At 39.6% G+C, this 144,179-nt stretch overlaps 1 protein-coding gene across 4 annotated transcripts; it reads right to left on the reverse strand.

Moving 5' to 3' along the window:
• Positions 1 to 55,700: 55,700 nt before the first annotated feature.
• LOC134360244 (SEC14-like protein 1) lies at positions 55,701 to 119,770 on the reverse strand. Of its 4 annotated transcripts, none has more exons than XM_063074363.1 (17): positions 119,624 to 119,770; positions 119,085 to 119,169; positions 94,003 to 94,152; positions 84,091 to 84,222; positions 82,379 to 82,507; positions 80,164 to 80,407; positions 79,724 to 79,833; positions 78,494 to 78,683; positions 76,715 to 76,803; positions 72,997 to 73,067; positions 72,730 to 72,901; positions 72,499 to 72,633; positions 65,330 to 65,464; positions 64,342 to 64,593; positions 64,012 to 64,190; positions 60,276 to 60,377; positions 55,701 to 57,321 (listed from the first exon to the last, which is right to left on the reverse strand). In XM_063074363.1, the coding sequence occupies exons 2-17, from the start codon at positions 119,145 to 119,147 to the stop codon at positions 57,309 to 57,311; spliced, it is 2,166 nt and encodes a 721-aa protein (XP_062930433.1). In that variant the 5' UTR covers positions 119,148 to 119,169; positions 119,624 to 119,770; the 3' UTR covers positions 55,701 to 57,308. The 4 variants fall into 4 exon arrangements, with proteins under 4 accessions (XP_062930433.1, XP_062930434.1, XP_062930432.1 ...); XM_063074364.1 differs by having other exon boundaries at positions 55,701 to 57,318; positions 119,085 to 119,172; XM_063074362.1 differs by having other exon boundaries at positions 119,085 to 119,172.
• Between the last annotated feature and the right edge of the window lie 24,409 nt (positions 119,771 to 144,179).

The raw sequence follows: 144,179 nt of genomic DNA on the forward strand, positions 1-144,179 counted from the left end.
AATGATCCATGCAAGTCCAGAAGTTGAGGCCCAAAGGTCAAATCCATAATTGGCGAGTTCTGAGGTAATATCTGACATTGAAGGCCTGATGTCTGCAAGTTTGAGATTCTAGGACCAAAGACAGGAGGCCTGGAGGTGGCCTGTCTTGGGATTAGAGGCCTGTCTGTGTGTTTGAGTGAGTGGCTGGGTGGAAAGGATGGGAAATGGGCTTGTTTTACTGGTGTTGTCTTGTTTTATTTTGTTGTTGCTGTTTGCGTTGTTCTGCTGAACATTGTAGGTATGCTACGTTGGCATCGGAATAGGTGGCCACAATTGCAGGCTGCCCCCAGCACAATTTGGTTGGTTGTTAACATAAATGACACATTTAACTCTATGCTTCAATGTATATGTGGTAAAGAAATCACATATGTTTCAATAATGACCATGACTATCTCAAGTTTAGGAACACAGGCATCTACATTTAGAGGTAACTCTTGCAGCCTAAGTAAAGTAGCAAAGTCATAGAGTACTGTGTAGAGGTCACAGGCACCGCAGCTTTTTTATATGGTTTCAGATGGCCTCCAGAGCCCTGAGTTCTACATCATCAAGGCTGTCTGGGATTACCTGTAGAGACAGAAGCAAGGGAGACAGCCAACGTCTGCAGAAGAAGCTGTGACAAGTTCTCCAAGATGCTTGGAACAACCTAGCAGCCGATTTTCTTATAAAACTGCAGGACAGTGTACTTAAGAGAATTGATGCAGTTTTAAAGGCAAAGGATAGTCATGCCAAATAGTGATTTGATTTTTTTTACTGTTTACTGCTCTTTATATTAATTTTTTGATATTTAGAAACCTTTCAATTCATTATTTTGAAAGCATCTTTGCTTTACCAAATTTTTTACATGTGACTAAGACTTTTACATAGTATTGTAGATCATACTCCATGGCAACTGACCATTCTGTCCATCATACCCATGCTATCCAGCAGTATCCATCTGTATTCATTTTACCCTCTAGAACTTGGCCTGTAGCCTTCTACGTCTATTCAAGAGCTTGTCAAGGCACTTCTTAAATGTTGTCATTTTCTCTGTTTCCACCATTCTCCCTGGCAATGCATTCTAGGTACTTACCCCTCTTTGGATGGAGAAGTTCCCCTTCAGTTCCCCTATAAATGTCTTCCATCTTACCGTATCTCTATGTCCTCTGGCATCAAAAAAGGTTCCTGTAGTCTACTCTATCTATACCATTCATAATTTTATTTAGCTCAAACACGTCCCCATTTAGCCTTCCTTTCTGAGGAGTAAAGATTGAACCTCAGCAGCCTCTCTTCATATTTAAAAGGTTGCATCTTCGTATTTAAAAGGTTAATATCCTGGTGACTCTCGTCAGCACCCTCTCTGGCATTATCACATCTTTCATTTAACATGATGACCAGGCCTGTGCATACTACTTCAGTTGAGGTCTGAACAATGTCTTATAAAGTTCTTGCAATTGTATTCACTGCCCAGACTGATGAAGACCACCTTCCTATTTGCGTTTTTAACCACGTTACCGTGCTGCACTGCCACCTTTGGACTTGCTAACCAAGGTCCCTCCAGTCTTTAGTACACCCCAGGGTGTTACCGTTCATGGTGTAAGTTAGTCCTCCTAAAATGCATCACTCACGTTATCAAGATTACTTATCCCATTCCATCATCATGGTGATATATTTCTGCAAACTAAGACTATCCTCCATACTATCAACATCTCCAGCAATCTTTATTTCATCTATGATCATACTGATTATTCCAGCCACCTCCACATTCAAAGTATCCGTGTCTAATACAAACATTGAATGAGAGGGGTGAAGTTAAGATGGCGCTGAATGGCGACTCCTTTGCTTCCATCTTCGCAAATGGCTTTATTTCTATCGTTGATATCCCTTTTTTCCCTTTTCAGGGTATGTGGGGTTCTTTGTAAACGTTGACCTGGAGCTACACTCTGCCTTCGGTCCTTTGTGGGAATGGGACCTCACAGCTGGCCGCTTTTTGATATTCCAAGGATGGGGCCTGGAAGACGAGCGCGCCTTCAGGGTTCTGGGATTTCGTGGTGTGGCTTTGGGGACGTGCTGATTCTAGTCCTGTACCCCCTGGCCGAAGCATTGCGGCAGAACACGGAACATTGGGAGCAGCGGGTTAGCTGCCGGGGGTTGTGTGCCCGGAGACCTGCACGTTTTTGGTGCCGACTTTTAAGGTGCAGAGCTTGGAAAAAGTGACGCAACAGACTTTTAACGTCGTAAATCAGCGAGCTGATTGTTATGTCTCCCCTCTCGCTGTGAAATGGGGAAATTTCTTTTCCCCTTATTAGGGAGTGAGAGTGCCTGTGATATGTCAAATTATTGGGTGAATGAGGAGTTTTGGGGGTGCTGCAAGTCTGTGTTTTTATTGATGTTTTTACGCACACTTGACTGCCCAGTGGAGGGTGCCGATGCTTTTTTGCTGGTGGTGGGGGGGGGGGGAGTTTTGTTGCTTTGCTACTGCTTGTGTATGTGAGGGGGAGCTGGGGAAGGGGCTTTGGGGTCCCAACGTTTTAACTGGCATTCATTCTTTGGGGCATTCCTCTGTTTTTGTGGATGTCTGCAAAGAAAAAGAATTTTAGGATGTATATTGTACACGTTTCTCTGACATTAAATGCACCTATTGATCCTATTGAACCTACTGAAACAGCAAGAGTACCATTACTGATCACTGGGGAGCAGTGATAGTCACAGGCTTCAAGTCACAAATAACAGCCCTTTACCATCAGCCTCTGTCTCCCAATACTGAGCTAGCTTTGGATCCATTTGTGCACTGCCCTCTCCTGTGAGACAGAGAAAGAAGAACCCTTTAGTCTCTCAAAATTTGTTTCAGACATCTGCCACAGTTTAATAACTGCCAGCACTTGCATGTCGTAAGATGAGGGAGAGCTACATGCGATCCTATGTCTGAGGATAGAGTGAAGCGTATGATTGTTAGTTACGAGACCTGCTTGATATCAAATACTTTTAGATGAGTGACAGAACTCTAGTCCATGGAGCAATGGTCAAGACCATTTGGTAAGTTATAGCTTAAAAGAACCATTCATCACCTGACCACGTGTAAGGTTACTGAACACCTTGTGGCTTACAGTCAAAGGTAAACTTCTGGCATTATTTGTTATTTCTCTCATGCTATTTGTTCCTATTGATTTCTGAATGTGTCTCTAACAGCCATACTGGCATGCCACCTATTTGATCTTCCCCCAGGTAAGCTGGTTACATTGGCTGCAACTGTAAGGTCATTCCTTCAGCACTTTGCAAAAAATTCCAGCTCTCTGGGTAGATGAATCTGTTAACCTCACACCATCCCAAGTGCTGAAACTCTTTGAGAAGGCTGAATTTTACTGGCTCTCCTCCATTATGTCCTGTTTAAGTTCAGAGAAAATAAGAAGTTGGACATTTGATGCATCCTTTAAACTTGAGCAAATCTGGTGACTTTTTATCCAATATTTTCATTTAATTTGATTTATTACTCTTTCAATCTTTTTTTTCGAAGTTTTAGATTTGATTAGGAAGTCTTTTTTTCTTTCTTTTTTGGTCGTATCACTGAAGATGGCAGAAGACAAGATGGTGGCGGACACAGCGCGCGCGGGCACTCTGGTGAATGATATTTGTTATGTGTCAAGTAGGGTACCGTGCACAATTCTGATCTGATGGAGACAGACATGAGAGTAGGGAGGAACATCTGGAGAAACTTCTGAAATGCCCGCTTCGCTGCAGCTGCCACTGTGTGGTAACGGGAATCTCCAGAGCAGAAAGGCCCTGAATCCTTGGCTTTGCTTGATTCGGCGGCCGGGGCGAGGCCGAAGGCGCTCAGCGGAGGATGGCGCTCGGGAGGCTGTATCGGAGGGGCTGGTCGGAGGCTCGAAGTTTTCGGATGGACGGACTCAGTGTTGGCTGTGGTCGGGTGCTTCCAAGGCATCGGCAGTTGTCGGTGCCTGGAGGTTTATGGCAGGAAGTTTCTCCCTTTTGCCGCCTGCTATTGGGGACTCGGGAGTCGATCGACTCAGGACTTTGAGACTTTTTTTTACCGTGCCCATGGTCTGTTCTTCATCAAATTATGGTATTGCTTTGCACTGCTGTAACTATATGTTATAATTATGTGGTTCTGTCAGTTAGTTTTTGGTTTGTTCTGTTTTTCTGTGATGTCGCTCTGGAGGAACATTGTATCATTTCTTAATGCATGTATGCATTTCTAAGTATCCTCAAAATGGACTGCGCAGTCCCTTTTTTTTGTCCTTTTTTATAGTATTGTGGTTTTTTTTTCTTTTCATTTAAAACCTATGGTTTTTTCCTTTCTCTTCATAAACTGGTAAGAGGATAATTGTTATTTTCATTTTTTTTAATTATATATTTTATACTAATTTAACAATATCTATGATTTTGACAATGCCTATCTTAATCTTGGTTTATATTGTTACTGATATATATATTTGGACTAATTTTCCTCTTGATTGTATTTATGCTTTTTTAAATCAATAAAAAGATTAATAAAGAAAGAAAGAGAAGGCTGAAAATACTGAAACAGCTTTATCTTGCTAACCAGACCATAAAATCCTTGTCAGCAGCGAGCATTGTGGACCTCATTTCTTGCAGATAACATTGCTGGCACTGGTCATGTCAGTCAGCTCAAGCTAGGTACCTGGGAATGACAGAGAACAATCCATCCACTGACTGGCCACTGCTAGAATAAACACTGACTAAACCACAAAGAAAATGCACTTATTTTTTAGTCAAGTATGAAATTCTTTATTTTCTTCTGAGAGGAAGACTGAATATTTGCAGTATTTTCAAGAAGATGGCATGCCCAATAGTACAACATGTCATTCTGAACCTACGGTATTGATAAGTTCTTGTAATCAAAGAAATAAGAGAAATAAAGAACTTATATATTTTGCAGTACTTCATATAATATTTTTTCTAAGAAGTTTATGTCATTAATTTATAATAAAAAGAAAAAGAAATAGCTGGCAACACAGCAGTTCAGGACACAACTGAGGTAAGAGAACCATTCTGATATCCATTTGGAACCATAAAAATTTGTTTCACAGAGTTTCCTGGAATGCTGAGTCTTTCCAGTATTTTCTGTTTTTATTTTACATTCAAGCCAATGAAATTATTTTTATGCGCTGTCTGCTTAATTACACTGAATAACATCATACCAAAATTTTCGTTATTGAAATAATTTTATCTTTGACTAAATATGGACTATACTTTTCATAATGTAGTCTTCTAACTGTGACTTTTTTAAAGCTGGATCTGCTGCCTTGTGATTTTGTTTATTAAATTTAGATTTTGCTGAATTGAATTGACTTTATTACGTACATCCTTCTATACATGAGGAGTAAAAATCTTCACGTTACGTCTCCGTCTAAATGCGCAATGTGCAATTTATAGTAATTTATAATAAATAGCATGTACAACAGAACAGTCAATATAACATAGAAATACAGTTGTGTCAGCATGAGCTAATCAGTCTGATGGCCTGGTCGAAGAAACTGTCCTGGAGCCTGTTGGTCCTGGCTTTTATGCTGCGGTACCGTTTCTCGGTTGGTAACAGCTGGAACAGTTTGTGATTGGGGTGACTCAGGTCCTCAATGCATCTGTCACTGTAAATGTCCTGATTAGTGGGAAATTCACATCTACAGAAGTGCTGGGCTGTCGGCACCTCTCTCTGCAGAGTCCTGCAATTGAGAGAAGTACAGTTCCCATACCAGGCAGTGATGCAGCCAGACAGAATGCTCTCAATTGTGCCCAATATAGGACCATTTTTACAAGCAGGTTTTTGCTTCACAAGAGTCTCTACTAATCTACCGAAACTTCTCAAGACAGAGCAATGAGAATACTGGGGGAAAACAAAAAGCAAGAACAGTAACAAGGGCTTCCTGAAAGTTGCTCCCATTGCGTTCATGAGCGATGAAGCTCAGACATCTCCTGTAGGTGCCACAGAAGTTTTAGTTGATGGCAGCAATCCACAAGGTGAGCAACTGTTGTTCAACTCCAATGTGCTAAACTGGTTTGCAGTTCTGCAAAATGATGCAATCCATTTATTGACATGTGTTGTGTGCTCTGTCTATCAATGGTCAGACCTCCACATATCACAACTGATTGGATTCACTACCTGTGTATTATATCTGCCTTATATCTGCTGATGAATGAATGTTTTTCTAACAAGTAGAATCTGGTTTACACACTTCAGAACAGAGACAATAAACTAAAGACTCAAGTTTGCGATTCCAAGGCTAAAGAGTTTGGACATCTGAGGCTGACAAACATGATTGTGGTCACATCTAAAATAGCCTATTAATGCCAGAGGAAGAGAGCAAAATGTATTCGAGTTCTAAAGCTTGCAGTAAAGGCTCAAGGAAATAATGATTTTAAGTAATTGCTATGATTCATATTCATTTTATTTATTACATGTACATCAAAATATACAGTGAAATGCACCATTTGCATTAACAGGCAACACTACCGAAGGATGAGCCTGGGGCAGTTTACTAGCGATTGTCAGATGATGTGGCACAAAGAACAAATTAAGGATGAGGCTACTTAAATTCACTGAACCAGAGAACAAATAGTTTTCACAGTGAATCATCAGTTCCTAAAAGAAGTTGTCCTAAGATGTTGCAAACTTGGTAATCAGAACAATTCCAGAACCTGGTAAGTTGTGTTATGGGAAATAGTCAAGAGAAAGCTGTAATTTCTCAGCTGTCATTCCATGCAATTTGGTTGGGTGTCTTCAGAGCTTGGGTGGAGGTGATCTAAGGTTTGTCAGCCTTGTCCAGGAAATATTATTACTTAAAAGGGAACTGGGGAGGAGTGGGAATGATAGTTATGTATAACAAAATGTGTGTGTGTGTGCGTGTTATTAAAACCAGAGTGGATGGAAAAGGCTGATAGATCTTTTGGCCTTTTCATATCCTTTTCTTTCTGCTTTTTAAATAGCAGATGCACATTCTGATTGGCTGGCCTGTACATACGTAAAGCAGATAGTTTTCTAAAGATCTCAATCAAGTTTTGTGTTCTGCTGGGTGAGATATTGGTGCAGGTACAAGCAAAGTAAAATTGGCCCAAAATGTAAACAGTTTCGTAAATTACATACAAATAGTTGGATCTCACAATACGGCAAAATGTGGAAAAAGTGCACCTGGAGATAACGTAAAATGAACTGAGGTCGATAAGAGGTCACTAGGATTTCTAATAGCTTCCAATAAAATCTTTCAATTTTAAAATCACAAAGCACTGAATCACTGCATTTACATTGAACACAATAGATCACAGGCTTCCTGATTTAAATTAAATAGTTACTCTTGAAACAAATCTCTTAGCAACCGTGATTTCTATGAGTATATCAAACTTCATTTCTATGCACTCGCCTGATTATGGTTAAACATTTCTAGGCAAACATCTATTTTTCCTTTAAATAACACAGTTTTTCATTCTCCTGTGCTGACAGGAATCTGCAGACACCACCTCGGCAGCTTACACATCACAGACAACTGCAGACACAATGTAGACAGTTTAAGCTATCTCTTCTTCTGCAGAAAATGGAAGATGCATTGGGCCATCATCGTACAGTATACGTTCAAGAATTATCTAAACATAACAATGAACAAATGGAGCAGCAATCAATCCTGGGAACCACAATTTCTTAGTGAGAACTGCTTCCACTGCTTGAGTTGATGAGCTACTCTGATGGTTCATTGAGCTTAGTTAAGGTTCATATTTCATATTTATTATAATTACTTTTGTGTATGCGGTGCCTCTTCAAGCAATAGTTGTTAAGAATTTGCATATATAATACATTTTTCTGGCTTAATATACAAAACATTTTATCAGACATGGATTTCCAATAAACATTCTCCTTCAGAGAATTTTATGCCAGGTGGCCAAATAAATTAACCACCAGGATTAATTTAGGATCCAAAATTACCAAAGCCAATTCAATTTCATGTATGATTTTGAGGAATTTTTATGCATCTGTCATTTTTCAAATTACCATTGATATGAACATGTAACTAATGTATTATGACGGAGGGATTATAAAAGGTGGGTGTAGATGGGCCCTCAGTGAAATCCAAAGCACTATAATTATAACATTAACACCGAAGTACTATAAATCCAAATTTATTCTTTCAGTTGCTCTAATTAGCAATCTATTTTGTGTGACAGCTTTTTTAAGGGTGTCATTCATTCATCCCACTGTACCATTTCTTGGTTTTCAACAAATTAGATAAATGACAATGATTTCATAAGAGGCTGCTAAATTCCCAAAGAACCTGAGTTCAGAGGATCTTATCAGTTACAGGACCTCCCTGCAGTTTAAAAAAAATCTCATTTAGTATGAATTTATTCAGGAGAAATGAGTTTTGGGAACATAAGATTTGTTTGCTCACATTGTTGACCTTTACTCTACATTGGGCTCTCTGACTGACAGGAACTCAGCATGAAAGAATGAAGAACAAGTATATATTGCAGCTCTTGAAACTGAAGTTACTTACAAAATGTATGCCTTAATAACACATCCTGCAAGGACAATTTAATTCTAAACCATCAGTAATCTGGGAGTTAATGAAGATGTCATGTGGAGATCAGATTGGCTCCTTGGTTTGGGATCACTCAACTTATAGGATGAAGTCACAACTTTAAAAAAAAAACAGGCTTGGTGCTTTACTGTGCAGATGCACATTATAATTTCAATCCAGTATATTCCGCTCCTGAAATTTGCTCTGCCTCACTATTCAGTACTTTTATTTGATAATGATTTCTACAACATTTGTTTTGTGACAAATATGCATTATCAAATGTTCTGCTTGCATTTTTGAATTTCACTTTTCTCTTTATTCGGGTGTTCTTCTACTGGCCCCATGATGACTGGAAGATTTTATCACCAAAATATGTTTGTTTGCAATAGAGAAGTGAATATGGTTTCTTTTAGTGTGAGATGTTAGAAATTTACAGAAACTCCTACATGGCAAAAGGAGTCTGCTTTTAGATTACTGTAGATGATGAAGGTATGCAAGCATTTATACTCTTCCACAGTTTTGGGCTTGATTTGATTCCGTCTGTTTATTTGTGTTATAACTGTCCTTCCTTACATCACATCCTTAAACCACATTTCGGCTCTTAATATCATCATTTTCTTCACACATACTTGGCGTATTTTTTAGATTAGATTTTAACTCCTTTGGATTAAATGCCTGAAGCACCTTCAATAACTCCAAAAGACTGAAGTAGGGTAAATACTGAAAGGCTTTTATTCGCTGTACAATACGGCTTCCATGGTGAGTGTCTGCCCCCGGACTGAAGGGGAGGGGCAAGGCGAAACATCTTTATACAGGATTCTGTGGGAGGAGCCACAGGGGCAGTCAGCAGAGGGGCGTGTCCAGACAGTTAACCCAGTTACAACATATTTATGATTTACCACAATGCCACACTTAAATCTTAAACTGATATATTGTCCCATTTGCACCTGATTACTGTAGTTCTGAAGTGATTTCCTTATATAGTGCCAAAAATATTCAAAAACTTTGCAACTTGATTTGTTATACATGGATGAAGTTATGGAGTACTTAGTGACACAGGACAAGATAGGACAAAGTCAGCATGGTTTCGTTCAGGAAAACCTGTTGGAATTTTTTAAGGAGATTACAAGTATGATAGCTAAAGGGGATGCAACGCATGTTGTAATTTCGACTTTCAGGAGGACTTTGACACATGAGGCTGCTTAGCAAGTTGAGAGCCCAGGAAAGTTACTAACATGGTTAGAGCATTGGCTGATTGGTAGGAGGCAGTGTGTGGGAATAAAAGAATCCTTTTCTGATTAGCTGCCAGTGACTAGTGGTGTTCCGCAGGGGTCGATGCTGGGACCACTTCTTTTTGTGCCGTATATCAATAATTTTGATAATGGAACAGAAGGTTTTGTTGCCAAGTTTGCAGATGATACAAAAATTGGTGGTGGGGGGGGAAGAGGTAGTTTTGAAACAAGTAGGCTGCAGAAGGACTTAGACAGATTAGGAGAATGGGCAAGAGAGTGGCAAATGAAACACAATGTTGGAAAATGCATGATCATGCACTTTGGTAGTAGAAATAAACGTGCAGACTATTTTCTAAACAGGGAGAAAATTCAAAAATCTGAGACACAAAGGGACTTGGGAGTCCTTGTGCAGAACACCCTAAAGGTTAACTTGCAGGTAGAGTTGGTAGTGCGGAGGGCAAATGCAGTGTTAGCACTCATTTCAAGAGGTCTAGAATACAAGAGCAGGGATGTGATGCTGAGGCTTTAAAAGGCACTGGTGAGAGCTCACCTTAAGTATTGTGAACAGTTTTGGGTCGTCATCTAAGAAAAAATGTGGAGGCATTGAAGAAGGTTAAGAGGAGGTTCACAAGGATGATTCTGGGTATGAAAGGGTTATCATATGAAGAATGTTTGATAGCTGTGGGTCTGTACTTATTGGAATTTAGAAGGATGAGGGGGGATCTCAAAGAAATCTTTCGAATGTTGAAAGGCCTAGACAGAGTAGATGTGGAAAGGATGGTGGGGGAGTCTAGGACAAGAGGGAACAGACTCAGGATAGAGGGACTTACATTTAAAACAGATGTATAGAAATTTCTTTAGCCAGGGGGTGGTGAATTCGTGGAATTTATTACCATGGGCAGCTTGGAGGCCAGGTAGTTGGGTGTATTTAAGGCAGAACTTGATAGGTTCTTGATTGTACATGGCATCAAAGGTTATGGGGGAAGGCCAGGGAGTGGTGCTGAGGAGGGAGAAAAAGGATCAGCCATGATTGAATGGCAAAGCAAACTCGATGGGCCAAATGGCCTAATTCTGCTCCTGGGTCTTATGGTCTTTTGGTCTAATACTTTAAAGAGAAGCTCAATTTCACACAAGTCATTTAATCTCATTGATGCATTTCATTAAACTTTTAACAGCATAGTAATTTAATTAAAGAATTAAAGATATTTATTAGGTACATATGAGTTGAAATGTAGTATTTTTACAATGATTATTACTGACATCCAATAATTGCAATCTCAGATTTTTGTTCAAGTCTGGGCAAGCTGGAATGTGGGAGAGACAAGAGATACAGAGAGAGAGAGAAGAGGAAGGTAATCTGTAAATGCAATCAGTTTTGTAAAGGATTGTAAAACACAAAACTTAGCAATGCTGTGGAGAAGTGCAGAGTAATAAATAGCAGCAGAATATAAATCAGCTGGAGGAATGGCAATCATGGCAGATGAAGTTTAATGCAGAGAAATGTGAAGTAATGTATTTTGGTAGAAGAAACAAGAAGAAGCAATATACAATATGGAATAAGAAATGATAAGTAGGGATAGCGTGCAAAACAAAGTTTTTCTCTGTATCTTTGTACATACACTCAGTGGCCAGTTTATTAGGTGCACCTGTTCACCTGCTCATTAAATGCAAATAGCTAATACTCCAAACATGTGGCAGCAATTCAATGCATAAAAGCATGCAGACATGGTAAGAGGTTCATTTTTGTTTTTCAGACCAAGCATCGAAATGTGATCTAAGTGACTTGAACCATGGAATGATTGTTGGTACTAGCCAGGATGGTTTGTGTATATCAGAAACTGCTGAACGCTTGGGATTTTCAAGCACAACCGTCTCCAGAGTTTACTAAGAATGGTGTTAAAAAAAACCAAAAACAAAATCTCCAGTGAGCAGCAGTTCTGTGGGTGAAAGTGCCTTGTTAATGGGAGAGGTCTGGAAGAATGGTCAGACTGGTTCAAGCTGACAGGAAGGCAACAGTAACTCAAGTAACCAGGCTTTACAATAGTGGTGTGTAGAAGCATATCTCTGAATGCACAACATGTCCAACCTTGAAGTGGATGGGCTGCAGCAGCAAGAGACCATGAATAAACAGACAGTGACCACTTTTTTGGTAGAGATGTTACCTAACAAAATGGCCACTAAGTACACATCAAAAATAATAAACCAATAAAGAATACTAATTCTGAAAGAGTGATGCAGGAAGCAAAGAACCTTTGGGATATGCTATGTACACAAGTTATTGAAAGTAGCAGGGAAGATTAAGAAGTTGATTAATAAGACATACACATGCCTGGACTTTATCAAAATGGACATAGGGTATAAAAATAGGGAAGTTATGCTGTATCATTATAAAACACTGATATAACATCAGCTAGATCATTATTTGCTATAGGAAACATGTATTAGATTTGGATAAGAGCATGGATAGGAAGGGCTTAGAAGGATATGGGCAAAAGGCAGTGAAAAGGGATTAATTTGTTGGGCACCATGGTCACCATGGATACGCTAGGCCGAAAGCCTGTTTCCATGCTGCCATTAGTCTATGACACTATGTGTGGGCATTAGAGAGCAGGTCTGGTAAAAATTTATGAGAATGATCCTGGGAAGAGGGAATGCAGTTACACGGATAGATAAGAGAAGCTGGATCTATTTTCTTCAGTTCAGATAAGGCTAAGGCATAATTTAATGTATGAGTGTGACTAAATCTGCCTGCCACTCACTTTCTTAGCTCTTTGAAATCACAGCTGCAGCAGGAAGTTGTCAAACATCTCTCTCTACCGGAAAGAAAAACAGGAATCAGCAGTTCAATCCCATGTTCGTTTTCAAAGAAAGTCTTTAGTTTGTAATTCACTTCTTGCACAAAACTGTGAACTTAAAGATGGGCCCTTATGCAAACCTAAAATGAGGAATCTCAAAGTGTAATACTCTAAAAGTATGAGGTCGGAACATTTCCTTCCAGGTAATAGAAGTAGAATAATACATTAACAAGTGTGAAAGAGATCTTTACCAGGTGTTGTTTTTTGAGTGAATGCCATAGTTTGTATGCTATGAAACCTGACTGAAATTAAAGGTGGGTGTCAGCAGACAAGAACAAAAAGCTAGGAACATTTTCTTTCCAGTGTCAAACCAGCCCCGTAGGACTTTCATAATAAAAATTAATAAAGGATGAAACTCCTTTTGCATTGTCAAAATGGTTTAAATAATGATTCCATCAATCATCCCAGGCCAGGTTTGTATAGTTAAATACAGGTTAAAACTTCACCTATATTGCCCAGTAATGTAACTTTAGAATATGTGATCATCAGCTTCATTCCAATCAAGAACAAGATTGGGAGGGTGCAGAATAAATCATTATCCTGCGTTCTAGAATGTTCATGGGCTTGGTTATTTGGGCATCTGCCAGTAGATTTAAATCCTGTAGAGACTATTGTGTAAGACAAGGGCTGGGCCTAGCTTTTAGGTATTCTGTCAGCTTTACAGGAGGATACTGCTGAAACAACAGTGAGGACATTGGGTGTCTGTTCACTTTGGTGGCAAGGCTGAGGTGTAAAAGTCATGTTTATAAAACAAGGGGCAAAAATATTACGAGTAGCATGAGGAAAATATTTTTATGCAGCATTGGTTGGAATCTGGAATATATTGTCTGCAGATGTCTGCTTCCACTTGGGTCTCAAGAGGGAATTGAATAAATATATGATGTGGAAAAAAGTGAACAAGAGAAAATCTGCAGATGCCGGAAATCAAAGTAATACACACAAAAGGCAGGAGGAAATCAGCAGACCAGGCACCATCTATGGAAAAGAGTAAACAGTCGGTGTCTCAGGCCGAGACCCTTCATCAGGACTGGAAAAATGAGGAGCAGTCAGAGTAAGAAAGTGGAGGGAGGGGAGGAGGAAATACAAGGTAGCAGGCAATAGGTGAAACCGGAAGAGGGGGAGAGGTGAAGCAAAGAGCTGGGAAGTTGATTGGTGAAAGAGATAAAGGGCAGGAGATAAAGCTGCAGAGAATGGACTGTTGAGTGAAATGAATGAGTTTCTCTGGTAGAGAGGTAGCACATAGATGATTAAGTCCTGTGTTGGAACTATTCCATGATTCTATTGAACACTGAATAGAATGCAACCCAGGAGAGTTTATTGCCACCAATGAGGAAGGAGGTGGTAAAAATGCATACAAAAAGCAGAGGATAAACTAGACCCAACCAGTTCAAAGTAAAGTAAAATTCAGGGCCCCAGACAGTCCTTCCAGGTGAGGCGACACTTCACCTGTGAGTCTGCTGGTGTGACATACTGTGTCCGGTGCTCCCGGTGTGGCCTTCTATATATTGGTGAGAAAAGCTACATCAACAACTGCATTGGCGCTGCTTCCTGCATGCATGCTGAGCTTGTTGACTTCATCAACTTTGCCTCCAACTTCCACCCTGTCCTCAAATTTACCTGGTCCATTTCCGACATCTCCCTGTCCTTCCTTGATCTCTCTGTCTCTATCTCTGGAGACAGCCTATCTACTGATGTCTAATATAAGCCCACGGACTCTCACAGCTACCTGGACTATTCCGCTTCCCACCCTGTTACTTGTAAAAGTGCCATCCCCTTCTCTCAATCCCTTCTTTTCTGCCGCATCTGTTCTCAGGATAAGGCTTTTCATTCCAGGACAAAGGAGATGTCATCCTTTTTTAAAGAAAGCCCTTCCCTTCCTCCACCATCAACTCTGCTCTTAAACGCATCTCTCCCATTTCACGCACATCTGCTCTCACTCCATCCTCCTGCCACCTCACTAGGAATAGGGTTCCTCTTGTCCTCACCTACCACCCCACCAGCCTCCGTGTCCAACATATAATTTTCTGTAACTTCCGCCATCTCCAACTGGATCCCACCACCAAGCACATCTTTCCCTCCCTCCCCCCCCCACTTCCTGCTTTCCGCAAGGATCGCTCCCTATGCAACTCCCTTGTCCATTCATCCCCCTCCATCCCTTCCCACCAATCTCCCTCCTGGCACTTATCCTTGTAAGCGGAACAAGTGCTACACATGCCCTTACAATTCCTCCGTAACCACCATTCAGGGCCCCAGACAGTCCTTCCAGGTGAGGCGACACTTCACCTGTGAGTCTGCTGGTGTGATATATTGTGTCCGGTGCGGCATTCTATATATTGGTGAGACCCAACGCAGATTGGGAGACCGCTTCGCTGAACACCTACGCTCTGTCCGCCAGAGGAAGCAGGATCTCCCAGTGGCCACACATTTTAATTCCATGTCCCATTCCCATTCTGATATGTCTATCCACGGCCTCCTCTACTGTTGATATGAAGCCACACTCAGGTTGGAGGAACCACACTTTATATTCCGTCTGGGTAGCCTCCAACCTGATAGCATGAACATTGATTTCTCTAACTTCCATTAATGCCCCTCTTCCCCTTCTTAACCCATCCTTATTTTTTTTTCTCTCTTTCCCTCTCAAAATAATTCCTTGCCTATTCTCCATCTTCCTCTGGTGCTCCCCTCCTCCTTTCTTTCTTCCAAGGCCTTCCGTCCCATGATCCCTTCTCTAGCCTTGTATCCCTTTTGCCAATCAACTTCCCAGCTCTTAGCTCCATCCCTCCCCCTCCTGTCTTCTCCTATGATTTCAGATCTCCCCCTCCCCCTCCCACTTTCAAATTTCTTATTACCTCTTTTTTCCGTTAGTCCTGACGAAGGGTTTCGGCCCGAAACATCGACCGTACCTCTTCTTATAGATGCTGCCTGGCCTGCTGCATTCCACCAGCATTTTGAGTGTTGGTAAAATTTGTTATCAGAATACATACATGTTGCCACATACAACCCTGAGATGCTGCGGGCATACTTAGCAAATCTATAAAACAGTAACTGTAAACCATAAACATCAGGAGCTAAAGAAATGAACTGTGCAAATGCAGATATAAATAAATGGCAATAAATAACAAGCATGAAATTACAATATAACAGTGTCCAGAAATGCAAAATGAGTATAGCTATCCCCCTTTGTTCAAGAGCCTGTTGTTTGAAGGTGTTGGCTAGAAGAACCTCCGGTCTACAATTAGTGGATTTGGTGAATCAAGTACAGGAGAAGCAGATAAACCATTTGTCTTTGTCCACCACCAACACTCCCCCACCACCCCGGTCCCCCCCCGCCCATTTTGTGGATTGTGAATTGATTCTTGCTCTGGCATAATCCAATCAGAGCAATTGAATGTGGACACAAGGAGCTTCAGGGAATGACCTGCTAATCCTGAGAACATTCTCGGATGAGCCACTACTTATTATGTAAAATGCCAGACCCACCAAAGATGCAATCTATAATCTTGCAAACACGAGGAATTCTGCAGATGCTGGAAATTCAAGCAACACACATCAAAGTTGCTGGTGAATGCAGCAGGACAGGCAGCATCTCTGCGTCCAGACTGACTCCTGATGAAGGGTCTCGGCCTGAAACGTCAACTGTACCTCCTCCTAGAGATGCTGCCTGGCCAATCTATAATCTTGTTAGACTCTGTCTGGGTTAGTTCATTTAACTAGTTTGGACCAGTCAGAGTTGAAAGACACCAATACACAAAGCTGAGGTCGGCAGAACCATGAAACAATGGTTGTATCCCTGGACTAGAACCAGTAAGGAGGTGACCCAGGTAGCTCAGGTGACCTTGAGCCAATGGGATAGAAATCCACCAGTTGAACTGATAAGGAACCCTATAAGAGTCAGGAGCTCCAGCTACATACGGGTGATAACTCTCCAGCAACCATAGTCCAACCATTACGGATAAAGAGGACTTCATGGACACATGGAGATTGGAACCATGAGAAATGTCTGGCTGGCATAGACTCTTTTCCCAGGTAATAGCTTTTCTCATCATTAACTGTTCCTGGAGGGCTGGGGATTCTAGTGGGCAGCACACAGGTAGTTAATTTGTGAACCCATGTGCTTTGCTGTAAACCTGGTCACATCTTTGTAAAAGAATGAATCTGCGGCCGAGACATCGAACTGCTTGCTGTGAGTTTGTGTCCGTTTTATCTACCGCGTGAGTTCAGCCATGCCATATTGCTCATTGTCTACAGTCCGCCTTCCCGATGCTGCGTGTGATGTAATAGACACAACCATCATGAGACTCCATACAAGAGAAAATAAAACATAGGACGTCTCGTATGCAAATAATAAAGATGCATACAGCTCCACAGCTCTCCCCCTAATTGGAGGATCAGATCACAATCTGATTCACCTCATTCCCCTGTAAAAGCCCAAAGTACAGCTACAGATAGCTACTACCAAGATAGTAAAGAAATGGTCTCCAGAAGACATTGAGACCTTAAAGGGTTGGTTTGAGGTAACTGACTGGAATGTGCTTTGTGAACCATATGTGGGAGACGTTAATGGACTTACTGATTGTATTACTGGCTGATCAACTTCTGTATGGTCACTGTAATACCATCAAGGACTGTTTGCCACTTCCCTAACAATGAACCATGGGTTACCAGTGATCTAACGGCTGTTTTCAACCACAGAAAGAGAACCTTAAGATCAGGATACAGGGAGGAATTGAAACATGAGCAGAGGGAGCTAAAGGAGAAGATCAAGGTGGCTAAAGAGGAATGCAGGTGAGAGTTGGAGAACAATCTTGGGCAGAGTAGCACACAGGAGATGTGGAGAGGCATAAAGAACATCACTGTCTTCAATCAGCCTCACTGTAGAGCCTCGCAATGCAGCCGTGAATGGGCTAATGAGTTAACCCAATTCTTCAATAGGTTTGATAATTACCCTCCTGTTCACACCCCACTCAACACACCAGAGCAGATGCAAAGGCACCCAATGCTCCCTCAGCACCAACACCTCCCCTCTTTCCTCCTCCTGCCTCCTATTGAACACATGGATGAACAACACAAGCTACCATTGCCTACCTCCCTTTCTTGCCCTGCATCTACCATCCACATCTCCACATACCAACTGCTATCATCCCAATCTTTGTCTCCCCTGCTCCACCTTCTATCAACTCCCCAGACATCATGGACTCACCTTCAAAACTGAGCAGGTGAGAAGGTCTCTGGGGAAATCGAGGCGTGGCAAAGCATTGGGGCTGGATAGTCTTGAAGGAGTGTGGAGTTGTCCAGTGTATTTTTAATCTGAGTCTCAGCTTGCAAAGGGTCCCAACTGTATGAAAAACATCACGTGTGGTCCTTGTATGCAAGAGGGGCCAACCAAAAGTCTTGAATGACTACCATCCATTGGCCCTGAATTCACACATCATGAAGACCCTAGAGAGGCTGGTCCTGGCTCACCTCTGACCCCTGGTCCGATCAGCACTCAATTCTCTGCAGCTTGCCTACTGGGGCACATTGGAGTTGATGATGCTGTCATCTACCTGCTGAACAGAGCCTACTCCCCTTTGAATAAGGAGGGCAGCACTGTGAGGATTATGTTTTTTAATTTCTCAAGTGCCTTCAATACCATACAGCCCTCACTGCTGGGGGATAAACTCTGTTTCATGCAGGTTGGCACCTCCAGTGTATCCTGAATAATGGACTATAGACCCATAGAACCATAGAAACTACAGCACAGAAACAGGCCTTTTGGCCCTTCTTGGCTGTGCCAAACCATTTTCTGCCTAGTCCCACTGACCTGCACACGGACCATATCCCTCCATACACCTCCCATTCATGTATCTGTCCAATTTATTCTTAAATGTTAAAAAAGAACCCGCATTTACCACCTTGTCTGGCAGCTCATTCCATACTCCCACCACTCTCTGTGTGAAGAAGCCCCCCCAATGTTCCCTTTAAACTTTTCCCCCCTCACCCTTAACCCATGTCCTCTGGTTTTTTTCTCCCCTTGCCTCAGTGGAAAAAGCCTGCTTGCATTCACTCTATCTATACCCATCATAATCTTATATACCTCTATCAAATCTCCCCTCAATCTTCTACGCTCCAGGGAATAAAGTCCTAACCTATTCAACCTTTCTCTGTAACTGAGTTTCTCAAGTCCCGGCAACATCCTTGTAAACCTTCTCTGCTCTCTTTCAACCTTATTTATATCCTTCCTGTAACTTGGTGACCAAAACTGAACACAATACTCCAGATTCGGCCTCACCAATGCCTTATACAACCTCATCATAACATTCCAGCTCTTATACTCAATACTTTGATTAATAAAGGCCAATGTACCAAAAGCTCTCTTTATGACCCTATCTACCTGTGACGCTATTTTTAGGGAATTTTGTATCTGTATTCCCAGATTCCTCTGTTCCACTGCACTCCTCAGTGCCTTACCATTAACCCTGTATGTTCTACCTTGGTTTGTCCTTCCAATGTGCAGTACCTCACACTTGTCTGTATTAAACTCCATCTGCCATTTTTCAGCCCATTTTTCCAGCTGGTCCAAGTCCCTCTGCAGGCTCTGAAAACCTTCCTCACTGTCTACTACACCTCCAATCTTTGTATCATCAGCAAATTTGCTGATCCAATTTATCACATTATCATCCAGATCATTGATATAGATGACAAATAACAATGGACCCAGCACTGACCCCTGTGGCACACCACTAGTCACAGGCCTCCACTCGGAGAAGCAATTTTCTACCACCACTCTTTGGCTTCTTCCATTGAGCCAATGTCTAATCCAATTTACCACCTCTCCATGTATACCTAGCAACTGAATTTTCCTAACTAACCTCCCATGCGGGACCTTGTCAAAGGCCTTACTGAAGTCCATGTAGACAACATCCACTGCCTTCCCTTCATCCACTTTCCTGGTAACCTCCTCAAAAAACTCCAATAGATTGGTCAAACATGACCTACCACGCACAAAGCCATGTTGACTCTCCCATGTTGACTACCTGACTGGCAGACCACAGTTTGTACAGCTTCAGAACTGTGTGTCAAACGTGGCTAGAAGCAACACTGGGGCCCCACAGGGACTGTATCGGCTTCCCTCCTGTTTACCCTGTATACCTTGGAGCTTTGGATACAACACTGTGTCATGTCATCTGCAGAAATTCTCTGATGACTCAGCAATAGTTGGGTGTCTAAGGGGAGGATGGGCGGACGAATACAGGTCCCTGGTGGAGGACTTTGTCAGATGGTGCAAGCTGAATCATCTGCAGCTCAACATCAGTAAGACAAAGGAGATGGTGATGGACTTTAGGAAGACTAAGCCAGCACTGCTCTCTGTTACTATTGATGGTGAGGACATGGATGTGGTGAGGACATACAAGTACCTTGGGATGCGCGTAGATGACAGACTTGAGTGGAGCACCAATACAGAGTCTGTGTACAAGAAAGGCCAGAGTTGTCTCTACTTCCTGAGGAGACTGAGGTCCTTTAGAGGATGTAGGCCTCTCCTTCACATGTCCTACCAGTCTGTTGTCACCAGTACAATCTTCTATGCAGTAGTGCGCTGGGGCAATGGCATCAATGTGGGTGCTGCCAACAGGCTCAATAAACTGATTTGAAAGGCTGGCTCTGTTGTAGGAGTCAGACTCGACACACTGGAGACTGTGGACCATATGGAAAATCCTGGCAATTCTGAACAATGTTTCTCACCCTCTGCATGCCACCTTGGCTGAACAGGGGAGCGCTTTTAGTAATAGACTAAGATACCGTGCTGCTCAGAAGGGCGCTATATGAGGTCACTCTTACCCTCGGCCATTGGGCTCTATAATGAGTCAACCTATAGCTGGGGAAAGGCTAACCCCCTCCTGTTAGACTGTTTGTGGTAAATCATTTTTTATTCTTTCTACCTCTCTTTTAATATTTATATCTGCGCACTTGTGACGCTGTAATTTCCTTCGGGATCATGTATCTATCTTTTAGTTGAGACAATAGAAGTTACTTGTCATTAAGTACAGATTCTCTGTGCCTCACTGAACATTGTTACAAGGGGTGATTCTTGTAACATCTGTTCTTGAACATGATGAAGCAAGTCCTGATGGCAGCAGCAAGAAAAGAGCATGGCCTGGGAGGTGAGGACCTTTGACAACAGACGAGCTGCTTTTCTGTGGCAACATTTCATGTAGATGTGCTCAGTGGTTAGAATTTCACCTCCACTAACAACCTCATCTGTTTGACAGGGCTTATTCTCACCATCAACAACTTTTTAAATTCTTCCCACCTTCCTCATTCTCCTTCCATTAAAAATAAACAAAATTCTTTTCAATGGCCATTAACTATAATTTGCCTTTATGCACATGATAGTTGAAAACCTTTGATTGTGTAAGAGGGGTTTAAGAATTACTAGAGAGTTGCAATGAGAGAATTTAAAACCAAGGAGGATTCTATTAATTCAGAAGACATCTAAGATGGAAAAGGTGAATGTAATTATGCATTTTGGGTTTTAACTACTCACAGGTTTATATCTGCTCATGACTGATAAATCTCCTTAACATTTTTAATTACATCATTTGTATTTAGTTCTCCTTAAATAAAATTGTCATGTTGGCATTTTAATTTTGCAGGCTTAATGACAATATGTTATCATATTTAGTGCAAAATTTGAGTATGATCTTTGATCATTTTTCGTTTCATCTTCCCAAACTCATGACCTTCGTCACCCATAAATTTACATACCACATCAGATTGGGCTCTAATATCATCATCATTGTATTAAAAATCTAACAATAGAGCAGCATCATCTTTACTACAGAATTTGGAATGAATCTTCCTTCTCAGTTGCACTGGGGAATACTTAACGAATGCTCCGTTTGTTTCTAATGCCACAGTCTGCAGAAGTGATGTCTAAAGTTTTCAGGATGAAGTGGTTGATTTGCATGGTAATTCTAGTCATTTCCCCAGAAATGTCAGCTCCAGATGTGGAGATCCTGGATCTGCAATGAATTGTTCACTGTCAGTCTTCAGCATTTGCTCCAAAGATGAATACAGGAAGAGATGCAAGCTTGTAGTAATTTTACAGCTCTTACTGTGAACATTGATTAAAATATTTCCACTCTCTCTCTGTCAATGGAGAGAAACAGGCAAAAGGGATTAAGCTAAATATTACTTTGTATTTTAGGTGCTATTAAGCATTTCTTTTAATGTTCTTTTTTAAATCATGTATAACAAGGTTAAAAATTTGAATAGTTATTAAAAAGTTTTCAATATCCATGAAGAATCTATCATTGTGTTTCAATGCCAGATTCATATTAAATTTTTACAGTTCTAATGCAGAATTTCAACCTGAAATGTCAACAATTCCTCCTCCCCAGCAACCAGCTGCATTCCACAGTCACAGCTTGACCTGGTGATTTCCTCCAGCAGATTGTTTCTCAAGATTGTGCCATCTGCAGTAATGTATCTACACACAGTGACCATTTTATTGGGTACAGCTGTACACCTGCTCATTAATGCAAATATATATTCAGCTAAATATGTGGCAGCAATTCAATGCATAAAAGCATGCAGACATGGTCAAGAGGTTCAGTTGTTGTTCAGATCAAGCATCAGAATGGGGAAGGAATGTGATCTAAGTTACTTTGACAGTGGAATGATTGATGGTGCCAGACAGGGATGTTTGAGTATCTCAGAAACTGCTGACCTCATGAGATTTTCACACACAGCATTCCCTAGAGTTTACAGAAAGTGGTGCAAAAAATAAACCAAATAAAAGCATCCAGTGACCAAAAGTTCAATGGGCAAAAATGGGCAGTGTGGAGGATCAGAGGGATCTTGGGGTCCGAGTTCATAGGACACTCAAAGCTGCTACGCAGGTTGACTCTGTGGTTAAGAAGGCCTTCATCAATTGTGGGATTGAGTTTAAGAGTCCAGAGGTAATGTTGCAGCTATATAGGACCCTGGTCAGACCCCACTTGGAGTACTGTGCTCAATTCTGGTCACTTCACTACAGGAAGGACGTGGAAACCATAGAAAGAGTGGAGAGGAGATTTACAAGGATGTTGCCTGAATTGGGGAGCATGCCTTATGAGAACAGGCTGAGTGAACTCGGCCTTTTCTCCTTGGAGCGACAGAGGATGAGAGATGACTTGATAGAGGGGTACAAGATAATGAGATGTACTGATTGTGTGGATAGTCGGAGGCTTTTTCCCAGGGCTGAAGTAGCTAGCACGAGAGGGCATAGTTTTAAGGTGCTTGGAAGTAGATACAGAGGAGATGTCGGGGGTAAGTTTTTTACGCAGGGAGTGGTGAGTGCATGGAATGGGCTGTGGGTGGCAATGGTGGAGGTGGAAACGATAGGGTCTTTAAGAGACTGCTGGATGGATACATGGAGCTTAGAAAAATAGAGGGCTGTGGGTAAAGCCTAGGTAGTTCTATGGTAAGGACATATTTGACACAGCTTTGTGGGCTGAAAGGCCTGTACTGTGCTGTAGGTTTTCTATGTTTCTGTTTTTCTAAAATGTCTTTTTAATGGGAGAGGTCGGAGGAGAATGGCCAGACTGGTTCAAGCTGACTGGAAGGCAACCGTAGCTCAAATAACCACAGTGGTGTGCGGAAGAGCTTCTCTGAATGCACAACACATCTAACCTTGAAGTGGATGGGCCAAAGCAGCAGGAAGGCCACAAACCCATACTCAGTGGCCACTTTATTAGGTGCAGGAAGTACCATTAAATGCACATGTTAAGTTTTGACGTAATCTTTAGCTGATTAAGGGAAGGGCCATAATTTAACTGGTTGACAAAATGTTTTCACTGTTTAGAGGGAGGTGCTTATTTTGGAAACACCTCTCCCTTTCCAACAGCTTCTCAACTTGTGATTCATCATGACACCAATGTTGTTCCTTTTTGCGCCTTGTGGCGCATCGGTGGCATTTTTGCCATTTCCGTAGCACTTGACTGCTTTTTTTGAAATGAGGCAGAGTTGCTAGCTCGACGAGAAAACGTGCAAGGAACCAGCCGGATTCGAACTTGGGACTACTTCCCTCAAAGTTTGGTGCTGATGCCACCACACCGCCGGCAGGCATTATGACACCAAGTTCCTGTCAATACGTTGAGCCTCACTGTGAGGGATAGAGCTAATTCTATACCAGAGGAAAAGTAGACGTAAATGCAGAGAACAGTAAGTTGCATGAGCAGGTTGTCGCTGCTCACAAACTGAAGAGCAAAAACATTTTCAAATTTAGAGATACAGCAATAAACAAAAATACAACATTTTAATGACAAAAATTAATTGACTCTATTAAGGATTTCAGGTGAGACTGACAATGAACAACAAAAACATTACAAAAAGGATTCCAAAAACTGTATTGGTTTATGTAAATCGATACGATTTAAATTTTGTAAATTTATTCTGAACTAGCTTTCCATCTCACACCAGGATTCAAACTTGTACACATTGCTAAGCCAGAAAAAGGTTTTACTAATTACTTTGAATGAAACAAAGCTGCCAGAATACTTAAGAAGGAAAGAAGGAAGGCAATCCATCTTTCCTGGTGTAATTTTAGGGCTCCCAAAGACTATTGAAAAAGAAATTAAAAACTCTGTCCCATATTGAATCTTTATTATTCTCAATCTTCATCCAAATCTTTAAATATTATCATTCAGCACATATGATTTACTTTAGTCCTGATGACCTAGAACAACAAGTTTTTGAAGTTTGGAAGCAGCCAACCAACATAAGTGGAGACAATGGCACTTCAATGATGATAAGTAGCTTTTGCTTGGAATACATTTAAAACTGTTTGATAAAAATTACTGATTGTTGATTTGAGTTACAATGAAAATCCTGGTACATCAGCAACCTAACACCTAAACAAACAGCCTTGTTTTTCCTATTGTAACCATAAAATAAGCATTAAATGCAAGGAGTAGAAGTTGTATTGCACAAAGCATGGATGTTTCTGTTTTGTACCTGTACTATATGTATTCTAGTGATTCTGGACCACCAACTGGGTTAGAGTTTTTATCATACTATGTACATTAATTGGGAGGCCCTTGTTAAAACCACCCCTCTGTGAAATTGGTTCTTAATCTGACCGTGGAATATCCCATTGAAGCCAAGGAAAATGAGAATCATGAGAAATATACTGTACATCAAAACACTGAATCAATATTGCCCATTTGTGTTACCATCTAACATCATAATTAGACTCTGTGACTTTAAGAACATAAATAGAGAAATTGCTGGAGGTAGACATCAGCTGCAGGTCAGCTGAATTTTAAGAGTGTATTAACTTCTTTCTGAATCTATTCAAGGTCTGTGAATGGACTGTGAATTGATGGCTACAGTACTTTCAAGTAACCATATTTTGGTGTTGCAATTAAAGAACAGTGGGGACGTTAAAAAAGATAATTAAAGCTGTGTCATGATATTTTTTGAGTCGAACTTATTGTGATTTTGCATGTGGTATTTTTACAATGTCAGTAATTGTCTGGTTTGCGAATGGTGAAGCAGGTACAAGCAGCCAAATGGCTTACCTCTAATTCTTAAGCACAAAGAATATCAAGAAACAGTTAAGGGATATAACAAAGATTCTGGTACCAGGCAACATGTCAGCTGCAGTACTGAGGATTTGTTCTCCATAATTAGCTATGCCTTTAACCAAGCTGTTACAGACCAGTTACAATACCATCTATCTGATAAGATGGAAAACCTGTTCACAAAAAGCAGGCTAGTTCCAGAGTTGCTAATTATATCCCAATCAGTTGACTCACAACAATTATCGAATTGCCATGAAGATGCACTTACCCTGCTCATCAGTGGAAAAACTGGTATGTTATCAGGACCAAGCAACACACACAAAATGCTAGAGGAACTCAGCAGGCCAGGCAGCGTCTATTGGAATAAAGTACAGTCTTGGCCCGAAATGTCAACTGTACTTTTTTTCTATAGATGCTGCCAGTCCTGCTAAGTTCCTCCAGTATTTTGTGTGTGTATTGCCTGGATTTCCAGCATCTGCAGACTTTCTCATGTTTGTGTTATCAGAACTGCTCATTTCTAAATCACATCACAGTGCTGGCTCAACGGGGACAAAAGAACTGCGTTTCAGGTGCGCAGTGTGAGATGGAGGTGTGAAGTTGAACAATCAAGGCAACATGCAATCAAGTATGACACCATGAAATCATGAGAAAACCAAAGTCAATAGAAATCCTGAGGAAAATTTAGTAGTGGATGAAATCGGGACATTATTCCAGGAGTTCCTTGGGCCAGTGATCTGGGCCCAACTATCTTCAGTTACTTTATCAATGACGGTCCAGGTATCATATGTTCAGAAATGGAGATGTTCATTAATACACAATGTACAATTCTTTTTGGCTCTCAGCAAATATAGCAGTTCATGCCTTCATGTATAAGATCTAGATCTTTGACATTCAATAGCCTTGGCATCATGGAATTCCCCGTCGTTGGCCAGAACTTAAATTGGACCAGTCACTGCAAGCTACAAGTGCAAGTCAAAGGCTGCCATTCTGCATTGAGTAACTCATTTCTGACAATGCAAAGCCCTTATATATGTAATCTACGTCATCCATAATGCACAACTTTGAAGTATTGTGGAACACTCTTGCCTGGATGATGTAACTCTTACACCATCCACCACCAAGCAGTCTGCTTGATTGACATCCCATTAACATTCATTCCTTTTACTGTACTGCATCTACAAAATGTACTGCAGATGCTTGCTTCAGTTATTCCAATAATGCTTCCAAAACCACAACCTCTACCGCCAAGCTCAAGGGTTGCAGGTGAATGAGAACATGAACTGCAATTTCCCCTTCAAGTTCATCAACTTTCTCTAATCATTACTGGTCTCTTTCCTAGAATTTCCGGCACAACTGAATTGTATGATTCCCTTTAGGACTACAATGGCTCAAGAAGACTCCCCTCTTTGAAAAGAAAATTAGGAATGAAAAATAAATGATATTACAGATGCCAACATCCCAAAAAACAGTGACAATTTACCTGTATAAATTAGTGATATTAAAAAATCAGAGGTAATTTTGATTAATTAATTCAATTCTTAATTACTGCTCCAAATTCAAATGATTGAAACCTATATTATTCACTTTACATGAAGCTTATGCTCTGGTCATCTTTTCTTCAAATATTTGTATCATTCATGTTGTTTTGTTCAACATTATGAACTTCGTTCTGTGCAATACCAAAGCACCACTGCCATCTTGTGCTCATAAGTAAACTAGAGAATTCTAATGTAAAGAAATATTCCCTTTTGTGAATGAGTTAGAAATAAATATTGAATAATTTTATCAATAAAATTCCAGCAGATATTTTATTGGCTTTTCTTCTTAATAACTTTAAAATAAATCGTTCTATCACAGTAGCATGGATAATTTGTATTTCCAGGAAGGAGAGATGCTGAGTTGCCCAAAATTATGCAGAATTAGGTTGATAAGTTATCTTGTTTGAAGGCTCGACAGAAATGCTTCAAATAACACCATTTACCAGCCAATGCTAATTAACTAAGTCCCATGAAAATAAAATTACAGTACTTGCAAAGTTATTTATTTTTGATATGAATAAAAGCTTTCTCTCATATCATTCAAAGTGATTATCAGGCAAGAGAACTATTCTTCCTCTTGATGCATATGTAAAGGAGTTAATCATTTATTATTAATCATAGAAGAAAAATTCAGGCTATGTTGAATATAGTTGATACAGTGCCTATAAAAAGTATTTACCACCCCACCCCCGCGCCACCGGAAGCTGCTGTTTTATTGTTTTACAACATGCAATCACAGTTGACTTAATTTGTTTTTTTTGACACTGATCAACAGAAAAAGATACTTCCGCACCAAAGTAAAAACAGCTCTTCACAAAGTGATCTAAATTAGTTACAAATATAAGGCACAAAATAATTGAATGTATGAGTATTTACTCCCTTCAAGTCAGTATATATTAGATGCACCTTTGGGAGCAATTACAGCCTTGAGTCTGTGTGGTTAAGTCTCTAACAGCTTTCCTAATCTACACACTGCAATTTTTCCCCATTCTTCTTTACAAAACTGCTCGAGCTCTGTCAGATTGCATGGGGATCATGAGTGAACAAACTTTTTGAAGTCCAGCCAACAATTTTCAATTGGATTAAGGTCTGGACTCTGACTTGGCCACTCCAGGACATAAACTTTGTTGTTTTTAAGCCATTCATGTGTAGCTTTGGCTTTATGCTTGGGGTCATTGTTTCGCTGGAAAACAAATCTTCTCCCAAGTCACAGTTCTCTTGCAGACTGCATCAGCTTTTGCTCCAGGATTTCCCTGTATTTTACTGCATTCATTTTATCCTCTAACTTCATAAGCCTTTGACGGCTTGCTGCTGTAAAGCATTCCCACAGCATGATGCAGCCACCACCATGCTTCATGGTAGGAATGGAGTGTTTTTGATGATGTGAGGTGTTTGTTATAGGCCAAACATAGCATTTAGCCTGATGGCCAGAAAGCTCAATTTTGGTTTCATCAGACCATAGAACCTTACTCCAAATGACTTCAGAGTCTCTCACAAACACTCTTGCAAACTCTAGCTGAGATGTCATGTGAGTTTTTTTCGACAGTGAAACATAGAAACATAGAAAACCTACAGCACAATACAGGCCCTTCAGCCCACAAAACTGTGCTGAACATGTCCATACCTTAGAAATTACCTAGGGTTACCCATAGCCCTCTATTTTTCTAAGCTCCATGTACCTATCCAGGAGTCTCTTAAAAGACCCTATCATTTCCTCCTCCACCACTGTTGCCAGCAGCCTATTCCACGCACTCATCACTCTCTGCATAAAAAACTTACCCCTGACATCTCTTCTGTACCTACTTCTAAGCACCTTAAAACTGTGCCCTCTCGTGTTAGCCATTTCTGCCCTGACTATCCATATGATCAATGCCTCTCATCATCTTGTACACCTCTATCAGGTTACCTCTCATCCTCCGTCGCTTCAAGGAGGAAAGGCCGAGTTCACTCAACCTATTCTCATAAGGCATGCTCCCCAATCCAGGCAACATCCTTGTAAATCTCCTCTGCACCCTTTCTATGGTTTGCTTCCTGTAGTGTGGCGACCAGAACCGAGCACAGTACTCCAAGTGGGGTCTGACAAGGGTCCTATATAGCTGCAACATTACCTCTCAGCTCTTAAACTCAACCCCACGACTGATGAGGGCCAATGCACCATATGCTTTCTTAACCACAGAGTCAACCTGCACAGCAGCTTTGAGTGTCCTATGGACTTGGACCACAAGATCCCTCTGATCCTCCACACTGCCAAGAGTCTTACCATTAATACCATATTCTGCCATCATACTTGACCTACCAAAATAAATCACCTCACACTGGTTTTCTCTTTGCTACTCTCCCATAAAGCTGCAACTGGAGAAACACCCAGGCAACAGTTGTTGTATGTGCAGTCTCTCCCATCTCAGCCACTGAAACTTGTAACTCCTCTAGAGTTGTCATATGGCTCTTGGCGGCCTCCCTCACTAGTCCCCTTCTTGCATGATTACTCAGTTTTTGAGAATGGCCTGTTCTAGGCAGTTGTGCCATATTCTTTCCATTTCTTAATGATTGACTAATTGTACTCCAAAGGATATTCAGACACTTGGAATTTTTCTTGCGTCCATCTCCTGACTTGTGCTTTTCAGTAACCTTTGGAGTGTTTTTTTGTCTTCATGAGGTAGTTTTTGCCAGGTACTGACTCACCAGCAGTTGGACCTTCCAGACAGAGGTGTATTTTTCCTACAATCGGTTGAAAAACCTTGACAGCACATAGTTCTCCAAAAACAGATCTCCATTTATCTAATTATGTGACTTCTAAGACCAATTGGCTGTACCAGTGATGATTTGGTGTGTCATATTAAAGGGAGGAGTATACTTTTGCAATCAATTATTTTGTGTTTTATATCTGTAATTAATTCAGATCACTTTATAAAGATCTGTTTTCACTTTGACACAATAAAGTCTTTTTCTGTTGATCTGTGTCAAGAAAGCCAAATTAAACCCACTGTGATTCAATGTCGTAAAACAATAAAACAAGAAAACTTTGGGGCGGGGGTGAATACTTTTTATAGGCACTGTATGCCACAAATAACCTGGTAAGCAAATGCCTTTCTGCTTTCAACAACACATGCCAAATGATGCTTTAAAAACAAGGAATCTCACTTAGTGCAGGTGATAGAATCATAGAGTCATGCAACATGGAAACAAATCCTTCAACCCAACTCATCCATGCCTCCTTGAGCTAGTCTCATTTGCCTTTATTTTATATATCTAAACCTGACAGTCTTGATGCTGGTTTTCAAATGTTGACAGTTTCTTTCCTTTCATTGATGCTGCTCGACCCATTGAGTTCCTCCAGATCTGTGTTTGTCGCTCCAGTTTCCAACATCTGCAGTCTCTTCTGTCTCTCTCTAAACCTTTCCAATCCTTGTGTGTGTCCATATGTCTTTTAAACATTATAATTGTACCTATCTCTACCACTTGGTCTGGCAGCGCATTCCATGTACCCATTACTCTCAATGTGAAAAACTTGCCTCTAAGCTCCTCTTCTCAACTTTAACCAATGGTTTCTAGGATTAGATCCCCCTACTGTGGGAGAAAGATACTTATTACTTCCAGCACAACTTGCCCAGAGCTGCTGGATTCCTCCTAGGGATATTCTCCCCCATGCATGTCTTTATTAAAGTTCTAGAAAAAGTAGTTTGTTGGATAGAAAGCAACATTGTGAGCACTGAATGCAAGAAACCAGACTGGAGCTAAGTGGGTAGTTGCCAAGCAGTAGTAATGGTTTGAATGATGAGGCCGGAACACAGAGCTCGACAAGAGCAAGCTGTGCCCATTGGGTAGCAAGACTGAGTCCCCAGCCTTCATTCGTACTACCACTAATATCCAGAATTGTTTCATTACTATTTAAATAAGCAAATAAATTGCATGAACATATTTAAAAATTTATGTAAAACATTTATATAATTAACATTTATACTTGTATTTATAGTAAATACAAATAATTAAAAGAAATGTAATTTATTATTGTTTTTCTTTTTCAAAGTTTCAACAGGGACTTTTTAAGTTGATTGCTTTAGAAAATATATTGAAAATCTAACGATTAAAGGCATAATGCAAAAACCTTTTAGGAAATTACCAGATCAAAGCAACTGCTTAGCAAATTTTCGGGCTTTTAAAAATTACCATTTTGTGGATGTGGACTGTAATTCCTTCAGTATCCATTTTAATGTTTTGGCAATTTTACTAAGTTTAATATGTTCAATATCTGGTTGAAATGCATACATAGATTCTATATTGTGCAATCTGTAAAATATTTAAATGTTATAAAAGAAGTTGTGTTTTTCCTTCATATTTGTCTGATTCCAAACTTTCTTCAATGTGATTTTCTGCTCGGCCAAGTTAATAGCATCGAGGTTGCTGGTCTCCTGATATCCTATAGAACTAAGCGCTGACAGCAAACAGTTGCAGAAATGGGCAGGTCCCTGCCACAAAGGATTTTTGCTCTTATTGCCCAACTCTCTTTAAGACCAATGAGAAGTTGCCTGGTTTCAACTAAGTCAACTAATGTCAGTTTATGGTATCGCCATTGCTACTTGGTATTCAAATGATATAAAATCAAATTTATTGCTGGAGTAATGTTATATTTTCTATATTTAACTTTGTGAAATAATAAATATATTAAGATGAAAAGTAAGCTAATTCTTCCCTTATTAAATATAGCAGAGAGTAAAATAGCTGCAGCTATTTGAGTTTGCTGAAGATACACTCTAAGCTTTGCAAAGAACCTTTTCAAAACACATTAACTAGGATTTATTATATTTCAGATATAAATACTGAAGATATGAGATCAATTCTGAGTACTATTTATATATATTTGAATTGGAACTTAACAACACTCATAAGAGTACAAAATTAATTTGGTTCAGGGTAGGGAGATTCATTTCTTCCAAAAGTCTTTTTATTAATTTTGAAGTACTCATGCCTAAAGCACCAAAATAATGAGTTCAATTAAGCTTACATACCAAAAACATAAAATGAGAACTTTGCATTTTACTTGATTTTTTTTTTACAATTAAGCCAGGAGTACAAAAATTAAAAGGAATTTATCTTTCTTCAACAGTGCACCTTGAATTTACACATTGAAGTAAAATTAATCCTTACTTTCACATCTTGAGTTTAAACCTTGAAATCAATAGCCTCAATTATATTTTAAATGCAAAACTATGTCAAACATTTTGGAGAAATAGCCAGTCTCAAGAATTCACGTTGAGTTTCATAACACTGGATTGTGAAATCTCATCATAAGCTGATGCAATACATAAAAGCAAATTTTGTAGCTGTTCGATAGTCTTTAAATTTTATCAGGTGAGGTATACTCATAATCAGAGGGAAACCTTAAGAGAGCCACCATCTGTTTTGCTGCTGGCTATTACTAAACGGAGCTGGAAATAAAAATTGAATGTCAGGATCAACTTAGACTTTATTTATTCTTGCTGTTACATATCTAGGAAAAATAACCCAAGCAGGTTTCAAATTTTACCTTCCTTTGACTGCGGGTGGAATGCATTAGTATTTATTCAAAATTCTAACAAACAGCGAGCTGACTTTCCTCCTCTGTATTTTCAAATGTTATCCAGTATGGTTCAAGGCACTGAAACTGAAATTAGCACCAGCTGAGTGTCACTAGAATCATAAATTAAATCTTAGCCGCAATTGGTGAAAGTTCTGACCAATGTAGGAACATGCACAGGAATTTGAAAGTGACTGCAATCTAACGTTTAACACTGCTTACATTACTTCAATTATTTTGGTTAATTTAACTTTATTCTTTCTTCAATCCAGTTCTGCCAACAATTTTAAAATTTAAAAGAGTTTGCTCTGCCATTTCATCATGGCTGATCCAATTTTCCTCTTGGCACCAATCTCCTGCCTTCTTCCTGTATCCCTCCATGCCCTGACCAATTAATAATATATCAATCTCTGCCTTAAATATAATTAAAGACTTGACCTCCATAGTTACCTATGGCAACAAATTCCACAGATTCTCCACTCTCTGGCTAAAGAAATTTCTCCTCATCTCCGTTCAAAAAGGATGCCCCTCTATTCTGAGGCTGCATCCTCTGGTCTTAGACTCTCCCACCATAGGAAATATCCTCTCCACATCCACTCTATCAAGGCCTTTCATCATTCGATAGGTTTCAATGAGGTCACCCCTCATTCTTCTGAATTCTAGTGAATAAAAGCCCAGGGTCATCAACGCTCTTCGTATGATACACTATTCAATTCTAGAATTATTTTCATGAACCTCTTTGGAACTGTCTCCAGTTTCAGCACATCCTTTCTAAGATAAGGGGTCCAAAACTGCTCACAATACTCCAAGTGAGGCCTCACCAGTGTTTTATAAAGTTTCAACATTACATTCTTGCTTTTATATTCCAGACCTCTTGAAATGAATGCTAACATTGCATTTGCCTTCCTCACCACAGACTCAACCTGCAAATTAACCTTTAGGGATCCCTGCACAAAGACTTCCAAGTCCCTTTGCACCTCAGATTTTTTTTTCATTTTCTCTCCATTTAGAAAATAGTCAATCCTTTCATTTCTTCCACCGAAGTCTATCTAATCCTAATCATGTCATTCTCCTAATCTGTCTAAGTCCTTCTGCAGCCTTTCTAATTCCTCAAAACTACATGCCCCTCCACCTATCTTCATATCATCTGCAAACTTTGCATCAAAGCCAGCAATTTCATCATCCAAATCATTGACATATAACGTAAAAAAGAATCGTTCCCTACACAGATGGCTGTGTAACACCACTAGTCACCTGCCACCACTCAGAAAAGTTTATCTCTTTAGTCTGACTCTTTGCCTCATGCTAATCAGCCACTGCTTTATACATACTACAATCTTTCCTATAATAACATGGGCTTGTAGCTTGTTAAGCAGTCCCATGTGTGGCACCTTGTCAAAAACCTTCTGAAAATCCAAGTACACAATATCAACTGATTTTCCTTTGTCTATCCTGATTGTTACTTCTACAAAGAATTCCAACAGATTTGTCAAGCAAGATTTTCCCTTGAGGAAACCATGCTGACTATGGCCTATGTTATCATGTGCCTCCAAGTACCCTGAGATCTTATCCTTAATAATCGACTCCAACATCTTCCCAACCACTGAGTTCAGAGTAACTGGCCTATAATTTCCTTTCTTCTGTCTCTCTCCCTTCTTCAAGATGGAATGGCACTTGCATTTTTTCAATCTTCTGGAACCATTCCAGAATCCAGAGATTCTTGAAAGATTATTACTAATGCCTCCACAATCTTTTCAGCCACCTCTTTCGGCACTCTGGGCTGTACACCATATGGTCCAGGTGACTTGCTGTATCTAACTTCGAATCTTTCAGTTTCTCAGGAACCTTCTCTCTAGTTGTGGTAAGTTCATACACTTCATGATGACCCCTGACATCGCAAACCTCCACCATTCTGCTAGTGTCTTCCACAGTGAAGACTGATGCAAAATACTTATTCAGATCACCTGCTATTTCTTTGCCCCCCATTATTACCTCTCCAGCACTGTTTTCCAGAGGTCTGATATCCATTCTCACCTCTCTTTTGGTGAAGTTGTGTAAAAATTGGGCATCCATATTGAAAATGAAGCAGTGGGGGTCCAAGGAATTGGGAGTTTTCAGACTGGTTGAGTGGGTGTGAAATGTTCCTGATGTAGATGGAAAGGAACAGAACAAAAAAAAAAGATTGGACAGAGTCAAGGTATGAATTGAAACGTCCAGTAGGGCAAGGGCAGGCAGAAGCAATGAGCCTACCAGGACCTTCTTGTTTCTGGATCTTGGAAGCTGGAAGTGCAGGTTGGAGGTTATGGGGGTGGGTGGGTGGGTGTTGCAGAGATTGGTGATGGTGGCAGATCTCCAGGTGTAATGAGATCTGTGATGGTATAGGTGACAGCCCGATGCTCGTTTGAGGAGTCACAATCCAGGAACAGGCATGAGGAAGTGTTCAAGAATTGTGATCAGGCTCTGCAAATTAAAGGTTATATTGATAGACGACAACAGCACCACCCTTGTCTGAGGGTCTGATGACAAGAGTAGAGTTGGTGCAGAGTGAATGGAGTGCTGGGTGTTCAGACAAGGTGAGGTTTGAGTGGGTGAGGGGAGTGGAGAAACTGAGGCAATTGATATCACGATGGAAATGTCAAGATGGGGTAAAAGGTGCAAAGATCATGTGGAAGAGGATGGGGAGTATTGGAGATGCAAAAAAGGTCATCAGTGGGATGTGTGGATGCCATGGTCCAGTCTGTGAAGTCCGCATTCCGGTTCACAGTCCGGTCCATGGACTCAGGACTCCGGGTCTTCCAGCTGTCCCTTGTTTGACTAAATCAAAGGCACCTGATTCCCATCTTTGAGCTGGCAATATAAGTAGCCTTGGGATTGAGTGTGGACTGCTGGTTTGTCTCTCTTGGAGTAACCTGCTGGTAGAAGGCTAGAGCAGCCAATTGCCATCTTTAGGCTGTTTTGGGGAACCATCCCCAAATGGAGCCTTGCTGTCAGTAGTCTGAGCTGTCTTTGCAGTATGGATTCGGCTGTTTCCCGGGCCAGCTGAGTAGCTGCCAGCCACTCCTTGCTACATAGGGATCTGGCAGTTTCCATAGCCAGCTGAGGTTGCTAGCCGAACTGAGACTTGGAGCTACCCTGGAGCAGAGATGGAACTGTCTGTTGTTCTTTGGTGTTTGTCTTTTCTTGTCCTCACCTCTGGGGTAAGTCAGGCCGTCTTGCTGTTGCCCTGCGGTGGGGGGGGGGGGAGGGTGGTCATGTCTTGTCTTTGCCTCTGTTGGGTTAGTCTGGCTGTCCTGCCATTACCCAACAGGTGGACCTGTCCCACCTTGGTGTGGAGATGAAGTCGAGTCCTGGCTTGTTGTAGGATAAGTCCCGGCTCTATGTAGATGTTCAGTTCCCCGTCTCTCTCAGCTCCAGCCTCTGAGTTATCAGCCTTGAGGATCCCGAGCCAAGCTCCAAGAACTCAAGCCTCAAGGATCATGAGCCAAGCTCCAAGAACCTGAGCCTTGAGGATCCCTAGCCAAGCTCAAGACCCAAGACTCCAGCCTGCAGTCAAGCTCTAGACCCAGGACCCCATGCCTCAAGAATCCCAAGTCAAGCTCAAGAACCAGGATGCCAAGCTCAAGCCTTGAGGATCCCAAGCCAAACTCAAGACCCAAGACCCCAAGCCTTGAACCATGTCATGTCCTTGCCTGGTTCTGGAGTCTGAGCCCGAGGCAAGACCCAGGTTCTGGGTCCTTGTCCAGTCTTGGGCTCGGAGTCCATGCCTTGTCTCCTAGTCCATGGTTCCTAGTCCTGGTCCTGCTTTCCCTAGCCCAACTCTGCGTTCTTGTCCCTGCTCCTTGCCTGAATTCTGTCACGTCCCTACTCTAGTCAAGCCCTGTTCCTTGTACTTCAGTGTCTGTCTCTTGCATTTGGGTCAGTTCCTGGCACCCCTTGTGACAGCGGAAGGCTTGCCAAGTTAATAAGCATGGAAGACTCACAGGAAGAAGGCTCAGCTTCATAAGAGTTCTGACCTCTCATCTTTTTTCCCAGTCCTGATGAAGGGTCTCAGCCTGGAACATCGACTCTTTTCTCTTTTCCATAGATGCTGCCTGACCTGCCAAGGTCCTCCAGTATTTTGTGTGTGTTGCTCGGATTTCCAGAATCTACAGATTTTCTTTTGAATGCAAGTTTATTGCGGAGCTTAGGAGGAATGATAGCACTTAACAGCGACTCCTTCGCTTGCATCTTTGGAAACAGCTCTGTTCCTAGCTTTAATATCTTTATTTTTCCCCTTCAGGGTACTTTTGAAGACCCTGACCTGGAGTTGCATGCAGGCTTTGGTTCTTTGCGGGAATGAGATCCGTTCTCAGGGTTCCATGACTGGCCGCTATTCGACATGCCAAGGGTTTGGCCTGAGAATCTCGATCATGTTCAGAAGCCTAAGATCTCGGGGCCCTGGAGGTGGGCGGATCAAAGATCGGTGTCATGGCAGGAGATGCATGTATTGTTGGGGAGGCCGGAAAATCTTTTGCTGTGGGCCCAAAGACCTGAGGTCTTTGCGATCTTCAGACACAGAGCTCGAAAAAAGCGATGAAACAGATTTCTTACATCATAAACCAGCAGGTTGTTATGTCTCCTGCTCGCTGTGAAAATGGGGGATACCTCCCTCTCCCTGGCCCGGGAGAGAACCTGTGGTTTGTCAAATTTCAGATGAAATGTAAAGCTTTTGGGGTAACTTTGGTCTGTGTCTTTGCTATTGCTTAGCACACACTTGGGCTCAGTGATGGTACCGATGCACATTTATTACGTGTGGGAGGGGGGAGCTGAGGGGACTTTGGGGGTCTCACGTTTAACTGTTGTTCATTCTTTGGGGCACTTCTGTTTTCATGGAAGCTTGTGAAGAGAAAGCATTTTCAGGATGTATATTGTATATATTTCTCTGACATTAAATTTGACCTTTGAACCTTTGAAGACTGTAGAGTTTTAATCTTTCTCTGAAAGGAGCAGTAGTCAAATGTCTCTCCAAACAGTTCTGTTCCAATCAATTACCAGCAAACGTGCATGGTAGGGAAGATCCATTGAATAGTAAAGATGGGGGGTCTGCAAAACACATGATCTCTTATGTACAATAAACACAGGGTATTAACTAGAGAATTACAAACCATCTTAGTGTTGACATTCAATTGGTATTACAGAGAGGTCTACCTGCTGTCTGCCACAAGAAACACCATCACCAACATCAGGAGGGCCTTTAATTAATTGAACAAGCTCTCAGACCAGTCACTAAACTCATGGTTTACTAGAGAGCAGAGCTACCATATGTTTCTGAGACTTGAATTGCTGACATCAGACTCCATGAGAAAAATACCATTATCGCTGCCTCCCCAAAATCCTCCAGATTCACTGGAATGCTAAAACCCTGAGATACATTGCAAAATTGTAATTAGTTGTTGCAATGCTTGGATGTCAAAATGTCAACATTTATAGAAGAACTAAAATTTGAAAGAAATGCATAATTTCTAGGCAGTCATGTAGTCATACAAAATGGATGTATCACCTTAGTTCAAGGAGTATGGTAATCATAGCAGTGGCAATAAATTAGGAAAAAGCAAAGAGATAAAAGGAAAGGGAATCTGAGGGGTAATGCCTTCACTCAGAGGCTGGTGATAGTTGGAACGAGCTGCCAGTGGAAGTGGTGAACGCAGGTTCAATTGCAAAATTTAAGAGAAGCTTGGGTACGTACATGGCTGGGAGGGTTATGGAGTGCTGTGCTCCAGGTGAAGGTTGTTGGGACTAGGCAGAATAACAAACAAGAGAAAACCTGCAGATGCTGGAAATCCGAGCCACACACAGAAAATGCTGGAAGAACTCAGCAGACCAGGCAGCATCCATGGAAAAGAGTAAACGGTCGACATTTCAAGGCAGAATAATAGTTGGGCACACACAAGATGGGCCAAAGATCCTGTTTCTGTGCTGCACCTCCATGACTCTAGGATTATATTAAAAAACTACTAATTTTAATATCTCCTTTAATGATTATCTACAGAAAGCATCAAATGCAGAAGTACTTTTTTCTCTAAACTATGTAAAATAGTCATATTAATGGTAAAAAGCAGTGATATAGAACCCTTTTAAAGCCTTTAAATAAATGTTCCATTGAGATGCATTCTTTTTTTCTATGCCTTTTCCTTTGCAACCTTCCTGAAGTCACAAGATTTGCTTGTATACAGCTTTTTGGGATTGGCAAAAAGGATTGGTTGATCATTTAACTGTTTTGTTTTTATTTGATCTTCCTGAATGTACACTTTCCAACAGAGGTTAATAGATAGCAATCAGGAACAGGAACAATGAGTAATTTCCTCCTCTCTACTTCATTGTTAGCTTTGCTACAATTGCCGTGCAATTAATTATCTCTAGACAGTTTAGACTCTTAACTTGAACTTTTATATCTTTAAGGCTCAGTGTAAATCTATTTGATGCTTTATCAAAAAGGTTAACAAGAATGTGGATTGTATATTTTTATAAAATACAATAAATAATATTTGGATGTAATTACTTTTAAGGTTTATTTTAAAAATTATAATTGCTATAATAACGACTTCACTTGATCTTGTAATTAATCTAAACACCTTCAAAATAAACCTTACAAAATTCAAAATATACAGCTAAAATTCCAGTTATCTGTGCAGAAGGTTTAATGGATTCACATGAAAATCATTTGAATGACAAAAATTTAGAAACTTTGCTCTTGAAATCTCTGGAGGCTCATTAAAAAATTGCTTCACTTATAATGATGACCTGGACATAAAAAGGAAAGCTCCACTGACTTGCCACGGCATCATGGGAGCTATCAAGCATTCCACTATATCTTCATTTTTTATCAACTTTAGCAGATTTAAAGCATTACATCTCAGGAGGATATTGGGAAGTGTGTGTCTGAGAACTGCTAAAGGGAAATGAATCATACCTAATATTCAGAAGCTTTAGCAGTAATGCACAGTGCAGTAGGCAGAGGTGGATTAATTAGTGTCATGCTCATATTGTGGGCTGCATTTGGTTACTGAGAGATTACCTATAATTTTATAAATGGCAATGATCGCCCAACCAAGTAAATCAAGACATTTGTGCAATCTATGCTCTCTGATTATGAAACGTTCTGCATCAGATACAAAACACAGTGAGGATACAATTTTCTTTCATACCGAATCGCCTATTTGAATCAATCAAGTACTTAGATTGACATTTATAAAATGAGCTCAAACATATAACTCAGGAATCACACAAACAGAGTCATAAACATGGAACAAAATACATTCAAATATCCTGTGTAAATTTGTATTGAGCAAGAACTTGATAGGTTTATTACATTGGCAGCATTTGGAAGCTACATCACGAGGAATTTTCTGTCCTTGAATTTTTAAAAAAGGATTTTGACGGTTCACTAGCTTCAAGGCAGCTGGAGGTGTTGTACTGGTGCCATGCGAAGCTTTAATGAAACTTATAACATGCAATAAGTGCAGACCCTTGAACAGTCTGCCATGGGATTTGGATGGTTCGATACCATTATTATCTCAGGTAATTTATTCCAAGGCAAAATAATGAAATTTGGCAAATGAAATGTCAATTTAGTGAGAACATGTCAAAGATATAAAATTAGTTGGAGGATTTTAGAATATTATTTAACAGTGAATTGCATAAAACCCAGTATCTGAAGCAAATAAAATATTGGGATATAACATGAAGAATATGTATGTAAATTTAAAATGAATATTCTGACACAGGATTTGGAGCAATATGTCAAATCTTGTTTAGATTTCATTCCAATAAGAGCTATTTCTGTTTATTGTTTAGTATTGTGGTTCATTTTTGTTTTTGATTCTTTTTACTAGATAGTGAAAGTATGTGAGATATACAAGTGCATTTAATTCGCATTGAAAAACATTATCAGCATTCTGAGATACAAGACAGTCTTCTGCACATGAGGCCCAGTGCGCTACAGCTCAAACTAAAGCCTTGTTGCTGAGTATGAAGTGTTTAGATTGCATTCTCAGGTGGAAGTTCTTGCCAGATAGATTTGTTCAGCATTCAGTCATTGAACATTGAAAGCCTAATCAAAAGAATTCTATTAAAAACAACTCCAAAGGGTTGTTTGCTGATAATATAAGATTGAATATAATGAGGAAGTAATTAAGGATTAATTTTAATTTGAAGACATGATGTGGTTAATACCAACACCTTCTTCTTTGGCAATTGCTTGAGATCAATGGTGACTTGTTTCACTGAGGAGAGAAAGGTAGCTGTGCATGATTCAATGGAATAATTGGAGACTAGGGCCTTCTGCATAGATATAGCACACAGAAGTACTGAAAGTACACTCTGATATACTCTGATTACCCACTAACCCTGAACACATTACACATATTTTATTTAATTCCTAGAAAAATTCCAATGTACTGATTAGGTCAGTTTTAACCTGATCTCTCACACTCTTTCAAAGCTTCACGTAATAATTTTTGTCAGATTGGCCTACAAGATTATATTGCCATAAAATGAATGAATAGATAAAGATAGCTGTCACAGTGTTCCCTCAGAAGACTGAACCCAAGTGGGGAGGAACGGCAGGCTTTCTCTGTCATGGGGGTCGCTGGCACTGACTCAACCCAGGAGCTGCGGACAGCAGGCTCACGTCTCATCCCAGGAGCGGAGGAACGGCAGAATCCCCATAAAGAAACAGAAATGACAGGTTAGACATAGAACATAGAACAGTGCAGCACAGTACAGGCTCTTTGGCCCACAATGTTGTGCCGACCCTTAAACCCTGCCTCCCATATAACCCCCCACCTTAAATTCCTCCATATACCAACAGAGCCTCAGAGGAGCGAGTGAACAACACCGTGAGACAAGTCATTCTCTCCAACACAATGACCCCGCTAAGGCAGCAGTCCCGAACCACTGGGCCGCGGACCAGTACCGGGCCACAAAGCATATGCTACCGGGCCGCGAGGAAGCAATATGATTTGGCGATATGAGTCAGATGCACCTTTCCTCATTCCCTGTCACGCCCACTGTTGAGCTTGAACGTGTGCAAGGTCATTGCGCGTGCGTCATCCATGTCAGCGCGGGAAGGAGATCAACACCTCAAGCTTGCAGATGACGGCCGGCTGAAAAGTACGTTTGACATAACATCCCTGCCGGTATTCTGGATCAAAGTCAAGGCTGAATATCCTGAGATAGCCACGGAAGCACTGAAAACGTTGCTTCCATTTCCAACATATCTCTGCAATGAATTCAACGAAAACTAAATTGCAGAATAGACTGGACATAAGGAACCTGCTTCAAGTATCGCTGTCTCCCATCACCCCTCAATGGCACCATCTTGTTGCAGGGAAACAAGCCCAGAGCTCTCACTGATTCAGTGATATTGGTGTGTTGCAATGATTTTATATGTTCATACAGGGAAAATACATGCTGTGTGTTTAATATCCAAACATTACTTAAAATGTTATGATGCTATTGACCTATAAGTGGCTTATATAACCATATAACAATTACAGCACGGAAACAGGCCATCTCGGCCCTTCTAGTCCATGCCGAACGCTACTCTCACCTAGTCCCACCGACCTGCACTCAGCCCATAACCCGCCATTCCTTTCCTGTCCATATATCTATCCAATTTTTCTTTAAATAATGATATCGAACCTGCCTCTACCACTTCTACTGGAAGTTCGTACAACACTTACTTCAAGCTCCCCTGTCCTCCCGATAATTGACTTATCACTATATTCATGCAAGGAAAATATACGCTGTGCGTTTAATATTAAATTCATTAAATAAACCCTTTTAGAAATTAAATTGAGTGTATTAGCCACTTATTACCTATATTCCGGTCGTGATTAACAACCTTCCCCTTGAACAGAATCGCCAAAAACGATTTGTAGAAAAAAAATCAGCACATACATGCATGCGCACACAGGTGCCCGTGCAAGGCTTCATGGTTATGGTAGTCTTTCTCCGGGTAAACAGAACATATTTGACTGCTACTCTTGTCCGTTGGCAACACTACCATCCCCACCCCCTCCAGGTCAGCCGATCCGCAAGAATATTGTCAATAATAAAGCGGTCCGCGGTGCAAAAAAAGGTTGGGGACCCCTGCGCTAAGGCACTAAATGGGAGTTCTCTTTTAATAAACATAGAATCCGGGAAACACATGCCAGTCACAATCAACTTGAACAGATGAAGCCAAAATCTCAAGGGTTTAAAGGCTTTGGTTAAGGTAATGATTAGTAAATACAGGTGCTCAAGAATCCAAGAAACTCAATGTTCTACCGCAAGTCGCAAAACTCATGACAATAGCAATGTATTATGCAGGAAAGTGCATAGTGAAACACATATTTATTGTAAGAATTTTAGGAATCCGAATTTAGGCTACAAATGGAACAAGAAGAAAGAATAGGTTTGCAAACTCCGGTCATATTTGCCAATTTAATACAGAGGGATGAACTATGATGTTTTTAAGCTGTTAGTTCTGTGAGTGAACTTTGAAGGGAGCTGACTGAGAAAGAAGCAGCTACATAGCTCACCAAAGATTCTAAGATCTAAAATATATGCATTGCTTCCTCAGACATAAAGGAAATAAAATGGTTAAGTAAAAGGGTAACTAAATCCCAGAAGAAACTAAGTGGAAAATAATTGACACCAGACAGAACAAAGAAGCTAAGTGATACAAAATAGAAGCAAGTAGAGTTGTCTGAAAAGTTTAAATGTTCTCAGGAGATTCTGTTTCTCAGGAAGGTTTTGTTGGACTCGTGGGTTTTTTTTAGATTATGAGGACACTCAGTCCTCGTTTATTGTCATTTAGAAATGCATGCATTAAAAAATGATACAATGTTCCTCCAGAAAGGTATCACAGAAACACAGGACAAACCAAGACTAAAACTGACAAAACCACATAATTATAACATATAGTTACAACAGCGCAAAGCAATACCGTAATTTGATAAAGAGCAGACCATGGGCATGGTAAAAAAAAGTCTCAAGTCCTGATAGCCCCATCATCTCACACAGATGGTAGAAGAGAGAAACTCTCCCTGCCATGAACCTCCAAGCGCCGCAAACTTGCCGATGCAGCATCATTTGAGGCACCCAACCGCAGTGGACTCTGAGTCCGTCCAAAAACTTTGCGCCTCCGACCAGCCCTCCAACATCGAGCACTGAGCACCATCCTCTGCCGAGCGCTTCAACCCCGCCCCGGCTGCCGAGCAACAAGCAAAGCCGAGGACTTGGGGCCTTCTCCTCTGGAGATTCTGGATCACACAGTAGCAGTGGCGGTAAAACAGGCATTTCAGAAGTTTCACCAGATGTCCTCCGTGCTCTCACGTCTGTCTCCATCAAATCAGGATTGTGCACGGCACCCTACTTGACAGATAACAGATATTCATCACCGGAGTGGCCGCTGCGAGCTGTGTCACGCCGCCATCTTCTCCCTCCTTTGTTGTTTTATGAAAACAGTTGAAGTGTGAAGTCATCATCTGTAAAAGCCAAGTTTATAGAAAGGCAAAGAACAACTAGGTTACTCACAAGAACACAAGATCACAAGACAAAGGAGCAGAAGTAGACCATTTGGCCCATCGAGTCTGCTCCGCAGCTCCCCCAGGAGCTAAACTATTCACCCATCTAGTTCCAATTTCCGGCTTTTTCCCCATATCCCTTGTTACTCAGGGTGCATTTTGAGTTATGATCTCTGTCTGCAGAATTGAAAGGAAAAAGCTCTGGAATTGTCATAATAAATAGAAAGGACAAAGGCTTGCCATGACATGTATACTAATAAATTAAAGCTAAAATTGACTGTTAAGCAGCATGAAAGAATGAGAGAAGTACATATAGTGGAAAGAAATGAATTACTATGTTCAAGTAACACACCAATTTGCTTAAAAAAAAAATCAAGGGGAAGGTTCAACAAACCTGCCAGCTGTCTGAAATGTTCAAGTGAAGTTGTACTTGCCTCAGCGGTGTTATCACTACATCTAGTGCATTGCCACTGTTTGATTTTTTGGATGTAACATTACTGATGTGGATTGCTGTTGAATGTCTGCAAAGTCCTAGTAAACAAATGGATAACTTCCTTTACTCAAAAAACTCAGAGGAAAGCAAATAAGCAGCACTGCAATTGAGAAAAGAAAAATCCAAAAGCAAGAACAAAAATCAAAGATTCAATTTCCTGATCCTATTCAGATCACTTCCTCATGGGTGGCCAGTCATTCAATTCATTCATCCTGCCTAGACTAAAAAATTTTAATCACTGTTGCTGCTGATTTCAACCCCACTTCCACCATTACAAGATCTGTCTCCAACCGTTCCTTTTTGTTCAATGACTTTATCTACCTTAATTTAGGGAAACACACTCAGTGCCCACGTTATTAGATACCTCCTAATAAACTGGCCACTGAGTGCATGATTATGGTCTTCTGCTGCTGTAGCCCACCCACTTCAAGGTTCAAGGTTTGACATACTGTGCATTCAGAGATGCTCTTCTGCACACAACTGTTGTAACGTGTGAGTTACTGTTGTAACATGTGAGTTACTGTTGCCTTCCTGCCTGCTTGTTGAGTCTGGTCATTCTCTGCTGACCTCTCTTATTAATAAGACATTTTCACCCACAGAAATGCTACTCACTGGATGTCTTTTGACTTACTGGATGTTTTGACATTGACTCCTCAAACTTCCGCTAATGCCCCACCTCCCCCTCGTACCCCATTCGTTATTTATTTATATACACACATTATTTCTCTCTCTCTCCTTTTTCTCCCTCTGTCCCTCTCACTATACCCCTTGCCCATCCTCTGGGTTTTCCCCCCCTCCCCCTTTTCTTTCTCCCTGGGCCTCCTGTCCCATGATCCTCTCATATCCCTTTTGTCAATCACCTGTCCAGCTCTTGGCTTCATCCCTCCCCCTCCTGTCTTCTCCTATCATTTTGGATCTCCCCCTCCCCCTTTCAAATCTCTTACTAGCTCTTCTTTCAGTTAGTCCTGACGAAGGGTCTCAGCCCAAAACATCGACTGTACCTCTTCCTAGAGATGCTGCCTGGCCTGCTGTGTTCACCAGCAACTTTGATGGTGTCACTTGAAGTTCCAGCATCTGCAGAATTCCTCGTGTGTGGATGTTTTTTTCTTGTTTTTCTGAAAAGTCTAGAAACTGTTGTGCAGCATGCACCACGATCGTTTATGATCAGAACATCACAAGGTGACAGGAGTATGCTCATGCAACTTCAAAGTCCATGGAAAGAAGAGAAAGAAATAGAGTAGACCAAGACCACTTACCTGAGGTGGACACACCTGATTAAAAATCTCCATCCGCTCCAACACTTCCAGGAACCTATACCAGATCGGGTGGCTTATCTGTTCCACCACAGAGATATACTCCATAGCCTAATAGCTTAGGGCAAGTGACTAAAGGGGCAGAATAATCCTCTCACTTTGCCAGAGTATTCAGGTAGTCCACCCTGACCTCCATTAGACGTAGCATTTTTAAAAGGAATTCTAATGTTGAAAACATTTCACAAAATGAGACTGTTCTTTAAAACAAAAGGAATTGGTGAAAGAAGGAGTAAAACAAACAGCAAGACAGTTATAATGCTGGCAATTCTTTTTTATGTTTATGTAAGGAGCACAAGTTACGTGCTATGGGTAAGGTGAACTGGATCGCTCAATTTCAGTGACTATAATTTCAATGCAGTTCTATGGACAAGAAGTACATACCTGGTTATTCATTTTTTGTCAAGAAGGGGAGATGTAGTGGTAGTTAATAGTGTTATTCCTATACCTCTCGGTTAAGCACTCCCACATAGGAGGAGCTTACCTACTGTACAAGTAGGGTTGTCAATAAAGTTCATTGAGTGTCCTGCATGCTGGCATCCTGGTGTGCTCTGCACTATCTCTCAGTAATGAACACAATATATTTCTGCTGAGGAGCCTCAGCCCAAGACGTTGACTGTACCCTTTTCCATAGATGTTGCCTGATCTGCTGAGTTCCTCCAGCATTTTTGTGTGTGTTGCTTGAAATTCCAGCATCTCCAGATTTTCTCTTGTTTGTGATTGGACAATACATTTCTTCCCTACTTTAATTTAATGTGTGGTCTGAACGATTGAACCCCTTCACTATTAGCATTAAGTTGGTGCCACATGATTGACCAATTAGATATTTGCATTAATAGGCAGTTGTACAGGTTTACCACAAAAATGACCACTGAGCGTATGTTAACATTGATTATCTCATGAGTTACCATGGTCACTTTCAGTATAGTTGCTTCAACTTTCCTTCCTGTAACAACTCCTTTCCATTCTCCCAGTTTCTCCAAAACCATCGCATCTTTTCTTGACAACAACACCTTCCGCACACAGCCTCCAGTACAGATTCCTTTTCTTTCAACTCTGCTTTCTTTATGCCATATTTGACTGTTCCCATCCATGTAGAAACATAGAAACATAGAAAACCTACAGCACAATACAGGTCCTTCGGCCCACAAAGCTGTGCCGAACATGTCCTTACCTTAGAACTACCTAGGCTTACCCAGAGCCCTCTAAGCTCCAAGTACATTCACCATCCCACATTCTTAAATCCTCTCTTACCCAGAACCAGGATAGATTTATAATGAAAGGTCATGGTTCATAAACTCTAACTGTTTCTTTCTCCACTCATGCTGCCTGAAGTGATAGTTTGATGAAAGGCATGGGGCATTTGAAATTCAGCAATGTGTTACCCAATGGCTTCTAATCTGTATATGGATTATTATTATTCTAAGTTACAGGTGCAAATTAGAGTCTATAAGCAGTATTAAACTGAATAGATAAAGACAAACGTAGAAATATATAGGTTGACAAAAAAATTACATCAAAGATGGAAGTGATAGGCAAACAAGACGTTATAAATCAGGATATGTTCAACTGTATTTTTTACTGATTGGATTGTAGGGGCAAGGCAATGGGAGCTAATAATTACACTCTATGTGCACTTGTAACAGAAATGAATAAAGCATATTTAAGACAGTATTGAATATTGGGAGGAAAATGCAAGTCAAAAGCATTACTGACATTAGCACAGAGGAAAAAATGGAAAATATAACAGAAACACAAAATAATCTGCAGATGCTGGGGTCAAAGCAACACTCACAACATGCTGGAGGAACTCAGCAGGTCAGGCAGCATCCGTGGAAACGATCAGTCAACTGAAAATATAACAGAAGTACCAGAGTGCACCTGATACATATGGAACTGGTTCCAAATGTGAATCGATACATTTAAGAGAGAAAATTGAAAGGAAAAGCAAATCCAACAATAAATTTCAAATTCACCTAGAATGTTTGGCTGTAGGATTCTAACATTGTTCAGGAGTATTCTGAAGTTATGTGGAAATAACAAACATTTGTTCAATAAAGAACCAGTCTTCAGTTCTTATTCAGGATGCTTGCAATTAATCTTCAGCTCTCATTGTAAATTGAAAGCAGTGAATTTATTTATTGCCGGACAGCACGGAATAGGCCTTTCTGGTTCTTCAAGCCACGCCATCCAGCAACCTTCCGATTTTAACCCTGGCCAAATCACAGGACAATTTACAATGAGCAATTAACCTACCAGTCGGTATGTCTTTGAACTGTGGGAGGAGCATCCGGAGGAAACCCACATGGTCATGGAGAGAATATACAAATTCCTCACAGGCAGCAGCAGGAATTGAACCCAGATCACTGGTACTATGAGGTGTTGTGCAAACCACTATGCTACCGTACTGCTATTGCAAAATTAATTTGAGTTGAAGTTAAACTGCCCCACAGACTAAGAGAGTGCATATCCAACCACCAAACATCAAGACGATGGGATTATATTAATTGACTCGCATCAAACCAGGCAACACGGCTAAGTGATTGATTATGGTATGGTGCGGCGTGGCGTGGGTGTTTGTTTCTGTGTTTTGTGCAAGGGACCAGTTACCAGACATCGCTGGATAGTTTGGCGAAACAGGGCAGGCAGTTGTGAAAGGTGGTTACTGAGCATTTGGGACGCCAGAGGGAGCACGTATACTCAACCAGTGGGCAATGGATTAAGTGTAGTGTGGCTACTGAGAACACTTATGTGGTGTGGGAAATACTGTTTGGAATTCCATAGTGTGTGTGTGTACTCATTCAGGAATTATTTTTGTGTGTCTGTGTGTGGGAAAATCTGAGAATCAAAGCCTAAGGGGGTGATATAGCAGAAATATTTAACTTTCTACATAAAAGGGATACAGCAACATAATTGAGCCCATAATGAAGAGAGGAGAACTCACTGAGTAGATATTTCATAAAGTTGAGAAGGTTAAAAAGGGAATGAATAGAGCTGGGTGGGTTAAGACCTGGAGTCCAGAGGAACATTGGCAGTGGTAGAAAAGCCAATCAGGGAGGAAGGGAGATAAACCAGCAGTCAACCTATGTTATGTGTATTTATGAGAGAGAACGAAGTGTCAAGAACTATATAATGTAGAAATAGAGCTACAGACGAAAAGGGAAGAATACAGAGAACAGCAAACCAGTGAACAAGTAGACCTGGACAGAATGAACATAGAACATAGAACAATTAAAGCACTTAGAGAGTGGTATGGGTGAAAAACAGGCAGGGCAATCAGAACAAAAATGAATTAAGTCAGGGATTTGTGCAGAGGTATAGTAGTGCTCGAAAGTTTGTGAACCCTGTGGAGATTTCTCTACTTCTGCATAAATATGATTTAAAATGTGATCAGCTCTTCATGCAAGTCCAAAACTAGATAGAGAGAACCTAATTAAATAAATAGCACAAAAACATTATACTTGTTTGTTTATTTATTGAGAAAATGATCCAATATTACATGTATTTGTTGGAAAAAGTATGTGAACTTCTGGGGTAATTCCTTCTACGAAAGCTATTTGGAGTCAGGTGTTCCAATCAATGAGATGAGATTGGAGGTGTGGGTTGTAGAGGTGCCCTGCCCTATAAAGACACACAAAGTCAGGTTACTGACAGAGCCTGTTCTTCTCAAGAAAGATCTGCTTATGTGCACCATGCATCGATCAAAAAAACTTTCAGAGAACCTTAGAAGAGGAATTGTAGAGATGCATGAAGCTGGAAAAGGCTACAAAAGCATTTCTAAAGACCCGAGTTTTCATCAGTCCACAGTAAGAGAAATTGTTTACAAATGGAGGAAACTCAGTACTTTTGCTATTCTCCCTAGAAGTGGGCATCCTGCAAAGATCACACCAAGAGCACAACGTGCAGTGCTGAAAGTGGTGAAAAAGAACCCAATGGTACCAACAAAAGACCTGCAGAAATCTCTAGAACTTGCTAAAGTCTCTGCTCATGTGTCCACCATAAGAAAAACACCGAACAAGAATGATGTTCGTGGAAGGACACCACAGAGGAAACCACTGCTCTCCAAAAAACACAGTGCTACACATCTCAAGTTTGCAAAAGACCACTTGGATGTTTTACAATGCTTCTGGGACAATGTTCTGTGGACAGATGAGACAAATATTGAACTTTTTGGCAGAAATGCACATTGCTATGTTTGGAGGGAAAAGGGCACTGCACAGCAACAACTGCATCCCAATTGTGAAGCATGGAGGAAGGAGCATCATGGTTTGGGGCTGCTTTGCTGCCTCAGGGTCTGGACAGCTTGCAATTGTTGAGGGAACAATGAATTCAAAATTGAATCAAGACATTTTACAGGAGAATGTCAGTGTAGCAGTCCATCACCTTGAAGCTTAATAGAAGTTGGATAATGCAACAAAACAATGATCTGAAAGACGAGAGTAAATCATCAACAGACTGACTTCGTCCTGATGAAGGGTCTCGGATCGAAATGTTGACTGTACCTGTTCCTATAGATGCTGCCTGGTCTGCTGCGTTCACCAGCAACTTTTATGTGTGTTGCTTAAAAAGAGGAAAATTCATGTTTTGGAATGGCCAAGTAAAAGTGCTGAACTTAATCCTACAGAAATTTTGTGGAGGACCTGAAACAAGCAGTTCATGCAAGGAAACCCACCAACATACCAGTGTTGAAGCAGTTTTGTAAGGAGGAAAGGCCTAAAAATTCCTCCAAGCCGATGCGCAGGACTGATCAACAGTTACTGGAAATGTTTGGTTGAAGTTACTGCTGTACAAGGAGATCACACCAGTTACTGAAAGTTAAGGTTCACATACTCTTTCCAACAAATATATGTAATATTAGATCATTTTTCTCAATAAATAAATGAACAAGTATAATTTTTTCGTGTTATTTATTTAATTGTGTTCTCTTCATCTAGTTTTAGGACTTACATGAAGATTTGATCACATTTTAGGTCATATTTATGCAGAAATAAAAAAAATTCTACAGGGTTCACAAACTTTCTAGCACTACTGTAAAAACAATCAGGCCTGGCAGGTGGGTGCTCACTGGGCAGAAGCCATGAGAATAATTGCTGAGGAAGGTGATAAGGTAAATTGGGAAGTTCTGGACAGCCACTCACACTCACCATCACCATCACTATCCACAGACCCTTCACCCCCAGGGGAAAAGCAGAGTATTCTATCCAAACTGCCCTCCCTTTGAATTGTATTTGACAATGCAGAATTTTGGCGCAAGTTAGAAAAAATGATTTAAGTCACCAGATGCATCCCAAAGACATTCACATATTGACTAAAGCTAAATGCCTGAGATATACATGGGACAGAATGACCCCAAGGGTGTGTGATGGAACATGACCAACTCATGGGAATGCCAGTAAGGAGGAGAGGTATCAGAACTTTATGGAAATAGTGAGGCAGTGATTGAAAGGAGGTGGGAGTGACTAGGGAATGATAATGTCTGTTATTAAGAAGATGAATTAACCTGCCATGCAGAGTGAAAATACTGGGCCTATGAGGAATACTCGGGGCTAGGCAATCTGTGGAGGGATGATCCAGTTTTCCTGAAAATGCTCAAGGAAGGGCTGAGCTCATCCCACCAGTAGGTTTTACACTTGGGGATAACTGTGGGATCCACCTACTCCACATTAGTTTCATGGGCTGTGGAAATAGATTGAAGGAGAAGGATGAAGGGACATCATGTGGTGGTCGTGAATATAGCTGCTGCAAGGACACAGAGTTGCTTTGTGTGCCAGCAAACGGTGCAGTAAGGAAATAAATAATTGCCAGAACAGACATAGGAGGGTAAAGACGATGGTTTGCTACAGCTGTGGCCTCTCAACAGGAAGGAAGGAAGGACGGACGGCAGGCGTGACAGTCACCCATTAGGACAGGCAGAAATCACAGCAGAATTTTCTCTACCCATATTGACCACTGACCAGATTATAGAACTGGTAAAAACAGCATCCAGGTCAGACAAACAGCTATCGGTAACCCCCTTGGTCATCATTGGTGATGCACAGAGGTATGTAACAGCATTGTTAGGGGGCCAGCAATGTTAGTGGACACAGGGGCATTAGTATCTGACTACCCTTATCAACAACCAGAAAGGCCATCTATATTACAGGTGTAGGGGCGAAGCGATGACAGCAGAACAAGAGTGAACCTCTAGTTTTTGAAATCGGGTAAGAGCATCTCCGGGTTCGTTTCTGAGTCTGTCCAAACAATGAGGGTACCATCCTGGGAATAGTTGGATTAGGGAAGGCAAGTGCCAACATAGATTCAGGAGGGAGAAATTATATGGACAAGTCAGGGTAGGCAAACATGTAGAACCTCCAGAGTTTACAATGTGGTCCGTGTAGCTGCAGCAGCTCTGAGAAGCAGAGATTGGAGCAAGAAAGGTATGTATGGGCTACTCTGTCAGCAGTTCCCAAGGGTATGGGCCAGACACAAACAAGACTGTGGGCAGAATTGACTCAGTTAAAATAGAAGGGGCACTGCATAAGCCCCACAGACAATACCCCATACAGAGTGACACATTGGTAGCTGTTCACCATACAGTAAAGGAATTGAAACAACTCATCCATGTGACCAGTAAGGAAGTCAGATGGATCCTGCTGGTTGACCAAAGATTACGCTGCTCTCAATATGACTGCACCACAATGGCATCCCATTGCGGGCAGCCCATCAGCAGAGATACCAGAATTTGCAGCACTGGTGGCCCCAATATAGGCTTCAATCAAAGGAGGGAAGCCCCCTCTGCAGAAGCAAAGACTACAGCAATAAGGAAGGATCCTACAGTCCTGTGCCTCAGGACCATGGAGACACAAAGAGGCCAGTAGCATACTACTCAACAAAACAGCCTCCTACAAGAGGTAGCAGGACTTCCCTGGTGTGTTGCAGACTGGCTAAGCGGGTTTCTGAGCCTGTAGTAATGGTGGGGCAGCTCATGTTACACCCTCCACACAGCATTGTAGAGCTCCTGAATACTGGGAGGCTGAGAGCAGTCATGGACAGTCGGCCAGCAGCTTAGGAGGCAGTTCTCAACCCCAAAGACAAATCAGTAACAATAGTGAGACACTGGAGTGAAGCCCACAAGTACAAAGGAACAGGGGGTGAGACACACGCAAAAAAAAGCAAGAGATGGATACTGGTGCACAGAAAACACCACTGGAAGGGAAAGTAGCAGAAATATTTACAAATGGGTCCCGATGTTTCATAGATGGGAAGCTATGGACCGGATGGGCTGTGATGACAGTGACAGGAGAAGAATTAGCTGCAGGAGCACTGTCAGGACAATGTTCAGCTCAGATGGCAGAACTAGTGGCTTTAATAAATGGCAGGGGGAGCAAAGTGAATGTAACGTTCAGTTATATTGGCTCGTGTATGTCTAGGGGAAATCCAGCCCAGCACCCGCCTCAACACTCCCCACAGGGTCGGTTGCCACCCGAATCAATCACAAACATCAATCATCAGCCAGCACACCCAGTAAATTTTACCAAATACACTTTATAGATATTACTAATTCTATGACATTAATATACATTTGATACAGAGAGGAAAGTAATGAAAAAAAGGCGCCAACACTTATCAAAGTCCAAGTTCTTTGCGCGCTATGTTGGAGCTCAATTCGACTTTAGACGACCACCCGAATTCCGTCGACTCACGGCTCGGGACCACCCTGAGTGATCGACCGGAGCCTCTCCACACGTCTGCGGTCTTCCTCGTCTCTCCTCCGACTCCCCGCCAAAACTCAGTCCACAGTCATATCATACAGCATGGTATCCGAAAACAAAACGATACATAACCACCCATTGGCTAATAGAATCCTGTTACCTCATTTTAAAATAAAACAAACTGTTAGCGCAAACTCTCTTCAACGTTAAAGCACAACAAAGCCACATTCCCCAGATTAACATAACAAAGTCGCCATTTTAAATGTAACAAAAGAAAGACCCTGTACATGAACATACACACAGACAGCAGGTACGCCTTTCGGGTGGTGAAAGATTACCTGATGGCATGGACACAAAGAGGGTTCGTAACCTCTAAAGGTGCAGGTATTCAGCACGGGCATCTAATACAAGAACTGCTAGAAGCAGTGAAGTTGCCTGCAGAGGTAGCAGCGATTAAAGGCTCACCAGAAAATGCAAAGTAAGAGCAGCAAGGGAATGAATAGGCAGAGGTCAGGGCAAAAAGATCAGCAGAAGAACACGAGCCAAAAGAAATTGCTAGGCCGGAAGGAAACCCTACTGAAGTCAATCCAGTAAAACTAAATGGGGATGTAGAGAAGAAAAGGCTGAGGAGTGGAGGAACAAAAGAGGAACCAGATGGTAACTAGATAAAAGGGGAAGGAGTAGCTGTAGCCCCAGCATGTGTTAGGCAGACACTGCTAAAGTCATATCACAGGGTGGTCCATCAGGGAAGGCACAATATGGTTACAACCCTCCAGTAGTCTTGCTGTTGGCCAAAGATGGGAAGGGACTTTGAGAAATTTTATTGGAGATGTATCATTTGTTCCCAATATAACCCTGGTGGGGAATAAAGGTGTGGCTAGAAAACAGCCACAGCTGAGGGGGCCCTGGGAAAACATCCAGATCAGCTTCACGGGGCACCTGCTAGTAAGCAGGATAAAGCTACTGTCTGGTTATTATGGATCACTTCACCCGGTGGCTAGAGGCTTTCCCAATGAGATTGTACCACCAGCAAAGCAGCAAGGATTTTAGCTCGGGAAATCCTCCCCAGATGGGTGGACTGGGATCAGGGAGCATATTTCACAAGGAAAGTGATGAAGGAAATATGGAAGATGTTACGGATTCAACAACAATTTCATGAAACCTACTACCCTCAGAGCTCAGGAATGGTACAATGATGAACTGAACAATCAAAACTGCCTTAGCTAAAGCTATAACAGACAGGAAAGACATGAGTTGATGTATTACCAGGAATCCTGATAAGGAAATCAATTGAAACTTAATTTTATAAAGATCTTGATACTGAACTAGAAAGATTTATCAATACCAATGTCCTTTAACTTTTATAGCACAGACTGGGAACTAGACACACAAATATATATGAACTCCCAAGTTTGAACTACAGTATTTTCTCAAATATGTCATTTAATTTTTGAGTATTTAGTTTAATCCCTTCTTACATATGATCAAATCAATTGAATAGTCACTTATGGTAATGTATTTGTTTTTCTGTGAAAACATTCCTTCCACCTTTCCATTTTATGCTTTGATTCATTCTAGATTTATTCCAATGTGTTGAATGATTTAAAATCATTTCTATTGAGTTTGCATTTGCAGTAAGGTTGATTTTCTCAATGCTTTACATAGTGTGCTGATTCAAACTCATATCTGAATTATGAAGTGATTTAATGTTACTATTCATTGAGAACATGTTGCTGTACTCTTTAGCAGATAGTTCTTGAAGGCCGGAATAGTGACGCAGTCCTGAAATTGAAAAGTGAATACCAACAGAACAGTACTGGTAAAACTGTAATGCTCCTGACATGTTATTGATTACTATTAAATATTAACAGTTATACCATTTTAATGATAAGTAAATATTGCATAGATAAAATGTTAAGTGCTCAAAAATAAAATAAACATCAGCACAAGAATTGAACATTTTACATAACTTAGGCCTTCCCATCTCTCTCAACCTTCCTGTAGCCTTTAATATATTTAAACGATCCTTCTCCGATATTTATTATTGTCCACTTGAGTTTACTATCATGCAGTGCTATTAATATTTATGTTGTGTAAAAAAGAATCAAGCCAAGATTATTCTTCCAATAATCCACCCATAATACTGAGTCTGCTAATGTTTGATGCTTAGCTATCTCTATATGCAACGTTTACCCTTTGCTTCATTATCCAAAACATACAAGTCCTTTTTATCGATTGGCTAATAACTCAAGTCCTTGTACATTAAGCCCAAAATTTGTTAATTACTTTGATAACACTGTTTGAACCTAAAAATAACTGTTGTAATCTCAGATACTTTATTAAAAAAATAATTTATTTTATTAATAAAGAGTTGAGTGCAGGCACTGCTGCATTTTCATAGCAATTTTCACATAAAGAAGATTAGTCTATAGCAATATAATTATAAATTTAATGATTCAACAAATTAATCTTTCACTGACAAAATGTAATTTTAGCTATCAAATTAAGAAGATGCAATGGATAATATACTTTAAATAGATTAAGATGTAAATTTATTGTACTCGGGCAAATGTGACCAAATTGAAGGGTCATAATAATTTGCATTTGAATGAAAATCAGCCATGCAAGGTTGATCAAATGTAACACTAAAACTTAGCATTGCTCCACAATTGATAATGTTGCAAAGATAACTAAACACAAAGCAAACTATTCACTTTCCTCATTTCAAAATTGTTTGTCACCAGCATCTCATCTCTACGATCTTAGTTCTATTTATCATATACATAGTTAACCCAATCATTCAAGATTCAAGATTGTTTAATGCCATTTCCAGTACACAAGTATAAAGGAGAACATAATTGTTACTCCAGATTCAATGCAGCATATTGAAAATCACAGTAAGATAAAGAACAATTTTAAAAATTCACAAATATAAATACATAAGATAGCTTATTTACATAGATAGTACGTCCATGAAGTAACGCTAGGTGTAAGAGTGTCTGTACATAAGGTGACTTGCAACAGGAAATGAAAAAGTAGTGATGGTAGAGTGGATTATTGAGTGAAAGTGTTCAACAGTTTCACTGCTTGAGGAATGTCACTGTCTTTGAGTCTGTCGGTACTGGCATGGATGCTACAGTATGTAGCCTCCTCCCTGATGAAGTGGGACAAACAGTCCATGAGCAGGCTGGATGGGATCCTTTATGATACTGTTGGCCTTTTCCTGGCACCTTTCTGTAGATATGTCCTTGATGGTGGATAAGCTGAGCCAGTTGATGTTTTGGGCAGTTTTGACAACTCTTTGTAGAGCCGTCATGCCCGTCACAGTGCAGTTTCTGTACCATGCAATGATGCAGCATGTTAGAATACTCTCTACTGTGCATCGGTAGGTCATGAGTATTGATGTGCATAATCCGTCTCTCTACAGCATCCTTAGGAATCAGAGGTGAAGGTGAGCTTTCCTGATTGTGTAGGATGTATTCTGGGACCATGAGAGGTTGTGCGAGATGTGTGCTCCCAGGAGTCTGAAACCGCTGTTTCCACTGCTGTGCCACTGATGTAGAGGGGTGTGAGTGGTACAAGATCTCCTGAAGTCGATAACCATCTCCCTTGACTTGTTGACTTTGAGGAACAGGTTATTTGCCGGGCACCAGGCCTTGAGCTCTTCCATCTCCCCTCTGTAGGCTGTTTCAGTTTTGTGAGTGTCCAATGTGGCAGGAATGGAAGTTTTGATGTGTGCCATCACCAGCCATTCAAACCACTTCATGTTGACTGGTGTCAGTCATTTTGTTCTGAAGGTGTAGAGTTCTCTGGTACAGTGATGACGGTGGCTGGTTTGAAGCATGTGGGGACAGCAGCCTGGATGAGTTAAGTACTGAAGATGTCTGTGAAGACAGTGAGCTGGTGTGCACACTCCAAGTACTCGGCCTGGGATATTGTCTGGCCTGGCAGCGTTACAGGGGTTGACTCTCTGCAGAAACCTTCTACCGTCTGCTGCTGTCAAAGAAAGTGGTTGCTCATATTACTTTGAACAAAACAATTACTTCACTGAAATCAGAATCTTCCCCATCAAAAGTAGTACTTTGTTTTACACAGTAATCATATCCAAAAGTTATTTTGGGATGCTGATAGGCATTATTTATTGCTATTATTTTTGTGTCAATTATATGTAAATATACAATTTCAACAGAATAGCATAAAATATCGGTTATCTTTACCAACTCTTTACTAATACTGGCATTCTAATGAAGGGTTCTGCACCTCAATTGTTTCTCTTTCCAGATGCTCCCAGGGCTGTTGAGTGTTTCCAGCATTTTGTTATTTCAGACTGACTGGGTCTCCAGTTCCTTTTGAAGTTTCAATGATCATTTTTACATTTGGTTCAACTTGGCTTTCCCCATTGAAGGCAAGATTAAATTAAAATATCTAGATAGTTACTGAGGTTTTCAAATTTTTCTCACCCCTCCCTCATCTTCAGCTTTCTTTCTACTAGTAATACATCCGATAAATGATTCTGCCACAATTTCACCACCTTCAATATGATGCCAGCATCAAACACCACCTTCCCTTCGCTCCATTTTCAATATTCCGATAGAACTGTTCCTTGCACCACATATTGACTCCAGTTTCAATCATTCGCATTTGCCTCTTCAACTCATGACACTTACCACTGTGAGCACAGAACACCCATTCTCCACACTGGTGAGCTCTAATTTAACTGCACTTCCAGTTTAGTATGCTAGGATTTTAGAAATTTACAATATATCATTGACTTTCCTTTGGGGAACTAAATATGGATTGGGAGATTGCTTTATGGAATATCTTCATTCTGTCATCACCAACCATATCTATTTTCACTGGCAAATAAACCTGCTTTTGATATTGTAGAGAAAAAGGAAACCACTCACACATTCCAATTCATGTCAAACAGGAAAGCATTTGTTTATCGGTCTTTTATCTTGGAGAGGCAGGGAAACTTGTCTGCCTTAATGGCGCTATCTGTACATTCCCTCCAATTGGACAACGCAAAGAATTTTTTAATATACATTTAGAGACAAGGGAAATCATCTTCACCAAAATGCAGGCTTTTCGCCATCATTTCTTGACCAACATAAGAAGAGGCATCATCATTTATTTCTGACAACAGCCTTATAAGTTGATTACCATAAGCACACAAATCCCAGTCTTTGGTCAGAATCCAGTCCCATGCCTTGATGACCTTGGTGATGGTACTGGCAGTTCAACTACCACATTCCTCACAGGGGTCTTTTGGTATCTCTTTTCTCATATTCCAGATTAGGTACTTATAAGTCAAGTTGAAAATATATTTTTGCAACACACCATTCTTTATTATATAATATGAAAACTAACCATTTACGTTATTATCCGTGTCTGAACTATTTATGATATTATCCATTTTCACCAGTTTTGCATCTGAAATTATGCACGTCTAGTTAAATTCAATTTTTGGATTGATGACAATGCTTCTTGTGACACAAAATGACAGACTCCAATTAACTTTAAAGAAATATAGCACCATCTGGTGTCCAATCCATTGTGAATATTCCCGAGAAAACAACTTTCCCTCCATCTATTCAGACAGTAGGTAAGAATATTCATAGCAATCTTAAGCATCACATTATCCTTGCATTAAAGGAGCTTTAAACAAAGCAAGTATCTGCCAATTTACCAATCATGTTCATACAATTTTACAGTTTATTCTATTCCTGCTGTGCTTGTCTTTTACATGTCTGCCTTGTACACAAGTTGCCTAATAAGTAAATTAAAATGAAAATATTATGAATTTAAAGTAGTAAGCATTTGCAAAACAATGAAAAAACATCAAAACTATTTTTTGTCTGTAATGCCTTCAATTCATTTCAATACAAAATGTTTAACTCTTTAACTTTTCAGAATGGGTGAACAGGCTATTTGTGTCAGTGCTCACTGCCCTAGAGTCCACAATCAGTGGCACAGGGGTGCAAAGATGCCTCCCTTTGCTAAGGCCCATATCATTAGGCAGAGCACTGGTATTGTAACAAGGATGGCAGATCTGCTCCACCGACCCACAAAGTAACTGCAAATACATGGTTAGAAATGTTTTGTTCTTTTATCTAAAATGTTAAGTTGTCCATTCATGAAACTTCAAAATTGCAGAAATACAAATGGAAATGAAGACCAGCACTAGCATTTAAGTTTAGACATTTATTATTTAAAAAGAGACTGCTGAAGAATATGTGAATGATATATTACCAAACCAGTGGCAACATATATTGCTCCGTAAGGACCGATATGTTATGTATAAGTTATAAGACAACAACAATGTTATCAGTGATTTTGTTTCAAGGGAGTACTCCAGGTTTCATGAACATATTAATAACTAAATTACAGAAACAGTTATTCAAACTCAAAAAACTGAAATGTTAGCTATAACTTCAGTAAGGTTTCAAATCTGAAAATCTGGCTCAAGTGTAAAAGACATTTTCTATCTCTGGCATGTGCTTGTAATAACTTTTTATTTATACAACTTTTCCTTTACGTGTCATTTAGAATAATACAAGATATTCATTTTCTGATGTTGTGCTTTTTTCCCCAAAACATTGTAATGACAGTCATAAGAATTAAGAAACAATTTACTATTTCCAGAGAAAATATTTAAAGTACAGTATTATCTTTAAAATGTATTGTTGTTAGAAACTGCAGTGCTGTAAGTATATACATCTTAATGGCATTTGTCTAAAAATTGCATTATTTTAAAAATTCATTGCAAGTTACAGATTCATAAAGATCAATGAAGGAAGAAATGAAAAGTACAAAGAAAATGAATTGAGCTGATTTTACAGGTTGTACTGAAGATCTTTTTTGAGCTGCACCATTATTACAATCAGCTATCACCAAAAACTGTCCTGTTTGGTACTTGGTTTTAAATTGTAGGCAATCTGAATCACTACCTGGAGATCATAGAGCTGGAATGTGACTGGCTGGATGATGTTGTAGCAGCACTGAGCTGTGAGAAGCCACTGTGACTAGATTCAAGACTTGTCATGGATCCCCTAAAATATAAAAAAAAAATTGCGGATTTCAATGCAAAGCAAATATTCTTCACATCCATAAAATAACAGTTGTGTTTGTTCATTAGGAATCTCCTTCTTTGTTCCGCGTAACATTTTTGTACACAAAATGCTAGAATTTCACAGGCCTAAGATTCATCTGATTGTTGGTCTGAGACTGGCTGTTAAAAGCAGTTATCCACTTAGACCCAGTTTCCTCTTCCCAGCCTATATTTAAATACTGATTCTCCTCTTTGGATAATTTCTTTCCATTTTCTTCCTTCAGCAAAAATCTTTAAGTTTGCATGTCCAAGTAATTGACAGACAACTATATAGGGCTCCTTTTTGTTAATAATTAACATTCTTTGTAATTTTGAACATCAAACTCTTTGATCTTCCTTTCAATATTAGTATATTAATATCTAAAATATACTAATTAAAAATAACAAACTGAGCTTGTAGATTTGTTCCCTCTTTTGTTTCGGTGGACAACACTCCACTGTGTACTGCATCAACTTGCATCTCTAATATACAAGAAAGTACCAGCTTCATTTGGTTTAGCTAAACTACAACATAAGATAAGCCAGGTCCATATCACAGTGCATCAAATAAATGTAGCTAGTTTTATTTATTTTTGTCAAATATCCCAGAGATGACATTGCCATTGTTCTCATCTTATTGTTAAAAAATCAATACTAAAGGAGGTAACTCTGACTACATCAGAAATTCAGGTATGTGTACTAGTTATCTTACTGCACTAGTAATTCAGTGACCTGGAGTGGCAAATAAAAGTCTCATCACAACAACTAGGGAAGTTAAATTTGGTTTATGATATAAACAAAAATCTGTGATAGTGAAACTAAAAAGTTAGACAATGCTTACCCCATTAAACATCCATTTGGCTCAGAAACATCCTTCAGGGAAATAAATCTGCTTTTATTTTAAACTGGCCTGGCCATATGTAAATGTGTGAAAAGCACACCCAATCCATATAATCTTGCAAAGTCATTTTCAGGTCTGGAAATTCATCTCCAAATTGGGAGAAATGTCTCAGACAAGCCAAGCAATTTAATACTGTCATAACCACAGGTTTGCAGCTTTCATCTGTTTGCCCAGATTCTTCAGTAATTGTCCCTAGCTATACCATGTTGCACATCAAAACAAGTGACAGTACAGTGATTTACAGATATGGTAGAGTGACTAAGTACCCTCAAGTGATCTCTGGATCTTATGAAGACTCATGGTATCACATCAAACACAGACAAGAATATATGCTGCTGATAAATATTGATTTGAGTGTGATTACTACATAGTATCACAAACAAGAGAAAATCTACAGATGCTGTAAACCCAAAGCAACACACAGTAAATGCTGGAGGAACTCATTGGGCCAGACTGAAGGGTCTCGGCCCACAATACCAACTTTTTTCTCTCTTCCCTCTCTTCCACAGATGCTGCCTGGCATGCTGAGTTGCTCCAGCATTTAGTGTGTGTCACTACACAACATTCGCCCTCAGCTAACAAAGGCTGCTATGCTTAGTACTACCATTAACTGACCTGTTTAAGTCCCGAAGGGCATACGTGATAGACTAGGTTTGTGGCAAACAGCAAGTGAATCAACACCTATTTGACTATATCCTTAAAAGCTGCCTATTGCAAATGAACCCTGTCCATGAAACTAAAAAGAACACTGCCTTATAAGAACATAAGAAATAGTAGTAGAAGGCCATCTGGCCCGTTGAACCTGCTCCGCCATTCAATAAGTTCATGGCTGATCTGACCATGGACTCATCTCCACCTATCTGCCTTTTCCCCATAATATTTAATTCCACTACTATGCCAAAATCTATCCAACCGTGTCTTAAATATATTTACTGAGGTAGCCGCCGCTGCTTCATTGGGCAGAGAATTCCACAGATTCATCACCCTCTGGGAAAAGCAGTTCCTCCTCATACAAAGTCCCTTCTGCACACTGAGAACATCCTTCACTGTAACACTACCAGTGTCAAATGATTTGGTTTAGCAATAGAATGGGGTTGGGAAAATATCAGTCATGATTGAATGGTGGAGCAGACTCAATGGGCCAAAGGGCCTTCAGCAGCAGCAGAACTAAATTCCACCACTTTGTAACATTGTGCCGCAATTCAAGGCTTCTCCAGTGACACCTTTCACATCTGTGGTTTTCAACAATTAGAAGATTGAAGGCAGAAGAAACCAGGCCACCACTTGCAAGTTGTCCTTTAGATCATGCATACTTCTGACTTGTTGTTCCTCTTCATCTTCACTGGATCTTAATACTGAAATTCTAAGCTCACCATGAGTATAGTTTTGTCAAGGGGATTGCAGTGGATCAAGAAAGCAACCTCACCTTCTCAAGTGTTTTTAAGGACAGGCAACAAAAGCTGCCAATGATGCCCTGATCTTGGTAGCAAATAATAAACGCATGAATTTACAATCAAATAACTGGTGACCACTTCTAAAATGGTGTCAGACTATAATCTTTCTCCTCAGTGGAGTTTTGATAAAACTAAATGGTCTGCTTTACTATTTAAGAGCCAACCACATTTCTGTGTACGAGTCACAATAAGAATGACAAATTGGTGCAGTAATTAGAACTGTTTCCTCTCAGCTCCAGTGACCCAAGTTCAATACTGACTTCTGATGTTGTGTGGAATTTATACATTTTCCTTATGACCTCGTGGATTCCTTCTCAATGCTCCAGTTTCATCCCACATCGAAAGGACATGTAGACCGCTAGTTAAACTGGTCATTGTTAACTAACATTTGTGTAGATGAGTGACGGAATTTGGGTAATGTTGATGGGAATGTGAGGAGAATTACAAAAATAGGATCAGTGAAAATGGGTTTTTGATGGTTTGACAGGCACTCAGTGGGTTGAAGGGCCCACTTATGGTGAACGAATAATACCTGCCAAGCCAAAGTAAATGTGATGGATATCTTTTTCCCCCACCAAAAGTAATATTAGTGAACTAAAAGGGTTATTAAGGGAAATCAACCATTTCTCTTTCACCTTTAAAAAAAAAACATTTTTTTATTCACAAATGTTCTATTCAAATGAGTTTAAACTCCCCAGATTTGAACACGTTTCCAAATCATCAGTCCAGGCTTCTAGGGTGCTAGCCCTGCAACAAATAAGATTCTAATGTGCTGGCAAAGGAAGTTACATACAGACACCACAAATTACCATCAATATTAAATGTATGGCTAAATTTTGAAAGTTAATTCCAAACATTTCAGTGAAGTGGTATAATTACTAGTTTTTGAAACTCTTTATAATTAGGTTTATAATCCTTATAGAGACATGTTTTGTAGCAGAGGGAGATGGTGAGTGCTTAAAGTGTAGGCTCAAGTGTTGAAAATATAATCTGAAAACATTTCATCAAAAGGAAATTCACATGCAGTATATTGGTATATTTCAGTTTCAATGCTCATCTTCTACCCCCACCAGCCTCTGCATTTCATTGGCAGAAGCCCATGAATTAACCAGTTTGGTCAACATGAGGAACCAGCATATGGAGTGGAGAGACAATGACTGACAGAACTATAGGTTTTATTTGTACTTCTACTGATCATACACTGCATACATATGGCAATGAATTTATTGTACATCTCTTACCTGAAATCATCTGATCCTATAACTTCAGTGTAATACATAACTTTACACTTATGGGATGAAACCTGTAACGTTGCCAGTACATCATCTACACGAGGTAGGTTAGTTGTAGCGCAAGAAGGCATGTTGTGAAACTTCCATTGAAGTATATAAAAACCAGGCCATCTTGTTACATGTGAACCCTATAAACAATAAGAATGAAAAATAATTGAATAAATCTTTGTTTTACGGAAAATATACAAAGACTATTTAAACTACATATCATTACTAAGGATCTATGAATCTCACTATCTTGACTGAAGTCCGAAAACAAAACTAGGTTACGTAACTGACCTGTACACTCTCTCCTTCCTTACATATAAGTGCTGACTCCACCATACTATAATCCATTCCCAGTTGCCATGACTTATCGATAAGTTGCACATTATTTCCTCCAGGGCATGTTATACCATGGGCCCCAAGAGTATCCTTTTTGGGTAGCTGGGGTGCTCGCTTTGAATGATAGATGTTGAAGGCAATATCTCCTTTTAACACATCAAAATCCCAGGTTATCACAGAAGATGCGTCCACTATTTCAACTGATATCTGGAAAACAAAAATAATAAATCAACATCCTATAGAAATGCTCAACATTTCCTTAACCACTATGTAACAAATTCAAGAGAATACAGATCTGGCCATTTTGAACATTGCCGAAGTGAACTTGGGGCCAGATTTAAAGTTTCGGCTGGATTGAAGAGGCGGGGCCCAGGCTTGAGAGCAGAAAATGAACTGATGTTTAGTCTATATAAGCACAATGCCAAATTAAAAAGATCAAGGCATAGAAGATGAGAGTGAAGGAAGAACCGGTGTTCAGTTCACTACTCCATGAGGCTTTACCCGCCTCAGTAGCCATTGAGCTCCTGGGCTGGCAGCAGTGCTGAAATGACTCTGTAGCTGTGGGCTCACTTTTGGGGACGCTGCCATTAATGTTCTGCGTGTTATTTGTTTACTCTATTTTTCAAAGTTCAAAGTAACTTCATTACATAAGTACATATGTCACTATGGAGATTCGCTTGCACGATTTGTTTCTTTCCTCTTGCCCTGCTCATTGTGTATCTGATTGCCTTTGTTGTGTGTGGTTTTTTAGTGGGTTCTATTGTGTTCCTTTATTTTGTGGCTGCCTACAAGACAAAGAAACTTAAGGTTGTATATGGTATATATACTTTGATAATAAGCGTACTTTGAACTTCATGTTTAGCATAAGCCATTCTTATCATTGCCACTTCAGCTCTGAAATCATGAATATAAATTTTTGAATTAGTTTAAGGAAAAACCTTACCTCATGAGGTGATCCTTTGAAAATACTTGCTGATTGATAAATTGTTTCAGTCAAAAGCCTGATGTCATCATTGTCAAGCTCTTCTGGTGTTCTGTACATAGATTTGGGGATTAAACCTCCTTCCGGAACCTCACACTACAGAAAATGCATTAAAACAGTGTTAGGTATGACATTTTTTGTACGTTTTTTCTTTATTTAGCTTGACTGTTCAAGGAGTACATTACAAGATTTGGGGAACCAAATGAACATTTAAATCCAACAATGCACTTTTCCAATATGATGTATTACAGGCATATGGCAAAAATATTGCCAATGTCAGATGTCCCATGCATCAGAGTTCATTCTGTTTCCAATTAATACACAATTCCATAGGGAAATGGAGGGAAAACATCTGTTGTTTATAAGGAGCCCAGATGCTTCAGCAGAGTGTGCAATGCAAGTTGGCTACATACTTCGTTCAAATGAGTCGTAGTTTCTTTTTTTTAAACGTTATAATCAAATATTTAAGAAGAAGCAACCAATTTCACTTTCCTTGGACCTGCCTTTCTCTTTAACTCCAACCCATTCCATTTCTAAATAATTCAAGAAATAAAGGATTATTTGGAGATAACTCCATAAAATAGCAGATGAGCTTATTATTACCAATTTTACATAATGTATTAAAAAAGTTCTTCTTGAAGTGAAAATGATGGAGTTAATATTTTCATAAGGTTACAGTAGTACAAGAATGCCTGCACAAAACTACGTGGGGTGCGGAGGTGTGGGAGAAGAAATTGCTTAATCCTTCATACTCTCTGACCTACATAAACCCATGAAAAGCTAGTACAGGCCACCCTAACATTACGACTATTGACAAATTATTACCCGGAGATTTGACTTATGGAATAAAATTCACTCTCACAGAACTTGTGTGAAAAAAGGAAATAAACTGGAAATAAACAATTCTTTTCAACTCGAGTTTCTTAACATATGCACAGATGATGCAACTTTGCCTTTTGGAAAAATTTCAAGATAGACCATATTCTGGGAATGCAAACCTCCCCTGCATTGTGGGGGTCAACTGTACTTTCAAATTTCAACAAAACATTGTTATTACTAAAACTGAAATCATAAATGGAATGTTGGGAATACTCAGCAGGCCAGAAAAAATTTGTGGATTTGAAACAGTTCTAACGCTTCAGGTTTATTCTGTAGAGACTCCATTCCATTCTCCCAGTTCTCCATCTATATTGCTGTTTTTCCAATTATGAGACTCTCCATGCAGGTGTATCTAAGATGTCTTCCTTCTTCCGGAACTCTGGCCTCCTTTCTACCATTGTTAATAAAGCCCTAGGTCATAGCTTATTTCCTGTGCCTCACCACCTCTCCTCCAGAACAGAACACGTGTAGAATTCCTCTGATCCTCAGCTTCCACCCCAACCAATCTCCACAGACAATTAATCATTCAATGCAATTTCTACCACATTTAAAGAGATTCCATTACCCAACACAACTTCTCTCTTCTCCTTTCAGTATTTTGCAGGGACCATTCCCTTCATGACTCTGGTCTACTCTTCTGCTCCCGCAAACCACCCTTTCAGTGTTTTCCCATGCAACCACACGCAATGCAACTCTTGGTTCTTTCACCTCTTCCTTTCCCACCATCCAGGAAGCTGAATAATATTTCCAAATGAAGCAATGATTCACCTATACTTCTTCCTATTATCCAGTGATCATATTGTACTTACCTCGGCATTGGAGAAAGCAAATGCAGATTGTTGTCTACTTGTGAACCACCATCATTTAGTATACCTGAGCAACTCTGAGTTGCCTGGTGGTTTCCACTTTAATTCTTAAACTCACTCCCAATCTGTTCTGTTGCCTTGTGATTGGTACAACGAAACCAATGCGAGTCTGAGTAACAGCATCTCATCTTCCATCAGAGCATATTGCTACCTTCTAGACCCAATTCTGAATTCAGTACCGATTTCTCTATTAGATATCCATCCACCCTCATTCTCCCAGCAGCTTCTTTTGTCTCCTTTCCAGCTCTTACAAATGCCTTTAATTTAAAACATTAACTTTGCTTCTTTCCTCAGATATGTATTTCCAGCATTTTCTCTTTTCATTTTTATGTTTCACATTGATGATCCTCAGAAACAGTTAGAAAATTAGAAATCAGAAGTTATTTTTAATTTGTGGAATGAGGAGGCAAAGGGTCGCAGAGAACAAAAGGAATGGCTGAGGTCAGATGGAGGCCAAGAGACTGAATGGAAAGTCGTGCTATTGCTGGCTGAGTGAGGGTACTAAAAGTTTATTGACTGCAAATGATCTGCCTAGTGGAGGTGCAAAGAGAAAGATCAATGAAAACAGAGAGAAAGAGTGTGGACAACTGTGAGATAGCAAACCTGGAGAACAAAACTACTATGGATGATGGAAATCTGAAATAAAAACTGAATGTTGGAAATACTTGGCAGGTCAGGCAGTAACAATACAGAGATGTTAACAGTTCTACTGTCCTCCGCTTCAAATTGACAACCTGACAAATCGACAATTGGTTAGAACTAGCCAATTTAACATAAAACGTAAAAGCTTGTCCCCTGAAATCATTTAATTCAGTACCAGGTTCGCACTGCTGAAACGTGCCAAGTTAGAAGTTGAGTTGCTGATCATTTCAGTTGACAAAGGAATTACTTGGTTCAATATAGATCAAAGACAAGACCAGAGGTCAGAGCTGGGAGTGTAGTGGAAAATTAAAATGACAAATTTGTAAGCTCAAGCTGCCTGAACTGAATGGAAGTGTTCTGCAATGTTATCATCCAAACTACATTTTATTTCTCCAATATAGAGAAGAACATACTGAAGAGTAATGAATACAGCACATTGAATTGTCGAAGATATGAGTAAATTGCTGCTTCTTCTAAATCAAGTTCAAGGGCCTATATTCTATAAATGAAATATAACCGACAACACAAGCTGTCCTGTAGAATAAATAATACTGTTACTTATACTAGTTGAAGTTATCTATTCCAAAACTAATTAAGCACTGCACCACACTTATGATAATCAGGACCTTCAGAAGACAGTATAAGATAAAGAAATATTTGAAATACAGTGGATTCCAGTTAATTGTGACACATAAGTTCCAGTATATTTTGGCCCAATTAAGTGGCTGCCCAATTTGGGAAAGTTTCATGAAAACAGTTAAAAAGATATAAAAAAAAGATATAAAAAAAAGACAAGCTACCATTTCACTGAATAACAAATTTTGTATGTAAATGAGTTTCAGAACAAACACGACCAATACTATTGTCGTACCATAAAACTGTGTATTAGTTCCTAATAGTTAATGACGTAGGAATCATCCAGTGTATGCTGTCCTGTTCTTTTAATTGACTGTAAATGAACAAAATCAGTACAGACATCTAATGCAGTTAAGGGAATGCCATCATATAATGTTTTCTATGATTCTATCCTCCAAAACTTCTTTATCATTTTAACATTAAAGATCATTGTGGATACCTTCAAATTTTTCATAGTTCCTAACCTGAAATAGTGAAATCTTTACAATTTCATTCCTGGTAATTACTGCCAAGTCCAAGTCTGAATGCTTGAAACCACAGTGAGCACAACAGTTCTGAATCGACTTACTGCTTATTTCTCGCTAACTACAACTGCTTTTTGAATACAAACACACGTAATTGACATTATTTGGAGTCTGAACTGCAGCCAATCAATGAAGGGAAGAGTGAGAAAAAGAGACAACTTCACCCAGGTCCACGACTGAAGACTAAAAAAGCAGTGATTAGTGGCTGTTTTTGGAGTTTGAACAATGGCCAATCAGTGAATGGGATTCATGAGCAAGGGTGAATAAAAATAAGAAAGGAACAAGCAGAGCGACTAGTGGGGAGGTTTTAGCATTGGCTCATCAGGCTTAGAGGAGATCAGGCTTGTGCGAGTTAAGTATCTGGCATGTTTCTTCTTATTCTTTACTCCTTGTCTGTAAGGGCATAGTTAGAGCAGTGAGAATGACTCCGGGAGCAGTGTTATGTTCTTTGTGTAAGATATGGGAGTTTTGAGAGACCTACAGCCTCCTAGATAACCACATCTGTACCAGGTGCAACAAACTGCAGACCCTCAGAGAACATGTGTAGGAACTGGAACTGCAGCTTGATGGTATTTGGATCATACAGGAGACTGAGGAAGTGTAAGATAGGAAGATGCACACCTCCAGGTTACATGAGATAGGTAACTGGGTGATTCGGATACTGTTTTGGATACTGCTCAGAGGGAACAACCTACCGGGGCAAGTTGGGTCTCTGGCACTGTGGCTCAGCGGTGAAGAGGACTGCAGTACAGATAGGAGATTCCATAGTTACAGGAATAGAGACAACATTCTGCGGATGTGATGGATACACTGGGATGATATGGTGCCTCCCAGGTGTCAGGGTTATCTCGGATTGGGTCCACGGCATTCTAAAGGGGGAAAGTGAGCAGCCAGAAGTCTTGGCACATATTGACACCAATGACACTGGTAGGAAAGTCGAGGAGATCCTGAATAGAGATCTTAGTGAGCTAGGTAAAAGGCTGAAAAGCAGGATTGCCAGGGTAGTAATCTCTGGATTGCTGCCTGTGCTACGTACCAGTGAGGGTCAGGATAGGAACTTTTGGGAGATAAATGCAAGGGGACACTAACAGGGTTGATGGCAGAGCAGCAATGGCTGGAATTTCTGGGAGCAATTTGGAAGGCAGAGGATAGATAAATCCTAAAGAAGAATATCACAAACTAAAGGAGGATGACACAACTATGGCTGACAAGGGGAGTCAATGCCAACATAAAGGCCAAAGAGAGGGCATATAATAGAGCAAAAATTGGTAGAAGGTTAGAGGATTGGGAAGCCTTTTAAAACCAACTAAGAAAGTCATAGAGGGAAAAGATGGAATACGAAGGTAAGCTAGCCAATAATATTAAAGAGGATACCAGAATTCCTTCAGATATATAAAGTGTACAAGAGAGATGAGACCACTGGAAAATTATGCTGGAGGTAGTAACGGATTGGGGGAGGGGGGGGCAGAACAAGGAAATGGCAGACAAACTGAATAAGTATTTTGCATCATTCTTCACTGTGGAAGACACTAGCAGTATGCCAGTAGTTCAAGAATGTCAGGAGGCAGAAGGGGGTGAAGTTGCCATTATTAGGGAGAAGATACTTGAGAAACTGAACGATGTGAAGGTAGGTAAATTAGCTGGACCAGGTGGATTACACCCAACGGTTCTGAAACAGGTGGCTGAAGAGATAGTGGAGGCATTAGTAATAATCTTCCAAAAAAAAAATCAGGATTCTGGCATGGCTCCAGAGGACTGGAAAATTACAAACATCACTATTCTAGAAGGGAGAAAGGCAGAAAAAAGGAAATTATAGGCCAGTTAGTCTGACCTCAGTGATTGGGAAGATGTTGGAGTTGATTGTGAAGGATATGGTTTCAGGGTACTTGTCAGTAAGGACTCTTTATGGGAAAATCCTGCCCAACTCATTCATAGATATTCTTTGAAGCAGGATAGATAAAGGAGAATCAGTGGATGTTGTGCACTAGGATTTTCAGAAGGCCTTTAAAAGGTGCCAATTAAGAGCAAATAGTATTATAAAGATACCTGCATGGATCAAGAACTGGCTAATTGGAATGAGGTAAAAAGTGGGAATAAAGGGAGCCCTTTCTGGGTGACCTCCAGAGACTAGTGGTGTTCCACAGGGACCTGTGTTGGAACCAGTTCTTTTTATGTTATATGTCAATGATTTGGATGGTAAAATTGATGGCTTTGTGGCCAAATCTGCAGGTGACATGAAGATAGGTAGAAGGCCAGGTACTGTTTAGGAAGCAAGGAGGTTGCGGAAGGACTTGGGACAAATTAAGAAAATGGGCAAAGCAGCAGCAGATGGAATACAATGTTGGGAAGTGTATGGCCATGCAAGTTGACAAAAGGAAGAAAGGTCTGGACTATTTTCTAAATGGGGAAATTATTCAAAAATCTGAGCTGCAGTATTCCCTAAAGGTTAAATGCAGGTTGAGTCGGTGGTGAGGAAGGCAAATGCAATCTTAGCATTCATTTCAAAAGAACTAGAATATAAAAGCAAGGATGTAATGTTGAGCCTTTATAAGGCATGGGTAATGACGCACTCTGAGTACTGTGAGCAGCTTTGGGGCCCTTATCTAAGAAACAATGTGCTGACATTGGAGAGGGTTCAGAGGAGATTCACAAGAATGATTCTGGGAATGAAAGGGTTACCATATGGGGAACGTTTGATGGTTCCGGGCCTGTACTCAATGGAGTTTAGAAGAATGGAAGGGGGGGGGAATCTCAATGAAATCTATTGAATATTAAAAGGCCAAGGTAGAGTGGACCTGGAGACGATGTATCCCATTCATGAGTGAATCTAGGACCAGAGAGCACAGCCTCAGAAAAGAAGGACGACCACTTAGAATAGAGATAAGGAGTAATTTACTCAGCTAAGAGGTAGTGAAACTGTGAAATTCATTGCCACAGGTGGCTGTGGAGACCAAGTCATAAGGTATATTTACGGCAGAGGCTGATAGGTTCTTGATTAGTTAGGGCATGAGGGGTTATGGGAAGAGGTCAGGAGATTAGAACATAGAATACAGAAATCTACAGCACATTACAGGCCCTTCAGCCCACAATGTTGTACCAAGCATTTGGGCTGAGGTGGAAATGGATCAGCCATGATGAAATCAGGGAGCAGACTCAATGGGCCAAATGGCCTAACCTGCTCCTGTATCTTAGGTCTTATTATCTATTTAAAAACTGGTCACCCCAAGCATGGTGTAATGCCTAACAGCAACTAATGCTTATTAGAAACTTTTTGGCAACAGTCTCCTGTCCCAATTTAGTAGACTCCTGCCTATTTTCTCAATCAGTTTTTGTTCTTTAAGAGTTGTGCCAATAAGCACCTGCCCCAGTTAATCGGAATCCATTGTACATGACATAATTCTGCTGTTGTCTTCACCAAAGTAATTTAAAAACATTTCATCAATGACTGCTTGTTTTCCTGCACATGTGCCTTTACATTCCATTCCAATCGCCTATATTAGACAAATGTCTTCACATATATTAAAACTTCATTTTAGGCATGTTACCTACAAATCAAAACAGATTTGTTATTGTAGATTCTTACCACACATTCGCCTCCAAGAAAATCAGGGATTATTTCTTTGTCTATGTAATCAAGTAGCCCTCCAGGCCCTTGGTAGTCATTCCCTGCATAGATAAGGAATTTCTTTCTTGTATTGTCATCAATGAAAGGACTGACCTATAGGCAAAAGAGGATATAAAATGAGAATATGCAGTGCAAACATTTCAATACAGACAATGTAAAATTGGTTTCTCAAATAATTTAACAACTTACCAATGTCCAAAGTACTGGAAAAACTCTGGGCGCCCTGAGGATTAATAATCGACCAAGTGTTTCTGGATAGTTAGCTTCAACAACTTCAATGATTCTTAGCAATGCTTTAACACCAGGTCGCCAAAGATGTCTCATATTCAAACCTTCTAAGTCCACCAAGCATGTCCATGAGCTATTAATAAAAGAAAATTTTAATAAAAAGTGTTATGATATTCTAATGTTAATAATTTCCTGTTTGTGTGGTGCTAAGTTGAAACTTACTATTACCTGATAGGCCTTCCAAACACATTGGTGTTTTCTTCACATCGTCTTAATCCTTCTTCATTAATAGACAGAACCTGATTTGGAACAAGAATACCATAGAGCCAAAATTATTATTGCAGTCCAAAAAAAAGAAGAAACTTTCTGTATTTTTCTTTTGAACTGAAAGCTAATTTCACATTTCACACAGCAATAAATAAGCTCAGCAGGTCAACAGCAACTGGGGAGGCAAAGTAATGGTTGAGATTTCAGATCAAAGCTGCTCAGGAACTTCGGAGGACGATGGAGCCTAACGGCGACTCCTTTGTTTGCATGTTCGGAAATAGCTCTATTTCTATCTCCATTTTTCCCTTTCAGGTTCTTTTGAAGACCTTGACCTGGAATTAAATGCTGACTTCGGTTCTTTGCAGGAACGGGACCCACTCTCGGCGTCTCACGACTGGCCGCTATTTGATATACCAAGGACAGACCTTCAGCATTCTCGGATTTCATGGCTCTGGAAGTGGGCAGACTCGAGGCCGGTGGCTCCGCAGGAAACTGGTGTTTCGTGGGAGCACATGGAAGATTGAAAGCAGCAAGCTGGCTGCTGGCTGCGTACCCAGAGACCCAAGTTCTTTGGGCAGAGCATTATAAATCAGCGAGTTGTTTGTTATGTTTTCCCCTCTTGCTGTGAAATGGAGATACCTCTTTTTCCTTTATCAGGGAGAAAGAGAGCCTGTGGCATGTTGAATTACCAGGTGAACGAGTAGTCTTTGAGGTACTGCAAGTCTGTGTCTTAATTGATGCTTTGATGCACATTTGAGTGCTTGGTGGGGGAGGGGGGCACCAATGCTTTTTTTGCTGGTGGGGGAGGGGGATCATTGCTTTGCTGCTGCTTATACGTGGGGGGGGAGCTGGGGGGGGGCTAACATTTAACTGTCATTTATTCTTTGGGGCACTCCTCTATCTTCATGGATGGTTGCAAAGAAAAAGAATTTCAGGATGTGTATTATATACATTTTCTGACATTAAATGTACCTTTGAAACCTTTGAAGTGCCCAGACCTCCTGACCAGTTCTTACAAATAAATGTAACTCTCTTTGGTGCCACTTAAACCCTTCAGATTAATCCAACAGCTTAAGTCATGGATATAGGAAGGGAGGGGAGGAAACGTCAACTCAGACCATGAGAGGCCTGCATCGGGTATTTTCATGCCTTACAAGGCGCAGATTGGAAGTCTGTGTGGGGCGCCACTCCTCGCACAGACTACAGCAGTGTGTGATTAAGGGCACAAACATGCTGCCACAGCTGAGGCTCAAACTAGCGACCTTGAGATCACTAGATAAACGCCTTAACCACTTGGACAAGCGCCCAACATGGATATAGGTGTTTTATAACTCCATCTACCCATCCTGGTATTGTACCCCTCCATCCTTTTGTTTAAGGAAAATCAGTCTTAACTGCCTCAACTTAATTGCCTGGGTGGATCAAGTGTGGTGACTGGTTGAAAACCTTTCCAGTGTTTCATCAGTTTCATTGAAGTAATCCTTACAATCAGCTGATTTTAAGGTTATGCACCCTTATTCTGAGATATCCTACCAGAAATTGTTTTTCTAGCTACCCTATTAATTCCTTCAACTGTTTGACCTCCTCAAATAACACTGTTTCATCATTATTACTACAGCAAAATCTCTACATTGTATCATTGTTTTCTAAACACTTTTGACTAATATTACAGATTTAAAAGAGATATAATCTTAGAAATCTGCATGAAGGCAAAGTTATATGCACATTTAATGTTTATAGTTTTTTTTATTTTTATATGCTGTATGTTTATTTTTTTTCTTTAATTTTGGTTTAGGGTTACTGAAGTCAATAAGCTCTTAGTCACTCAAAGAATTCAAATAAAACAGGCAATTTTGTTAGAAATCAAATGCCACAAAGAGAATCAGATCCAGAAGAATGAACTTCAAAAAAAGCAGCAGATGCTGGAAATCTAAAATTTAACAAGCAAATTGGTAGAAATACTCAGCAAGTCAGATCACATCTGTAGGGAGCCGAAAAGAATTAATGTTTCAGGTCAAAACTCCTTTGTTCCGATCATCAGCTTTATAGGCTGGTGCAAAGAGTGTAACATCACTCAACTGAGTGGAGTCTCCACTTTGAACAAAGTGACAATTAAATTTGGATGATTTATTTTAATCTTAATGTTGCCTAAATTTAAAAAAAAACCTTAAAAGACTTATATATTCGCCAATAGTTATTTAAACTCATTAGATAAATTTAATTTTAAATGGTATCACTGAGTTATGAGGGCAAGATACACCACCTGCAATTTCCTGGTACAAATAGTCAATTCTGCCAGCCACTGGATCAGTATTATCTAAGCTGGGCAGGTACCTTTGTTCACCAGTTAGATTCAAGATGACCTGGCACAATTACACACACTATTTATTGAAAAAAGCTCTCCTTTTAGTTTAAACCCTTTTGGGCCAAAATCTGAATTTATTGCCATTGTTTAAAAATTAAATGAATGGGCTTCAAAAAAAGCTGTGGAGTTCACCATGCAATTTTAATTAATTGTAATGCTCATTTTAATGTAGTACTTAACATAATTGGCGAATAAGGTAAATGCAATGTTAACATTCGTTTCAACAAGACTAGAATATAAAAGCAAGGATGTAATATTGAGGCTTTACAAGGCACTGATGAGGCCTCACTTGGAGTATTGAGAGTAGTTTTGGGCCCCTTATCTAAGAAAGGATGTGCTGTCATTGGAGAGAGTTCAAAGGAAGTTCATGAAAATGATTCCGGAATCAAAAGGTTTATCATATGAAAAGCGTTTGATGGTTCTGGGCCTGTACTCACTGGGAGATGTTGAAACCTATCGAATACTGAAAGGCCTCAATAGAGTGTATGTGGAGAGGATGTTTCCTACGGTGATGGACACAGCCTCAGAATAGAGGGATGTTCATTCAGAACAGAGATAAGGAGGAATTTCATTAGCCAGAGTGGTGAATCTGTGGAATCTGTTGCCACAGGCAGCTGTGGAGGCCAAGTCACTGGTTATATTTAAGGCAAAGGTTGATACATTCTTCATTAGACAGGGCATGAAGAAATATGGGGAGAAGGCAGAAGTTTGGGGGTCATGATGAAATAGTGGAGTAGACTCCAATGGGTCAAATAGCCTAATTCTGCTCCTGTACCTTATAGTCTTATAAAAAGAAAGCATGCTAATCAAACCAAAATGTTTACAACTGCTCAATGAACAATTCATTACTGAATCAAATTACTTCAAATGTCCATCATAAAATTGCTACTAACAATTAATCATGCATTAGTTCTTATTAGAAAGATGATAAAATTCTTAAGTAATAGAATTTGTTGGGCTAAACAGGATAGTGTTTCAGCATACAATTTTTCCTTCCTGTACCAGAGCCCAAATTCAGCGCAGACTAAAATGACATCCCCACCCCCCACTCTCTCCCATGCATAAGCTTTAACAAGTTTCAATTCTAGTCATAATGGCCACATATCATTAAAATTAAGATTCCACATACAGCACCACTTGAAGAAACCACTTAATATATAAAAGCCGTGTGCTAAAGTACTGTGGCATGGGATGTATTAATTCTTAATAATAAGTGCCTCATAATATTTTTGCTGACAATGCTCAACTACACTAATTCAGTATTCATAATGCTAGAGATAATGAAATTAGATTTAATGATTAAAGTGCACTCACATGCCGCAGCAGTGCCTCCTCTCCGAGTGCTCTGACAAGACCTTTGGTATCCATTTGTCCAAGTCGTAAAATATATAGGGGTCTCCCATCTGTTTAAAAACAAATTGTATGATTATATTACTTGCTCTAGTTACTAATAGCAAAATTTAAATGGAACGATTTTAAAAGATTTCAAGCCGCTGAAAAGTTAGGTAATAGATTTCAGATCCTCCCTCCTTCAATATGAAAAACTAAGACAAAAACATGCCAATGAATTAGATAGTAAAAGCTCTTTAAGGTTTAGCTTCTTATTTCAGAGCAGCTAATTGAAACATTTAGCAATTATAGTCAGTAATAAATTTGACAATATGCTTCCTATCAACGGTTGCTTTCACAAATCTAGCCTTGGCACATCAGTTTAATGAATCAACAACTTACACAATATAAGAATGATCAAATTGGGCTTCATATTTAACTGTACTGGAAGCAGTTTAGACCAAGATTCTCAGTATGGATTGTCTTATGAGGAAAACCTGAGCAAGCTGGAACTAAATGCACCGGGGTTTAGACAAGCGTCAGGTGATCTTATTGAAATACAAGATACTAAGGGACTTGACTGGGTAAATGCTCACTGGGAAATCCAGTACCATCGGGCACAATCCCAAATAAGGACAGAGTTAAACAGTAATTTCTTCTCACTCGTGACTCTTTGGAATTCTCCCACCCAAAGAATTGCAGGGGATGAGTCATTGAAAATATTCCAGGTTAAGACAGAATTTCTCAATATAGACAATAATCAAAATGCACCTAAATGTACAAAACAGAAGTGACAGGCAATGCAGTACCACCTTAGATAAATCATCATGAAAATGTTTATTAATTCTTATCATTTGCAGTTCAATTTCTATCTTTTTTTTTTAAGATAAGGGATCTCAACATTATTAATGCAAAAAGTGAAATTAGACCAAACTCAGTAGTACAACTTCCCCTCTCCCATCTAAATATTCCAAAACAAGAAACACACAATTACCAAAATAAAACTCACTTTAGACTTATAATAGAAAGAAAATTTGAGCCATGATTTTATGCTCTGCTACTGATCTTATGGTTCTGTCCATAACGTACTGTAGTAACTTAAAAGAAACATTTCTTTCATAAAACTATAAACCAAGAGGACCACAATCTTGTAACATTCACAACACGCTGGAGGAACTCAGCAGGTCGGGCAGCATCCGTGGAAAAGAAACGTCAACCGATCTTTTCCACGGATGCTGCCCGACCTGCTGAGTTCCTCCAGCGTGTTGTGAGTGTTGCTTTGACCCCAGCATCTGCAGATTATTTTGTGTCCACAATCTTGTTGTAGGGTTTGGAGGCATGCGTGCCCAGAGAACTATGTTGGCTGGAGTCAGAGCTTTATGCTTTGGCTCTTAGTAGGGTCACCCATGCTAAACAGATCAAAGGGTAGGAGCTAGACCAAGAGTGGTCCATTAGTACTCCAGGTTCGCGGGTTCAGCTCAGGACTAACAACCCTAAAATAAAACTGTTACGGAAACAGCAATGAAGAACCCTTCTAGATCTGTGTGCGATGGTATGGACAGGCAAAGATGGAGGCCCTTCAGTGTCGCCCCTAAATGCCAGCGGTGTAAAGGCCAGTAAGAACTTGTGTGTTTATGTACAAAGCCACTGATGTTTTTAAATTATTTGTGTTTAATAGGATTTAGATCTTTTTTTTTAGCAGACAGCCTTTCAAAATACATTCTAAGAACCTAGTGTAATATGCAAGGTAACATTTTGTGTAACCTCTGTCATGGTGATGCCAGCCTCCTGTGTAATAATCAGGCAACACTTGAGGTGGTGTCCAAGTCTCCAAGAGATAGTCCACTTTGTGCTGTTTGCGCCATGTCAAAGACTGGCACAGAAGCTCTCTTGCTTTATCAATATTGAAATCTCGTGCTCTCAAAAACCGCAGAATGTGCTCATCCTTAGGAATCTGTGAAGTTGCAATTATGAAATGTTAATTTTCCTTTTAACTGCAAAGAAACTTAAATGTTTCAAAAAAATGTTCAAATGATCAATTGTTTATCCAAGTTACATAGCTTTGCATCCAAATTATACAGTTAGTTGCAGACTCATGAATATAATACAAATACTGCTTCTTAAAAAAAGGACTGCCAGGAAAGTGTTTTAAAATTGTTTAAATTTTGTGTATGAAAACTGGGAAATACAATATGCAATACAATGGCTGCATAGCCATAGAAACAGAAAACAGACAGGGCAAAATATAAACTGAAGCACTTCGACATATTATTGGTGTTCTGGAAGGGTTAAGAAAGTGTGACTATCAGAAAGTTGTGATTTTTAGAAATATGTACACGTATTTATTGTGTCTACCCCAATGATGTAATAGATTTTTAATTTTACGATTAGGAATATTTGAAAAATAAGCAAATTTTTGAGCAGCTTAAATTAGATACAGAATCAAATCTAGCTTAATACGCCTTGAAAGATTTTCAATAGGTTTATAACTAAGGATTTGCTGTTCAAAATTTAAGTTACAGAATTAATAATTATATTTAATTTGCAATAAAGTTTCAGGAAACTACAATGTATATAAAGAATTCATATTTTGTGCGTTAATTACATTTTATTACACGGTATTATAAAGTCATATCAACAGAAGCAGGTTATAGCAAGGCGCACCATAGATTAAAATAGAAAGCCTTCTGTTTGCAAATCATGTTCAAATTAGACAATGACAGAAATTAACTAACCAGGTTCATCTCATCTAGTAAACAGAATAAGCCTGCGCACATAGTCATCTCATATTTAGTAATGGCCCAGAGTAATAAATTATCATTGAGAATATTTTGTTTAGCTGAAATCAATACTATAATACAAAATTTAGGAACATCAATTTAATTAAAGAACTGAGAATGAAGCAATTGTTTGCTATTAGGAAGATGACACTGATGGTTTAGGTTCCAGATCAAAATAAACCAATGCAGATCATTCTGACAGTTAAATCTTTACCTTGCCCTTGTGTGCTTCTTGAAGCCAAGTGCGAAGTCTAATAAGACAGCTCTCTTGTAGTGGTGTCAAATCACCCAGATAACGCTGGATATAATCAGCATCCAATTTATCTAGAACACAATTTAAAGTAATTATACATAAATTAAGGGAGCTCGTTCTTTTTAATTTGAAAATCCAATACTTGTTAATATACATTTTTGACAAATAAAAACAATTAATACCTTAGTATTTCACATCAACATTTTTGAACTAAATGAGCTTAGCAAACATTATTTATTCCAATTACATTGCTCAAAGTGTTTCTTTTAACATTTAGGATAAACACATTACTGCTTCTCATTCAAGCCTGAACACAATAAGTGTACATGATATAATTTTAGAATGCACAATGATAAATATAAACATGTAAAAGAAACTTGCAATTGAATTATAGTGTTTACCATCTGGAGTTCCTGAGAGAGAGTCAGGTGAATTATTGGAACCAGCAATCAAATCCTTATTAACATGTTCTTCCTTTCTAACTGCATCACCCCGACTAGGTATGGCTACAGCTGGAGAGGATGTCAGTTTCTGGGCAGGAACTGACTTCTCTGTGTTAACTTTGACCATTGGTGACCAACGTGGTACATGAGTAATTCCTTCTTCTTCCAGTTGCTTCAGGTAATACTCAATAATTTCTTTCCCCTATAAAATGTACAAACATAGCACGCTTATTTTCAAAACCCAGAAGATTAAATTGTTATGCATTATTCAATATCAATTTATTAACAAGGAACTTGGTGCGAAAGGTTAATAATAAAAGATATGTAAGCATCATCTCCAATTTGTCTGTATTCTTTTGTACCTGACTATAATATACTTTAAATTTCAGTTATCCAGAGGAAAAAATTAAATTATTTTAAAAACATGAGCATCTTCAATGGCACGCGGTTCCCCGAGTGTTGAAAATGTTTTGTCATCTTTTATTCTAGACAAATCAATGAACTGAATTACTGTCTGAGAGAAAAGCCTTCCACAGTATTATTCATAAACAATGAACAAAATATGTTAATCACTTTTGATTGTTGTGGAAATGAGAATCACTGGGATGGAAAGTAAATGCCTTATGGTGCAATGGGATTGAGTTTTAGCAGCCTGCAGCAATTTGCATCCCTTGATTGCAATTCAGAAGGTTGCCAGGTGCCTTGAGCATACTGTTGTGGGAATAAGAGGTAAATTGCTAGAGGTGTATAAGATTATGAGAGGCAGAGACAGAGTGGACAGCCAGCATCTTTCTTCTCCTGAGCAGCAATGGCCAATACCAGAGGACATCTGATTAAGAAAAGGGTAGGGTAGTTAAGAAAGCTTATGGGGTGTTAGCTTTCATAAGTCGAGGGATAGAGTTTAAGAGTCGCGGGGTAACAATACAGCTCTATAAAACTCTGGTTAGGCCACACTTGGGAGTACTGTGTCCATTTCTGGTCAACTCACTATAGGAAGGATGTGGAAGCATTGGAAAGGGTACAGAGGAGATTTACCAGGATGCTGCCTGGTTTAGAGAGTATGTGTTATGATCAGAGATTAAGGGAGCGAGGGCTTTACTCTTTGGAGAGAAGGAGGATGAGAGGAGACATGATAGAGGTGTACAAGATAATAAGAGGAAGAGATAGAGTGGATAGCCAGCGCCTCTTCCCCAGGGTACCACTGCTCAATACAAGAGGACATGGCTTTAGGGTAAGGGGTGGGAAGTTCAAGGGGGATATTAGAGGAAGGTTTTATACTCAGAGAGTGGTTGGTGCGTGGAATGCACTGCCTGAGTCAGTGGTGGAGGCAGATACACTAGTGAAGTTTAAGAGACTACTAGACAGGTATATAGAGGACTTTAAGGTGGGGGCTTATATGGGAGGCAGGGTTTGAGGGTCGACACAACACTGTGGGCCCAAGAGCCTGTACTGTACTGTACTATTCTATGTTCTATGAAAGCATAGGGGAGATATCAGAGGTAGTTAGTCTTTTACACAGAAAGTGATAGATTCCTGAGGATGGTGATAAAGGCTGATACAATAGGAACATTTAAAAGACTCCTTTTAATGGATATGGATATAAAAACATGGAGAGCTATGGACTGTATAGGAGGAAAGAGTTAAGCTTTATCATGCAGTGGCATCATATAGGTCAGCACAATGTTGTGGGCCAAAGGGCCCATATTGTGCTGTATTGTTCTATGTTCTGAAGTAATTATACAAGAAGCTATAAGTAGGCATTACCAGGAGTACCAGACTTCCTCTGAAGAAGAACATTTTGGACTATAAAGAAATAGTATTAGTGAAGCAAACAGTGTACCTGTATTAACAAATCACTCCTACATAACAACAACATACTAACCAAATCAGAGAAAGGGTTGACTTGGACAGGTATAAAATCAGCTATTCTGCTTGTAGTTATATTAAAAAGTTTAAATCATTCCACTATAATTTGAAAAAGTAATTATAAGAGAGACATCTACATATTTTACAATGATGTTAAAAGGTTAAAACAACATAAAACTAAATAATGTAAATAATCACGTCAAACAGATTTGATACTTTTTGCACTTTCATGTCTAGGTTATACCTACATCATAATACAGGCGCCAAGTATAACAGAGGCAAAATTAAATGTCTTTAATTCACGTACCTTTTTTATACTGCTGGCATATTGTTTCATTGCTATCTTTTCAACAGTACTTTCAAACCCAAAAAAAGACTTGATATCAAGACTTGCTGACTGCTCAAAGCAAGTCCAATCCTCATTTTCTTGGTGAACCTAGTAGTACAATAGAGAGGATATTCCAGCTTCAAACCATGTTGCTTAATGCAATTATACTGTTTTTTTTTAAATAAATAAATACTGATGAAATACACAATTTTAATTTGTAGAGTACTTCTAAATATGATTGAATTTTCATACAATGGAAGAGTTCTTTGCTCCAAACAGCAGTAACACTGTTACAATACAAATGATATTTTGCAATAACAATAGTACAAATAAATCTTAAAAGATTCTTTATTTCTATTAGCTACATGAATGATTATAAGGTGTGATTAAGTAAAATATTTGAAGTTTCAAAAGAGTCCGTCAGTTAACTGAAGTAGGACTAATAAACTCCAAGTTGCAGAAACCAATGTACTAGATTAAAAGAGGTTAGATTGTAACAGATTAGACTGAGTAAATCCAACTAAGAAAAAATTAGTTACTGTATCTACTGTGAATTTATTGAAAAACACATGTTATCATTGGGTCTCCTCAAACTCTGAATATGATAGAATTGGGTTATTACTGATAAATTATCAAAAGGCAGCAAATAATTTAAAACTTTTTTGACATCGAACTGAGCAGTAGCAGATCAGTCAACTGGTGCTAAAACTGGCTCTACTGATAATTTTCAGCAAACAGAAGTCCATTGCTTTCCCTCATTCTTAATCAGAAATAGTCAAATGAAAATGAAGAAGTTACTCAAAAGAAGCAACTATTAATATTTTACATTCAACCTCTTAATTTTACAGTTAATATCAATGGAATAACAGTATTTCTTCACATTAGAATAGCATTATTTTTGCAATATTAACATTACTCACAATTTCAATTTAACATGTTAGAGACTTGTTAGCCAAAATTACAAGTAGCCCAATGGTCAAGTGGTTTATTAATTTTTCTATACTTTATTTGTTTTATGAAACTGTTCCCTACCAGAGTAAATAACATTTATAAACGGACTGATTTATAATTTATGGTATTATAAAGCAAGTGAAATTTACAAAAATTAAATGAACCTTCAACCTTTAGGCTGGTAGTAGATCAAGATAAATGTGCATATTTTTACTGATGTTAGTTATCAAAGATATACCAGTAGATCTTTGAAAGAAAACAATTTAATTAACCAAATTCAATTTTTTGACTCTTAAATGTGCTGACTTCCTATTCTCTTATTCTAACTCAATATATTTATTGCCTCAGGCATTTTCTTAACCACTAGAGAAGGGATAATGCGCATGCAAAAATAAGCTGCTGATCTAGTGGCACCATGTGTATACTGTGCAATCCTCACCATGACTGATAGAATTCTGTGGGCATACACAGCATGTGCAATATTTAACACTAAGTGTGGAAGAAAATCAGTGTATTAAAGAATGACACTGAAAAATCAGATGTTAGAATGAATTATGATCTCATGTCGCTTTTCCTATCCTGAACTTCAAGTTAAAGGAACGTTAATTCTTCTGATCCACCTCCCCCCACCCACCCACATTTATTCCGTTTATTATCCATCTTCGGAAGATAAAGTTGCTGACACTCCAATTTTATTTTACATTGATTTGATTTGAAATATTTTACAATTGATTACATACAGTATAGCAGCAGAATTCATTGATGACAACTCGGTTTGCAAAGGTTTCATTGTGGGCTTCTATTTTTAATGTTCTCTCCCGCCAGTTCAAGGAGTTCTTCTGAATAAAGTAGATGTAATCGACGCCTGCAATCTGATAAGGTTTAAACAGTAATTAGAGATAAATCATCATGCAACAATGATATCACAGTCCTCTTGTGGTAGTTATTAATTTGTTCTAAGTCAAAATGCAATAAAATAATAATCTTAAATTTTATTTAGGTCTCCAGAAATTACAAGACTTAAGCAATCTCCAGAAAGAGGAGACTGAAAGCAAATTTCGAACACCACTAAGAAGAATGCAAGCCCTATTTGTGAGTGTAACAAATTAAGTAAAATGTGCATTTTTCTAGAATCAACATGTTCTTACATAAATTTTAATGCAGTGTTGCTGCTGACCATGCAGACTCAAGAGACAGATGGAGTAATTTAACACCAAAATAAAGAGAACACTGATAATTTTGGCATAAATATAAAGATATATTTAAATTTCTTCCTCATGGTATTAGGAAAGAAACAGATTTGCAAGGAGAAACAGAGACATAAGGGTTTAAGAAAATGTAATCCCTTGAACCAATTCTATCAGTGATCTTGATTAATCTGTGTCACACACTCACCTTAGGTATTAACACCATTAGTGAAGAAAGAACTATCAATCACAAAATTAAAATTCACATTTAACCTTGCATCAATTACCATTAAGCAGCAGTGGGTTCTATATTTCGATCATTTTCTGCTTTCACTCCTGAAAAGCCAGCCCCTGAATTTTAGATTTGACTCTTACACTTTCTTCATTGTGGCAAATTAACACTGCACTTACATAGTGCCCTACAGATATCCCTACCACACCCATGTATAGCTGGAACATAACTTGCTTCTTGCATAAAGATAACATTCACTTAGCTTTTTAATCATTTTCTGCAAAATTCCCAATAATGTGTTCACAGATGCCCAAGACTCTGGAACCTCACACTGAGATTTGTTTCATTCAAAACAAATAATTTCATATGTCTGAAATTAAATTTATTTACTTTTCTTATTCAGTAAATTCTGCAATTTAATGATTCTTATCTACCCCCTTGGGTCTTCAATTTTTCCAAATATGGTTTCTATCCTCAGAGTCTGAGTGGTTCAAAAGGGCAGCTCACCACGATCTTTTCAAGGACATTTAGGGATAGGCAATTAAGCGCTGGCTCAGTCTGCGAAGCCAAATCCCTCGAATGAAGGAAAAAAAACACCACCTAAGTAATTTATAAATGCAAGGTGTAATTGGGACACCATCCATGCAAATCCTGTGGGAGCTTGCTAGTCACGAGACAATACCAGTGCCTGCCCATTAATCCCGATATCCGTATCAACTAAATTTCTAGCCAGATCAATAATGCCTTTCCTATCCACAAACTTTAACTTCAGGTCTCCTAGGGACCTTAGCACACATCCGTTAGAAATCTGTGTGACTAATATACATTGACAATCCACTCTCCACTACATTACTCACCTGTTAAAAAAAATAAACCATTAAGCTCAAGATTGATCTACTCATTTACAAATGAAAACATTCAGGACATTTAGATACTCTTCTCATAGTTACAGTCTCATAATTTTCTAAGAGGCAGTGTTGATAAACTGGGCTTAACTGTGGTTTGTTTTTGTTATTGAAAAGGAAAAATGACTAGCACAATTTTCCAATCCAGAGAAACAGTTCTCAAGAGGAAAGAAATTTGGAAAATTATTTAGCAGTTTAGTAGCTCTCTCACCAACGCTCCAAAAATTGTTAGAATGGAAATCATCTGGTCTTGAAGATCTGTCTCTTTAGTCTGAGTATTTTCATCTGCACTATCCTTGTCCCTTTTGATATTCAGAATGCTATTATCTTTTCTAAAACATTAAACTAATTCAGTCATTCAATAGTAAGACAATTTTGTTTACATTTACAGTATCATAATGATCGATTTTCTACATGCAGCCAACCACGTTTCATTCTTTAATACACACTGACTTTCATATCCCTTAAATTTATTTTCATAATATTCCAAAAAGTGATTTTCCTTCTTGGTAAGCTTCTGCTGCATTTTTCCTTGACTCAGGCTCCAGAATTTACAATAAAGTTTTGAACCATCTCACCTCTTTTTTAATCCATACATTTTAAAAAGTAGTATCACTGCATTCCATGGATACAGCTGGCTGTGTTGAAGCAAATGAATGCCTTCCTGGACATCTACACTTTTCCACTATGATTTCACCTACTTGCCTATTTTATTCTGGGCAATTATTCACATTACATAAAAGACAGCACTGTCCAAATCTAGAATCAGCACTGCATTTCTTCTTTTCAAATGCCATAGTAGAGTAGCAGTTAGTGCGACACTATTACAGCTCGGGGCGTTGGAGCTCAGAGGTTAACTCTGCCATCATCTGCAAGGAGTTTCAACGTTCTCTCTGTAATCACATGGGTTGCCTCTGGGTGTTCCGGTTTCCTTTCACAGTCCAAAGACATATCAGTTAGTAGGTTAACTGTCCTGTGATTAGGCTAGTGTTAAATAGGTGGGTTACTGGGCGACACAGCTCGTTGGGCCAAGAGGGCCTGTTCTGCACCGTATCTCTAAATAAATAACAAACTTGATTGAATTTGTTAATCATCAAATAAAAGTACACGGACCATTGCCCCTCCCATGGCTCTCTGATACCCCTTTCATTACCAAGGGGCTTCCCCACCCAGCTCGGCATCTCCACATGCAGTAGTGAAATGAGCCTATTCTGTGGTCCTTCTCCAGAGAGCCTCAGCATTGTCTCCATCTGCAGCCTGAACTGAGCCAATCCGTAGTATTTCCTTGCAGAAATCTCGCTGTGCTGCAAAACCAACAAACTTCAGGCAGACCAAATTGCGTCCTGCACCAAGTTGATGACCTTCCAACAGTAATTGATGACTCTCTCGGTATGTATCCTCTCCAGTTTCCGGGGATGAAAGAAGAACATGGACTCATGCATCCGCCTCCACATCCTCTTAGCAAATCTAGAGTCTGCAAAGAAGTGGATGACCTTTACTTCCCCACTGCAGGTGTCCCAGGGGCAGCATACATGAGGGTCTATAAAGTTCTGACTGGAAGGGCACCTCTCACCACCAGCCAAGCAAGGTCTTGGTGTTTATTGGTTAACTGTGACAATGAGGCATTCTGCCATGTGGTTAGGACCACTTACTCAGAAAACAGACACACAGAATCCAGTGTCCCTGTCTCATAGAGTCTGTAGTACATTCTGTGCTAACCGTTATCTGATGGGTTGTGTTGCCCTTAAGGGATTTAACTTTATTAAATTTCCACTTTAAAAAATTTGTTTGTAACTATTTTCTAGTTAAGGTCAAAGGTTGATAACTACGTTACAGTTCAACAAAAGGTAAAATTTATTGTCTATAGTATATAGTGGCATGTAATGATGTCACTTCTGGTTTCGCCGCATCTTATCAGTAACTTCCGGTTCATAGAAAACAACGGAAGCGAGGCTCACACGTGCAGCATGATTGTGAAAGACTCCATTTCTATCCACAAAGAAACATTATAGAGGCAATGCCGTAAGTTCATATGATAGCAGACATGTTGAAGTAAATATGTTAACTCCGATTCTGTTAAAAGAAACGATGGTTGATGAGGTTTTATTTACAAGTATTTACAATGCAAATATGGTGTCGAGAATGAAACAGACACCAAATATGTTTTGTATTATTTTATCAAGTTTTCACCATATGATGTTAACGTGGAAGAGTGAACAGTAAACGGTTAACGCAAACACGAGGAAATCTGCAGATGCTGGAATTTCAAGCAACACACATCAAAGTTGCTGGTGAATGGCTGCGTGTTTCCTCATGTTTGCATTTTTAAATTCACTACTGCGAAGCCTGTTCCGGTGAGGCCTACACTGAAGAAGTTCAAATCTCCTCTTCGACGTGAGTTCAGTGAAACTATCTCTCATTGATCCCCATCTGTAATTTCTTTGGCTCTTCAACTTTCGACCACATTTTGCCAGCTCTTGGCTCCATCCCTCCCCCTCTTGTCTTCTCCTATCATTTTGGATCTCCCCCTCCCCCTCTCAAATCTCTTACTAGCTCTTCTTCCAGTTAGTCCTGACGACGGGCCTCGGCCCGAAACGTCGACTGTACCTCTTCCAATAGACGCTGCCTGGCCTGCTGCGTTCACCAGCAACTTTGATGTGTGTTGCAGTAAACGGTTAACCTTACTACAACTCTTGTCTTCATTGGCTCTGGTTTAACTTGGTTTCAACACACTGCACGAGAACACTACAAAGCTGTTTACTTGGATTAACTGATCCACAAAGGATCTGCGGTGCAGCGGCATCCAGTTGGTTGGGGTATTGCATGCTAGAGGAGCCAGGTCTATCTTCTCCAACACCAGGGGCAGGTAGAACCTCAGGACAGTGTTGCCCACATACTTCAGGTATACACACTGACTGATACAACCACACATGAAGGAGATCATCAGGATAAGAGTAATGTGTGATACACTTTTGCCCCAATCCTTAGGGGACTTTTGCATTGTGGCCTATCAGGCTCAGTCCACCTCGGACTTCCCAGAAAAACTGGAAAGAGTTCTGGTTATTACCAAAGCAGAGGAGAAAGGAACAGGCCACACCTGTGCCCAAGTACAGCAGCCCTGAGAGTATATCAAACCTTATGAACAATTTCTTTCCAGTTATTAACAGAGAATGCCATTTCCACAATCCCAATTTTTGTTTTACTTTCTCAATCTACTCCAGACAATTTTTGTTACATGCCTCAGCCCCTCCAAGTCAGATCCCTCTGGTAGTAGAGGCTGATGGTGAAAGGGTCATTGGATTGGTTGGGGCAATTACTAAAGAACATGACCTTACTCTTTGTGCAGTTGACTCTGGCCCTGTATGCCAACTTGAAAAGGTTATAAATGTTGAACAATCTGCAAAGTGACTGTGGATCCAGGCAGAAGATAGCGACTCCATCCATGTACAGGAAGGTCTTGACTTGTATGTCTTCAATGCAAAGCCATAAATTTCCTGATGGATTCGGCAAAGAGTTCTATGCAGCATACAAATATGACAGGGTAGAGAGGACAATCCAACCTGATTCCAGACTTGATGAGGAAAATGTCTCCCACCCATTAATTTGAACTACACCACAGATTCCCTCCCAAAACCCATCAAGTATAGTATGTGTGTGATATCCTATTGATGACCTTCTGTTGGCCCAAACTGACCAAGTAGGCATCTACCCCTCTATGCTACATAGGTAAGGGTATCCCTGAGTACAGTAAGACTGGCAACAGATTTTGCTGCCTGGTACAGCACTGGTTTAGTTTGGGTAGATTGCCTGTCCTAGAACAGATTTCATCTGGTTGATATTGATCTTGGAGAGCATCGTATAGTCCATATTCAACAGTGAAACGGGTCTCCAGTTCCTGACGTCTTCCCTCTCCCCTCCTGCTTAAAGGAATTTCATTTTTAATCTCTGAGGCTACACCTTCCCCTAGCTTTCCTACAACTATGCAAAGATCATGGTCCAGATCATCTTATGGTAATACCATCTTGTGAACATAAGCTGGGACTTGGAGCAAAAGGCATGAGAGTTTGAAAGAGATAGGTTCTAGAAATTTGTGATGAGTTTCACTGAACAGGAACCTAAAAGAGGCACATCTGCAACTTGTTAAGTTAATAGTTGAATGGCTAATTTATCTGATTAACAGCAGCCAATAAAAAGAAGAAAAAGGAGAAAAAGAAGTGGCTATTTTGGAGCAGTCATGTGGAAGTGGGTCAGTGTAAGAGTGAGGAGCTGAGGTTTTGACTCAAGGGCTTTGGTACGATGAGGTGGAGTAAGTGGCCCAGGTGTGGGGAGTGAGTGCAGCTCCAAAAAAATGCTTTAGTGAGAAAGCACAGGTAAGAACTCATAAAATTTTATTTGTTTCTGATCCTTAGTCCTTTGGGGCAGTGAAATGCTCTTCCAGCAAGATATAGGAAGTCAGGGAATATCATTGTCTCCCTGATGACCTCATCTATGTGAAGTACATCCAACTGCAGCCTCTAACAGGCCAGATCAAGCATCTGGAGGCACAGGTCAATGTACTCAAGATCACTTAGGAAACCGAAAAGATCACAGACAACAATTTTAGTAATGTGGTCACACCCAAAGTACAGTCTTCAGATGGGTAACCAACAGAAGTAAGGGGAATAAGCAGTCAGTGCAGGGTTCCCCTGTAGCCATTCCCCTCACACTTTAGATTCTGTTGAGGGGTATGTTCTTTCAGGGGCTAGCAGTAATTATCAGGTCTCCAGCATTGCAATTGGCTCTGAGGCTCAGAGTGAAATGTTAAGTCAGACAGAGTGATAGTGATACTAGACTTGATAGTGAGGGAAGCAAACAACACAGGCAAAACAAGGGATGATAACCTGCAGAATGAGTATAGGGAGTTAAGTAAGAAACTAAAATACAAGACCTTGAGCATACTAATCTCTATACTACTCCCAGGCCACGTGAATCCAGGAATAGTAAGCTATGCCAGATAAATATGTGGCTGATGAGCAAGTGCAGGAGGCAGGGATTCAGGTTCTTGGATCACTGGAATCTCTTCTGTTGTAGAAGCAGCCTATACAAGGAGGACAGGTTGCACTTGAATCAGAGGGGAACCAATATTCTGTTGGGGAAATTTGCTTTTATCATCAGGGAAGGTTTAAACCAAATTAAAAATAGGATGGGACTCAAGAGCAAAGTCAATGAGAAGACAAGAATATGTGCAGCAACCAAAGTGTTAACCTGGCAATCCATATAACCATGCTTATAGTAAAAGGGTAGAGGGTACCACAGCTTTAAATCATATCTATTTCAATATCGCTTAACAGGCAAGGCAAACAAGGAGTGGATTGTTTCTAGAGACTGGGATATAGTGACTACAACAAAAACATGAACGAGAAGGGCAGGATGACAGCTCAGTGTTCTTAGATACTGACCCTATCGGTGTGACAGAGCAACAGGTGGATGGATGGGATGCTGCACTTTTAATAAGGGAGGACATAACAGCAGTGTGTAAGGAGGATATTCTTGAAGTATTATCTAACAAGGCCAGTTGAGTAGAACTTAGAAAAGTGGCAGCTGGGGAACAAGCTATGGCCCAGTGACCACAATTCTTTCAGTTTTAAGATGGTTGTGAAATAATGTAGAACAGGTCCCCAGGTTAAAGTCCTGAATTGGAGCAGGGCTAACTTTGGGAACATCAGGCAGGATCTAGCTGGAGTTCAACTGGCTGACTACTTAAAAGTAAAGGAATGGGTAGCAATTTGGGAGGCTTAAAAGGGTCATATATCCCTTTTAAGTTCCAGGCAGCCCAATTCTATTAGAGTGAGGGTAAACATACAAAGTTCATGGAGCTCTGGCTGACAGGAGATAGAGGCTCTATTAAGGAAAAAGGAAGCATACATCACTTTTAAAGAGCTGGGTACAAATAAATCTCCTGATGACTGTAAAAAGGTTAAGAGCAAGCTCAAGGGAAATCAGGAAGGCATAAAGAGGATACGAGATGGATTTGTTAGGCAAGATTAAAGGTAATCCCAAGAGAATCTGGTTATTAGTAGCAAAAAAGTTGATGAGGAAGAGACTACATCCTTTTAAAGACAATCTGGGTAGTTTACATGTGCAACTCCAAGAAATGGCTGAGATTTTCAATTTATTTTTCCTCCTGCATTTACCAAGAATATCATGCATGCCAAAAAATGAGGGAGAAATTCGTGAATCTTGGAGCATATGCATAGAATGAGGCTTTGATGTGCATTAAACTAGGCAAATCAATGCTAACCAAGTGCATTCCCAGAATTTATGGGAGGCCAAGGAAGAAATTGTGGATGTACCTGTAGAGATAACTGCACTATCGTTGGCTACTGGTAAAGTTCTGAGAAACTGAAGGGTGTCTAACATTGTTTGATTGTTCAAGGATAGCAAGGGACAGGCCAGAGAATTACTGGCCAGTGAGAATGACTTCAGTTATGAGAAAGTTACTGGAGAGAATTCTGAGAGATAAGATCTACCATCACTTGGACAGTCAAGAGCTAATCAGGAATAGTCAACATGGTTTTGTGTGTGGGAGGTCATGTCTGAAGAATCTTTTGGAGTCCTTTGAAGAAGTGAATGTTGTCTATATGGCCTTCATATTGTATGCCAAAATTTGTAAAGGCAGCAGTGCAGTGAAAGACAAAAGTTATAAGTTACTAAAAGAAATAGTGCAAAAGAAGAATAGCATGATAGTGTTTGTGGACCACTTAGAAATGTGATGGCAGAAGGGAAGATGGTGATCCTATAACATTGAGTGTGGATCTTGACGGTGTGTGTGTTGAGTGTGGTACAGGAGCTGTATTATGCTACCTCAGTTATAGGTATGAATGCTGTAAAATGCAAGCTGAGTTTACACATGCAGGACTTGTAATCTATGCATTGTGTGATAAACCACACTAACTTAATTTAACGTATAAGGGAGAAAATTCCGAAGTTTAGGTCCTTGGTAAGTGAAGTGATATGACTAAACAAAAGTTAAAACAAACATCTTTAAGGAATTCAGAAAAAGGCTGAGGCCATGACAAGATTCAAAATAAGTGGTAACTTCATAAATTAAGGGGTTATTCAAGAGACAATACAAATCAGCTTTAATAACAGAACATAATTTTGCTATGAGTTAGTAGTACACAGGCAGCCACAGGTAGACCAACTGAAGGTGTCCAAGAGCCTGAGTAGAAAAGCACTGAAGTTGTTATACAAAAGTCTGCCAATAATTCAGATCTGACTCACAGGCACTGTTTCCTACACTCCTTTTAAATCCAAATAGACAGTGTTCTCTCACCCACTACTACACCATCAAAGATCCTGTTTCAATGCTACATATAAGCCAGTTGTGAGTTAATTGCAATTTTCATTTGAACTCACTACATTCTGGCCCCAGCTTCATCTAAACTGACATGGTTCAATGACAAGTTTATTACACCACTGTGTAACACCTATATCCAAATTATAAAATGATTGAAGCATCAAGAGGAGTAACATCAAACAGTACAGAAATTACAACACAGAAGTCCCAATGGTGATCCATTATTAGGTGTATACTGTCGTTGATTAAAATGGGTACTTGGATTCTCATTAGCTAAAAACTGTGATACTATGTGTTACCAGCAGATGGTAAATGTAAATAGGAATGAGCTTATCTCACTACTTGCCTGACTAAAGTTACTGAAAGTAGAGACAAATGGTGTAGAATATTCATGGAATAGTAATAGCAACTAAGCTGATGAATTAGGTAAAGCAAAACTCATTTGAGTAAGATAATTCCATCCAGCAGCAGTTAAGACAGCTTTTATCCGATTTCCTTGCCACCGGGAAGGATGTCATTTGGCCCATCAAGTCTACATCAGCTATCAGTTCCATTCATCTGCTAATTTCCTTGCAACTTATCCCTTCTCACATGCTCCATCTACTGTCCTACCAATAATCTGTAATGTAATCAATCAACTTACAAGCAGTGATCTTTGGTACATGAGAGGAAATCAGAAAGAAAATGCAAACCAACACAGTAGGAACTGGATGTATTATCACAGGAGCTGTGAGGAAGCAGTATTACCTACTGTGCCATTTATCGGGCATATTTATAGCAGTTGCATCACATTTACTTCTAGCCTTATGACATACAGTCATATTGACAATCACTTGATCAGGTACTCAACCTGTTTATCATAGTAAATGCTCATGTCTTTTTTTTTACCCTATGATTGGAACTCAAATTGCTTGATCCATTCATTTAACTTAATCTATTTTCATTATAATTTACATATACAAATGCTCACATAACTGTTTTATTCTTACCTTTTTTAGTAGTCTTGGTGCATCCACATCCAATTTACAACGTCTTTCTAAAATATGAACACCCTCATCCTCATTCTTGTACTCACTGGTAATGTCACTTCCAACAAACATTGGAATTAGAGGACATGTTGGGAATCGTCTTTCATAAGCCTAGAAAAAAGTAGTAGTACAGACTTAAAGTTATAGTTAGCAGAGACTTTCAAATATTTGCACCATTTAAATTCACTGTAAAACTGAAGTGAGAGTTTGAGAAACCAGCATTATAAATACTAGACTTCAGTTGGACACTGTCACGTTGGGATTAGTTATACAGGAGGTTGGCAAGTACTTTCACTTTTTTGCAATTCTAGTAAAGCATATGAAGAGAGATTAGATTACATTTTTAGAGACCTTTTCAAAATTAAAAGTATGGCAGGTCAGCTCAGGCATGAATGTTGTATAGCTTGCAATATGTGGGTATTGCATCACTTTGGCCAGCTTTCAGAACTTCAGCATCAACAAGGCACAACAGTGCTTATGAGGACTAGGGAATGTGGTTATTGAAAGTTAGACAAATAGCTCCTTTTTAGAGACCGTCTCAGAAAACTAGTGCCACAGACATAACCCAGATAAGAAAGGAGCACCAATGAAACAGTAGCTCAAGAATCACAATACTGCAGATAGTGCGCAGCATCTCATGTGCCTCAACTGTCATAGTGCAACAGGACAACCTCTTGGAATAGTTAAGAAAATTATCGAAGAAATCAAGTAGAATTGTAGCACTTTCTACAGCAGATTGCCTGGCACATAAAACATCCACCACACAATAAAGCACTTTAAAAAATCACTAACCACTGATTTAACCTAATCACAGTAGTCTAGTGGCTAGCATAACAATTTACAGTGCCAGAGACCAGAGTTCAATTCCTGCTGCTGCCTGTAAGGAATTTTTACGTTCTCCTGTGACCGCGTGGGTCTCCTCCGGAGGCTCTGGGTTCCTCCCACAGTCCAAAGACGCACCAGTTGGCAGGCTAACTGGTCATTGTAAATTGTCACATGATTAGGCTAGGATTAAATTGGGGGATTGCTGGTGGCATGGCCCGTTGGGCTGGAAGGGCTTATTCCATGCTGTATGTCAATAAATAATCTATTTTCATTATGTTAAGCAAAAACAATCAGAGAATGAATAGGTGACCACCAAGCAGAGGAAAGCAGGCAGCTGGTCTAGATAAAGCCAAGGTCATGACAATGTGGGAAGCTCAGCACCACAAAGGGGGAGAATGAAGAGTCCATGGAAAATATTAGTAGGAAACTCATTCAAGGGTAGAATTGAAAAATACTTCTGCAGTCAGACTTAAATCCAGTGTTGTGTGGCAAGGATAATCTGGAATTTATGATCTGGAATGGGAAAGTGGGTGGTGGGTTGGGGGAGAGGAGGAGAAGCAAAGGACAGGACCTAGCAAAAGTCGATGAGGATCAGCTACTTCCAACAAATGAGAGTCACTGAAGTGGATTAATGAAAGATCATGCCCAAAGAGCCACATGATAAACTGTTTCTCAGGGTAGAAATGTCAAATACTGTCGGCCTTGCATTTAAGATGAAAGGGGAAAACTTTAAGATGTGTGGGTCAAGTTTTTTTTAAAAACACAGTGACAAGTGCCTGGAATGAACTGCCAGAGGCAGTAGTGGAAAAAGATATGATCATGGTTTTAACAAGGCTTTAGATCAGGGGAACCCAACCTGGAATCCATGGACTACTTGCTTAATGGTATTGGTCCATGGCATAAAATAGGTTGGAGTCCCTGCTTAAATGGACACAGGAATATCAGGGAATAGACAGATATGGATCATTAGCGGCAGAAGAATTTAGTTAAATTTGGCGTCATATTCAGTGCAGAAGTTGTGGGTTAGTAATGTGGTGCTCCTTGTTCTGCAAGGGTACAAGTAGATCAAAGTAACCACAGATGCCAAGAATTATCAAGAGCTAGATACAAAAAGCATGTAGCAAGTATAACGAGCACATACAAGATGAGAGGCCCTTCAAGTAGAGAAAAGAGTGGTGAAAGGAACTTCAAAAAAATAGAAAAATTAGGACAGTAAAGAGGGAGCACAACAAAATATTACCGCCAGACAAAAATAAATACATCGATCATTTTATAAGTATGTTAAGGACAAGAGGATAACCAGGGCCCCACAGGACACAAAGGGAACCTTTTTTTTAAAATCAGCAGAGAATGTAGTGAAAACAACCAAGTATTCATTTGAGAGTTGCAGTTTTCAGGGTGGGGGAGGGGGGAAAACAGTGAAATTCTAGAGCATGTTATTAGAAAGAGGTGATACGTGTTTTTGTAAGTTTAAACATGGATAAATATATTCCCGGCTGCTATTGTAGGCAAAGGAGGAGATTGCTATTACTGAATAAATTGAAGCTCAAGATTAAATGTACACTTGAAAGAGAGATTAATCTAAGATGGTCAGCATGGCTTTGATAGTGAGACATCCAGTCTAAAAAGTTTCACAGATTTTTTCCAAAGTAATTAAATGTATCGTAGAAGGCAGTGCAGTTGATGTTGCCTACTTGGGTACCATGAAGGCAACTGACAAAGTCTCACATAGGAGATTGGTCCCTGCAATTGAAGTTAATTTGGCTTGATAACAGCACATAGTGTGTCACGATGAAAGTTGTTTTTGTGATTGAACGCATGTGAGCAGTGGGATGGGAGGAATCAGCACTGGGACTATTTGTTTGTTATATACATATGCACAAGGTACAATAAACAAGTTATCAGATGACAAAATGTTGTTTCCAGTGTGAATAGGCTTAGGGTGATATAAGTGGGCAAAGTAGGAAAACTTATGCCAAGCATAATTCAACAAGTGTGGGGTGATGCACATAGGAGGACTAATAGGTAGAGGACATATACAAACACAGTATTGAAGAAGATAGGGACTTTGTGTACAAGTCCAAAGATCCCTGAATGTGGCAGCAATGGTGGTGCCATGTTGAAGGTGGCTTATGGTATACCTGCCTTCATTAGCTAGAGTAAATAATATATAAGAGCAGTGTAATGGTATAATTTGGTATAATTACATAGAAAACTGGTGTAACATGTGCTGTTCTCATCACTACAAACCACCTCCAGGTAAAGGGCATTTCATTATTATATACACTTGCAAGAAAAAATTTGTGAACCCTTTGCAATTACCTGGTTTATTGCACTACTAATAAAATGTGGTCTGCTCTTCATCTAAGTCACAATAACAGACAAGCACAATCTGCCTACATTAGTAACACACAAACAATTGTACTTTTTGTTTCTTTATTGAACACACTGCTTAATCATTCACGGTCCAGGATGGAAAAGTATGTGAGCCCTTGTACAGGTCAACCTTTTATAATCCAGCACCATTGGGACCTGAGGAGTGCCAGATTAGTGACAATGCCATATTACAGAAGGATCACATTAAGCAATAGCTAACTGCCTGATCATACCTTTAAAATATCAAAGGATTCAAAGGTTCATTTAATGTCAGAGAAATGTATACAAAGAATAAAGCACACCCACTACCAGCACTCAAGCATGAGCTAAGCGACAGCAAAGATAGTCTTGCAGTTACCCCAAAGACTACACTGCACTCGCAGTTACCGAGGGAATCTCCGTTAATTTCTTTTCCTCCGCTTAGTAATATGCTTAAATTCAGCAGGTCACCATGTTTGATCTGAGGTCATAGGCAGAAGAGAACGGAACGTCGGCCGGGCGACGCCGGAGGGCAGAGCGCAACTGCTGGCAGGCGGGCAAGAAGGCGGACCGACCCAGTACACACCAGCTCGCCTGCCAGTGTCGGGCAAGACGGGCAGGTGCCGGGTGGCCGCGCCTCACGCAAATGATATTAATAAATGCAGGAAAACAAGCAGGAATCACCAGTCTGTGCTTACAAGAGCGCAGCAACACGTGAACAGATCTAGCGCAACCAAAACAATATGCAGCAGATTGGTACGGTGGCCCAGAAAATTTGAAATTACAGTTGTGCAGAAAATTTCAAATCAGTGCGGATAATCGAAGGAACCAGATTACTGGTAATCAGATTAGTGAAGGTCAACCTGTATTTAATAACTGGTAACACTTGCTTTAGCAACAATATCCTCCATCACACATTTCCTGTAGCTGCTAATCAGACTTGCACAACAGCAAGGAGTAAATTTAGACCATTCCTCCATACAAAACTGTTTCAGTTCATTAATATTTCTGGGATACCTTGCATGAATAGCCCTCTTCAGGCCATGTCACAGCATCTCAATTGGGTACAGGTCAGGACTTTGACTCGGCTATTTGAAAACATAAATTTTCTTCTTTTTAAACCATTCTGTTGTTGATTTACTTGTATTTCAGATCAGTGTCTTGTTACATCATCCAACTTCTATTAAGCCTCAGCTGACGGACCACTACCCTGATATTCTCCTTAAAATGCCTTGATACAATTTTGAATTCATTGTTCCCTCAACGATGGTAAGCTGTTCAGGCCCTAAGGCAGCAAAGCAGCCCCAAACCTCGATGCTCCTCCCACCATGCTTCACAGTTGGAAGAAGGTTTTGGTGTTGGTGAGCGGTGTCATTTTTTCCTCCAAACATAGCAGTATACATTTGTCAAAAAGTTCAATTTTTGTCTCATCTGTCCATAGAACATTGACCCAGAATCACTGTGGAACACCCAGGTGGTCTTTTGCACACTTTAGACATGCAGCAATGTTTTTTTGGAGAGCAGTGGTTTCTTCTGTGGTGTCCTTCCATGAACACAATTCTTGTTCAAGTATTTTTCTTAAATCTTTAACAACTAATATCAGTAGAAATGAACAAATTTATCTTGATCTACCACCAACCCAAAGGTTGAAAGTTCATTTATTGTTTCTAAATTTCACTTGCTTTATAATACCATGAACTGTAAATTGGCCCTTTAATAAATATTATTTGTGTGATGGTGTACTGTTTCATAATGAAAATAGAGGAAAGTTAATAATTTATTTAACCATTGAGCTACTTGTAATTTTACCTTAAGTCTCTAACTTAAATTGAGATTGTGAATAATGTTAATATTGCAAAAATAATGTTATTCTAATGTTAAGAAATATTGTTATTCCATTGACGTTAATTAACTGTAAAATTAAGAGGTTGAATTTAAAATATTTGCTTTTGAGTAATTTCTTCATTTCTTTTATTTAACTATTTCTGATTAAGAATGAGGGAAAGCAATGGAATTCTGTGTGCTGAAAATTATCTGTAGAGCCAGTTTTAGCACCAGTTGAATAATCTGCTACTGCTCAGTTCTATGTCAAAAAAGTTTTAAATTATTTGCTGCCTTTTGATAACTTCTCAGTAATAACCCAATTCTATCATATCCAGAGTCTGAACAGACAAAATGATAACGCGTGTTTTTCCAATAAATTCACAGCGGTAACTATTTTTTCTTTGCCTAGTTGGACTTGCTCAGTCTGATCGGTTACAATCTGACCTATTATAATCTAGTACATCGGTTTCTGCAACTTGGAGATTTTTAGTCCTACTTCAGTTAACTAACAGACTCTTTTGAAACTTCAAATATTTTACTTAATCACACCTTATAATCACTCAACCAGCTAATAGGAATAAAGACAACCTCTTATCTTTTATTGTTTTTGAAGATTCATTTGTACTATTATTATTGCAAAACATAGTGTTGTAACAGTCTTATTTCTGTTTTAAACAAAGAACACTTCCACTGTGTGAAATTTCGATCATATTTAGAAATACTCTATAAATTAAAATTGTGTATATCATCAGTAGCCATTTATTTCAAAAAAACTACATTAAGCAACACTGCAGTAATAATCTGGAAAAGTTGAGAACCAGGTCTGAATCTGGAATGTCCTCTCTTGTGTACTAGTAAGTTCACCAAAAAAATGAGGATTGGACTTGCTTTGAGCAGGCAGTAACTTTTGATATCAAATCTTTCTTTGGGTTTTAAAGTATTGTTGAAAAGATAGCAATGCAACAACATGCCAGCAGTATGAAAAAGATATGTGAATTAAAGGCATTTAATGCTGCCTCTATCTTTTACCCTTGGGCCCTGCGTTATGAATGTAGGTATAACCTAGACATGATTTAACAGCTTTGATACTTTTTGCCATTTTCTTCATAATTATTTACATTATTTAGTTTTCTGTTGTCTTAACCTTTTAACATCATTGTAAAATACCTAGAAGCCCCTATCACTTTTAGAAATTATAGTGAAACAATCTAAATTTTTTAGTATAACTACAAGTACAAAGCTTATTTATAGCTGTCCATGTCAATGCTTTCTCTGTTTTGATTAGTATATTGTTGTTTTATGTAGGTTTGTTAACATGGTTGCACTGTTTGCTTCACTAACATTAATTCTTTATAGTCCGAAGTTGGATGATGCAACAAAACAATGATCCAAAGCACAAGAGTAATCAACAGCAGAATAGTTTAAAAAGAAGAAAATTTGTATGTTGAAATGGCCGTCAGAGACCAGACCTTAACCCAATTGAGATGCTGTGGCATGGCCTGAAGAGGGCTATTCGTGCAAGTTATCTCAGAAATATTGATGAACTGAAACAGTTTTGGTGGAGGAATGGTCTAAGGTTCCTCCTCGCCGTTGTGCAAGTCTGATCAGCAACTACAGGAAACATTTGGTGGAGGTTATTGAGTTAAAGGTGGTTCTACCAGTTATTAAATACAAAGGTTCACATAATTTTTCCAGCTTAGACTATGAATGGTTAAAGAAAGTATTCAATAAAGATATGACAAGTATAAGTGTTTGTGTGTTATTAGTTCAGGCAGAACGTGTTTATAGCGGCTTATTGTGCTTGTAAAAAGTATTCACCCCTTGGAAGTTTTCATGTTTTATTGTTTTACAACTTTGAAGCACAGTGGACTTAATTTGTCTTTTTTGAAACTGATCAAGAGAAAAGACTCTTTTGTATTAAAGTGAAAACAAATTTCTGAAAATTGGTCTAAATTTATTACAATTATTAAATAAAATAATTGGTTGCGTAAATATTTACCCTCTCCAAGTCGGTATTTAGTAGAAGTGCCTTTTGGCAGCAATTACAGCCCTGAATCTACGTGGGCAGGTCGCTATCATCTTTCCTCATCTGCACACTGCAATTTTTCTCTATTCTTCTTTATAAAACTGTTCAAGCCTTGCAGATTACAGGGGGATCGTGAGTGAACAGTCTTTTCCATGTCCAACCACAAACTCTCAATTGGATTGAGATCAGGACTCTGACTTGACCTCTTCAGGACATTAACTTTGTTGTTTTTAAGCCATTCCTGTGTAGCTCTGGCTTTATGCTTGTGGTCATTGACTTGCTGGAGAACAAATCTTTTACCAAGTCACAGTCTGCAAGAGAACTGCATCAGGTTTTCCTCCAGGATTTCCCTATATTTTGCTGCAGGGATCCCCACAGCGTGATACAGCCACCACCATGCTTTGCGGTAGGGATGGTTTGTTTTTGATCTGTGATGTTTGGTTTATTGCCAAAAAAGCTCAATTTTGGTTTCATCAGACCATCGAACCTTCTTCCAGCTGACTTCAGAGTCTCCCACATGCCTTCTGGCAAACTCTAGCCGAGATTTCATGTGAGTTTTTTTTCCCCAACAGTGTCTTTCTCTTGTTTTCAATTTGATATCAGAGCCCTTTTTCTGTTGATCAGGGTTTAAAAAAAGCCAAATTAAATCCACAGTGATTCAACGTGGTAAAACAATAAAACAAAAACTTTCAAGTGAGGTGAATACTTTTTATAGGCACTGTAGATAAAGATCAGACCAAATTTTATGAGTAAATACTGTAGAAAACCAACTAATTGCAAAGGGTTCACAAACTTTTTCATGCAACTGTAAGTCCATAAAGTAACTTTGTTCAAAATGTGGAAAAGAAAGAAAAATTACTCTCGGGTAACCATAGCGTTATACTATTGTGATGAATGTCATCAAAAGCACACATGACTGAAAATTACAATAAGTGGAGAGGGAGAAAGGAAACTTCAGTTTATGGGTTCTACAAGTTGGCCATTCTTAACATAGGGTCACATTCTACAGTATAGGAAGGACAGGTTTGCACTGAGAGTGCACTGGGAATGCAAAGGAGTGTAGTTTGGAATAGTCTTTCAAATATAAGGAAAGACAGGATTATCTGGGTTTAACTTTCTTGGAGCACAGGCAGGTGAGAGATATGACCTGATTTGAGGGAGGGAACGTCGACACAGACCATGAGAGGCCTGCGTCAGACATTTTCATGCCTTACAAGGCACAGATTGGAAGTCTGTGTGGGGCGCCACTCCACGCACAGACACCAGAGCAATGTGTGGTTAAGTGCCTTGCTCAAGGACCTGATTAGAACTATCCCAAAATTACTAAAATACCTAAGTGGGCAGATGGTAGGAAATTCTCCTGATTATATCCATACTTAAATAATCAATCTACTTCTCTTTTGAATATTACTATTTAATTTATAGCAGTACCCTTTCACAGCGCATTTTTAGTTCATAACAGCCATTAGCACAATACTTCACCTGCCTTATAAAGGTTTGAATTCACTTGCTTTTGCCTTTTATTCCTCTAATGCTGAAGGTCCTTTCCCTATCCAATAAATTTCTCAATTTGTTTCACCTCACTTCAAAATGTCACATACAAATCTTTGCTAGAGTATCACCGCTAAAATTCAAAATAATTTTAAATTATCATCTTTTTTTGGTCTGTTTGGCTCAATACATTGCCTACATTGAAAAATTGGACTCAACTCACCCCAATTTGACAACTTTTATACCTTGTGAATTTTCATTTTCATTCATTTCACTAATTTGAATACGTCCATTAGACTTTCTATTGGCCTGCTCTAATGAATAGGGACCATCTGGTTTCTTCGATCTCCATACATGGCTGAAACCCCTCAGCCTCAATATCATATCAAATTTCTTCCACGCTTTCTCCAGCCCTGGCATAATACGTAAAGCTGTTCCCTAGTTGTAATAATCTAACTGCATTTTCAACAGTCATTTACTTTTTAATATTCTTCCCTTAGTTATACAGATTGAGTGGCCCGTATCCAAAATGTTTGGGGCTGGAAGTGTTTTGAATATTATTGGATTTTTTAATACATAATGAGATAGCTTGGGATCACCTGAATATTAGAATCAACTGTTGAACTACAACAAACAATGACAAGTTTTCAATCTCCACCTATGATGCTGCGTTTTGTTTAAGAGGTTACAGTACTCGGTATTTGTATTTTACTATTATTTTATGTAAAGTACAAAAACAATCAGCATTGTAGACTTGTTCTGGCGTTAGATTTTTATCACCAATGCTTTAAAAATGTAACGCTGTTATGTAAGATATAAAAACAATCAGCATCGTAGACTTGTTCTGGTGCTAGATTTTTGTGATCAGCAGGTGCTTTAAAAATTTAATGTCATGCCTTTTCTTAAATTTCTGCCACCAGCCTGGTGAATATTCACAATTACCTTCGATTTCCAGTTTGCTGTAATCTTTGCTCGTTTCATGATCTGCATACCATTAAGTTGCATATGTTCACCCTAATGCTGACAAAACACAAGCAAGATCCTCATTTTTCACTTTATGCAGTGTTTTTCTATTTTTCATTGACTCTTGCTCAATACATATGTGAGGTCACTTCTCAGAATTGGCTGTGGCCTGGGAAGATTCCCATTTGTGTCGTCATGTCAATACTTTAAAAAAAAACAGATTTCAGAGGTTTTCAGATTTTGGAATTTTAGATAAAGGGTATTCAACCTATCTTCCCACTTACAGATCTCTATGCTGGACTCCATAGGTAGTTGATGCCACTTAGAATTCCTAGCCACAGCAATTTTGTCCAAGTTCCAAATAACATCCTACATTGGCAGTTTCTTCCAACATTATCACGAGCATTTGATCTTATCTATACTCTAATGGTGTATATTGTATTAGGTTGGCTATAGAGTTGATATTGCTTCTTTGTTTAGTGTAACAGAATTATATACTGGAAAACTCTGCCAGACAGCATATTTCTGTAAAGTCAATAGTACTTTGATTAAAGCATTCGAGGCACCAGTTCACCAAAAACAAAACGCAAGCCCGGAGTACAGTATTAAAACACACATAAGAAAAACAAACTGCTGCAGGAACTCAGAGGGTCACCAACAGTTTATCGTTTTTTTTTGCTCATCCCAGTATCTGCAGTCTTGAGTCATTTAAAAAGAAATAACTTGAGCCAAACAAGACAGCCTGAATGAATAACATTTTCTAGCTTATGCAGTCTGGTAGTTAAGCATCAGACAAACAATTTAATAACTGGGAACGAGCAAATATTTTTGTGGAGCAAATGAAACATATAAAATCAAGATTCTGACTCCACTGTTAAGACTCGTGGGGAAATTAACTGTTTTAAGATTGTAAAGTGCTAAGTCAATGCAGCATAAAAAAGGCACCTTTAGAATTATAAGTTATTTTTGATTGGCTTCAAACATTAACACCTGGAACATTTTCTACTATTATGAATGCAAAGACATTTCAAGATTAAACCAAATGGACTATTCTGAAGATAACTTAGCTGAATCAATTAAAGCCTCTTTCAAGAAGAATAAGTTTTTATAAAGAATAATATAACCAAGTATATTATAAATTACATACAACTATTAAATAAATTTACAGCATTTTCACATGAGCTATTTTCCAATCTTATTTAAATCTTTATTAAAAATAGCTCATCATACACCATCTCTAAAACAATTGCTTCACTTTCATAAGATACGGATTTTAAAAGCTTAGGTGAAGTGTCCGATGGTTTATTTATTTAAAAAACTGAAACACTTCCTAAATCACATCTAACTGAAATTGGCCCTTCTCAAATTCAACTATTTTTGTAACAAGAACAGACCAGGCCCAAATAACTAGAATCAAAGATGGGTAAATAAAACCGTAACTGAACAATGGGAAGCCTTTAAAGAGATGATCAGATAGAGCCCAAGTATGTACGAGAGAAAGGGAGTATATTGAAAGCCGGAGCTCTCCAGATGATCAGAGATGAAGTACAGCAGCAAGAAATTATATTTAATAGATACCAAGTTGATGACACAATACAGAATTAAGCTCTTGAAGTTTAGTTGGGCAATTAGAAAACAAAAAAATGAAAGCAAAGTACAAAAAAAAATCAAAATCAAACATGAAAAGGAATCAAACAATTTACCAATGTCATGTGATTATGAACAGACAGTAGGAATAAAGCAGGAATACATCAGGAATCAAATCAAAACAGATGGAATCATGGAGCATGAATAAAGCACTAAATGAATGTCTTACAATAAGACCTTACCAAAGAAAAAATATACAGTTGGTATCAACAAGAGAATTGTAGTAATGAATGGATTAAGAACTGGTGAACAGGAAGCTGGATAATTAGTTTAAAACAGATAAATCACCTGGGGTGCCTCCTTGTCTGCTGTGAAAAAAAATAGCAGAATTATAGTCTTCCAAATGTCAGTACATATGAGCACGTAGGAAGAGGACTGAAAACTTCCAAATGTTACACCTGCATTCAAATGGTGCAAGGATAAAACCAGTTGCTAAAGGCTTAATCCACATTTGCTCATGATCCCTCATCACCAAGGTTCAACTGACTAAGTAAGGAAAAGCAGAATATTTCTCTTAGAAGAAAATCATGCTTTGAGACATGAGAGTAGGGAGGGGAAATGCAGTTGAACTGGAATACCGTGGATTCCAGTTAATTGGGATCAGTACATTTTGACCCAATTAAGCCAAAGTTTGATGGAAATAATTAAAAATGTATAAAAAAGACAAACTATCACTTAACTGAGTAACAATTTATGCAGTTAAGTGAAATACAGAACAAATGAGAACACTACCAATTCTACTACAGTACTACATCGGGAAGGGGAAGCTGAAACACCTTGGTATGTCAAATTGTCAGGTGAATGATTAATTTTTGTTGTACTGCACATCGTGGTCTTTCTTGAGTGCTTTGCCATTGCTTGCTTGGTGGGTGGAGGATGCTGATGCTTTTTTTGATGAAGTGTAAGTGGGGGTGGGGTAGGGTCATTGCTTTGCTGCTGCTTGTGTGTGGGAGGGGAGGAGTGGGGGGCCTTTGGGGTTCTAACACGTTTATTGTCACATGTTCTTTGGGATACTCTTCTGTTTTTGTGGATGTCTGCAGAGAACAAGAATTATACAAGTTTTCTGATATCAAATGGAAATTCCAAATATGTAGACAGCACAAAATATGAAAGCAAAATGAACTGCGAGGAGGATAAAAGAGACTAGTGAAATAAGAGAAAATTTAACAAAGAAATTTGAAAATTATTACTTTTTATAGGGAGAAACAAATGCAAATTCACCCTTGGCTTCAAAGAGCAAAGGGATCAGTATGCAAAAGAAAGCAAGGATAGCCAATGAAAATTTGAGTCCTCAACCGCAAATGAAAACAACATGCGTTTCCAAGGAACCTGTATACTTGCATATGAATTATTTAAAGTAGCTAGACAAGTGAAGATGGTAGTTATAAACAATCCAGACTCTAGGTTTTAGTATTTTGTGAATATAGTACATGAGCAAGAAACTCATTATAACTGCCACCTTCTGTTGCAATTAGGCTGCAACAGAGTTTCCGTGCAGAATTCTGTGCATTATTATGATTCAGGAAAAATAAGACAGTCTTAGAAAAATGAAGGATTTACATGAATAAAATGTATGAGGATGTGTAACTTGTTTAGGGAAACAATTGTGGACTTCAGGAAGGGGAAATCATGAAGATACACATGAAACCTCAGTGAGGAGTCAATGTTGGAAAGAGCGAGCAGTTTCAAGCTCCTGGCCGTCACTATCTGAGGATCCATCTTGGGCCCAATACATTGATGCAATCACAAAGAAACCACACCAGCAGCTCTACTTCATTAAGAACTTGAGGAGATTTAGTATGTCACCAAAGATTCTCGCAAATTTCTACAGATGTACGGCACAGAATATTCAAACTGGTTGCATCACAGCCTGGTATGTGCAGGATCAAAAAGGATACAGCAGGTTATAGTCTCGGCCAGTTTCATCACGGACAAAACCCTCAAATGGCATCCATCATCAAGGATCCTCATCATCCAGGATATGATCTTTCATTGTTTCTAGGTAGTAAAGGAACCTGAAGACCCATACTCTATGCTTTAAGAACAGCTTCTTCTCATCCACCATCACACTACCTCATTAGTCATCTTTTGCACTGGTGATGTATAACAATTTTTTATGGCTTCCACTGTATTAATACCACAAAATAACAAATTCCACAACTTGTCAATGATAATATATCTGCTTTGATTAGCAGTGGCTGAAAAAGACCTGATAGGAGACCTTTAAAAAAAAAATCATAAAGTTTCTTTCAAAGTAGATTAAACTGATCCAACAACTATGGGGGAAATACCAGAGGGCATGATGTAAAAGCAAATGACAAAAGAATCAATTGACATAGAGAAAATATTCCCTTAAAACATACTTCTATCACTTACCCTGTCCCCACCCCCACCCCCACCAAGGACAGCAGTTGATCTCAATGTGAAATACTTTACCAAGAGAGTAATGAAGGCAGATTCGATCATGCCTTCAAAAGAAACAGGATAAATATTTCAAAGCAAAAACACTACAGGAGGATAAAGGAGTGAAACTGGCTAGATTGATCTTGCATAGAGTTGGCTTGGACAATATGCTGAAAGGTTACGTTCTACACCGTAATATGTGATTTGCTATTTAATCAATCAGAAGTAGATCGGTTTTGTTAACTAAGACAAAGCCACAGAACGTAGGTTTTTCTGAGACAACCACAATATCCCCAAGAGGACATATATAACAATTACAAACAATTTAATTTGGGGAAGGATACAATAAATGTTTCACGAAACACCCCTCTCCATTTTAAGTCTACAACCTTACTTTATAAGCGTCTGAACATTCAGTATTATTTCAATTGCATTTGCTGCTTTGCTTTCACTCAATTATTAGAAATACTTTTCTGATTATCATAATACCATCTATACAAATGTTATCATGGAGCAGTGGGAGAGGAGCAATGGCAAGCACACCATACCACAGTGATTACACTTTCACATAAAGGCAACCCCTGCATTATAAAAGGAAGGAGGAATTGGAAAACAATCTGTATTGCAATTTTCAGTCGAAGAAAATTGTTTATTTATTTTCCATCCACCTAGAATTCAGTAAGAATGAATTTTATTCCATAACTCCTGATTAAGGGTCTTGATCTGAAACATCAGCTCTTTATTTCTTTCCTTAGATGGTGTTCCTGCTGAGTTCCTCCACCATTTTGTGTGCATTACTCTGGATTTCTAGCATCTGGAGAATGTCATGTTTGTATTTTATTCCTCAAATTTTTGAGTAGAGATGTGGGAATTACTCAAGGGCAAATTTCTGTTAGCTGACTAGCCATGGGTTGGGGGGGGGGGGAGGGATCACCTGTACAAAAATCATAGCCAAACAATATACCAGATTATATAGGCAGCCAAAATGGAAAGATGTGCTTAGTGGTGGGATCGCTTTGGAGATGGTGGAAGTTACGGAGAATTATGTGCTGGACGAGGAGGCTGGTGGGGTGGTAGGTGAGGACAAGAGGAACTCTATTGTTGGTGGGGTGGCAGGAGAATGGGGTGAGCACAGACGTGCACAAAATGGAAGAGATGCGGTTGAGGGCAGCATTGATGGTGGAGGAAGGGAAGCCCCTTTCTTTGAAGGAGAAGGACATCCACTTCATTATGGATTAAAAAGCCTCACCCTAAGAGTAGATGTGGCGGAGACAGGGGAATTGAGAAAAGGGGATGACATTTTTACAAACAGGATGGAAAGAGGTAGCTGTGAAAGTTAGTGGGTGCATAATCAACATCAGTAGACGAGCTGACACCAGAGACAGAGATAAAGAGATCGAGAAAGGGGAGGGAGGTGTCGGAAATGGTCCAGGTAAATATGAGGGCAGGGTGAAAGCTGGAGGCAAAGTTGATGAAGTCGACGAGCTCCGCATGGGTTCAGGAAGCAATACCAGTGCAGTCGTTGATGTAGCACAGGAAAAGTTGAAGGGTGACACCAGTGTAGGTTTGAAACATAGATTGTTCCACGTAGCCGACAAAAAGGCAGGCATAGCTGGGACCCATGCGAGTGCCCATGGCTACATTTGTTATTTCAAGAAAATGGGAGGAGATGAATGAGAAATTATTGAGAGTGAGAACAAATTCTGCCAGACAGAGGAGAATGGTGTTGGACGGGGAACGGGGAACTTGTTGGGTCTACTGCCCAGAATGAAACGAGGAGCTCCGAAGCCTTCCTGGTGAGGGATGGAGGTGTATAGCGACTGGATACCCTTAGTGAAAAATAAGATGCTCTGAGCCAGGGAACCGGAGGGAGGTGGGGAATAAAACTGAGTCAAGGTATGCAAATATGAGTTCAGTGGGGCAGAAACAACCTGGACAGGCAGGTTTGTGGATCTTGGGCAGGAGGTAGAAACGGGAGGTGCGGAATGCAGGAACTATGAGGTTGGTTGCAGTAGATGAGAGATCCCTAGAGTTAATAGAGACAGTGACGTTGTGGGAGACAATAGCCTAGTGTTCCTTAGTGGGAACTTGTTCTAAGGGCAAGTAAGAGGAGACGTCAGACAATTGTCACTGAGCCTCAGCAAGGTAAAGACTGCCAGACTACTACAACCTGGAGAAACATGTTTTAATTTGTGAAGAGACAAGAACAATGGGAATAACTGCCAATACTATGGTTACTTTGACAACTTGGCTCTGCAAGGTTTCATTGACATTGCCTGCTTTTTTCTTCCACAGCACTCCTTTCTGCAATTTAAAGAAAGCGTGTATTCCGACTTTTACATTTTCGATGACTGGTTCCTGATTGAAATCTTTCACTTTGCTTCTCTCTCCATGGATGTTGCCCAACTTGAGCGTGCCTGTTTTTGTTTGAGTTCCAGCATCTGCTGTTTTTTCTCCAATTATTTGATCTGTGGGGGCTACCCCATCTAACATCATGCTCTAGGTCCCAGAAATCCGATCTACTATTCATGTCAGAGGCCAACAATAATAGATATGAAAACAGAAACACTTGTATTTTATTAGAAGTTAATAATTTAAATGAAATTAAGAGATTAACTGCTACAAAACAATGTTTTCAATTTAAACATCATGATTAAACAATTTAAACACCTTGCATAAATTAAGGGGTGAATAAAATAATTTTTTGGCAAGTCTCCAAGTAAAACCTGATCAGATTTAGCAGCATGTATTCAAGAAAAGCACACTTTTGTGATGTATCTGCAGTTTTAGTTCTACATATGGCATCTCAATTTAAAAAATATACATTTCTATTGAAAGTAGAAGAGACACAGCTAAACCCAAAGAAACGTTGCATTTTCCCTTAGGTGCTCCGTGATGAAGTTTTATAGCACATTCAGCTAGCTCTTTCAAAAATAACTAGTGCTAATATTATACTGCTGCCTTAAGGCTTTATTAAAGTTTTATTCTTAACAGCTGCCAATCCAATTATTTTCAGTTCCAGAAGACTTAACACAATTCAATTCAAATACATTGCAAGCCACATATTTAAGATAGCAATGTGTTTAGTAAGGATTTGTATATAACCATACAACAATTACAGCACGGAAACAGGCCATCTCGGCCCTTCTAGTCCATGCCGAACTCTTACTCTCACCTAGTCCCACCGACCTGCACTATTATGGAATTTTGACCATTAAAGACTTCAGGAAGCGGGGCAGGGTACACACCCATCTCAATCAATTATGCTGTGAAGTAAATAGTTAAGAGTTTAAGATCTTAGGTGTAAATGTTGCCAACAACTTTTGATGGTCCAACCACGTGGATGCTATGGCCAAGAAAGCACACCAGCATCTCTCTCTCCCCCCAGTAGGAGGAAATTCAACCCTCACTATTTTTAAAGATGCAACATAGAAAGCATTGCATTTGCATGCATCACAGGTTGGTATGGCAACTGCTCTGCTCAAGACTCAAGAATTGCAAACAGTTGCGAAAGCAGCCCAGTCTATCCTGCGAACCAGGCTGCATTGAATCCATCTACACTTCCCTCTGTCTAAGGAAAGCAGTCTACATAATTAAGAACCCCTCCCAACCCCATCATTCTCTCTTCTTCTGCCTTCCATCAGGCAGAAGATAACAAATTTTCGATGATACGTACCAAGAGGCTCAGGGAAAGATTCTATTCCTTGTTATAAGATTCTTAAATGGACCTCTTACACAATAAAGGTACACTATTTATCTCTCAATCTACCACTTCATTACCTGAACTGCACTTGCTCTGTAAATGCAACACTCTACTCTGCATTCTACTGCTTTCTTTTTGTACTCCCTTGACGCACTTACGTATGAAATGACTGTTTAGATGGCATGCAAACAAATGATTTTCATTGTGTCTCGGTACATTTGACAATAATAAAGCAATTACCAATTAGAAGCAGTTGTATTACCAATCTACAACAATATTCTGAAACTACTCAATAATTATCTACAATATAAAGCTGTAGCATAAAGATTAAGTGAAAATAAAAAAGTACTGCAAATGCTTGACTTAAAAGTCAGTGCCAGTCTGTGTGGATCGGTAATAATGTCTCCTCCTTGCTAACAATCAACACAGGAACACCTCAAAGATAGGTGCTTTGCCCACTGTTCTAGCCCCTCTCCACTCACAACACATAGTCAGTGATTAAAAAAAAACTGGTTATAATTTAAAATAAAAACAGAAATCGATGGAAATGCTTTGCAAGTCAGACTAAATCAGTAGTAAGCAAACCAGAACTAACATTCCAGGTCCAAGTACAGACAGTCTTCAACCTGAAATGTCAACTTTGTTTCTATTCCCACAGCCTAACCTACTTGATATTCTGAGCATTTTCTGTCTGTTAAGCATCAACATGCAGTCCAAAGATTTAAAACCTGTGATATACACCAAGCTACCTCAAAATCAAGGTCCATAAAAACAGCTTCATTCACAAAATATGGAACAGAATCCAAATGTTTTATATCAAAGTAATGAAAAAATCAGTTAAGTACCTGCTTGAGTAGACAAAAAAATGCTGACATTGCAAAAATAGTAAATATTTTGTAAACTATCAAGTCTTTTGGTACATTGAAGGCAGTGAGTTGCAGAACTGTTATATAAAAATATTACATGCACAACCCAGGTGTTTAAACTTATCCCACTTCACCTCATATTTACCTCACCTGCTTTTTTCTGAAATTATTCAGCTAAGTGCATCATTGTAATTTAAGCAGAGGATCATGAAATGTCATTATTTACAATATGTTGGAGCACTTTTCCTTTTACCAATTGGATGTGAATTTTATTTCCAAAAATCTTGGAGCTCAGCAATGCTTTAGAGCACATTAAGATCATCAAATATTACATGACAGTTGAATTTAATTCCACATCATGGGAATTGCACTTTCAAACAGCACTGCCATCAGATGGCAAAGTACAGTGAGGCACAGCGAGGGAAAAGGGAAAGAAATAGCAGGAGAGTATGTTGATTAATATGAAAAGCGGACCATTCCCAAACTACTGACATCCCTTAGTTGTGAGGAATGCTGCACAAGCTGCAATACAATTCTCTAGCTCCAAACAGATTAAATTCCCCACCGTTAGGAGCTGTTCACAGAAGTCATATCACAAGAGAAAACATACATTAAAGGTCAGGCAGTTGACCATATTAGAGGATAAAAAGACCGAACACTGAAGCACATATTCTAGCATTTACTGAGATTAAATTACTTGGCACTTAACACCAAGGGAAAAATAAAGATGTAAAACAAAATTAACTCAGGAAAAAAAACAGGAATTAAACAGAAAGAAATTAAATCTTGTAAGTACAATTCTATCAGTGCCAGACTGCTGCCCCCACAGAACATTATTGTGTCCAGATTACTAGATAAGCAATTCTGAAGATGTCAACTCTGCCAGTACACAAAGAGGCAATAGAAAATCAGTTACAAATTATATCCTGCCTAATTTTCTTTACAAGGAAACCAATTTGTCCACAGCTCTTTATCCAGTACAACTCTTCCACTGAATGCTTTAACTATTTAAATTGATTTAGTAAAGTATCTTTCAAATATGCCAATGGAATTTGGTGGCAAGTGAAGTAAAACCTGAACTCATTACTAGTTATCTAACCTGAATAGCTTAATCCTATCTTTATATAAAAACAGCAGACATATAGAAACTGTGTCAGAATACTTTGCATATTCAGCTTGTATTATGCTCAGAAAATGCACTGTGTATTTCCTGACCTGATTTCCTTTACATCATAATATGGTTTTGCAACAGATGTGATGCGGCAAACCACTAACACAAGGCGACTGTAAGGCCTTTAACGTATTTAAATTTAGAGAATGAGACAACACATCAGAGTACGCAACTCAAATGAAATTAAAACTAAAAAGGGATTGTTTCGGGGGAGGGGAGATTTGTAATTTATTTCTATTTGGGGAAACAAATTAGCTTATTTTTCTAAATTCTTCTTAATTAAATGAGGAAATAATCCTATTTGTTATAATAGGGACTTCCCAACTAAAATCGGTTCATAATTTCTTCTCAAATGCCTGTATTTGTCTCAGTCAATCCACTTTGGGATTCTGTCAAAACACACAGCTAAGAGGTGTTAGGTAACCACAAGATTCAAATTAGCAGATTCAAAACACACAGTATATCAAAATAACATTCCCAATGCCAAGGTACAAACAACGCCTATAGGAAGTGGTCAAAACAGCCCAGAAACAAGCAAAACCCTCCCCATCATGGAAAGCTACCACGTAAAGGCAGATAAATCAAAGACCCCCACCAACCAGGTCTGCCCTCTTCTCACTACTACCTGAATGCAAGAGGTACAGAAGCCCAAGGCCTCACCTCCAGGCTCAAGAACGGTTATTATCCAACAATGATGTGGCTCTTGAACCGCTGCGGATAGTTAAATTCACCACTATTTTGAACTGATTCTTCGACCTAAATACTTACTTTCAAGAACTCTTTCCAACTCATGCTCTCAGTATTGTTTTTATTTGCACAGTTTGTCTTCTTCTGCACATTGGCATTTGTCATGTATAGTTTTTGGTAAAATTTTTAACGTATTTCTTTCTTTTGAGAAAGCAAATGTCAAGGTAGTATATGGCAACATAACTTTTCACAACTTTGCTTTGAACTTTGAAATAATATTCATTTGCTATCAATCTGTAATCTCCATTCTGAAAGCTGTAACTTCAGATAAGAAGCATGTAGCAAAACTGTAAGACTTCTCAATGTAATGAGTTAAAAATATTTCCTTAAGTTCCTTAACACTGCATTGTTACTGCAATACAATTAACACAGCCTTTTTTGTCTAAGCGCTGCCAACTCTCTCTAGATAGCTCTAACTGGTGCATTTTTGATACTAACAGGATTAAGATTTACAAACTGCATGTCAACTGTAAATGGAGCCATTAAGCTGTAGGAGTTGAATTGCCTTGTGCAATATTTAGAAAAATTCCTTTTAGCTAACAAAAACTGCTTAAGGATAAAGCTTAGTCAGCAATCCTACCACAGAGCAGAAAGTGACTGAACTTTATAAACAGTTGTCACACAATGTGCAGCTGTTTTTATTAGCTGACAATACATTCATGTAGTTGCTGATAAAAAAAATGCAGATCAGAAGACAGTAAAATATTCAACTTAAATAACTAGTTAATGGGCTAGAAAAACTAAATGGGTTTTGCTGAACAGGTTTTAAACCAGTCAGCCACACAAACACCCTTTTATTTAAATAGTTAAGATTATTGGAACTACTTCAGAAAAATGAAGTTGTAATACCTGTACCCAAATGGACACATAAATTCACTTGAACTCCTCTGCTGAAAATGAACTGTCCCTTATACAATTATGCCATGAATGTTGAAATATAAACATTGGCTGATAAGTTTATATTATCATTGTTTTATCCCCATTTTTTTCTTACTGAACCCTCACTGACTCTTTTGTATCACATCTTGAACTTTCATAAAGATGTGATTAAAAAAAAGAATAGTATAATATTCTACTTGTGAACTACAATGAATTAGCTAATCTGGCAATCACAGGGATCCATAACTGTCATCAACTATGACTCTAAGTGATATACTAATGGCATCTATACACAGACAGGTTTGCACTCTAATTCAATAAACCACACCTCTATAGAAACCAATGCACCAGAGAGTGGAACAAAATGTCATGCCAAAGCAAGAACCATGTGTCTGCTGCAATTAACTGGCAAGTTTTAATGTTAATTTTCAATTTTCAAGATTAGCCAGACTATAATTTGCAGGTGCAGAAAACTTTCACACTTTCAAAATCAATATGTTAAGCATTAATCCCCAACACTATTATACTGCTAATAATTAAATAGACCCCAGATTATAGTACTTTGTTTAAAAATACTGCCATTCAATAAAGCGTAGCTCTAAATCAAACCAATATTCTACTACTGTACTGACTTCAATTAATCTTACAAATTTTGCAAATATAGATAGTATTACTTCTGTGGACCATCAATCTAAATCTGGTATAACCTTTTAGCCACAAGGAACTACTGTAAAATAAAACACCTTAAAATACATTATTACAAATCACTTGCCAATGATCTCCAGTTATTAGCTTTAGATATTCAGCATACTTGACTATGGGACATACCTATCCCAGCATGCAAAGTCAGCATCGGTGGACTGGACAGATGAGATTGTCAGTGAGATCTAATGGCCAGGAAGGCAGTTCCGCAGCTCTCCGCGGACAGTGAAGGACATGGTAAGGCACAGAAAATGTCATGGCTGCCTACTGCAACCAAGGAGGTCTCCAGTTGTGACAATCACTCATAAAAACTGGAATAGGGCTTCTGAGGTTGAGAGAGATGACCTGCCCCAATACAATGGCTTTTCCACTTTATAAGCTTTCCTGAACAGGTTTCTATCATCATCGACAAAATCAACAATCAACATACTTGACTATATGAGTCTCTCTTCCATCTGCCTGTACAGGGTTACACACTAACAAATCAAAAACCAGAATAAAAACTGATACAAGTTAATCAAAAGTTATTGTTCATGACATACTAACAAATAAGTTTGATTTTACAACAATCATGCTTAATCTTCACAGAATCTCTTCCTCAAAAACAGACATTTCAACGTCAAGCATCACTCACATACCCTGCATAGCCATGATATTCAAGAAATCCTAGCTGCCCATTACAACTACATTTCAAAAGTATTTAGACTTTAATTTCCTGAGACATGCAGACATTAAGAATGCCATCTTCCTATTCAGACGGAATATATAAAAAACATACACAAAGATAACCTATTCTACTTTTCTCTCCATTGTGTGTTCTTTGGTTATTGTTGATAAATAATGGGCATTAATGCATTCTTATTAAGGTACATAAAATACAAAAAGGCATAAATGTTAAACTTCTATTTTTAAAACAGCTCATGCTCAAATTTAATGAGTTTATTTTAATGCTTATATGACAATGAGATTACAGTCTAAACTGCACGTCAGTAAAGATAGCATGGCTTGTGGTTTACATCCTGCTATAACTCTTAGAGAGCGGATTTCTAAGTCACAGATGAACCCCTGAGAGAAATTCAGCCTTGAACTCAATTAAATGCTGGAAATATGATCCCCTTCCTCTAACCATCCAGTTTAACTAAAATGAGAACACAGCTAGGTGCAAATAACTGTCACATCCCTGAAAAATGAAAGCATTCCTTTTGCAAGTGCTGCTTAAAATTTTGAAGGGTGGAGGTCTGTGAGATTGCAAGAAAAGGCTCCTTTCTAAAAAAAAAAAGGCACCCAAGGTGCAACAGAGATTGCTGGGAACAAATTTCTCTTACTTCCGCATTTGTATGAGGCAACAAGGCTATTCACAACCTCAGAACGTCTCAAGGCATATAGCTTTAAAAATGTAGTTATCGTAGTAATGTGGATAACTTGGGCAAATGAATTGACCCAACTGATACTTACAAATGAAGATACAGAGTGGAATAAGGGAATCCATATCCTGTTAGCCCCCATAAATGCCATTAAATCTAAACCCCTGTATTTAGTTAAATAAATTAGTATGTACAACAAACAAAATATTGGTGCCCACTGTCATGAAATGCTCCCTTACATAGACTGGAGATGAAAATTAACATGTTTTAAAACATTTTCAGATCATTACTCATTTGAAAATATATAATTTAACAAAAGTACATAACCATTTAAATGTGAAAAAACAATATGTTATTGGCATTGCATAGCCAATTCCTCCGAGGACCAGATGACTTTCCTAATTACTACCATTAAAAATGTCATAATTTTCTGTTATATTTTAAGATCAGTATAACATCCACTGCTGCAATCATAATGTGATGAGAAACAGAGTACACAAATTTTGCCAACTTGCATTGTGTTCTTGACACAAGACTATTCTACCAAGAGAAAGAGACTTAATGTAAAAAAAAATTCATGTAACACAAAATTAAGCAATGTTCTGTAATTTGCAAATCTTATATTTTTACCCAAAAACTTAACAGGACAAATCTATTTAAATAGAAACCTGCAAATACATATATCTTTTTAATGTAAAATCTGAAATTCTACAAAATAGGCTGTGCACCTAACATCATAAAATAATAAAAACTGAACCAAGTGCAACTGCTGTATGACAGTGCAGCAAAAATAGCTACTAAAATAAATAACAGAATCTGGAACAATCCAGCTAAAATCATCAACCTGAAAGAATATTCTCCTAAGGGACACAAGGACAGCTGCATTGTAACATAACGGTTATTCAGTGAAGAACCAGGATTCTGTTACACCAGGCAGACAGAATTAGAACACTGGAAAAAATAACACTCTAATCACTACACTATATTAAGGGAAAACTGTCAAATCATTGGTTTCCTTGCAGATTCTTTTCACCAGTTTAAATCCCAACTAAACTAAGTTGAAATAATAGCCATCTCTTTGTATCAACATACAAGAAAGTTTCTATAAAGGCTACTAACATAATTCCATAGTTATCTGAAAGAAAGTGATTTAATCATTGTATATTTTGTTTTAATCACCACATAGTAGATAAGATCCAAATGAATATGGACATCTAAGATATTTTGCTCACAAAATACTATTAAAATGTTGAATTCTAGCATTTGAGACAAAATCCTTCAAGAAAGCTGCTTACTTCACTTATTAATCTCTTTTTCAACATTCACTCAAAATACTTACTTTACTCTCTGCTTTAAAGTTGCCAATAATTCAAGTTATCAACACTGTACAAACCTAAGCTTTCATACTTTAAAACTGGAACATATTTTGTAGCAAATATACTAATTTTAACAAGGGTAGGTTTTGAACTGCAAACTATATCTTAAAAAATATCACCTGCCTTTGATAAAAGACATTGTCTATGAAAATCCTTATTAGATTTCAATGCTCCTTGCAGCCCAGACAGATTGAATTATGTAATTGCCTGAAGAATCACTTTTGCAAGCTTACTTGAATTTTAATTCAAAAATCAGGAAAGCATGCATGTATGTTTCTGGCTCAGAAATGTTATTATGAATTAGTTGTACATATATTCCATCAAATGTCTGTAACACAAAGACAATTTGGTTTAAGCTTCCATCCAGAATCGTTACATTTCAGAGACCACGGATTTTTTTTATATATAGATCAACATAGCCAAAGAATCCTTCGTTTTATTAAGTACAATTCCTTGATTTTCTGGCATACTTTCAGCAAAGTACTGTATTGGAGTTAGACAGCAAAACTATTTGTGCATATATTTTGACAAGGAGCTAAAATAAAAACTGTTAATCTAGTGCAGGAAACTAAGTTACGTCCAAAATAGCGCAGACCTAAATAGCACACGATTGTGTCAATTATTTACCACGTAACGTGCGTGGGCATAATTATATTTGCCGTCGGTCTAGAAAAACATGAAACTGAAATGTTTCTACTCACTGTCATAACAAGTTCAAAAGGATGTTTGTAAACCCTGACGGGCGACTGATATTTCTGTACCATCGTTTCCCTTGCATCAAAACACCTACTGGGAAGGAAGAGATCTAGTTAACGAACAACAAGGGCTCAAAACAAAAACAAAATCAACAACATTGTTTAGAAACAGGATGCCCTTGAAAGGAGGAACTACTTATTCTCCGTGTCAGGGAATTGGAAGGTATGCGGTACCAGGAATTCAAGCCTTTGAATACGCCCACTCCAAGTTCCATGAAAGCTCACTCAAAAGCAACTTGCCGCTGCCGACCTCTCTCCCTCCCTCATCCAACTCATGATCCGGCCAGTGTACCCTCCAAACTTAACCCCATCATGCCGCTTGGTTGCCATTAGCACCGGTATCCCTCTCACCCTTACGCCGCCGACAATGGCAGGCAGCGGCCGTCCGAAACTTTCGGGCAGGCGGATGGATTGGTAAACAACACCGAGGCCCAAGCTCCCTCTCTGGTACCCAACAACCATCCCGCCACTGCCCGCAAACTTACCGGCGCCTCGCCTGGCCTGGCGTGTCCAAGCTACTCCGGCCAAATTGCCGTCGATCCCGAGCCAAGAGCGCGGTCGCCGGGATCACAGTGAACACCGGCCCCAAGACTCCACGGCAACCGGGCAGCTGGCTGTCTGCGCCTGCGCACCTCGCCCACAGCGGCCCGAGTGTGACGTAAGAGCCAGCGTGATGACGTAAGAAACTCTATATAAAAATAGCAAAATGCCCCGAAAAAATAGATCGCTGTTGCGTACTGAAAATAACTAAGATGTACGGTAGAAAATATTACTCACCGTTGAAAATGTCACTGGCTAGGAACTGCAAAACCATTACTCGCCATTGCAAATGTTACTCATCGTCCGCAAATACAAAAGAACACACATTTCAAACATCACTGACCAAAAACAGCAAAAGCAATTTTCATAATCGGGAAATATAACTGACCAGAAAATGTAAAACACGACTCGTTGCCAACAGAATGTAACTGACTAAATGTAGCAAATATGCTACTCACAATCAAAAATACCCACTCTCCTAAAACTCAACAGACACAGGAGTAATAATGGTCAGAAAATGGAAAAATGTTATACACTGAGTATAAAAACGTAAACACGAGGAATTCTGCAGATGCTGGAAATTCAAGCAACACACATCAAAGTTGCTGGTGAACGCAGCAGACCAGGCAGCATCTGTAGAAAGAGGCACAGTCCAAGTTTCAGGCTGAGACCCTTCGTCAGGACTACTGAAAGAAGAGTTAGTAAGAGATTTAAAAGTGGGAGGGGGAGGGGGAGATCCAAAATGATAGGAGAAGACAGGAGGGGGAGGGATGGAGCCAAGAGCTGGACAGGTGATTGGCAAAAGGGATATGAGAGGATCAGGGGACAGGAGGCCCACATCCCATTTGTATTATGACTTCCGCATCCCATTCCCATTCTGATATGTCTATCCACGGCCTCCTCTACTGTAAAGATGAAGCCACACTCAGGTTGGAGGAACAACACCTTATATTCCGTCTAGGTAGCCTCCAACCTGATGGCATGAACATTGACTTCCCTAACTTCTGCTAATGCCCCACCTCCCCTTCGTAGCCCATCCGTTATTTATTTATATACACACATTCTTTGTATCTCTCTCTCTCTCTCTTTCTCCTCTGGCCCTCTGACTATACCCCTTGCCCATCCTCTGGGTTTTTCTCCCCCTCCCCCTTTTCCTTCTCCCTAGGCCTCCTGTCCCATGATCCTCTCATATCCCTTTTGCCAATCACCTGTCCAGCTCTTGGCTCCATCCCTCCCCCTCCTGTCTTCTCCTATCATTTCAGATCTCCCCCTCCCCCTCCCACTTTCAAATCTCTTACTAACTCTTCCTTCAGTTAGTCCTGACGAAGGGACACAGCCGGAAACATCGACTGTACCTCTTCCTAGAGATGCTGCCTGGCCTGCTGCGTTCACCAGCAACTTTGATGTGTGTTGATACACTGAGTATAATGTTATTACAAAAGTTATACAAAACTCTTCTGCAAGCTAAATATAATATTACCAAATGGAAATGCTAAAAACTCAATTTACAATTGCGGTGCAACACAAAAACACTGGAGGAATGCAGCAGGTCAGGCGACATCTATGGAGTGAAATGCACTATGACGATAACCCATTTAAGGCCAATCTATACTTCTGCGTTAAATCTACGCCGTAGGTACAGCGTAGCCGCATACCCTACGCTGCAGCCTGACACGCACCTCCCCAAAAATGTAACTACACCTTGTGGTGCCCCAGACCGCAACAACTGTGATTGGTCCGCTTGGTAGCATTGCTTGGAGACGATGAACCAAATTGTCAAATCTACCTGCCGACATCCGAAAATATTTGAAATGCATTTCCTCATCCATGTCTCTCAGTGGCCGGACAAGCACAGAAAATTCACCCTCCTTCTGCCTCAATCCGTTCAATGGTCGTACACACCATCTCCTCCGACGTCCTCTCTCTTTTCTGCATTGCAGTAATTTCAATAAAAGTAACTCTTGTTCAACATTTATTAGCTCCAACTCCAACATGATGCACTCAGTTTCAGTCGCCGTTTTTGAAGTAAACAAACTCAGCACGAACAATCTCAACACAGTGGCATAGAAACCCCACTGCCAAATAGCGTTTTGGCAGTGAATTGCAGAGTGACGCAGACACACCAACGCACAAATATAAATGCTCACAATAGCATAGGCTACGACGTAGAGCCTACGCAGAAATATAAATCAGCCTTTTGTGTGCAAAGTGCCGATTTGTTATGGTGCTCCAATCGAAGTACATGAAGGTACATACATACCTATGCTTCAAAAAAGATGGCCACCGGGACTGCCTGTTGAGTGATGCTGTGACAAGAGTGGGGAGGATGAACCCCTGACCTTCCCATTGCCATGACCTGCAGTGCTTGGAATCTGGGCCACATGACTGGCTTACTAGCAACAACAGAGTCAATGGTTTGGTGTGAAGAGGCTATCTGTGAGGGATACTATTAGGTAGCAGTCACACAACAATACAGCACTGCCCAGGCAAAACGGAGAAATAGAGCCAATTGGTGAACCTGCCAACCCCAAGGACTCCTCTTGAGTTGTTCAAAGTGACAGCAGCTTCACATGTGCAGCCAAGAACCATCTTTGGGGATTATGAGAGCTTGCATGATTGGTCAATCACGCTAACTGGAATATTACAAAAATAGCTTGCTGAACACCAGCTCTATCCCGACCAACATTCAATTTTCAACCTGAATCCTTGTCAATGTAATTTTTTGCTGTTGTGCTCATCTTCATCTTCACCTTGACTTTCCTTTGTGTGCTGCGACCCATTCCATCCATGTCAACCTTCTGCCATTGTCAACAGTCGATAGGCATTCCCAGTTCGTGTTCTTTTTTTTTGTTTTAATTTAACCCCATTAATGATGGATAAGTACATAAATACACACGGTGTGATCTCTTTGAGTCGGAAGGAGGTGAAGCCTTAAATTCTAATCTTGCTAAGAAACAGAAACTACAGAAAATGCATCAATACAATGTTACATTCCTGGAGTATGGTTTTATTCTGTTCCTTTCAGATCAGGAATGCCCCAAGTGTCTTATTTGTAATACTATACTGTCAAATGAAGCCATGAAACCATCTACATTGCAGGAACACTTCTGCAAAAGACACCCTGAAAAGGCTACTTATGGTATTATTCAGTTTCAGAAGATGAAAGAAGCATTTGAAAAGCATTGCACACTAGGGTAATTTGACAAGGAAGCCAAAAATGTCCTTGATAGTGGTCTCATTGCTTGTTATAACATTTCCAAAATGATAGCAAAGTGTGGAAAATATCATACAACAGGTGAAAGATTAACAATGTCTGTTCTATCTGAAGTGCAAACCACTGTTCTTAAAATGGATACCAGTATTTTAAAATCATTCCCTCTGAGTAATAATTCTGTAGCTCATCGTATTGACAAAATGAGTGAAGACATTGAGTACCAACTATACACAGAGCTACAAAAAATAGAATTTGGTTTACAACTGGATGAGTCAACTGTGCAAGACAAAGAGGCATTGCTAGTGTTCGCAATCCATTGTGTAATTCATCGTCAACATTTCCCAGCCAAAAATGCCAGCCAGCAACTTTTTTTCAAGCATGACTCCAGTAATATCTGCTATCACCAAAATTAAAGCTCATCCATTAAATAGCAGAACATTTTGCCAGTTATGCCAAGATAATGATGAAGAATTTGAACGCTTACTTCTTCACACTGAAGTGTGTTGGCTGTCATGTGGCTGCCGCTTAAAATGTTTCTTTGATCTTTTTGACACTGTGGTTGAATTTTTGCTCAAAACCAACAATAGCTTGGGAAACAAGACTTAACTTCTACATAGAGATGAGGCATACCTAACCAATCTGTATGACAAAATGAGCATTCTAAATATGAAACTGCAGGGTGAGAATTTCAATTTAGTCCAGGAAAAAGTGCAGTGTCCACTTTTATCAGTAAATTGGAAATATACGAGCAAAACATTGGGAGAAGAATGTTCTCACAGCTCCCTTGAATGGAAAGTATGGCACTTGCTTTCACAGATGGTGATTCACAAGAGTACTGCTTACACCTGCAGTCACTGAAGAAGGAATTTCAGAATTGATTCAAGTATTTAAACAATCCGGAAATTCTGGACTGGGTAATTAACCCATTTCTTTGCAAGGTGGAAGAATAGGAAGAGAGCTTGCAAGAAGATATTTTATCAAAATTCAGAATGATGAAGAAACAAAAATGCTTTCCGAAAATGTCGGCATTTGTGGTATGTGGCTACATACAAAGTTTCTTGGTCTTCAGAGAAGAGCCAAACTGCTTATCATTGCACTTTCATCTACCTACCTTGTTGGAGGAGGCTTCAGTGCAGTGAACCACATACTCACAAAAAACAGAAACCATTTGGACATTGTTACGTGTGGGGTCTTAAGGCTTTTATCGTCACAATTTGAACCAGATATTTCAACTCTTGCTAAAAACCATCAAGCTCAAGGATTCCATTAATATCGAAGCTGCTGTACAACACACAGATACTGTGTAAGATAGGATGTATCTCGGCATCATCATGGTATTGAATGATGTTTTACTCTGGCTGGGTATGTTTTTTTTCTTGATCCTGAGAAAAAATATTTTGTTAAGTACTACCTTGTCCCTGCTGAGTAACAATTTGGTGCTGTTGAGGTGTTATTTCAGGTCAGGCAGTAACATTATACAGCTACACTGATGGCTTAGCACTCAGCATATGCTAAAGACAAACAAAAATTTAAAGCAGAATAACTCTTCTCCTGTTAGCATATGGTAGACATGTTTTGAGATTATGGGGGTGCCGGAAAGTATATTGTGCCTAAAAGAGGTGTTGGCAAATATGAAGGTGCGTTGGGGGGCGTTGGCAAGTATGAAAGTGCTTTCCGGGGGGGGGGGGGGAGGCATTGGACAAAAAAAGGTTGGGAAACACTGCTCTGAAGTAACAAACTCTATGGACAAAAGCCATAATTTAACTTGTTACCATCAAGGACAGGAGAGGGCAGGGGTTCATGATGAGTTCCCAACGCAGCAGCAGTGGCATAAGTAACGCATCTCTATATTTAATCTTTAGACTAATCTTTTTAGCACCGATTGCATTAGACTCTCCCCATGGGGGCACATGCTGAGTGCTAAGCCATCAGTGTAGCTGTATAATGTTATACTGCATGACCTCAAATAGCACCTCAACAGCACCAAATTGTTACTCAGCAGGGGCAAGGTAGTACTTAACAAAATATTTTTTCTCAGGATCAAGAAAAAAAAACATACCCAGCCATAGCAAAATTCAATGCCATGATGATGCTGAGATACATCCTAGGACGTGCTGGGACACTTTATCAGTGATGTAAACTGAGGTCATCATGTGTTTCTGGTCTTTTAACTTCAGGCAACGCCCCCCTCCCCCCAGGTGACCCAGCCAGGATAGATCAGGCCCAGGCTTGTGACCCAGCGGCATTAGTCCATGGGCCACACCTCATGATCAATAGACATCTGGAGGCTCGCTCAGCAGACTTTGTGACGGACCTGGTGGCTCATTCCTTTGCAGCCCTCGTAATGCCAAGGAGAGAGTAGACATCAACAAAACATTGACAAAAATATTTTTGTTCTGTTACTGATAATATTACAGAAAGCTTTTCTACTTCGGCACGGACTGGAAGGGCCGAGATGGCCTGTTTCCGTGCTGTAATTGTTATATGGTTATACTTTCAGTGTATACCTTCTTCTAACAGAGCAAAACTAATAGTCATGTTTCCCCCTCATTACTTCCCTATTGTGTTCAACTTATACTCTCTCACAAGTCCAACAACTGCATTTTGATTCTTTTGACAATACCTATATTAGGGGGTAAATTTTAATTGTCAATTCACCTTTCAGCATGCCCATCAGATATAGAAGAAAACTAGAGCACCTTGCAGGAATGCAGAGTGAACTTGCAAACCCCACACAGATTGCACCCAAGATCAAGAGTGAAGCAAGTTCTTTGAATATGTGAACATTGGCACTAATTGCTGTGCACCCAATTATAGACTATGGCCATCAGGCAGAGGGTACAAGAGCCTCAGGGCTCACACCACCAAGTTCCAGAACAGTCACTACCCCACAACCTTCAGACTCTTGAACAAAGGGGTTAACTACACTCACTTGCCCATCCTTTGAGATGTTCCCGCAACCAATGATCTCACTTTAGGGACTCTTTATCTTGTCATTTACATATTCTCATTATTTATTGCTATTTATTTATATTTGCATTTGCTCAGTTTGTTGTTTTCTACACTCTAGCCAATCTTCCATTGATCCTGTTATCGTTAATATTCATTAGATTTGCTCAGTATACCTAAAGGAAAATGAATCTCAGGGTTGTATATGGTGACATCTGTGTACTTTCATAATAAAATTTACTTTGAACTTTGAACAGAACACATAGGTAATCTGCTGCATAACATGTATTGGTTTTATTTAACTTGTATGTATAAAAGGGGTCTTTATTTTCTTTTTGGGAAGGCCAGATATTTGCTTGACATCTTTCCTCATGGTATTTGAAAGAACAAAATATCATTAATGTTTCATTGAAATATCATCATTTTTGATGATTACAGCCACCTGGGATGTGTCATCCTTCTGAAATAATCTGAAAAATAATTTTCATTAAATTTGCTTCAAAAAGAACATCTTTAACAATACCATATTATTGATATCCTTTAATAATATTGTTTAAGTGTATCTTGAAACTTAGTGGTGGATTATGACCATCAATAACCAGAAGTTTGGGAGAGTGTGGGAGTGGAATCTATTTTTGCAGCAGGACCACCACCCATTTCCAGCCTGTTCACTTCCAGGTTTAGCAGGACCATGTTCGATATAGAGAAAACCTATTCTATAAACTTGGGGGATTTTGCAAATGAATGTACTTTTTGGTGCACTTAATATCAAAAGTTTAATGAGGCATTTTGGAAATTTTTTCTATTTGGTTCTAAATTTAACTTCATCCAGTCAAATTCCTCTGAGCTTATGAAGTTGGCAAGGGAATCAGAGGCATGTTTGAACAACAGTTCAGGTGTACATTAAGGACAGCATTCTCCCATCTGAATAAAGCACAATTTTTGCATCTGTTGTGTTAGTTCTGGCATGCAAATGTTTGACAGGGTGTGTTTGTTAAAATATATTTTGAGCAATACACCAAGATTAGGAAGAGCACTTCCTTGGGCATAAGGACTGTGACAATCTACAACAGCCATAAAATCCTGCGGTGGAATTAATACAGGAGGGAGCTACACAGCAGGAAGTTGCACAGGAGAGGTGCACAGCACAGAAAAGGATGTCATGTGGCAGGAGAATCTATCTACAACATAAGGTTTGCTTCTCACTTCCCTGGGCCAACAGAAGATTTTCTTCAACATGTGGTAGCAGATGACCCTCTTAGTGGGTCTAGGACCACATAAAACCAGTGCCTGTAAAAGGGATTATTTCCCTCAATGTTTTTTTTTGCCTCTGGGAAGTACCGCGGGCAATAATATTCAAAGTTTCCCTGCCACCCACACATAAATACAAAAGGGAAATCACATATGGCTTGTTTATCAAACCCAATAATGATTTAGAAACATGGAGTCAAAGATTTGTACAGCATAGAAACGGGTCCTTTAACCCATCACATATTGCTAACCATCATGCCTATCTGTACAAATCCTATTTTATTGTGAGAATTCCATATCTCTTTATGCCCTGCTCATTTAAGTTGCCTCTTAAATATTATTACTGTTCCAGCCTCCATCAACTCCTCTGGCAGCTCATTCCAGATAATATTTTTTTAGTGTGAAAAACTTACCCTTGATATCTCCTTTAAACCATCTTCCTCATATCTTAAATCCATGCCCTCAAGATTTAAACACCCCTACAATGGGAAATAGACCTACCTATGCCTCTCATAATTGTCATATTTCTCTATCATGTCACTTTGCAGCCTCCTTCACTCCAGAGAAAACAGATTTTGACTGTCTAATCTCTCCTGGTAACTCAAGCTATCCAATCCTGGTGACATCCTTCTGAATCTTCTCTGCATCTTTTCTAGCTTAATTATGTCCTTCCTTCCTATCGTGTGATGACTGTTTCCCCTGATTTCCCCTGAGATGAAAATAGGCAGTGATTGAAAATTCCCCTGGAAGAAAGTACCATTACTATGGCAATCCAAAAGCAATGACACCACCTAACAGTTTTGATAAACCACAAAGGATGATTTCAGTAATGCACACATGAGAACAATTACAAGATAACATTCCAACATGTCACATTAACATTTTCTGAACCTCTGTGTGCAAACTCCTAGCAAATTACATTTTGTCCATCTGCCATTATATCACTTCTAAGCAATGCATTCCATTTGTTTCAGCAGGACTCAAGGAGCTGCTCCCAAGTGTAACTACACTCCCAGAGTCCTGACACAAAGCTGCCCCATCTGCACCTTTAATGCTGCCTTCTAAGCTATTACAGCACAGGCAGATTTTTGGATACTGGCTGAGTGGTGTCTGGGAGGGTGTTACATAGAAACATAGAAACATAGAAAATAGGTGCAGATTGAGTGTTGGGTAAGATAGAGTAGTATCTTCAGGAGACGCTGACTCAAGAAGGTAACATCCATCGCCAAAGTCCCCCACCATCCAGCCATGCCGTCTTTTCACAGCTACTATTGGGCAGGAGGTACAGAAGCCTGAAGTCCCACCCCAGCATGCTCAAGAACACCTACTACCCTTCAATCATTCAGTTCCTGAACCAACAAGCTAAACTCTAATGGCCACAGTTTAGCAACACTACGACCACTTTGATCAATTTGCACTAAAATAGACTTCTGATCTAATTGTGCTTTTCTCCTGTAAAGTTTGCATATAGTTTATGTTTTCTTGTGAATACTTCTTTATAAGGAAATGGGTCAATGATGCTGCTGTAAGCAAATATTTCATTGCACCTGTACAGCCAATAAACTCTGACTTTCATTGATCTTAGTGTACTCTGATTTCCAGCTCCTCTTCTTTTAAAATGAGTACATTGATTCACCTTTGGCACTTTCCTCTTAGCAATAGCCCCTAGGATTCTGATGGCGCTACATATGAGTAGCACTTGGGGATATTGTATCCTCAGTGTGGACAGTTTATACCTGTTCCTACCAACAATGTCTCCTCATGCAGTATAAGGAGAAAGATAGTATTGGGCGATAATGCAGACATGAGGTCAGAAACTACCTAGAAATTGCTGAGTGGAAAATCCATGAAGCAGTGTAATTGAGCAAAATGTAAATCTGCATTAAGAAATATTCCACATAATATAGAGCAGAGATAAATATTGCATTTCGATTCATAAACCTGAGAATGGGATTATAACAAAAATAAACATTTTTACTCAGTATTTTTTTTTGAGTAGGCCTTTCTGGTTCTTCAAGCCACGCCGCACAGCAACCCACCAATTTAAAACTAGCCTCATCATGGGATGACAATTTACAATGATCAATTAACCTACCAACCGGTACATCTACTGTGGGAGGAAACCAGAGCACCCGGAGGAAACCCACATGGTCACAGGGAGAAAGTACAAGCTCCTTACAGGCAGTGTTGGGAATTGAACTCGTGTCGCCTGTACTGCAAAGCGTTGTGCTGACCACTACATTACCATGACGACCCACATTTTTAATCTGAGGCTGTAGCCTATGTGAAACTCACTTTAGATAACAGAAAATCACAAGAAAACCCAAACATAAAATAATCTACTTCTGTTTATGTACTGCAAACAATTTCTTATTCAATTTAATATTTCTTAATATTTAGAGGTTTTAAAATGTTAATATTGATATAGATTGAATGAGAACAAGACTAATTTTAATAGCCTCATTAGAAAGCAGTTTCTTTTGCACAGTTAGTATAAACATAGTAACAAAATGAACATATAAAAACTGGAGGAGAGGCTGTACTCGGTGCTGTCGCAAGATCGAAGAAGATGGAGGTGCATAGCAGCCAACCCCGGATTCAGGACAGCACCCACTGACTGACTGACTGAGTAAGATGTCTAAAACACTTGTGGAGAATGGCCATTTTTGTGGATGTGCCTCCTTTCTGGGCATACTGATACCTGTTTGGCGCTAGTCCATGGAGCAGTGATTCATAATAGCTCTCTTGATCCTCCCCTCTGAACACTCACGGATATAAACCCCAAGACTTTTTTTTTTAAAAAGGTTTCCATTTGAGCTACACGTTAAGTGATAACTGTGCACTCAATGCATTCTCAGAAGCTGACGTGCAGAGAGGCTGGGACAACTCTGTCCGACTCTGTGGCATCTTCGGCCTCACAATTAGCACAAAGAAAGCAGAAATTATGCACCAATCTGCACCAAACACCCCACATCCAGAACTAAACATTCTTGTGAATGGTCAGAGGCTGTCAGTAGTGGACAAGTTCACATTTTCTGGATAAGTCAACATTGACGACAAAGCCAACAGTAAGAAGGGTGAGAAGGAAAGCATTGGAATAATGAACAATCAGCCTAAGGATCAAGCTGAAGGTGTATCACCTTTACTACAATGCTCTCCTCCAGGAGTTTTTACATTTTATTCTGCATTGTTATTGTTTCACTTTATTCTAGCTCAAATCACTGAGAAATGACTTGACCTACATAAACAATATGCAAGACAAGCTTTTCACTGTATCTTGGTACACGTGACAATAATAATCCAATCATACTGGTCATTTTCAGTTTATGCCTACAGGACTTGCAAAGTGCACAGCAGACACAGGCATGCTAGACAGCTTAACCACCTCAAGATAACCGTCCTGTGCAGAATATTTCACATCAAGTGCAAGACAAGATTCCAGACACGTAGATTCTGAACCAAACAAACCTCGCCAGAATTTGCAGATTGATGAAAGAAGTACAGATATGGTGGTCAAGACATGTCAGAAGAATGCACTATGACAATGTACCAAAGCACTACTTTATAGAGAGCTGATTGAGGGTAAATGATCACACGGTAGAGAGAAAAAGAAATTCAAATACCCTCTTAGGACATTCTTTTAATGTTGATACATTGGGAATGACAAGCACGGGATTGTCCTGTCTGGTGTACCTGAAAGAACGAGCTCACTCATATGAAGAAGCTAGAATGACGAAAACAAAGAGGCAAAGAGAATCTTGAAAATCATCAACAACTGATGCTACAGCAGCCCTACATCTCTGGCAACATTTGAGCTCAGATTAATTACTCAGCTATCAGTACACATGTATTCTATAGTGCTCAAGTGGCCCTTTTCTGTTATCATTCTACTTGCTGATGTGCTCCAGTCTGGCCTCTAGAGGTGCAGCTCATTTTGCACGCACATCATTTTGTATGAAAATCACTCCCAGCCTTTCTAGGTTGATAACCATCTTAAATCGTTTTCTAGTGCAGAAGCAGTCAGCATACTGAAAGCAGCACAACACATGTTGGTGCTATCTAATCTTTGACTGCATAAGATCATATCTAACAATGTTGAGGTCATGCAACGTTTCTCATGTGAAGATCTGGCCAAAGGTCTACAGAATCTTGATCTTGGACAGCATCTCCCTCCTAAGTGATGCAGTCCGGGCCTTGGATGGGACCTTATTACTGACATACTTACTTTGCTGCTCCAGTCAGGATCCATGTACCTTTCGTGTTAAGACAGTTGACTTTCGACACTTGTGGATGGGACGTCCCACTCCCTAAAGAAAAGTGTGAACAGTGGCAGCAGTGGTGTTCTTTCTTTCAGGATTGTATTGGCTTAAAAATTGTAAGAACCTACACCACAGTTTCATTATCTATGGCACAAAAGAATGAGGCCTGCATCCTCTGTGATGCATCAACAAAGCTATTGCTGCTGCTGCTTATCTGAAGGTCACAGGCGCTGCTGGATGTAGTGAAGTTGGATTCATCCTGAGCAAAGTAAAGCTTGCTCCCAAACCAGATCTCATCATCCCAAGGCTTGAGCTCAGTGTTGCTGTTCTAGCAGTTGAGATGGCAGAGATTTAAGATGGTGCTACTGAAGGCATGCGACAGCTTACTTGTAGTTCAGAAGGCAAGGAATTCAACTAAAAACATTATTAGTAACCCCTTTTCTGAAGTAAATAGTGGTAAACTATCACTGCAAACAATGGAGAGGCGAGCAAAGACAGAGGGAACTAGAGGGATGAGCCATGCTGGTGCGTTGCAAAATTGATGCAGATGGATTTGGAGTGAGTGAGTCAGAGAGAAGGAATCAAGGCAGAGGAGTTTTGATGCCCATTCGATTAACCCAGGTGCGAGGTTGGATTGCTCTAAGCGCCAAACCAATTTGGAGAGGTTGAGAATGGCTTTAGGCTGGGCAGCATAGTTTAGGACCAGAGCGCTTCGCTGCGGTAGGGCTTGAATCCTAATGCGAGGCACAATCCACCATTTGGACAATTTAAAAGTCGGCCCAAATAGACTGGAAAACCAGGGTGTCGGGACCAGAGGTGCGAGTTGCACTGATTTCGCTCACTCTCGCTCAATGTTCACTCCACTCTCCATGATGCTGAGGCTGTGAGACTGCTCTGGTTGCTGTGCTTCATGACGATGAACCGAGACCGAGGCTCTGGGCCTACTCCAGGCTGCTCCGGGGATTCGGATCGAAGGAATCCATTTGGCTTGGAATGCTGTGCTGGCTTCTATTGTTTGCATGATTTGTGGTGTTTACTTTTTCTCTGCACATTGGGTGTGGTCTTTTTTTAAATTGGGTTCTTTTGGGTTTCTTGCTTTGTAATTGCCTGCAAGCAGACAAATGTCATAGTAGTATAATTAATACATTCTTTGATAATAAATGTATTTGAATCTTGAATCTTGATAACCAAAGAGCTGGCACAGAACGGGATGATATCAAGTTCTTTACTAACAGCAAGGCTGCACTTGGTTATATATTTAATGAAACAAGGAAATTCTATTCAAGTTCAAGTTTAATTGTCATTCAACCACATATGAATATCCATGAAAACAGCCAAATGAAACTAGGGCCAAGGTGCAAAACACATTGCCAACAGTCATACACAGCACAAGGCATATACAGCACATATAAGTCAACCATAAAATACAGTCCAAGTCCCTGATCTGTGAATGTTGCCGCAGTCTGCAGTTGAACACAATACAGCTTGTCTTCTGCCAAGTGGAGACTGGGAGGGCAGCACTAACTCCAGCATGGACACAGTGCCACATCGGCTGCAGCATTCTGTGGAGCACCTAGCTCCAATGTTTCCCCCAAGGTGGCTGCAAACAGGCAACACTGGGGCCTGAGGCCTAGCACTCTCTTCAACCGAGGCCATGCAGCTCCTTCGCTATCCACCCCTGCTGTTCGCCAATAAACCCATGAATTGGACTTGCAACATTCCACACCACCAATGTTCAACAGAGTCATGCAATCACAAGAAAAGTGACTAAAACAACCGCTCACTGGAATCTGCACACTGTCTTGGCGCACCAATACCTCTCTGTCGCAGGCAGCATCTGGGTATGCTCCAAGTCCAGTTCCTTCATTTTCTCCACAAATGAGCAACTCAATGATGGGTAGACCTGTAGTAATTTAAGTTCTTAATTTCCAGCAGGGCCTTGGATTGTAAAAAAATTATGTTTTTATGCTTGACCCCCATTGAAGCCGCCATGTCTAAATGTATCGCCAAATTACAAGTTAAGCGCGTGGAGAATCTGTGTTGAATTTAATATGTATTTTACTCAACTTTCTGAAATACCACATGTAAAATCTCATTAGAAACCCTGACTCTTCCATCTCGAGAGGTTTTTAAGATGGTTTTTAATTCAGTGCATAGCTTTGTACATATGTACAAATCCCAAAAAAGTATCCTCAACAAAGTGTGGCATCAGGCCCGGAACATTGACTATCTATTCATTTCCATAGGTGCTGCCTGACCTGCTGAATTCCTCCAGCATTTTGGGTGTGTTGCAGTGTAATGTGTTTTCAACTTGGGTGAAAAATTCTGAAATTGTTATGTTGGACATAATTCACTTTTGAAAGTAATTGATATCTTTTGCTGACTTAGCCTAACTTGGGATTTGAGAATGAAAAACATATGCAACTGAGTGAAATCTGTGGGCCAATTTCTTCAAAAGATACTAAGAGCATCTGTCAAAATACTGGAAAATACTGACATTACTGAAACCCATATTTGGCAATTTTCCAAATGTAATAAATATTATGCATTTCACACATCCTTATAAATATTTCCAGGCAGAGAATTCTAATGATTCTCTGTCTTCAGTGAAAATAAATTTCTGCAGACCATGGCAAATGGATTAGAAGAATGTGCACCAAACAGGCAAATGAGACTAGCAAAGATGGCCATCTTGGATGGCATGGACAATCAGGGCTGAAATGTCTGTTTCCACACTATTGATCTGACTCTAACTCTGATGCCATTTCCAAATCATGAAATTAGCTTCTTGTGGAATGTTGATATTGTAAGTAGCATTTTGTTGCTTGACACAAGAAAAACTTTACTGGGTCGTTTTTCTTTCACTCTTACGTTAATTTGTATAAATACTTATTTCTAACTCATCAGCTTCTTTGAAGTCCATGTCAGCTTCACTTTGAAGCTTGTCATATATTTTGTTAGTTTTCTAAATTTCAATATTTGTAGATCAAAAATAGTAATCCTTTTGCTTTTTCGGTATTTTATGCAGATGATGCTCCAAGAAGAACTTAAACTAAAAACTTTGTTTGGGATAGGATTTTTCTGTTGCTATGGGGGTTGAGGTACACAAAGGCTCAACAGAGGGACTGCTGAGGAAGTGTTTTGCTGCTGAGCTCACTTATTGAATTTGCAACCAATTAGGTAGGATACAAGCTTAAAGTATGTGCAAGATATTGATCATTAGTCAACAAAGGGGGAGCTTTATGGTTGCAGCATGTACTTTAGATCTCCTGTGTGATCGGAACAGAATATACACAAATAGCTGAAAGAAATCCAATCCTAGGAATGGAAGGAATAAACAACGAACAAACTAACAAAATTAGTCTCATTTAAATAATGCTAAGTAAAATGGAATACAGTTTAAGTCATTAAATTTGCAAGATTTCAGGAAGGAAGTACAATTAATTATATATTAAACAGCTTTGACAAATAGTACCACAGATCTCAAAATGTATTCTTCAGGATAATTAATGTGTAATGTACATTTACACATGTAAACTCTTTGTTAAATTTGATGTACCACAGTGATTGCTTATGTAGCTGCAAAGAAATTGGCTTTTCATAAGGTGACTTTAAAGTGGTAACAGACTTGGGGTTTGGCGGGGGAGGGGAATCAGCAGATATTGGGGTAGAAGAAGGTGTTGCAAGTGGATGTAGATGAGGGGTGGAAATGAGGCTTGATGGGTGGTGTGATTGGGTTAGCTTCTGAGAAACATGGTAGGCAATTGAATGCATCAGTCGGAATGGATCAAAACAATGATCCAAACTTACTTGGACCAATTAATTCTAGATTTTCTTCTCCAACACCCCAGAATTTCAGAAAATGTTATTTAAAAAGATTTTGCAGAACTGGAAATTGAAGGTGCTGGGGACAGATGCTGTCTGTACTGAACTGGAATCATCCAGACATGTTGCAGAAATGATTGCCTGTTGCATTCTGGGTGAACATGCCAAGAAATGAAGAAATGAAGAAAAAAGCACCGGCCGGCTGGTGGCACAATGACATCGGTGCCGGACCTGGGAGCGGAGGTTCCCAGGTTCGAGACCAGTCGGGTCCACTCCCGAGTGCGCCTTCCATCCGTGCCGGGTTGAGTGTCGAGATCGCAACTCGACCTTGTAAAATAAAGGGAAAAATACCGTGAAAATGTCTGTGTGAGGAGTGGCGAGCCACACAGTCTCTCTCTCTCGCGCTCTCGCTCTACGCCTTGTAAAAAGCCATGAACAAGACATCGTCACGGACGCAAGGACGCACACACACATGCACACGCACATGCACAGACTCGCACGCACACAGGCACATGCCAAAAAAAAAGAAAGAAGCACAAGGGAAGGAGGCAGGACTGAAGGTGAAGGTAACCAGCACATAAGTGAAGAAGTTGCCAGCAGTGAAGTGGAACAGCTGTATTTTTTCCTTTCAAAGATGGAATGACGGGAAATTTGTGGATTACTCTTCATTCATAGTTGGAATAATTGGAAACTTGTAGATAGCTATTGATTCATAGAAAGAATGATGGGGAACTTTGTGGATAGCTGCTAAGCGAATTGCAGATATTTCTGCCATACATACAGTAGCTTCATTCTATTAAACTAGAACAATAAGAAGACATAATTAAGTTATCACTAAGGTTGTTACTTTGCCACAGATAAAATACAGTATATCCCTTTTTTGTCTTCTAGGAATCTAATTGAATCTTGCAGAGCCTTTATTTGGGCATTTCAGATGATTCCAGTCCTCTGTGGGTCCACTTGAAGTTTTAACAGGGTTTTTTTTAGGGATTAGTCTAACTCCAAATCTGTTGTGGCTGACCTACATTTTTTACCTCTTAATTTGTCTGTTCAATAGCTCAGGGGTCCCCAACCTTTTTTGCACCGCGGACTGGTTTAATATTGACAATATTCTTGGGACCGGCCGATCGGGGGTGGGGGGATGGTGTTCAAGTAGGGTTAAACTCACCTTAACATGTCTCTTACAGTGAGGGTTGCTAACTTTCTCACTCCCAGATAAGGGACAAAAGTAGCAGTCAAATACGGGACAGTGTTTACCACGAGAAAGACTACCATGACCATGAAGCCTTGTGCGGGCACCTGTGTGCACATGCGTGATGTGCGCATGTGCGTACGTGCCGATTTTTTTCCCACAAATCAGTTTTGTCTTAATCTTCCTGACTACACTGTACATGCATTATTTCTACTTTATATAGGCTGTGTATTTATCATATCAATCCTGCTTTTACTATATGTTAGTGTTATTTTAGATTTTATGTGTTATTTGGTATGATTTGGTAGGTTATTTTTTGGGCCTGGGAACACTCAAAAATTTTTGCCCATATAAATTAATGGTAATTGCTTCTTTGCTTTACACCATTTCGGCACAAAAGGTTTCATAGGAACGCTCTACCTTAGTGGGGGAAATACGGGACAAGGGCGGTCCCCTATAGGACAAACCAATTTAGCCCAATATACAGGATGTCCCAGCAAATATGGGACAGTTGTTCAAGTTCAACAGTGCGTGACAGGGAATGAGGAAAGGTACAGCTGACTCATATCATTTCCTCACAGCCTGGTAGCGCATGCTTTGCGGCCCAGTGGTTGGGGACTGCTGCAATAGCTAACCCTTGTCTTCCACTCTCATGTGCTCATCCAATCCACTGCTGTTTGTTTCCAACTCGTGTCTAACATGTCAGCCACTTCTGTTCTTTTGTTCAAATTTTATCTCCCTCACTATCCTGATTAACTCTTCAATTTAATGAAGGGTTACCATGGCAATCTGACCTCATCTTATTGGAGCTCTGCCCTTTGTACTATTCCTCCTTTTAGCACCTCCACTGTAACTTTAATCTGCTCTATTTTCCCAGTTCTCTAGAAAGTCTTTGACCTGAGACATTAATCCTGTTCCTCTTTCCACCAATGCTGCCTGATCTCGAAGTTCAACGTAAATTTATTATCAAAGTACATAGATGTCATCATATGCTACCCTGAGATTTATTTTCCTGCGGGCATTCACACTAAGTACAAAGAAACACAATAAAATCAGTGAAAAACTACACACAAACAAATGCAGACAAACAACCAATATGAAAAGGTCAACAAATTGTGCAAATACTAAAAGGAAAACAAAATGATAATTACAGATAAATAAACATTAAATAATATAGAGAACAGGAGTTGCAGAGTCCTTGAACATGAGTCCATAGGTTGTGGAATCAGTTCGGACTTCGGTGTTGGGTTGAGTGATGTTATCCATGCTTGCTCAGGAGCCTGATGACTGAGGGGTAATAATTGAACCTGAACCTGCTGCTGTGCAACCTAAGGCTCCTGTACCTCCTTTCTAATGGCAGTAGTGAGAAGAGAGTTCTGTTGTGCTTTCCAGCATTTTCTGTTTATCTTTTCAATTTGCAGCATTTGAAGTTTTTTGATTGACATCTAGTACTTTAAATTCATCTGCTCACTGATCTTTATTAGCTCCTGGTTAATCAAGGACTCAATCTTACTTAATTTATTCCAGTGGATTTGCAGCTCATCTTCACTCACACACCGTTCCTTTAGATTTTATCCTGTAGCATAATTCTAATTTACAAAACAGTATCAGCGCTATAATTAGTAAAGCAATCACACATGTATCAGAAACATTTAATAGATTATTGTAGAAAAGGAACAAAATATATAGTGTCACGTACTCCATGACGGGTTAAAGAACCAGCAGAAATGGAAAACATCTTGGAGTCTGGTATTGCTGTTAACTAATGGTATTTATTAGTAACTATGTAATACAGTTATATAAATTCAGATAAATCAAACAGGTTAGCAATGAATATATATATGTGTGGAAATATAAAAACTAAGCTTCTTCAAGCCTAGGGGTAAATGGATACAGTCTTACGGTGATGGGTAAAGGGAATCAGTTCAGTTTGTGGTATTCAGTTGAGTAGTGATGGAAAGAGAGGGGTGTTGCGGTTGTCCAAGTAAGCCGATGCTGTTGATTCTTCCCGTTGTCCTCCGAAACTTCCAAGTTAGGCAAACTTGACCAACTTAAGAGCACTGTCTTCAAGTGATAGTCTCCCAACCCAGGCAAAGGTTAGACACACAGGTAGACTCCACAGGGTCGCTCTTTCATTTACTACTAATCACAGATCAATCCCTCACAATCGATCCTCAGTCCCACACTCATGGGCACTTGAACAGAATAGTGGTAACTTCACCACACCTTAGTGTGTCTGTGTGTCCTGTGAAACAGGCAATTACACTGGTTTAAATACTGTTGTGCTCAACACCAGCTGTCCATCAAGTAGCTCCTCCCTTCTCTCACTGTAGGAACTCAGAAGCTGGCACTGTCCTTGCAGAAATTCCAAACAAACTGTGAGCAGTCTTCGCCTCTCTCTCTCTCTCTCTTAGTAACAAGGTGTTTGTGCTGTATAGCTCTCTCTCTCTCTCTTTATAAAAGCACAGTTCATACGGGATAATTCAGGATTCCGTCACAATAGTGATGGAAATACAAACGTAAATTCAACATATTAAATCTTTTTAAGAAGTAGTAAAAACTGAATGAGTGTAGATGAATATATTAATTCATGGTCACTCTAAAAATAAAACCCCCAAAGCTGAGGGGGTTTATTTATTTATTTGTTTGTTTGTTTGTTTGTTTGTTTGTTTGTTTATTCATTTATTGAGATACAGATGGAATAGGCCAGCAATCCCCTATTTAACTCGAGCCTAATCATGAGACTATTTACAATAGCCAAGTAACCTACCAACTGGTACGTTTTTGGACTGTGGGAGGAAACTGGAGCATTCGAATCACTAAGAATTTTCACTGGAGTCTTACTCAGTGATAATGCATATTGCTGTTGTGGAACAAGAAACTGTCAGAATGAAAGGACAGGATTGATATACTACATGTACTCCCATTGTTCGATGTTATTCTTTCCCATACACATTTGCTGTCATTCATGTCTCAGAACAACAATCCCGATTGCTTCATCTTTCCTTTGTGATCATTGTTTTGACTAACATAATTTTCTAAGAAGGTGAAGCCAAATGCTTTAAACTTGAAAACAAACACAGCCTACACAGCACTTACTGCAAATGCTTAAATTTCTTTGGCTCCTTTTATCACATCCACTACTGTAGCCCTGATTCCACAATAATTTTAAAATTCTTCTTGGGATGTTTACTTATTTACATATGAAGTCTATGATATTCATAATGTTTCATCAATGATAACACTAATAACTTACACAAACAAAAATGTGGCTTCTGAGGTAACTTCATCAATCTGAACAAAGGATACCATCCATCATTTTTACTGGCTTAATTGCTGTGGCCATACTTTCACCCACATGCCAAACTATACAGTGATTCTCTATCTTTCCAAACATCCAATATTTTACTCTCTTCCTAGTTCAAAGGTAAAATTGTCTTATCATATTTTCAAACCCCATGATAGATTCCTTATTGAAAAGTAATCTTCCCCTTTTTCCATTAATCACTGCAAACATTTTTGTTGAGTTAAGTCAATATCTCACTCATTTCATTTCCTCCAGCTTCATTTTCCTCCCACACCACCAATTTTTAAAAAAACCTTCCCTTGACTTTCCATCCATGTAGACCATCTTTATCATCTCCACCTAAAATACTCATAGTCATAGTTATAGTCATAGTCATACTTTATTGATCCCGGGGAATATTGGTTTTCGTAACAGTTGCACCATAAATAATTAAACAGTAATAAAACCATAAATAGCTAAATAGTAATATGTAAGTTATGCCAGGAAATAAGTCCAGGACCAGCCTATGGGCTCGGGGTGTCTGACCCTCTAAGGAAGGAGTTGTAAAGTTTGATGGCCACAGGCAGGAATGACTTCCTATGACGCTCTGTGTTGCATCTCGGTGGAATGAGTCTCTGGCTGAGTGTACTCCTGTGCCCAACCAGTATATTATGTAGTGGATGGGAGACATTGTCCAAGATGGCATGCAACCTGGACAGCATCCTCTTTTCAGACACCACCGTCAGAGAGTCCAGTTCCATCCCCACAACATCATTGGCCTTACGAATGAGTTTGTTGATTCTGTTGCTGTCTGCTACCCTCAGCCTGCTGCCCCAGCACACAACAGCAAACATGATCGCACTGGCCACCACAGACTTGTAGAACATCCTCAGCATCGTCCGGCAGATGTTAAAGGACCTCAGTCTCCTCAGGAAATAGAGACGGCTCTGACCTTTCTTGTAGACAGCCTCAGTGTTCTTTGACCAGTCCAGTTTATTGTCAATTCGTATCCCCAGGTATTTGTAATCCTCCACCATGTCCACACTGATCCCCTGGATGGAAACAGGGGTCACCGGTACCTTAGCTCTCCTCAGGTCTACCACCAGCTCCTTAGTCTTTTTCAGATTAAGCTGCAGATAATTCTGCTGACACCAAGTGACAAAGTTGACAAAATGTGACAAAAGCTTGTTAACAGCAAGTTCTTTACCACTTCTTCAATGATGTGACCTAGACTCAGCCAGTTCCATGACAGGCACAGTCCTCCCTGCAGTCGAGGCCCTCTTCAAGGGGCGGTGCCTTTAAAAACCTCCACCATTTGAGGATGCCCCCTTTTCCTTATTACTGTCAGGAAGGAGGTATAGGAGACTGAAGACCCACACTCAATGTTTCAAAAACGTATTCTTCCCCGCTACCATCAGATTTTTGAATGAACCATGAAAACATGAACACTATCTTGTTACTTGTGTTTTGCACAACCTATTTTATCACTTAAAACAAAAAAATTTCACAACATATATCAGTGATAATAAAGCTGATTCAGACCCTACTGCTATCTTCAAACACTGTTCCTATCATCAGTGCCCAGTCATTGGAATACTCATTCACTGACTGACTCATATTTTGAAATCCTTAACCTTTACTGTCATTCACTGAGCGCTGTTAAGCTCAAATAATTGCTAATCTGCTTTTAATGGATTTGTTCATTACAAATCAATTACTTTTCTATTCCTGTAGTTTGACTTGCTGGTATTTTATTCAAATAACAAATTAGAGCAGACTTAAGCTTGGGTCATTCAAATTGACGCAAAAATCACCAGATCTGACTCGACCATATGACGTAGGAGCAAAATTAGATCATTCAGTTCAATGCTCTGCCATTCCATCATGGCTGGCTTAATATCCCTCTGTTTATGGACTTCAGTTCAGCATTTAACACCATCATACCCCAGAAATTGGTGGGGAAACTGCCCTCACAGGGCCTCAAAACCATCCTCTGTAACAGGATCCTGGACTTCTTAGCGGAAAGGCTGCAGTCAGCAATAGTCTGAATATGCTGAGCACCGGCGCTCCCCAAGGCTCTGTGCTCACCCACCACTGTTCACATTGCTGATACATGAGTGTGTCGCAGGATTCAGCTCAAACCAAGTCATCAGGCTTGCAGATGGCACAACAGTGGTTGGCATCATCAACAATGATGCTAAGTCGGAGTACAGAGTGGAAGTGGAGCGGCTGGTGGACTGGTGTGAGAGGAACAGCCTAAATCTGAACGTGGAAAATCATTGTGGACTTCAGGAAGGTATACCACCCTCTGTGAATACATGGCTCCTCTATAAAGAGCATTAAGTGCACCAAGTTTCTAGGATTTTTCATCATGGACGACCTCACCTGGTCCCTCAACATCACCTCCCTAAACAAGAAGGCACAGCAACACCACCACTTCCTAAGCAGGTCGCAGATGGAGACAAGCAAAGAACCACCCCGCCCACTCCATTTTAACTCAATTGTACAGGAGCACCACTGAGAGAATCTTGACAATCTGCATCCCATCTGGTATGGGAGCAGCCGAGCATTGGACCAGATGTCCCTACAAAGGACTGTGAGATCGGCTGAGTAGATCATAGGGATCGGCCTACCATCCATTGGGGAGATTTATCAGGATCACTGCCTACACAGAGCCCTTAGTATTATCAAGGATCCCACCCATCCATCCAGCATCCTCTTTGACTTTCTACCATCAGGCAGGAGACTCCAACGCCTGAAAACAAGAACGGTCAGGATGGGAAACAGTTTCTTCCCTCAGGCCATTAGGCTTCTGAACCCTCTGCCGTACCACATTCAAAATGTCACCATTTAACCTGTTCTGTACCTGACAATATTTAATTTATGCATTTTAATTTGTTTAATTATGCATAATTTATCCGTAGAATTAATCCTTACTTTCCTAAGTTATTGTACGTTATAGGTGTGTTACGTACTTCTGTGTTTTATACCCTGGTTCCGAGAAATGCTGTCTCATTTGACGATATACATGGATATAGTTAAATAACAATAAACCTGACTTGACTCTCAACCCCATTCTCCTGCCTTCTCCCCGTAATCTTTGACACCCTGACTAATCAAGAACCTATCAAACTCCACTTTAACTATACTCAATGACTTGGCCTCCAGAGCTGTCTGTGGCAATGAATTCCACAAATTCTCTACCCTCTGGATACATAAATTCCTCTTTGTTCTAAATGTATGTCCCTCTATTCTGAGGCTGTGCCCTCTGGTCCTGGACTCACCCATAATGGGATACCATCCTTCAAAGTTGCTGGTGAACGCAGCAGGCCAGGCAGCATCTCTAGGAAGAGGTACAGTCGACGTTTTGGGCCGAGACCCTTTGTCAGGACTAACTGAAGGAAGAGCTAGTAAGAGATTTGAAAGTGGGAGGGGGAAGGGGAGATCCAAAATAATAGGAGAAGACAGGAGGGGGAGGGATGGAGCCAAGAGCTGGACAGTTGATTGGCAAAAGGGATATGAGAGGATCACGGGACAGGAGGCCTAGGGAGAAAGAAAAGGGGGAGGGGGGAAAAAAGACAGAGGATGGGCAAGGGGTATAGTGGGAGGGACAGAGGGAGAAAAAGGAGAGAGAGAAAAAGCATATGTGTATATAAATAAATAACGGATGGGGTACGAGGGGGAGGTGGGGCATTAGCGTAAGTTTGAGAAGTCAATGTTCATGCCATCAGGTTGGAGGCTACCCAGATGGAATATAAGGTGTTGTTCCTCCAACCTGAGTGTGGCTTCATCTTTATAGTAGAGGAGGCCATGGATAGACATATTAGAATGGGAATGGGACATGGAATTAAAATGTGTGACATATCAGAATGTGTTGCTTGAATTTCCAGCATCTGCAGATTTCCTCGTGTTATGGGATACATCCTCTTCAGGTCCACTCTAGCTAGTCCTCTTAATATTTAATAGGTGTCAATGAGATTCCCCCCTCAGTCTTCTAAACTCCAACGTGTACAGGCCCAGAGCCATCAAAAGTCCATCACACCTTAACCCTTTCATTCCCAGAATCATTCTCCTGAACCTCCTCTGGACAATCTCCCATTACAACACATCTTTTCTTAGATAAGGAGCGCAAACCTGCTCACAACATTCCTAGTGCCATCTGACCAATGCCTTATAAAACCACAGTGTCACATCCTTGCTCTAGTATTCCAGTCCTCTCAAAATGAATGTTAATATTGCATTTGCCTTCCTTACCACTGACTTAACCTGCAAGTTAATCTTTAGGGAATCCTGCACAATAACTCCCAAGTTTCTTTGCACCTCCAATTTTTGAATTTTCTCCCTGTTCAGAAAATAATCTATGCCTTTATTCCTTCTACCAAATGACCATAAATTTCCCTGTACTATATTCCATCTGCCAATTCTCTGCCTACTGTCCCAATCTGTCTAAGTCCTTCTGCATACTCTATGCTTCCTCAACACTAGCTCCTACTCCACCTAACTTCGTATCATCTACAAACCTGGC

The sequence above is a fragment of the Mobula hypostoma genome, chromosome 22 (assembly GCF_963921235.1).
Source record: "Mobula hypostoma chromosome 22, sMobHyp1.1, whole genome shotgun sequence".
In the NCBI taxonomy this organism is placed as follows: Eukaryota; Metazoa; Chordata; class Chondrichthyes; order Myliobatiformes; family Myliobatidae; genus Mobula; species Mobula hypostoma.

What these genes read in the sequence shown, in the direction of transcription:
- LOC134360244 (XM_063074363.1), bottom strand. Translation starts at nt 119,147, where the DNA reads ATGGTACAGAAATATCAGTCGCCCGTCAGGGTTTACAAACATCCTTTT. An exon ending in ATGAATTCTGCTGCTATACT is followed by an intron (nt 82,508 to 84,090) that starts GTATGTAATCAA and finishes TTGTACTACTAG; the next exon opens with GTTCACCAAGAAAATGAGGA. An exon ending in TCAAAGGATCACCTCATGAG is followed by an intron (nt 64,594 to 65,329) that starts GTAAGGTTTTTC and finishes TTTGTTTTCCAG; the next exon opens with ATATCAGTTGAAATAGTGGA.